Raw genomic sequence first — 144,179 nt, 5'->3', positions numbered from 1 at the left:
GTTGACTGTGTGGTGAAGACTCTTTTGCTTCTTCAGGAATAAAAGGCTTGACGTCATGAGGCCTGTACCCTGAGCTGATGATTTGACTTGCAACTTCGACTTTGTAGTAATTATTACTTTTAGTGGTTGTAGTTTCGGCTTCAGGAACTTGAGGAGTTAGGATTGTTTGTTTTCCAATCGGTTTGATTTTAGGCTCTTTATCAGGGTTTTCGATGTCGTCTACTTCTTCTGTAATAGGCGTGTAATCTTTGACCTCTGGCATGTAAGCGCTAGCATACGTTGGAGGTATCTGAGCGTATTGGTCATCGTAATAATTGGAGTGTAATTCGGCTGAAGGGTTTTTCGCGTAGAAATACAAGTCGATTGGAGTGTCTAGGACATCTTTAGGTTCTGTTGCTCCTGGACTTAGCAGAGCGTTTAATTCTGACACTTGAACTTGTGGATTCTTGTTCAATAACGAGTTTAAAGCTTCAATGTCTTTCGCTGACTCGTAGTGCTGCATTTGACTGTATTGTTTCGGGTAGACATATCGAGTTTTACTCGGGATCGCTTCTGTAAACAATTTAGGTTCTTCCGGCGATGGTTTGAAGGACGCTAATCCTATGTTTCCATTTGGTTTAATCGTCACTCCTTGGTCGTACGTCGGTCCTGGGGACACATATACAGACTTATACGCTTTAGGCTCCAAATATTGATGGTATTCAACGGAACCATGAGACCTATGGTTTCTATTTTTCTCTTTAATATCTTTATTCATTTTGACTGCTTCTGGGATGACTTTGACTCCTCGTTTTAGAGTTTGAGTTCTGGTAACAGTGACTCTAGGTTTAGTTGCTGGTTTAGCATCAGGATTCGCGACTTTTTTGTCTCTTAAATTGGCCTGCTGCTGTTCTAGAGCCAGTTGATGGCTTTCTTGAGATTCCTGATAGGCTCTCATGTAGCTATCGACTTGAGGAGGTGCCTTCGTCCATCTTTGGAGTTGTGCTCTGTGTTGTCTCACTCTTTCAGCGTTGAACATCGCTTGTTGGTTCGCCGCGTGTAGTCTGGCGTTCTTCAGGGAGTTCCCAGCTAGGGGGTTCCCGTAGGGTAAAGTCCCGGGGGTACCTAGCCGGGTTTTGTCGTCGCTTCGGGCTTGTTCGTTGATGATCTCATGGACAGGCCGAGCGTTGGTCTTCGCGGGCTCCGAGGTGCTGATGTGGATGAGGATGAGGAGCAGGAGCCCTGTGATCTGGATCTGCCTAAGATAGGATGTCATGGTACCTGGAAAGGATGAAAAGAAACAATTAGTAATATTTTCTAGTCACTTAATCATAAAACACGTTCATTGGATAGGTATACGATTATGCTCTCATCTCAGCACCAGCTAACAATTAACCCCATTGTTGTCTAACGCCCGTATTCACAAACGATGCTTGCTTAAGTGAAGCAGCAAATCGAACGCACAGCGTCGAATTGAGGTCTGTGATTGGTTCGCATGTCACCCTGTGCGTCCACGCGCACTGTAACACCTCATTGTAATGTTTGCCAATACGGGCGTAAGTCTTGAAGTGGTATTAGGGCCAGTAATAGGTATAGGTATGGGACGTGTATCTAAAAACGGTACTAATCAAGAATTTCAATTTTAAGGCTTGGTTGCACCATCTTACTTTAACTTTGACAAACGTTAAAAATCTGTCAAACTCAACACAAAAAGCACCGGTTATCGTCATAATTACTGTCAAAGTAAGATGGTACAACCCACCCTAAATGTTCTCTGTCAGTTTTAATATTAGTAATAGGCCGCCTGCGAATTTCGTACACGTGGGCCTCGTTATACCCCCTTAGGGGTGGAGTTCTCAATATATGCTGAAAATTGGTTTGATGCCAATCGATTCTTAGTCTTCTCCTGATATATCTTATTAATGATAATCATTAATATCAACCAACCTTCACCTCATAAAACCACGTAAGTCCATAATCAAAACAATCCACGCGTCATACGAACGTAACAAAAAATTACCATATGTAACCATAGAGCACGACTTCCCATTGTCTAAACTGTAATTTAAAGTTCCTAATTTTAGTAATTAACACATAAATGATGTAATCCTTGTAATTTCACCGTTATGCATGCGCAAAGAGGATGGGAGACTTGACTTTCCATTTTAAAACAGCTGTTTATAAGCGGAAGCGGTAGCGGGAAGCGATTATGTACGTTGCCAATTAGGGTAACTTGTTTTGAATAAATTGTATAAGTAATAGGTGAATGGGTGACATGTTTAAAGCAGAAGTGACCCGAGTAACACGCACGCACAACACTGTCGAGTTAACTGCGTACCTGGCGGCCGTGACGTCACCTCGACGCTCTGGTATGAACGTATTTTGACAGTCACACTGACTTAAGTTCAGATGTCGTCCCATTGAAAAACAGTTTTAAATCCGTATTCACAAGGATCATTTTGATAGAACGATTACTCGATAGGATCGCAACTCAGCGATTTGTTGTCGTTGAAGTTTTGTTACGTGAATAAGGCTACAGGGCGAACGCGGGGAGGTGTGCGGGAGAGTGCGAGGGAGAGTCGCATTCCAGCGAGGTGTGCAGTCAACTTGACTTGGTTTTATCTATCTGCTACAGCAGAAATAACGTCAGTTGCTTGGGTCATTTATTAGATGAAAAATTTCCTTTTACACACTTTTATGTATCTGTTTAAGACGTTTATTATTTTGAAAAACCACGACACATATTAAGTTACATTACCTAAATGGGCTTAAAATCTACAAAAAATGTATTTTTATTTATACCAAATAATTCAGAGAAAATTAGTTATTTAAAATGTTTTGTAAAAATAAAAATTTTTGAAACTTGTTTAATATTTATTTTAGGATGTTACTATGAAGTTATTTTATTTCCTTTGTAGGTTTTATTTTTATTTTTACAATGAGAAACGATAATAAATCTTTATAATCTATTCGATAAATCTTTATAATCCATTTTACTCAAAAACTGTGTACGAATTAGTGATTGTAGAATCGCTACCGCTCGTGAACAGTCAAACTAACAACAAATCATAAAGCTTTTAAGTGTTTTCATGTTAATTATCGACGTTATACGACAGTGCGGTAACATCGCTTCATTAATTATGTAAATCTAATTAATTTATGCATATTGCCGGTCGTTTGGGGTCAATTTGTTATGGATCTGGTAAATGTACATCTGATACTAACTTAATTAAGTAACTAAGTTAAGTTTTATTTGTTAACAGCTACGTTATAAAGTTCTCTACCTAGGGTGATCCACCAATATGCCTTACAAAGTTTATAGAATTGGTGGTTGACTGCACAAATTTATTTATTTATTGCATGCACCCAAAAACAAATAAGTAGGTACTTACCTAATTACCCCATTTTGCCTAATAAATTTATTTATTGTGGAGGGTTGTGATGGTATTTTATCATAAAAGCAATCCTATTTAGCCATATTAGCTATTTAGTCAATTAAATTATACACTAGGTACACAAAAAATTATGTCAATTGCAAGAAATACAAAAATTACTACTTCACCAAACGTGCGCAAAATCTTTCAGATTTAAAGAAAGATTACAAAATCTTATGCAAAGATATGAAATCCTGAAATGTACTTTGCCTTTCAAAACTAGTTTTACTCAAAGCCTTGACCTAAATAAGGTTGAAAGGTAAGCTCCTCACATTTAGCTTTTAATGCCATAAAACTGCGAGCCAATTATGTTTATAGTATAGTTACTTGTTGGGCAATACATAATTTGAGATCTTTGCTCGTTTTGATAACAATTTAAACCCATTTATACAGGGTGTGATTTTGTAAATCAACGCCCATTTTAGGGATGATAGTACACACACATGAAAGTAATTACAAGAAAAGTATTTAAAATAAAATTTTAACTATTACTTTATTAGTTAAAAACTAAAAAAATCTCCTAAAACTTTTGAGTCGGCGCTTGTTACCGCCCGCACCACCCCCGCGTTCCCCGCTATATGTATAATATTCTATTCTATCTATTTTATTACAAAAATACATTTCCATACTAAATGTTATAAACTATGGTTCTACTAGAGTTCAACGTTTTGTAATAAGGGCATCCCTCTTATTACAAAAAGTTATTACCTTAATATCCCCCTAAAACTCTACTTCCTTAACTAGTTATAAATCAAAAACTTTATGGGCATTACTAAAGGTTATTTTTTCATTTGTTTCAGGTAAGTTTGCATGATTTTATTGTTCAGAAAATGGGCGTTACTAAAGGTAACTATCTCCTCATTTAGATCTTAGTAAGTTTGAAATATTATGTTATATAGATTAAGGTAAAAATGCATCGAACTTTGCGTAAAGGCGCCACGCCTTGGGAATGTTAGTTCTAATTTTCAATCATAGATGGCGTTATCCGGATTTGACCCGCGGTATCATTTGTTTTCGGGCTTTATAGGGTGTTTTGCACAACTGGTTAATCAATTTTTATCAGTCTACGGAAGTTTTCTTATTTACGCGTGTGTTGTGAGTGTGTTGACAAAAACATTGTGCTAAAAGAAGATGACAGAAGCTGGGTGGATGGATGCTGAAGCTGAAGACAGGGTAAGCTTGTTCTCACGAAGACATTCCGTTTTTTACAGGAACATTTTTTTCCAGGATTCTGTTTAGTAGTTTTTATAACGTTCACATTTCATACGAAGTGCTTTGCAGTGTTCCAAAAAAACAGTCCGTTTTGAATTTGTAATTTGAATTTCGAACACACATTACACGAGAATCCAGTTTTGCAGGATTGCCGTGGGAACGAGCCCAAACAGGTATTGCCTTTGTCCAGCGGTGGGCTGCTATAGACTGCTGCTGACGATGATAATGTCTATTTCATTCAACTCACATACAACTTGAATGGAATACATACTGAATCATCATCATCATCATTTCAGCCATAGGACGTCCACTGCTGAACATATGCCTCCCCCAATGATTTCCACAATGGCCGGTTGATGGCGGCCTGCATCCAGCGCCTTCCCACTACTTTTATGAGGTCGTCGGTCCACCTTGTGGGTGGATGTCCACGCTGCGCATTGCGATACGTGGCCTCCACTCCAGAACCTTGCCGCCCCATCATCGGCCGCCAGTTCTGCGTACTATGTGCCCTGCCCATTGCCACTTCAGCTTGCTAATCCGTCGGGCTATGTCAGCGACTTTAGTTCGTTTACGGATCTCCTCATTTCTGATTCGATCTTGTAAAGAAACACCTAGCATAGCCCTCTCAATTTTGAGCTTATTTATAAGGCCTATATTTAGAGGCCACGTTTCCGAGCCGTATATCATCGCTGGTAACACACACTGAATAAAACCTAATAAATAAAAACAACGATGTTCCGCTACTCTTACTTTCAATGGAACCGTTTTACCATAAGCTCAATGACCATGATACTTTCACTCTCGTACAGTGTATGTATACGTATATGTATACACAACCGGTCCGTGTCCGTTCGTCCGTGCCGTGGACTCTTGAGTAATTGCCGTTACGTTAGAGAAAACATACAGGGTTTTAGAAACAAAACCAAACTTTTTTAATCGAATAATAAGGATCCATTCGGCTTACTTTTTTAAAATTTCATTTTTAGTGGATAATACACTAGACGACACTTGACTAGTCTTTGACCAGTGTGTGTTTGTGTGTTGCCAGTGATGGTATACAGATCTGAGACGTGGTCGCTTACTATGGGCCTCATAAGAAGGCTCAAGGTCACCCAAAGGGCGATGGAGCGGGCTATGCTCGGAGTTTCCCTGCGTGATCGAATCAGAAATGCGGAGATCCGCAGGAGAACCAGAGTGACTGACGGAGTCCGCAGAATCGCTAAAATCAAGTGGTAGTGGGCAGGGCACATAGCTTGTAGAGCTGATGGCCGCTGGAGTATGGCCAGAGTTAATAGGGTTTTATAAACTCTATTTAGTTTCGGAACCCTAAAACGCATCAAGGTATCTACTATAAGGCTTAACTCAATCAGTGCCAGAGGTTTGGGAGCGGCGCGGGAGAGGTGACATTGACATAATATGACGTGACAGAACATACAAATCTGCCCCCCTAGACAAAACGCACTTTTTGATCGAATCAAAAATCGAATCCGTCAAAACTCTATACAAAAAGGGGCTTTTCGACCACTTTTCGACTGGTTTGCGATTATAATTTGCACTTTGTCTAGACCCACTGAAGGAGATCTGAAGTATCGCTGACGTTTGACGTTACAAAAACATCCTCAGCCGCTCCCATACGTACCTCAGACAGTGTCAGTCACTAGACCTATAGGCATACTTATTGTTAGTATTATCACTCGCTATCACCTGAACCTTGCGTTTAACAATTAAACCCAAGGTCAAAGTCTCGTAAAAGCGAACGAAGAACGGAGTAGTTCACACGCTGCACTTTCGTTTGGTATGTTTTTGCTCACTAGTATAAGAGCACACGGCAAGATATTTGGAAAGAAAACGCTATGATAAATATAAATAAAACGTATCTATTTACTATGTTTATATCTGGTACTCATAGTACCTACAAGTTTTGCTTATTTTGGGACTAGATGGTGTTGTGTACTAGATGTCCAAGAATATTAATATTTATAAAAGTTTTCAACTTTTTCTGCGAGCCCTGCTTTAGATATCCAAGTTGCAGTTGCACATACGAGTGGGACTGATTTTATTTTGAGTTTGGTTATTTTACTTCTAAGATATTTATATTAATTACGTGTTGTCTGATGTTATTTTTACGAGTAGGTAATATTAGTGTTTATGAATTTCCAAAAAGTTATTTCAATACATGTATAGTTTTTTCAATACATGGAATAAGGATCTATGTATGTGCTTACTTAGAACTAAAAACTGACTGAAAATGTAGAGCAAAATTAGAATTAGAACTGGCTGTGAAAACTTAATGTAAACGTAGTTTTACTTGTAGTTTGAAATCGCAGCAGACGCGTCTCTAATAAACGCACGTGTGTTTTCACTATCACAGAATGAACGACAATCGAGTGACGTGCGGTTACCGATTATTACGATAATCGATTACCTGATGAGTGTGGGTCGTGGGAAAGTTGGGAATTACTAAAATTAGAGGTGCTTGAGTTGAGGAGTTGCTTATTATTTGTACTAATTATGGTGGTTTATTGAGCTACGCCAGGCCTGGCTCACTCCGCGCGGTACATCCGAATTACCTACAGCGAAGCGCCCCGCGCCGGCGGGTATTATCTCAGTCGAGTGTCACGCGCGCGCCCGTCGGGACTTGATGTTTTGCCTTTAATAAATAATTTCTTTTGAATACAATTTATGATGTTTTAAGAATTTTATCGTTAAAATATTAACTATTACCTTTCCGTGTAGGTAAATGAAACGGAAGAGTAACATCGATACACCAAATTACGACAAGCTAGTTCTTTTACCATAATGCATAGGTACCCCAACAATATTCAGTAAAAAATAAATTATTGCCAAAGTACAGCGAGTAACATTAGATTAAGTTTGTGCAAAGCCAAATACAAATATGATTTTCCGGTGACGCCTCTTGTTCTAGGATGTAGCCGTTTCGTGTTTGCGTAGTAAGTAGGTAGGTATATGATGTCATTCTTTCTTCTCTGATAGTAGGTATGTTTAATTTATTTGTCTTATGTTAAAATAGGTATGAATGAAGACAAAATAAGTACTTTTTTATCCTAAGTAGGTATATTTAAAATGTTATTTTAACAAAGGTAAAATAACACTAATACTTACCTACATACGTACCTCATTACAAATACCTAAGTAGATATTAATTCTATTTTTTCACTAGACAGCATAGCAACCCTAACAGNACCCCCAAGGGTGGAAAATTGGGGATGAACTTTTTTATACGCAATATTTTTAATTTTTTTTTGAAGTCGGTTTTATTTTTTTTTAAAGTTAATTATTTTGACGCACTCGCTAGCGATGACGTTTATCGTTAAACTCATGATTAGGGTCCATTTTAGTCAGATCTTGCGCGCGTTGTGCCCTACACAATCAACATTCAACAAAATTGTCTAAAAAAATATTGTTTCACTACACATTTTTGTTTGCATCAACAATGTTTTTGCTTTCCATGCCAGATGGAAAACACGTATGTAGCGAAACAATGTTTAGTGTAGACAATTTTGTTGAATGTTGACATGTTTCGGTTGTGTAGGGCAAAACGTGCTGGAGACCCGGCTTTGGCTTTATTATGAACTTCTACTAAAGCCCGGTCGGGGTCATTGGACGAAATTCTACGTGCTCGGCGACCGGACTATACAAACATCTTTGGGAGTAGATTAAAACAACAAAAAAGATTATAAAACGTTCTTTTATTCACAGGTATCTCAAATTCTCGTAAAATATTGCACATTACCCTTACTGTTGGTATAAATACAATACAAACTTACACACTACTGTCACTACTTTGAACAATTTTGAATCAACAATTTAAATTTTATTGGACTAGCAAAACTCGCCGAAAAGATTTTATTACATTGAAAATATAAAGTTAGTAAATTAAAACATAGTTACATTCTTAAATTAGATTTTAGTTAAGTCCGTATTACAAAACAACGCTCAAATCTAGATTCAATCTCAATTGTACAGAATCAGAATTACAAATAAGTATTAATTTTAAGACTGGTCAAAATATTAAAATTGAACAAATCATCTACTTAGGTTTCAAATTTAATTGAGTTTGAGTTTCGTTCTGTAATACGCATTTAAAATAGTCCGTATTCAATAACAATGCAAAACTCAAGCAAAAATTCTAGGCTGTATAATTTCAATACTTTGACCAATTCACAGACTCCATAAAAAAATAAAATTAGTACGCTACCACGCCACGAAGAGGGCGCTGCTCGTATCCGATCTACGAGACGCAGGTAGAATTATTTGATCAGTGGCGGGTAGTTCTGTGATTACGACCAGTCGGGCTCGCAATGGCGCGCGCGTGCGTGTGAAAAACCGCAATAACAGTGTAAAATCCCGTTTTAGTGAGAATTAAACAGTGTAAAGTCCTGTGTTCAAGTGTTATTGTGTTTTGTGTGTGGTGTGAATTGTGTGTTGTGATTGTAAGTGCAGCAAAATCGGTAACTGTTGGATAACCCGGCCGGGCGATGTCAAAACCTGAGACTATGGCGTCGAACAGCAGCGTTGGTAAGTCCTAATACTTTTATACTAATTGTAGTGGGCCAGTAGGTAAACCTAGAAACTCCCTTAGGTTAAATTTTTCTTCAACTGGTTTCAATTTATATTGACATTTAGTATGGAAATGAATTTAAACACGTGTTTAACGCTCGTATCTTCACAGCATAAAGTTCAAATTGACCCACGTCTATGGCCACCAGAGNTACCCTGTAAACGCCTAACAACTCGCACAAGTATTCAGCGTCATAGAAAGAAAAAAAAGACTTCTGTCTCTTTCTCTCTCTACGACGCGGCCCGTCCCGACGAGTGTCTTCATATTTTAGAGAAAGAGAAAGATTTAATTGAAACATTAATTACCAGTTTTTCATGGGAATGTATATTATGGGCAGGGAGGGACCTTAAATCTCTTCGACGAAGTCAGGATAATTTGAATCGAACTTCACTTCAGGTAAGTTCGTTTGATTATTCAATTATCCTGCCTTCGTCTCTGAGATTTACCACCATGTAGATGTTCAGAGAACATACAAATTAATGTTGAAATTAAAAGGCATAAAGTAGGAAAATATGGTCAATCTATTGACTTAATAATTTCACAAAAATATTAATACATAACAAGAACATAATGAAACAAACTTATTCATCCTCAATATTAATCAAACTAGGATTACAATCAAGCACAGGCCGGTTGTAAAAATTTGCAAAAGTTTCAGACTGCTCCGACCATCCTGCGCATTTTCGAATGATATCTAAACTCACACCAGCACGCGAAGCAGCCGAAGTGGATGCGTGTCGGGTGCTGTGAGCATTGAATATGGTGGTATCGATGCCACTGGATTCTAAAATATCCTTTACCCAGCGCCTGATGGTCTGAGTAGTTGCTGCCCTATAATAAGGCTTTTTATATGTAAGCAACAGGTTAGCTACATTACTCGTCCTTCTGAGTTCAGAAGTTTTAATGTACGTCTGTAAACAAGAAGCCGGGCAAATGGCTGGTCTTTGGGTGAAAAAAGGCAAATTTAGTGTAGGTTGTTGACGTCCAACACCTGAAGTCTTAATCAAGTCTGTAATGGTAATTACTATTCTATCAGTAAACGTATAAATATTTTTGGTTTTAATTAATGAAATTGTTTGAATCCTTTGACCAGTGGCCAGTGCAAGCAATATAACTAATTTCTTTGTTAAGTCTTGTAAACTTATTGATTCATTAGGAAACAAAGTTTCAACATAATTTAATACAACATTAGGATTCCAAGTAAAATTATAACGTGGAAAACTAGGTCTCAATTTAAACACACCTTTGAAAAATCTCTTGATTGTATCATTTTGTCCGATCTTATTGGAGGAAATTAATGATATAGCTGAACGGTGATTATTAAGGGTTCCATAGGAGGAACCAGACTTCATACATTCTGTGAGAAAATCTAAAAGAGATTCTAAACTTACATCATAAAAATCACATTTTTTATTTTTAGTGTATTCCCACCATTGTTTTAAACTAGAAGAGTACTGTGATTTCGTGTTTTCAGAAATAGATGAAAGCATTACTTCTACTGCAGACTCAGGGACACCTTGTTTTATGAAGCCCTCCCGCATAACACGCTCGCTTCCAGGGAAAGATGGCGGTGTAGCGGGTGAAATTGTCTGAAAGAAGAGGAAAGAAGAAATTTCTCAGGAGGGAATATTATTGTCTCACCAACACAAAGAGATTTAAATAGCGGGTACCAAGGTTGAGACTGCCAGCTTGGTACAACTACGATGCCAGTAGCTTGATCGGCAATGATCTTTTTTAATACTTTTAAAACAAGCGCGAATGGTGGGAATGCGTAAAAATAAAAACTGTTCCAATCTATCGTGAAAGCATCTATATCATAGGCATACGGATCTCTTTTCCAAGACACATATTTGTCGCATTTAGCATTTATGCGTGAGGCAAACAGATCAATTTCAGGATAGTCAAAATGTGTCACAATTTTTGAAAACAATCTAGAATTTAACTCCCACTCTGTATCAATATTAATTTTTCTGGATTCACTGTCTGCATCAATATTTTCACGTGATTTGATGTAGGATGCGAAAATGAAAATATTTCGTTTTTCGCACCAACGCCATATTAGTTGTGTAATATGATTCAGGTGAGGGTATTGCACACCTCCCATTCTATTCAAATATGAAATTGCTGTTGTGTTATCGACACGCAGCAGTATCTCACAATTATTTCTAAATTTAGCAAACGATCTTAAAGCATAGTATACTGCCAACAATTCCAAATAATTTATGTGATTAGATCGTTCTTGTTCAGTCCACGGCCCTCCCGTTTTCTCGTAGCCGCAAGCGGCTCCCCAACCGGTCGAGGAGGAATCCGTAAAGATTTCGAGTTCGAACTTACTTTCTCGAATTGGATTGCAAATATTCATAATTCTATTTTTCCACCATAACAGATCTTTACATAAATTGTTTGGAATTGTCATAGCCATATCAAAATTATCATTATTATGCAATAAAGCCAAATATTTAGCCCTCTCTAGACTTTTAGTATAAAGCCATCCATACATGACCGCTGGGCATGCCGCAGTCAGCGTACCCAAAAGACGAGCGAAATCGCGGATTTGGATGTCTTTGCGCTGAGAAATGCAATCTAGGACCATTTGTATTTTCTGTAATATTTTTTTACGTTTTTGGTCAGGCAGTTCAATAGTCATTGACTTTGAATTGAGAACAAAACCAAGATAGGTACATAAACTAGTAGGAATCAAATTGCTCTTTTTGTAATTAATCACAAATCCTAATTTTGTTAAGCAGTTAATGGTTTCATCTCGATTAGTAACACATTCATTGTATCCTTGAGCAATGCAGAGGATATCGTCGAGATACCGCACCGAAATAAAACCTTTTGATCTCAAATAAGTTGCAATAGGTTGAAGTATTTTTGTAAAAATGTACGGTGCAGAACAAAGACCAAACGGTAGAACAGTAAACTCATATAGATCATCGAAATAAAAACGTAAATATTTAGTATGATCTTCATGTATAGATAACAAGAAATAGGCATCTTTTAAATCAATATTTATCATATGACAGTCTTTTGTTAAAAGACGTGTCGCGGTTCGAATGTCTTCCATTTTAAAATGGTCAGAATGAACATATTTATTTAATTTTTTAAGATTTAAAATGAACCTTAAATCTCCATCCGACTTGGGTATCAAAAATATGTCTGAGATAAACTGATCTTTCCTAATAGCTTTAATATTTAATAAATGTTTAATTTCTTTATTTAGTGCTAACGTCTCAGATTTTGAAAATGAACGTTTGGGATATTGATTCTCAGACTGTTCCGGATATTTTGTAAAAGGAATGCGGTATCCCGATATTGTGTCTAATATAAATTCATCAGTAGTAAAAGATTTCCAGGCAGGTAAAAAATGTTGCAACCGCCCGGCGGCGTATACCTGAGGTGGAGAATTTAGGTGTTCGTGCGGCCGGAGGTCGGAGGTGGAGGGCGCGTCGCAGACGGAGGCTGGCGGCGCGCTGGCGGCGGCGGGGCAGCGGCCTGGCGGCGGGCATTGGTGTGCGCCGGCACTGGTGCTCGTCGACGGGTCGCATATTGGTTGCGTTGTCCTCCGGTCCGATACTGATAGTTCGGTGTCGCTCGTTGAGGAGGTCGACTTCGCAGCGGTTGGCCTCTTCCGTTTAAATTGGACCCACTCATATTAGAAACAGTTGATTGTATGTATTGGCCGGTCCGGCTAATGCCGCGGGAATTTTTAACGAGGTCACCTAGTTTTTCCCCAAATAACATAGTGTCTCGTTTTCTATCTTTGAACAATTCCATGAATGATTTATCAACCAACGGGCCTATCATGGCGCGGCGGCTTTCTGTTTCGGTAAAATGGGAGTCAGCGAGCAGTTTGCCGGTGTCATTTAAAATACTCATGACCTCGGATAGATCTGGATTCTTCTTCAATAAAGCCGTCATTGCAGCACTTAAAGAAGATAAGGCACGACCAAGCTGTTCTTGTTTATTTAACATACGTTTATCTCTATTCCGGAAGGACTCTGTGAGCATGGTTGCTATTTCCGGATTTAGAGTTGGGGCTTTAGCAAAAGAAATATTTTTTGCAAATAAATATTTCTTTGTAAGTTGTTCTTTGGCTTCTTTTTGTAGGCCATGTGATAACAAATGTTGGAAACGTTTAGCAATATCCTCCTGTACATTATCGCCCCACTCAACGGTCTCCGGTTCAAAGTCCCCTAAAGCCTTTAGCAATTCCGGTTCTATGTCACATACTGGAACTACATCGGTGCCCTCAGCTCTGGTAGTAGAGGTTGTGTTTTCAGCTGCGTTGACCACAGGTTCACCAGCCTGGGAAGTATTTTCGCCTTGTAATGAACATTCCGGAAATATTTCCGACTCCTCCGGTGGCGGTATTGAGATTTCCCGGTCATCTGAAAGTGACCGTAAATTGTGATTGAGGGTAAAAGTATTGCCAGACATGATGGGCATAAAAAATATGCAATAAGTGGCTACTGGTTAATATCCCGTATTAACTCGGAGCATAAAATAGCCGTTGACCAATATCTCGTATTGATTCGAGGCAAAAAATAGCAGCATTATGATTTTTGTACGTATGTATGCTTATAACAGCCATTGACCAACATCTCGCATTGATTCTAGGCAGAAAAAATTAGCAGCATTCGGCTTGGTGCAAGCCTTTAATAGCCATTGACCAATATCCCGCATTGGTTCGAGGCAAAGAAATAGCAGCATTCATAGACACTTAGATTGAAAAATAAAAACACTGACTAACCTTCACCGTTTAGGTCCTCGTCACTTGAATAAAGTATTCGTGGCCGATTTTTACGTCGTCGTTCCTTTAATTTTTCTTCATACTTTCGTAATTTTCTTGCATAACGATCCTCTTTACTTTCACCTTCATACTTGCGTTTAGGCATAGTGCAAAAAAAACTAAGTACAAGATCGCACTTATTAGATCGATAAATGTATATGAAAAAAAAAACGGGTAGGTTAATTGTATTATCGGTCTCCGAGAATACTACGTGCGAACGCCGTGAGCGCACGGGCAACAAATGAAGACACTCGTCGGGACGGGCCGCGTCGTAGAGAGAGAAAGAGACAGAAGTCTTTTTTTTCTTTCTATGACGCTGAATACTTGTGCGAGTTGTTAGGCGTTTACAGGGTAAACTACATGGTGGTAAATCTCAGAGACGAAGGCAGGATAATTAATATTNAGCCAAATACAAATATGATTTTCCGGTGACGCCTCTTGTTCTAGGATGTAGCCGTTTCGTGTTTGCGTAGTAAGTAGGTAGGTATATGATGTCATTCTTTCTTCTCTGATAGTAGGTATGTTTAATTTATTTGTCTTATGTTAAAATAGGTATGAATGAAGACAAAATAAGTACTTTTTTATCCTAAGTAGGTATATTTAAAATGTTATTTTAACAAAGGTAAAATAACACTAATACTTACCTACATACGTACCTCATTACAAATACCTAAGTAGATATTAATTCTATTTTTTCACTAGACAGCATAGCAACCCTAACAGCGTAAGAAGAGTTCAGAGGCACGCGATAGAAAGAGACAAAACTTGTAGGTGAATAAAATTGTAGGTACGTAGTGCTGTGCGAGCTGAATTCCACTGTATCGCGTCGTAGCAAGACTCGCATTTATTTAAATCCTCTTGCGGAGTAATCCTTCTGTACCTGTACTATTACTTATTCTGTGGCTACGCTACAATGTATTCAATGTTTATAGATTTAAAAATTATCAGCAGGTAAGATTTTCAGCGGGGTGCAATGCTGCAATCTGGGAATGTAAAAGTTGCAGTGGTTTTCTATATTTTCTAAAGCAATTTAAATCACAAAAAAGTCTACAAGACTTTTTATATAAAATCTAATGTATTTTTTACAAAAATTGGAGTATTTAATCTTTTGTACCATATTTAAAGCAAATAAATGATAAATTGATTTCGATTTTGGTGTAAATAGACCCCCTTGCACTTGGTTCCGGCCTCCGGGCGCTCTGTTTTATTTGTTTTGGTTTTTATACATTTGAAACACAAACACAAATAAATATCGTGCCCAACAAAGCTCTACATTATCAAATACATAGTTCACATTCGTTCGTTCGTTCGTTTCAGCCAAATCACGTCCACTGCTGGACAAAGGCCTCCCCCAAGGTTTTCCACAATGAACGTTCACATTAACAGAAAATAATTTATTAAAGGATAAACTTCTCAACTGGTTACTCATAGACCTTCATTACATGTTAATAGTAAGGGAAACCCCAGTCCAATTTTTAAGAACACATCGTCACCACAATGACCGATCAGGAAGACAAAGATTTTTTCGCAGAATCGTATTTGTGAAAGGAGGATAGAATTTTTGAGAAATACCAATGAAGGTTGTTACAGGAAAAGGTTGATTTAACTTTTTCTGACTATTTTTTAGTTCTGCCAATTTGGGTACAAATGGGACAGAAAAAAAATAGAGCCTACCCCAATTTTCCTGATGTCGTAGGAGGCGACTAAGGGACAAATATGCGAACATCAAGCCTTCCCAACCCGTCTGGCCAGTGTGGGGAGTGTATACCAAATTTTCAATTTGCAAGTGATTTTTAGTGATTGTGAGTATCATGGGTTTAGTTCGAAGTATCGAACAATAGAACCTATCCATCCATCAATAGTAGTAACTACTTAAGGACTCCAGTTGATTATGTAGAATAATAATTATGTAATTCATCATCAACAGCCCTTTACAGTCCACTACTGGACTATGAGCCTCCTCCACTATAGTGGAGGGTTTTGCCATAATCTCCACGCTTGGCAGGCGGGTTGGAGATCGCAGTTTAAAAGATTGATGTTTTTCAGAGAGCGCTGCTGCACGTCCTCTGTTTGATGTGTAGTCCCTAAGTCGCCTCTTACGACACAAACTTGGTTGGTGACAAATGTATTCTACTCTGCCATCACCACACGGTTTATGCTAATTATGTAATAATTACCTACTTTAAATACGTTAGATCATAAACCCGTGAAATCAATAAAGAAAAAAATATTGAACTCTTTGTCTCTGGTATTTCAAGGTTTTTAAGTACCTTTTTAAATTACACGTAATATAAATAAATAACTACATATTATAATAAATATTCATGACAATGTCAAGCTTCATTAGCATTAGCTTTGCAAAGTGAACGTATCCCACGACCGACTCTACTAATGTTCAAATAAATTGTTTCATATTCAATGGTATTTGCTATTGTTCGCTTTGTGAGGTTATTATATTGGTCGCTATAATTCTATTCTAATATAGCAGCTGTAATAAGAATTCATATTATTTAATCAATACCAGTAAAAATGGAGCGTTTTATAATCGACCAGAGCGCCATAAAAAGCACGTTTTCCCATTTTTTTTAGGAATTTTGGATTTATAGAAGAAATAGGTGCATCACAATTTTCAAATATCACAAGCCAAGATGCAAAAATTATAACCCATATTATTTTATAGGTAAATAACTCATTAGTTTAATTATTTGGTAATAAAGAAGTTAATCTCACACATCAACGTGTCGTTAAATACAATATGTAATTAATTAGTTTGTTTCACATGGATTTATAAAAAAGATATCTTTATTCACACATTATCTGCTACGTGATAATTCTATTAATATAATTAAGTTATACCTATGACCGGGTTACTTGTTTTAAACAATTTTCCAAAATTTGATTAAAGTTTGATTGAATTCAAAGAATAACTTTATACTCGAAACTCCATTCTTACAAATTGACATGTATTCTTATTTTACATGTTTTTCAGGTTTTCTTAGAACAATATAATAAAATATACCTACTTAATGTAAAGAAAAAGCATACAACGTAAGTATTTATAGAATAAAATATTGTCTTTGTTTCAGTTGAGATAACAGCTAGCAGCTGTAGCTGCTATTTATTTATTTATAGTTATATTGTTTTTTATTGTCTGTAATAATATTCAGGTTAGTAAATATACGTCTGATATCGATATATTGATATGCTATTTTTTCTGCACTTGCGTAGATATAGGCTGTTAACTTGGCTGAGTCACACCATCTTACTTTGACTTTAACAAACGTCAAAAAACGGTCAAATTCCAAACAAAAACACTGGTTATTGTTATAGTTACTGCTATAGTAAGATGGTGCAATCCAGCCTTAAAAATATAATGGTATCTCTATTATTTCAAGTTATTTCAGTTGTTTTTCTTATAAATAACGAGTTATTTTTCTACAAATGTGAAACAAATCGCGGCTAGTTCAGTGATTCCTCCCACTTTCTGACGGTACTCAATCTCATTATGTTAAAGATTAAATTAAATGGGACGAATCCAGAACGAAAAATATATATTTTTTTTGAATTCAGTGTTTCGTCCCAGTGGGACGAACCTGTTGTGGGACGAATCACTGAACTAGCCCAAATCGCCTGGCAAACGAAAAAGCGACTAATTTATCTCAGTGTCATACCAAGTATTATGGTTAGTTACCTGTCTAATGATTAAACTTTTTGCCCTATCTTATTAATATGAATTCGCCAAGCCTCAACCATAACAAAAAATAATCTACCTTATTAGTCTGTATTAGTGACTAGGAAATGACAAAGCAATTATGTCCGTATTGTGTTACACACAATAAGATCTAAGATATACTGTGTTACATTAATCTTCCGTGTCACAATGTTACGGTCATGATTCTGTAACCAAGATAATGTGACGTCTACTGCTGGACATAGGCCTCCCACACGGTTTTCCACAATGAACGGTCCTGCGCTGCCCGCATCCAGGATCTTCCCGCGAGCTTTACCAGATCGTCGGTCCACTTAGTAGGAAGCCTGCCCACGCTACGTCTTCCAGCCCGTGGTCGCCACACGAGAACTCTTCTGCCCCAACGGCCATCGTCTCTACGAGCTATGTGCCCCGCCCACTGCCACTTGATTTTAGCAATTCTGCGAGCTATGTCGGTCACTTAGGTTTTCCTGCGGATCTCCTCATTTCTGAACCATTATGTTTATTATGAATAAATAAATCTTGGTTGTTGCAAGCATTAAAGTATAGTTAAAATTATTTATATTAAATAACATAACAAAGTAACTCATAATTAAATACTTTTATTACAGTTATCTATTACAAACTACAAGCATATATTATTATGTATAAGTATAATAAATGTAATATCCGCTATTTCGTATTTGTATGGAAATATAGTAGAAAGTTTAAGTTATACCAATGCCAATTGACAATGTACAATAGGTACAATTTATTTACCTACCTACTTCATATTTTAATTTAAATAATGTACTTTCAAATTCAATTCTTTATTAGTATGTAGTTGCCCTTTTCAGGGCACACACACGTCCCAAATCAACAGATTTGGAGTTCCCAAAAAGTCTTTAAAAACTTTTTTAAAATTTTACGAAAATAATGCTTTTCAGAAAGAAGTTTTCAAGTTCTTAAAATCGAGAGTATTTTTTATAGCTTTATACCAATTGGCATAAATATTTTATGTAAATCCATGATGATGTTACCTACATATTATTATGATACTTGGCATTTATAGCGTTCTCATAGTCATTAACCCAGAATCATAATTTATGACCCCACGTAACCCAATGTCCGACTTATTTCCCGTTCCGTTTTACTGTTTCGTATTGAGATGACACGCAGAATTACTTATTACGCAACAAAATTGTGTAACGGAACGCAGAGGTGATTTTGGCGCGCTTCCGCTTGCCATAGATTAAAAATGACTCGCATTTTTGGCGGTATGCATAATATTAAGGTCAATTGATGTATAGTTATTTATTGATCTGTGATTGTAATAATGTAAGTAATAAGATAACTGATCCGGTATTGTATTGATTGTGTGTTCATAGAAAGAGCGAATCATTATTACTAGTGCGTGACTTGGTAAAAACATATTATAAGTCTTTGAATTGAGCACTAGAAACTTCAATGACTGCAAATTCTATGGTACAGTGGGTCTAGACAAAGTGCAAATTATAATCGCAAACCAGTCGCAAAGTGGTGGAAAAGCCCCTTTTTTGTATGGAGTTTTGACGGATTCGATTTTCGATTCGATCAAAAAGTGCGTTTTGTCTAGGGGGGCAGGTTTAATATTGATTGTACTGAACTTTTTCAGAAGACTCTGAACTGAGTGATATAGACTATCACTTCTGTAGGAGTAGAAACAATACAGTACCCTCTCCAATTTACCAGAGGCAAATGGAGTTTTTAAAGCCTGGTCAGATGTGACGCTACCTAAACTTACACAATTTAAGATGTTGCTCTACCTATTCTTAAAATCACTCGGTTGAAGCCTATGTACTCTACGTTAATTATTTTTACTTCAATGCTTAATTATTGTAACCGTAGGTATTCTTCAGTAATCAATAATTCCAAGATACAACTTTTTTAAAAACACACTCCAGTCTCGCCCTAAAATATACTGAAAAAGCTCATTTATAAACCTATGTCAATATTGACTGTGCAGCTGTGGTGTAAATAAGTTCCCAATTCGCAAAAAGTTTTTTTTTCTGGCACGCACGGGGCAAAAAGTTTTTTTTCCTAAACAAGCTACTTGTCAACTCAAACAGCCTGTCATCACCTGCATGCGTTGACACCTGACAGCTGTCATAATCTGACGTTTATGTGGTGAATGTGCGTGCGCAAGGATGTTTCGTCGCGGCGCCGCCGGCGTATGAAAGTTGAGCGCCTTGGAGACCGCCTCCGCGTGGCGGGTAGGCTGGAGAATCGGGTTATTTGGAAAACTTGTGAAATGCGTCTCTTGTTAACTAATATACAAGCATTTTTCAAAAAAGTGAGGGATCTATTTACGAGTAAGTCCCACTTAGTCATTTTTCGCAACAAGTGAGATGGTTTTCAAGCTCTACATACTCTACTATCTGGGATATTAAAAGCGCTATTTGATATAAGAAATATTAGATAGCGCAATAAGAAAAGGAGAAAAAGTTTCACAATAACTAGTTAATTTTACGGTCTACTTTTGAATGTGGGACGAGCGTCACACATTTTTTTTATGCGGGTCAAGACTTGGGGGTAGGCAAGTTCTTGATAGCAAATTATTAGTTCCTCATAGAAAATATACTGCAATATTATAAATAAATGCATTGTTGTATTTTGACAGTCAAAGTTAAGATAATTATTCTCCTGTGGTTGAGGAATCCGGGTAAAGTTTGCCTCCATTTTTGTCCTAATTAATTTTCCATCACGAGAGTGAGATGCAGGCCAAGAGCTTTCATTTGAAAAACCATTTAATAATATTTTTTTCAATAACTACATTGAAAAAAATATTCAAAGGACGAGTTTTTAGATTCTTTACCCTGCCTGCAACATGAATTTCGCAAGCTTTATCCGCGTACTCTTTAGATTCACAACACTCGATCGTATTCATTAAATGCGTAGAATTAATTGCAAATTAATATAACAAGCCGTGTGGTGACAGCAGAGTAGAATACATTTGTCACCAACCCCTACTCTTCCCGCGGGTGTCGTAAGAGGCGACTTAGGGACTAATACATCAAACAGAGAATGGGCAGCAGCGCACTCTGAAAAACATCAATCTTTTAAACTGCGATCTCCAACCCGCCTGCCAAGGGACTACACATCAAACAGAGAATGGGCAGCAGCGCTCTCTGAAAAACATCAATCTTTTAAACTGCGATCTCCAACCCGCCTGCCTAGCGTGGAGATTATGGCAAAACCCTCCACTATAGTGGAGGAGGCTCATAGTCCAGCAGTGGACTGTAAAGGGCTGTTGATGATGAATTGCAAATTAGCATCGAGCTTTAAACTAAGATACATGATTATGACATGCTTGATAGAGTTATTTTGATACAAAGTAATAGATACCGGTTATTACGTCGTGTATGTACCTACTCGTAATTAAATTTAGGAATTTACGAGTTGACTAGAATTCATTGATATGTTTTGACAGCTTATAAAAATAAGCTGTCGATTGTGATTGTGTTAAAAAAAAAACATTTGTCTTAAAGGAACACAAAAAATAAACAACCGAATTGAGAACTTCCTCTTATTGTTAAAGTCGGTTAATAAATGTTCAACTTTGCTGAACATAGCTTTAAAAAATAAAAAGTTCTGTAAAGCCTTTTCAAGACGAGAAATGGGCACTAACAGGGCAGATAAAATATGNCTATCGATGTACCATCCTACCATCTCACTTAACAACACCAGGTGCGAATGCGGTCAAATACCTGCCTTATCCTACATAAAAAATAGGAAGTTGTGCTTTTTTGTTTCTTTAGTTAAAGTGTCAATAAATTATAGCATATTTTAAAAAAATTCTAAACTACTTTTACATTTCATGTTTATGGAAATACTTTATGGAATTACTCTTGCCATTGTTACCTAATTCTTTGGCTATAAGCCTTGATTACGCAATGTTTAGGAAGTGAACTATTTACATGCGTACGCGCACCGTAAGTACGACTAATATGCCTCGTCCTGGTGTGTGATGTGACTTTAAAATGGTATTTAACATACAGAAAGTTTTCTAAGTTACTATTGGATTCCGGAAATTGTTAGAAAACTGCTAAATATAGGCAGTGATTTAGGGCAATTAAGATGTAGGATGTATTAAATGTTTTTTGGATCGGAAACCACGACAGTTTTATATTATTACTTACATCCTAAACTTACAATATTGAAATACAACGAAAGGAAGAATTTTAGTAAACTGACAAAAGTAGTAATTTTATGTCTTTCTCTGTTTACCTGCTTATTTAGGTACGAAATAAAATTATTACCGAAGTATTTTTAGGCAAAATTCATCAATATCGCTAAGCATTTCAGGAAGAGCACAACTTAAAAAAAGATTCACCAATTGCCTATTTATTACTGAAAATGTTCATGTTGTTTTAAAAATTTCAAATGTTACATTGAAAGACTTGGCCTAAAGCAGTTTGGCCAGCCTTTGGACATTGACTTTAAAACTTTTTCTATCCCATAAAGTTGAAACCGCTTTTTTGCATCCGGCCAGTGCAGTGCCTAGGCCCACCGCCTTGAATGCCTTTGATACATTCGTAACTATTTAAAAACTGGCCAAGCACGAGTCGGATCCGCGTACCGAAGGTTCCGTACAGACTTTTATGTAAATAGTTTGTTCTTGAAATAGAGCTTTTCGAGCCAAAAAAACGGCAAAACATCACGTTTGTTGTATGGGGGCCCCACTTAAATATTTTTTAATAGCTTTCCGCCCGCGGCTTCGCCCGCGTGGAATTTTGTCTGTCACAGAAAAACAATATCGCGCGCGTATTTGCTCACCGTTTAGACCTACCCTAGACTACGACAAACATTTTAAAACCAAAATCAGCTCAATCGGCCCAGCCGTTCTCGAGTTTTAATCAGACTAACGAACATCAATTCATTTTTATTTATACATATAGATAGATATATAGATATAGATTATGTAACGGATTTTAGTATTTGTTGTTAAAGCGGCAATAGAAATACATCATAATATGTGAAAAATCCAACTTTCTAGCTATCAAAGGGAAGTCGGACCTTAACTTCGAACTCCTCCTATGTTCTTCTGACTAATTTCGTTGCAGGTCCAAGGACAGTTTAACTTTCCCCCGGAACAAACTTGAACTTCACTGGTTTGGTTTTATTGGCGGTCAAGCTGTAGATCCTGGCTACACAGGAGTTGCAGCGGTGGGAACGAAAGGTGGGAATAGTCCCGTTATCTAGCAATCATGGTTCATGGGGCATGCCTGGTGACAGACAGACAGTGGAGTCTTATTAATAGGGTCCCGTTTTTAGGGTTTTACTTTGGGTACGGAACCCTGAAATCCGGTTTCAAGTGAAAATCAAATGCGTAAGGTCAACAACTCTTGGTTTTGTAATTTCTCCATCTGAAAGGATTATTTACATACAAACTTGTTTAGTATTTCCTTGAGATTGTGACCTAAGTAGTGGGCAAAGCATATTGAACCTTAAATTATTGAGATTTTAGAATTTAAGGTATTAATTTATTACCTTAACAAATTAAAATGAAATTGTCCCGATTCTTTTTTACCAAATAAATAGGTTAACTAATATAATCAATTCAATTTAACTACCTACCATTGTTAGTTATTGAAATGTTGTAAATTTTGTATTACCAAACCCTTCAGTGATTAGGAACTGTTTAGAATAAACTCCCCAGTATTTACCCTACATAGAGTCATAGAAAAAACAATTTGATAGAGTCCTTAGCTTTGCACTTTTCAGTCCCTATTGAATAAATTCTACAAAATTGTCTTCCCATTATGATGCTTACTTGTGTTTATATTAAACTAGCTGACCCGGCGAACTTTGTTCCGCCTTAATGGCAATAAATAACGGGATAAAAAGTATCCTATGTCCTTCTCCTGGCTCTAAACTACCTCCCTGACAATTTTCAGCTAAATCAGTTCAGCCGTTCTTGAGTTATAAGTGGAGTAACTAACACGACTTTCTTTTATATAATAGATAATTTGTATGTTTTTATAACAAACAATAATCAAAACAAAAGCTCACCCATTTTGCAAATCCAATGCTCTTAAAAAACTAAAACGAATAAAAACTCTTTAGTCTGCAAACGTCAGACACCACATTGACACAAAAAAGTTTTTAATTTCATTAAAAAGTGTTTACACCATCGAACCTCCGCGGTGTTTAAAAAAGAAAGTGACATAGACTGCACGCGGCAATTTTAAAAATGGTACTGGCTGGAGGCGCCGCGCAGTTTTCATTATAAACTACTTTGGTTAAGAGGTGGACGAAGGTAACGCTGATTCAAACGCTTCATTCATATCCATTGAGGAGTACATTGTAGTGTGAGAAACTGGACGCCTTTGAGAAGCGGTAATGTACAGAGTAGACATGATTTTAAACGCGTTTTGGAGCAGCAGTTTGCGTGGTGAAGGGTCAAAAGCGTACCTACTGATACGAGCGACTCATCTCCGATTACATTATGAACTTTAAAAGTTAGCGTTAAAGTAAAGAGCTTTAGTTTTCACAAAATTTTGAAAATGCACTATTACACCTATTGCTAGACTCATCTTGCCCTTCCTTTTCTGAATTTAGTAGAGCACGTGCTTGATCTAAAACGCATCAATATCAAATCAGGAAAACGCCATGTCAAAATTCTTTTATTTTTAGGCATTTGTCCCAAATATAGAGCCTATAGTCCGATTTTTAATTCGACGGAATTCTGACAGCTGTCATTTTTTGACAATTCAGATGTAATAAGCCTTTTTTGCTTTGAATTATTAATAAATAATATGAAATGAAATTTCATCAAGTACAACTTACAAGAATGAACTATTGATTGTTTTGTGAATTTAATGTACCCTAATTATTATGTACATTTTAAAGATTAAATAGAAAAAAACGTGTTTTTAACACGGTAAAACAACATATTATCATAAACAAAAATATGTATTGATCATCAATCATCATTATCGTCATCATAATCAACTTGGATTATAAAATTGGCATCTTGTTAAATTGATTATTTTATGAAGCTAAGATTTTATTAACAAAAGGATTTTCATAAAAAAGGTTTGTAACCCATGGATTATTGGCCAGGGAGTCCAGTAATAGAAAAATAATTTCCCAATTTTTTTTGTAACTTCAAAAGTATGATAATAAAAATTCAAATAACCATTTTGAAATGATCGTTACATTTTTAAGCCTTAGTTTTTCAAGTGAAACCTTTAATTCAAGAAAGGATTATTTTTTAATTTATGAAAATGCTCTCCATTCTTAGTGGGAATGATTCAATGTTGACAACACTTCTGAAATGTCAAAATTCCGTCGAATTAAAAATCAGAGTTTAGCTTTCTCTATCATCATTTCGGCACAAATACCTATTACTCGTGGTTGTAGCGAGAATAAGTGGTGGTAGAAACTGTTCCATACATTTTGGTGGAATAAGTTTGAAAAGTTTTGAAAAGCTATTCTCTCCTTATCCTACTATCACCATTGATCCCGCATAGTGAAAGTTTGTTATAATCATAAGTGAAGCCAAGTTTGTTATAGATAATCATAAGTCGAGCAATGTTTAAGTATCATCCATCATCATCATTTCAGCCACAGGACATCGTCAGTCCATTTTGTATAACCCATATCCCTACTAAATAGAGTAAATAGACTACTTTTTTAAAAATAGCCCTGTATTATGTTAAAAGAAGAGAACATCATTTAAGTTCCGAATTTTAACTTTGCAAGTCACGATTTATGCATTGGGACCGAGAACGCGGTAAATGAATGCAAATATTGTGTAATGTTCACTTTGCGACCGTTATGACAGTGGTTCCCAAACACAGTCAGTTATGTCAATTGGATTTCCGAACTAAAGCTGAGCGGAGAGTTGGAAATAACGAAATCTTATTGAAATACTTGGAATAACGACAACTCTCTCCGCTTTGATGGATTACCAAAATCTGAAAAAACACACGATTCAAATTGGTTACCATTTCTATGGAGGTTATAGTATTTCTTTTCGTTTTAGTTTATATTTCATAAACATCATGGACATCATGGCCCCTTATGGTCCCTCATCATCAAGATAATTTCAGCCATAGGACGTCCACTGATAAGTATAGGCCTCTCCCTATGATAATGATTCGTTCCGTAAAGACCGGTTGGTAGAGGCTGCATCCAACGCCTTCCTTCATACCTTCATGAGGTCGTCGGTCCACCTTGGTCTAAACAACAAATAATTTTCTACCCAAAGGTCCAAAAAGTTTGAGATCTACTCGATTTTTATCGAGTTACTCGACTCAGAAGTGGACGTTTCCGTTTTATCGATATTGAATCGATTAATAGTCGCATAGATAATTTTATCGGCCTACTTCGTGTTTTTGAATTTTAATGTTGATTTTTGTATCAAGTACAGGTATCACATGAGGCTAAACATTGAATCTTGCGTAGTTGAAATAAGTTCTATTTTGCATCGAATAAGTATAGTCTGATGTACTGCCGATGTACATAGTGGAAATTAGGTAAGATATAAAAATATTTTGTAGGCGATTACATAAAAAATGTTAAGTAAATGCGAAAGTAGATGGATAAGTATTTGCTACTTTTTACGCATGAACTATCGGAAAGCTTTATTACATCCTAGTAGGCTTTCTATTTATCAAAATTAACGTAATAATGATTACCGAAAATCAACTAATTTTAGGTCGGGACTATTCACCTCTCGTTCCCACCGCTGCAACTCCTGTGTAGCCAGGATCTACAGCTTGACCGCCAATAAAAACCCAACCAGTGAAGGCCAAGTTTGTCCCGGGGGAAAGTTAAAGGGGCGAAGTGAATTTAGGGCATTTGAGGACAATTGATATAGCCTTGCGCACCTTATCATCTTTAGTTAATTTAGTCTCTGCTGCAGGAGCACGACTCTCTAATGTACCAGAGGCAAATGGAGGATTTGTCCTACACTCCCCACGCTGGCCAGACGGGTTGGGGAGGCCTGATGTTTTCAATGTCCCTTAGTCGCCTCTTACTACATCCAGAGTGAGAGTGGTCATACTATTCTACTCTGTGATCTCGGCGAGGAGGCAGTTAATTTCTGGAATAGAGGACACGTACCGGCAAACGCAGCATCAAAGGACGTCCACTCCACAAATCCAGAGGACAAACGACCTCATAAAGGTAGCAGGAAAGCGCTGGATGCAGGCCGCCACCAACCGGCCAATCTGGCATCATTGGGGGAGGCCTATCTTCAGCAGTGGACGTCCTGTGGCTGAAATGATGATGATGATGATGAATCTATCTTTATTAGGGCGTAAGTGCACCAAACCTGCTACCAATTTACTTTCTAATTTCATATTATAATATCGAAATACCTTCTTAAATACCTATCCACAATGGCCGGTTGGTGGTGGCCTGCATCCAGCGCCTTTATGAGGTCTTCAGTCATTGTGCAGGAAATCTTTGGAGGAGGCCTATTTTTAGCTGTTGACGACGTGGACGTCCTATGGCTGAAATGATGATGATTATGATGATGAAGATGCACAGCATAAAGGTTCGACATTCTGTGCTACAGGTGACATAACGTCTCTCACACTTTGCACCAGCATCAACCATGTAGATCGCAATCTATATTTTTTGCGTGAGAGCTAAAATTTCACTCCGACAATGAGTTTGGGCTGCCCGTGGGATCTATTGTTCATTATCTATTCGTTTAATTATGTAATTGGTCGCATCTAGTGATGTAATACGAATTCGTTATTCGTCTTGTCGATATTATGCGCGAATGTAGACGAATAAATCTGCAATTTTATGTGTTTTGGAAACACTAAAATGGTATTAGAGCAGTTATATTCCATTTAAGTAGATGTTGTATAAGAAAGCTAATTAAACTTTGGCGTTAATCTTAGTGAAATACAATAAAATTGACACCAAAAAGGAGTAGTAGGTAATCGATGTAATATCAAATCCGAAAGTTACTATACAAGTATAATAGACTTACTTAGTCTGAAAATTATAGCTTTTATTGCGCCTTTCGTCTTCATATTTTTGGTGACCAATTAAATATTGATGTGAGAAACTACCAATAAGTATTTTGTTACGATGCGAGAAACGATCCCATAGCAGACTTAAGAGTTAATTCAGAAGTGTTTTTTTTTGTTAATCCGACCTGGAATAGAACTAGGGCCCACAGCTTCTTTAAGGCAAGGGCAACGTTAATACATCCTACTAATCCTACTAATATTATAAATGCGAAAGTTTGGATGTCTGGATGTTTGTTACTCTTTCACGCAACAACTACTGAACGGATATTGACGAAAATGTACAGTATTAATGTTTATAATAACCCAGAATAACATTAGACTATAATTTATGACGATCTGTGACAAACTAAATTTCACACGGGTGAAGCCGAGGGCAAAAGCTAGTTTTTCATATTCGTGTAAATTCGGGCGGCTTGGTCTGTCCTATCTGAATTAACATTGTCACATTATTCGTACGAATTCGTAAAACATTCATCAATCACATCACTAGTCCTATTGTTTTAGTGAATTGACCTCAATAAGATGTACGATAAAATAATATTTACAATGTGCATGTCAGAACGGATGTGGTTCCTTGTAACATTTTATATTTTTAATTCAATTAAATTGTTTTGCATTGCCGTGTGGTGACGGCAGAGTAGAATAGGTACATTTGTCACCAACCCCTACTCTTCCCGCGGGTGTCGTAAGAGGCGACTTAGGGACTACACATTAAACAAAGAACGGGCAGCAGCGTTCTCTGAAAAACATCAATCTTTTATTAAACTGCGATCTCCAACCCGCCTGCCAAGCATGGGGATTATGGCAAAACCCTCCACTATAGTGGAGGAGGCTCATAGTCCAGCAGTGGACTGTAAAGGGCTGTTGATGATGATAATGATGTAATTGTTTTACTGTAACTACTGTAATTACTTACAGTTAAAATCACTATGTGCCTTGCCCATTGCCACTTCAGCTTGCTAATTCGTCGGGCTATGTCAGCGACTTTAGTTCGTTTACGGATCCTCTCTGATTCGATCTCGTAAAGAAACACCGAGAATAGCCTATTTTATACATTTTTTTAAAAAAGATACCTAATTATTGTTAAAAATTTAGGAAAAACTTTTTATCATCTTTTTATTAAAGTTGTAAATAAAACAACAACACCCAATTCAACAGTAGCAACATGTAATTTTGTTTAATAACGTATTTTATCTAGTTACAACTAATTCTATTTACAATACAGTTTATTTTATTAAATTGCTCATTTATAATTTTTTATATTATTTATAAATAAACTATTGGTACATTAGTACTTCTAATTACTTATTAACTTATTGTTTATTTATACAAATGGCTAAAAATACTGATCAATCAATAAATTGATATTTATTTTCTTGTTTCAAGTTATCATAATATGTATTACGATAACTCACCTAATTATGGCATAAGCCATACAATATTTTACCTTACGCCCATATACTTATGGTTTAAAAATACATTAGCAGTGTTCTGGCTATAAACAACCTAAATATAGCACACTAGTGACGTTTCATTGATAATTTCGGACTTACCATCAACCGGCTCGTTGGTCTAGGGGTATGATTTTCGCTTAGGGTGCGAGAGGTCCCGGGTTCAAATCCCGGACGAGCCCACTCCCTTTTTACATTTTTATTTTTTTATCAAGTACCTACGTAGGTATGTTTTTTCTTGATTATGTTGTGTTATCATATTTTTATCATTTATGGTAGTTTAAAAATATTTTTCTTTGAGAAAAGTATTGATATGCAAGTTATCTTTAAAATAGTAGAGAATTAAGAATTCATATTGTGTTCATGATAATTATTTATTAAATTCTTATTTGGTATTGTTTTATGTCTATCATTTACTGTATAAAAAAGTAATTATATTATTAAATTATTTCAATGAATTTAGAAGTTTAATGGTAAAAATTCCTTATTGGCCACTTAACGCCATCTATTGGTGCTCCAAGGAACTAACACGTCGTGAATGATCTATCTATATCGTCAAACCTTCACGAAGCTTTGTATAGCAATATTAGAAAAGACTTATAATATAAAGAAAGATGAGGGATGTAGTATTGTAGAGCAATGGAATTAGAAATGAAACGCCAATTAGTAAAAAAATATATTACACTTAGTCACAAAACGTCACAAAATCATAAAATATAATGTAATTTAGATGCTAGACATGAAATAGTCATCTGGGGGGCACGGATCGTTGTTATCAACAGGTTTATATCTATAAATCTTGCCTTTAGTTCCAATAACTATGTTATTTTTAGTATCAAACGCCATTCCAGTGATTTTGAAACCAAGTTGCCCTATTTTAACTGGCAGAATGCTTTTCGTGAATAATCTAAACAGGGAGCCCTTCACAGCAACTATTGCTTCATCGTTGTTATTCAGTTGAAGAATATACTTCAGTTCTCTAGTAAAACCTTTGTATTGGATAGGCTCGTAGAAATCTATGGAGAAAAAGTACAATCTTCCGTCTACATACTCGTAAAAAGCGTTTCCTTTGCTATCTAAAACGAAACTGTACGCCTTGGGAATCTTCTCGTACCTTTTTACCGCTGCAGAGCCGTTCATAAATCGGAAAATTTCGTGGTTTGACCCAGTAGCAATGTACATTTGATTGTCAGTTTTGTCAATGAATATCCCTCTGACATCATCGTCACCTATAGGCCTTTCTGCTGTGATTTCTGTTCTAGAATAATCATAAGTGATGAGTCCTTGATTTGTGCCTATGTAGATGACGTTGTTAGCCACATCTATGCCCACACATTGGCCGTTGATATCATCAGAAACTGGCAGTTCTTTGATTCCCAAAGATCCATGCTTTAGTAGATGTATCCCTTTCGTGTAGTTTCTTTTATGAAGGATGAAAAATATGTGCTCCGTTCTGGGATCTATGACAATTCCTGTAGGATAGCCATCGATGGTAGCTATGAGCTGTCGTTTGTAGTATTCGTTGCCGATCTTGGTCTTCTCACATTTTTCCGTCTTATTCTGTTGTATGAGCAGGAAAAGGATGGGTAGTATACCAGTGATTGCTGCCTTTAATGTGCGCATTCTGGGCACATGTCAATTTTGCTTTGCTGGAAATTAAATAGATAATTAGTTAACTGTTTACTTAAGGAAATGTTTTATAAGGAATTACGACAATTTCCTAGCTAAAGGCACTTGTTAACGTAGAGTCTTTTTTATTTATTTATTATTATTAATCTACTAAATGCTACTGGAAATAAAAACGAAAATTTGATGATGAATAATTCAAAAACTTAAAAGTAATACAAAAACTTCAATAAAAATTACTGAATAGTTTTTCATCAATAACTGTACACTTATAATATGCCTAGTTTTTTCCCTTACTTTGGTTACTCACTATATTTTTACCAAAAATCTTGCTAATTTCTAAATACGGGACTGTTCCCACCGCTGCAACTACTGTGTAGCCAGGATCTACAGCTTGACCGCCAATAAAAACCCAAGAAGGTCAAGTTTGTCCCGGGGGAAAGTTAAACTGTCATTGGACCCGCAACGAACTTAATATTTCTAAATAGTTAAAAGGAACTGTACCTTATAAAGGTCTGCGTCCACCACAGTCGGGATTCGTAATAAGTTTGGCCAATGTCTCATAAGGCAGGCTTGGCTTTATAAAACATCACCACCATTGTGTCATCTGTCCATCTGTAAACATAGTGTGGGATTGTAAACATGAACTAATGCAGTTCACAGGGTGTTCTTTGTCAGGTTTATTGGTGCTAGAGAAAGTTTTGAAATCTTTGAAAAAATGAAGTCGATGGAGCACATGATGTCGTGCCCTGCGTGGTCAAACTGCACTGACGACAACGCCACTCTTGTAGCGGAGTTTTGGGCTGACACTATATAGGTTTGTTGTCGAAGAAGAAGAAGAGACTTAAAAAAATGAAAAATACGTTATACGATATAACTATTTAAATGTCACAACAGAAAAAGTTAGAAGTGTAATGCTAATGGAAGGTGACGTCATACTTAAACGACCAGACAAGTAAATACCTAATATAATTATAATCTATACTAATCTATACTATAATATTATAAAATGCGAAAGTAACTCTGTCTGTCTGTCTGTCTCGCTTTCACGCCTAAACCACTGAAGCAATTTTGATGAAATTTGGCACATTTGAGTCCTCGAAAGGACATAGGATAGTTTTTATCCCGGTTTTTGAAACAAAGACGCGCGCGGTAAAGTTTTCTGTGACAGACAAAATTCCACGCGGGCGAAGCCGTGGGCGGAAAGTTAGTACATCCATAAGTAGAAAAGAAATATGAGTTAACAGTAATATATTATGTACTTTTAAAGGCCATTAGTCTATGAATTAGTATTCGAGTTCTACACACTGGCATTATTCTGACCCCTACAAGATTCGAACATGCAATCATCCGGCGTTGTAATCTAGTATGTGAAGCAAAAGTCCAGGCGGCCTCTCAGGCCTTTCTTTGGGGCAAACATGAATGATTCAAAGCGCACATAAATGTTTTTACTGTGCAGGTTTCGAACTCGCAACCTCTACCATAGTACCTAGTCCGGGATGCGAACCAAAAGGACGAGTAACTACCTCTAGCATGAACAACTTTCGTCTTCGAATAGTTTGCGTGTTCGATAAAATTTGATACTCTGCCGTCACCACACGGCCACAAGCGGCCTTAGAACAAGCCAAAGTAACCAAACCGAGCAGAAATTTTGCTCCTACAGGGATTAAATTCTGGAACTTCTGGTTTTGAGACAGACGGTCTTATCACTACACCAGCTGTTAAGATTGTTCTTGTGAACACCCTGTATAGAACAATTTAGAGTGTCTAGAAAAATAGTGATGCAATATGTGTAATTTAGGTTCGCGTCATAAATCTAAACATGGTCTAGTTTATTATGAATTTTGATACTGTCCATAGACAGCCCTCGAGTTTGCCAGTCGTTTGTCTGAAGAACCTTTCTAAATAATCTGGTAAGTATTTTTAAAAACTTTACTGATTGTTTTTTTATTAATTGTCGTATTATTAGGGTAGTTGATACCACCAATCAATGGCCATGTTTTATGAGTTGATAATAATATCATAGTCTTAAAATTTTAATTGATTTTGTAGGTTACTAATACCTATACGAGTAGCAAAAGGATAGTAAGTCCAGTTTCAATTAATTATGCTGTCAAAATGCGATTCTTTCATAGATTTCTTTTGGTAATTTTATATTTAATAGACGAGCTGATTTCAATTTTGTCATCTAATTTGTCACTATGACATTATTCTTCCTCTAACACACCGCTTATTATTTTATGTTTCATCTGGGAATCGAACCCAGTGTTGTGTTTGGAACATGACTCCTTAACAGTTGCCACCAGATCAACATAGAGTTCGATAGAAGTATCCCATAATTACCTGCATGTAATCGAAGTTTTTTCCTAAGTTTAGGAGACTTTTCCCACCTTTCGTTCCCACCGCTGCAACTCCTGTGTTGCCAGGATCTACAGCTTGACCGCCAATTAAAACCCAACCTGTGAAGGTCAAGTTTGTCCCTAAATTTCCCATGGATGTCGTAAGTGGCGACTATTTATAGGAGAATATGCGAACGACAGGCCTCCCCAACCCGTCTGGCCAGCGTGGGGAGTGTATGCCAAATCCTCCATTTGCCTCTGGTAATTTTTTTCTTTTCTTTTCTTTATTTTTAAATTATTAATAAAAAATAAAAATTAGAGAGGGTCGTGCTCCTGGAGTGGAGACTATATGACCTGAGTCTAATAAATAACAAATTATTTTCTTTATTGAAAAAGTTTTGATTAATTATGGATGACATGGCACTTGATGTGATTGATTGATCGTTAGTGATTATGTGAAAGTTATAGCCGATGACATTTAATTGATGTTTAATTAATTTTGCATTGGTAAAGGGCTAGAGTTTATGTAATTTCTCGTCAACGAATGTTTTTTGTTTTTTCTATTATTTTTTACCAACTGAGGTTACAAACCTAGTGTCAGATATTATCAGGCGCCATTATTTATAGGCGTCTAGGAATTTTCCAAAGTATCTAATCACAAAACTTTTTCTTACAATCAGGTTAATTCAAGCCTGAAATTAAATTGGGTACAAATACACAAAGTGATTTGACTGCAGTGATTTATATAGACCACATGGGAATCGAACCCAGACCCGTCAGATCAGGAAAATCTTTATTTCTTACCACTAGGCCACGGAGTATCTATTAGAAAACTTCTTCTCTATCTTAGATAGACAATCTTCATAAAATGCTAATGCGCCTAATGCTAAAGTGATGTAATCTTACATCACTAAACGGGACTATTCCCACCTCTCGTTCCCACCACTGCAACTCCTGTGTATCCAGGATCTACAGTTTGACCGCCACAAAAACCCAACCAATGAAGGTCAAGTTTGTCCCGGGGGAAACTTGGACCCGCAACGAAATTAATCAAAAGAATCTTACATCACTAGTCTTTTACTTTGTCAAATTGTCAGAATGTGTGGGAAAAACTTAGTCGATGGTATAATTTGAAGTGCCTCGTTTTTCTCGTACTTACCATCCATTTAGGAAGACACATGGTATACATAGGTCTTGTAAATAAAATTAGTTTCTAAAATCAGTCTTTATTCGCCTATTCGCACTCATCCGCACTGTACTTATAGATTACCCCGTTGCTTGCTAAATACATGTCGTCCCCATCAAACGTTATTCCTGATGGAATAAAGTCCAGATTCATCAGCTTCCTTGGAATCATCGAGTCGGGTCTCAATTGGTATAGCCCATCATTTGCTGCCAAAACTACCCTGTTATTACCATCTACCGTCATCGCTCTAGCTGTATTTCTTCCTATACCAGCGAATTCAATAGGCTCCTGAAAATCTTTCAACAGAACCTTAACATACTTAGCATTACATTCGTAATAAATATTATCATCAGAATCTACAGCTAAAATGAAGGCACAGGGTATATTGTCAATCTTTTTTTTCTCGTTTTTCTTCAAATTGATACTGTACACCTCATTGTCAGGGTAAATGACTGCGTATAGCTCATCATTGTGCTCTGGTTTGTACAGCATGACAATATCTTCGTCTTTGAGACTCAAGAAGTGTGCTTTATCCGTTTTGTTCAGTACATTCAAGCCATCATCGCTAGCTATATAAACTTTGTTGTTTTTGGCGTCGACCGCTGCCGCTTGACCATGGACATTGTCGATTTTCATGGGCATTCCGTTTCTTAGGAAGTACTGGTCCATTTTGGTCTGCTCATCATCATTGTGGAGAGAATCTAGGTCAATTAGAGTGAAGAATATGTCTTTATTATTTGGGTTGATGGCGAGGTTGGTGGGCAGGCCCTTTATGGTCAAAATGGCGGTCCTCTCGTAGTTTTGGCCGTCGTACACGTAGGCACACGGTTCTGATGCCACTGACGATATAGCGATCAGTAACAGGTATCTTAGCATTGTGGTATTCTGAAATAAATTTCGTTGGTTAGAAAATGGTTTTGACATTATATTAATTTTTTAATGACTGAACTATAAACTACTGGACCGATTTGCAAAATTCTTTCACCAATAGAATTCAATATTATTTCTGATGAACATAGGCGGTACAAAGTTTGCCGGGTCAGCTAGTCTATCTAAATAATAAACTCAAAGGTGACTGACTGACTGACATAGTGATCTATCAACGCACAGCCCAAACCACTGGACGGATCGGGCTGAAATTTGGCATGCAGGTAGATGTTATGACGTAGCCATCCGCTAAGAAAGGATTTTACGAAAATCCACCCCTAAGGGGGTAAAACGGGATCCACGCGTACGAGCGACATCGTAGGCGGCCGCTAGTATAAAATTATAAACTATTTATTTCGTTTTCATTTTCAATTATTTTGGCAACTTAACAAATTAAATACTACATTCTACAAGTGATAGTATAATTTATTAAAATTAGAGCGATATAAATAAATATAATACGCGTATTAATGTCCAATAATAAAAAATAATTGCTTCAAATGCAGTTTTAAATCCTCGTGAAGTTAATGATAAGTACAGTACTAAATAAACAATAATAATAATTGCAAAAGACAATAATTAATGTTGACCCAGTGATTTATTTATCAAATCAAACAATGATGAAGTACAGTCGACAGTACTTTAACATTATTTAATTCTCTTGCAATTTAGTACTTATTACAGTGTAATAAAGATGTCACAATGGTAATTAAGCTTGAAATGCCATTTGTACAAAAAATTTTTCTGGTATTGTATTAAATTAGGCAGTGAAAGTATTAATTAAGCCTCGTGTAATAGAGGACAACGTCCTGCGACTAAAAATGTTTTTTTAAAGAAGCATTTAAGAGCGTTTACGCGAAGCGCGGCGTTTCAAGGGGCATCATTGGAAATGATTCGCGCGCGGCGTTTTTTAATAGTTTTCAAATGTTCATAGCAAAGCAATAACAATGAATTAAATATCGTTTCAAAGTAAATATTTTAAAGAAGATGTTGTATTATTATATTAAGCTCTTTTTATGTTGAATAAAGGAAGAATATTGGTGAAAAAATCACTTTGATTTTTGGGTATTTCACGTTCTTTTAATTTGTGATTTCTTATTTTAAAATGCTTAAATCTAAAAATTTTCTCAGATAACTATTTGCCCAAGGATCTATGCTATCTATACTAATATTATAAAGCTGAAGAGTTTGTTTGTTTGTTTGTTTGTTTGTTTGTTTGGTTGAACGCGCTAATCTCAGAAACTACTGGACCGATTTGAAAAATTCTTTTTGTGTTGGATAGCCCGTTAGTTCCTGAAGGCTTTAGGCTATATATCATCACGCTAAGACCAATAGGAGCGGAGCACCAATGAAGAATGTTTCAAATCAGTGATTTTTTTCCTTTTGAGAGCTGACGCTGCGTAAACGGTTAAAGTTTCGCAAAAGTCATGTATGACAGAATTGTTCCCCTTTAAAAGTTCTAAAAAAAAGTCCGCGATAGCATATGTCTATCTTTTAAGGTTGGCTCATAGTAACCCTTTTTATGCAAAAAGAAATCTGTTTTAAATTAATGCATTATTTGCGCAGGTTTTTTCATANATTTCCACGAACCTGTCATTGTATTCGTCCACATTTCCGCAGTCTCCTAGGCATTCGAAACGATTTTGCAATTCGAGCTGAAAGCTTTCGGGGTTTTTGACTTGGATAGGATAGGCGCTGGGCGGAGCGTAGACTTCATCAGTCGACATCTTTTGAGCTTGGGTCTCTGATATTCAATGTGCCTCACCATTCGGTGATCGCTTCCTGTTTTGACCGAGTTGATCACAGAGACATCGTTGAATTAGTAAATTATTGCAAAGAACTGATACTGAACATATCAAACAACAAACCTTGTGTCAATTAGTATTTTGTTTTATTTAGAGCTGATTTTTCAATCGTTGGATAACTCTTAACTGAAGAATAATTTTGGCATATTGATAGTTTCAGTATGGGAAATATGTCAAAATGACAAATTTATTCGTCAGTTAAAAGTTATTTGATAATTAAAAAATCAGCCCTTAGAAGATAAATTAATTTAGGTTAGGTACCTAGCTACTTACTATTCCTCCGCAAAATAACTTTATTATACAAAATTTGCTAACTTTAGCTTAATCCCGGAAATATCGAAAATACCGGATTACCGGTATTGATTTAGAGCCAATACCGAAAATACCGGTTTTGCTGAAATGATTCGGTATTGCGACCCCTAGTTCGAACCCGCGTTCCTTAATTTGATCTCGAGTCGGCCAATCCGACACCTCCATCGTTTATCATCATCTTCATTTCAGCCACAGGACGTCCACTGCTGAACATAGGCCTCCTCCAATAACTTCCACATCACCCGGTTAGATTTGATTGCATCCAGCGACTTCCTGCTTTATGTTACCTTTATGAGGTCGTCGGTCCACCTTGTGGGTGGACATTCCACGCTGCGTTTTCCGGTACGTGGCCTCCTTTCCAGAACCTTGCTGCCCCATCAGCCGTCTGTTCTGCTTTCAATTTTTTGAAATAGAAAACATGGATTGACACAGTCACATTGATTACATAGTTACAGAAACCAATAAAAAATGGTAGTTAAACTATGCCATTAGGCTTTTCATCATTGACATTTTGAAAGGGAATGTCAAGAAGCTGGTCAACCGCGGGCGCTATTTTTTTGACATTACAATTAGATCTTTCTTTTTTAACAACAACGAGGAAGCTCTTGGCCTGTATTTTCTCACCTGATGGTAATTGATGATCAGGCCGAAGGTGGAAGCAAGCTTCACCCGGAATCCTCAACCACGGAGGAACTGGCTATCTTACCTCTAACTGCCGAAACACAACAATGCTGTTAACATAGTTGTAATGGCGACAGACTTAGGTAAGATGGTGGTAGCTAGCCAGGCGGACTTAGAAAAAGCCCTACCACCAACCAAACCGAACAGAAAAATCTGCCCCCACTGGGAATCGAACCCGGGACCTCTGCGTCTGAAGCAGGTGGTCTTACGACTAGACCACAGAGGCGGTTATACAGGGTGTGCCAGAATCAAAGTGATAGGGGAGGTAGCTCTACTAATGTACTATCCCTAAAAATATGTAAAAAAAATAAAGCGCATAAGGACACAAAAAAAAATTTTTTTTGAAAAAGTGAAAATAAATCAGCTTTGCCCAAGTATCTTGCTATAATTGTTGCGTTTGGAGTTTATTTGTACTTTTTTCTTACTAATATTAATTTTACATGATCGCTTCGTTTATCTGTAAACAAACTTTTGAAAATAATGACTAGATTTAGAGTTTAGAGCACTTTATTTAAAAAAAAATCCGGGCTCAATTTTTTTTCATATTTTTTAGGGATAGTACATTAGTACAGCTACCTCCCCTAGCAGTTTGATTCACCCATTCTGGGACACCCTGTATATAGTTTTTCTATTGTCGCTTGAAATTCGATTCGTCTTCACTTTCTACGCAATGGAAACGCCCATTTCACGGTCAAATGAACGCTCGCGTGCGCGTGCGCCGCTGAGCCGATCCTTACAAAATAATGTGAGACGGTTCCGTGTTTTGATGAGGTTTTTTGGTTAAATTTTAACTAGTTATGTAATATTACATAACGTTTAACCAGTTGGTGGTTTAAGACACTATTTGAGCTGATAACAGCCTTAATATGCGCATTAGTTCAGTTCTGTCCACCCTAGCCAATTGATATTGCCATTGTACCCAAAAAATATCTACGAGACTATTCCCACCTCTCGTTCCCACCGCTGCAACTCCTGTGTACCCAGGATCTACAGCTTGACCGCCAGTAAAAACCCACCAGTGAAGGTCAAGTTTGTCCCGGGGGAAATTTAAACTGTCATTGGGCCCGCCACGAACTTAATCAGAAGAACATAGGAGGAGTTCGAAGTTAAGGTTCGTCTTCCCTTCATTGCAAAGCGAAGGACAGGTAACAAAACAAAGGTTATCCATACTACTAGTATTATTTGTAATCTATGTCCCTATTATTATTACTTATTCTGTGCTATTATGTAAAAATGCTAAAGTAACTCGCTGTCTGTTCGTTATCTTTTTATATTGAGACCTTTGAACCAATGTACATTAATTTTAGTATTCATTAGACAGAGGAGAGAGACAAGTTATTATTTGTCGCGTACCTACTTATAAATTACTAGCTTTACGCCCGCGGCTTCGCCCGCGTGAAATTTTGTATCATCATCATCATCTCAGCCATAGGACGTCCACTGCTGAACATAGGCCTCCCCCAATGCTTTCCATGTTGCTGGACGCAGGCCGCTACCAACTGGGCAACGGTGCAGTCCTGTTGTCCCCCCAACTTGGCCCCCCTAGGGGAGCCAACAGGATTTCGAAATCCTGTTGTCCCCCCTGGCTAGGGGAGACAACAGGACTAGATTTTTAATCAATGATTTGAGGACTGTTGTCCCCCCTGGTAAAAATTATTTAAAAGCCATAATTTTTTATAGCATAATTTATGAAAAACTGAAGCATTTGACTGAATGCCAAACTNATTCATAAAGATTTTGTCAAAAGCAAGTAAAGCAGATTTTGAAATAGTCTGAAATAGTACCGGTACCAAGAACTTATATTTTTTTCGTTATCCAAATGTTAATATTATTTGACATACGTTTAGGTATTCAGTTTGGCAATTTGCCATTCATTCAGGTACTCCAGTCCTTCTTAAATGTTATAAAATTTTATGGCTTTTAAATAATTTTTGCCAGGGGGGACAACAGTCCTCAAATCATTGCTTAAAAATCTAGTCCTGTTGTCTCCCCTAGCCAGGGGGGACAACAGTATTTCGAAATCCTGTTGGCTCCCCTAGGGGGGCCAAGCAGGGGGGACAACAGGACTGCACCCTGGGCAACATGGAAATTTTGTCTGCAGCAGAAAAACTTTATCGCGCGCGTTACTGTTTCAAAAACCGGGATAAAAACTATCCTATGTCCTTTCCCGGGACTCAAACTATCTTTATACCTTTCATCACAATAAGTTCAGTGGTTTAGGCGTGAAAGCGACACAGACAGACAGAGTTACTTTCGCAGTTACTAGTATTATAATATTTGTAGGGATTTTGCGCATTAGGACTTGTTCCCACGGAGACCCAGTTTTTAAAGAACTGATTTTTGACACAGAAGTTTTTTCACTTCATACGACATCCCGTTTTTCGGGACCCTGCATTACTGGGCTAGTAATCTATATTTATAAAAGCGAAAGGTCACTGACTTATTGACTGACTGACTCACACTCATCACGAAATTTCAGAAACTACAAGTGCTAGGAGTCCCAAATTTTGCATCGGGGTTCCTTTTAGAACGTAGGTGCTCATAAGACGGGTAAAACGGGATCCACGCGTACGAAGTCGCGGGCGGCCGCTAGTATGCTTTTAAAAGCAGAATAATATTTTATAATTTGGTCTGCGTACAAAGGTCTCGTTCACAAAACATGGCTATGATAGGTATTTTGTTTAATCAACTCTATGCGGGTATATGCTATGTATAGGTAAGAACATTATAATAATATGCGATCTTCGGCCAAATCCTTTATTTGCCTCTAGTAAATTATTGATGGTAGATATCCTGCGGTGTCAACTACCCAATTTTTATGAATGTAATTGTTCAAATTAACATGAACACTAGGTTAAAGTAAAAAAATAACTAAGCTTGGGTGAATTTATTTTATTACATTATCTTTCAGATAAACAATGTGGCAGACAATAATCGCCGTGTTCTTCATAACCACCATCAACTGCCGCTACTTCATATCGAAGAAGAATACCAGCATGTTCAAGAACGAGCAGATCATATTCGCTTCTGATTTCAACATCACCAAGCTCCTCGTGCCAGCAGATGGCAGCAAGTACATCCAGACGGAATCCTCAGAAATACCCTCTATCTTCTTCGCCATATCCGACTCGAAGCTAGAAGGGGGCAGCTGCATCTATGTGCTAGAAGGATTCGCCGCTTACGAAATCCTAGAAGGAGGGCGTGATGCTACTGCAGATTACAGCTTCAGTAAGACCATATTCTTCGGAGCTAGAGACGGCATTTACAAGTACTACCCAGATTCACTATCAGCAAAAAAGTACGGTCCATTTAGAGATGATATCATACAACTGCAGAAAGCAAACGGCTCTGATGCTATCTTCATATTGACCAGCGATCACAGAATCTACAAAATCGAAAAGAACGGCACTGTGAAGACGAGGGTGCAATCCATACCGTGCGCCTTCGAATTCGTTCTGGATACTTCCAATAACATCTACTACTTGGCGTGTGATGACCACATGCCTCATATAGTCAAATCTGACGGTCGTCCGTTATCGTTCACAGCTAGCGTGATTGAGGATTTCAAAGACATAAAGTTGATACGCCCAGCTTTCATCATGGAGGGCTGTGTGCCGTTCTTTGGAGATGGGCACTTGTATCTGTTATATGCCAATGGTACAAGCGAGAAGAAGGACTTTTATCTGGATGAGAAACCCACTGCTTTCAGTGTCGACGCAGCTTTGTACTTGGTTGCTGCATTAGATGGGAAAATATACGAGTTTAATGTGATGGAAGTTCTTCTAAGATCCATGTTTGGGTTAGCGACAGAGTGGCCGAGAGATGTCACTAAAATTGTAATGTCTATAATAGATTCGGCTAGAGAAAGTATCCATGGGTTTCACAGAGGTTGGAATTATGCTGGTGTGCTATAGTTTCATTTGAGAAAAAGTGTACAGTTTGTATGATATTACATTAGTATGTATTACGTTTAATTTTTCACTGGAAGTGAAATAATGTGATCAAAATTGTAGTCATGCAATTAATTAATAATAATGGTATCTTCAAATCGACTTTATTGCGATTTGCGAGTAAGTAAACGTGTCAGCTAAGTCAATAAATCTGAATGCATAATAATAATTTTAAGCACAGAACATTTTTGTTTAATTTTGATCCTGTTGTAATTATTTCTGTTAGTAAACTAAGGATTCGTTTAGAAAAGACAAACAATGGTTTCAATATAATGGTTTTAATTGAAAATATAAACGTATAGAAGATCACCTGACGTGTCAATTAAGCACGAAAACTACTCCTAGATCTGGTCGCAATCGACTGGATGTTCGAGGTTTGGTCGGAGAAGAACGATTTTACTTCTTTCATATCATCTGACAATTCTTCTTTTGCCATTTCGGTCAACACGATAGCGAGCAGGTTGTACTCGTAAATTTTGTTATTATGTCCCGCAAATATTAAAAGAGTCGTCTCAAAAGAGATGGCACTTGGCTTCGTATCTAAAATTATGTCTGCAAATTCAGAGGTGCCATTTGCGTATGCCAAGTACGTTTTCTTACCAGCTACGACTGGAACAGCCTCTTCTACGACGAAAGGTGGCCTCAAAAGCTGAACATCAGAAGGATGCGCTGGTAGGCCTTTAATGCTCTTTACGGTACCGTCTTCGGCAAGTCTAACATAGACGTGTTTCTTATTATCCACGAAGTACAAATTGTTAGCCGAGTCCAACAAAATTTGCTGGGCGTCCTTTACATTGGTTATCTCTTCCTTTCTAGTGCCATCATCCGTGACTTTGTAAACAACATTTTCTGCTGTTAGAATGTAGAAATCGTTGGTGCCGTTAATGACAGCGATGGCGATAGTATTGTCAGTCACTGTACCATATTTTTCGGCTTTTTTCTCCTGTTCATTGAATCTGTAGATGCCGTCGGAAGCTGCGAAGTATACTTCTTTGCTTTGGTCACTGGACGCGGAGATGTCGTTGCCGTTTTCGAGTAGCTTGGTTGCTTGTTTGTTTTTCAAGACAGAGAGGCCTTTACCTTCTTCGATGAAGAAGACATAGATGTTTTCATCATCGGAGGTTTCTTCTACATCTTCTTTGTCATCGAAGTTTATGGAGTTGAGTGGGACGACTATTTTGGTGATATCTTTCTCTCCGGTGTAAATGACGAATTCTTCGGGGAATAAATCTTCGACGATGTGCAGGGTGTCGTCATTGGTGGTGGGCTTGGTGGACGCCAGCCCGACCAGAAGCAGTGCCGTAAAGGTGGCCAAGGTATTCATGGTGTCTGAAAAAGATTGAGTGAGTGAGAAAAACTGTTTATTTTAATGATGTGCTGGTAGGTAGAAGTAGAACGGTGACAGTAGAAACGTAAGGCCTATATAAAAGGCTATCGCAAAGTGAAACTAAATCCAAATTCCTGTTTGTAGATATTCGAAACTTCACTGAGTTACATTAGTAGTTGTATAACTGCAAGAAGAAAAATGGACAATAAAAATAAAATGAAGTAAAGAGAAAGTCTTTTTTCACTATAAAATAAATGTATCTACATTTAATTACTCTAAATTCACACTGGGCTAATTATTATTTATTACAAAGCACATGTATTAAAGTAGGGAAGACCGAGGAGAGTTGTGACATTGAAAAGCTTAGCTCATAATAGTACGCGGTTTTGAGTTCAAGTCTCAAGCTAACCAATATGCGCTGTAGCGAGCTCGCCCATAATATCTGCCGATATTCAATACGTTAATACTGACACTCTAGGTTACTGAAATCAGTAAAAAAGGGCCCAGTTGCTGGAAGACAAAATAATACAATCCAACGACTTGGCCCGTGGACCATGCTAAAAGTGAGCCAAGTAAGACTCTATTAAGGGAGTCTCTTGTTTGTAAAATGATAGGCATTTTACGCTACTTTTATCTAAGTATGTGAATATGGCAAGGATGCAAAGTAATACCGCGTATACTTATCTATACTTCTATACTCTATGTATACTAAATTATAAATGCGAAAATAACTTTGTTTGTCTGTCTGTCTTGCTTTCACGCTTAAACCACAGAACCGATTTTGATGAAATTTGGCTTAGATATAGTTTGAGTCCCGGGAAAGGACATAGTATAGTTTTTATCCCGGTTTTTGAAACAGGGACGCGCGCGATAAAGTGTTTCTGTGACAGACAAAATGTCACGCGGACTAAGCCGCGGGTGGAAAGCTAGTACCGCTATAAGTACTAAGTAAGTAATAAATGGTAGTTTAAGTTATTAATTGGGTGATAAATAAGTATTCGTTTTAATCGTTGCCTATAAGTAGTTAAGTTAGGTTTATTATCGCAGGCCAAGACAAGTGATATCTCTGTTGACATAAACTCTGTGTCAGTCGGTTATGTAACACTTTAGTTGTTTACAACTCAAATCTAGAACTGTTTAGTCAAATTAACACCATTTGGCAACTGATACAACTAAAATAACTATTGAACGGATTTTGATGCAACGTTTATACTTTTACTAGCTTTCCGCCCACGGCTTCGCCCGCGTGGAATTTTGTCTGTCACAGAAAAACTTTATCGCGCGCGTCCCTGTTTCAAAAACCGGGATAAAAACTATCCTAATATGTCCTTTCCCGGGACTCAAACTATCTGTATACCAAATTTCATCAAAATTTCAGTGTTCAAGACTTCTTCATTTCTTAATTCCCGACAATAAGAAACGCAATAAAAAATAATTAGGCCAATCAAAGTAGGGATTCATTTTTAACACTCTTTTTATACGTGGGTGTTCCAGAATAGGTGAATCAAACTGCTAGGGGAGGTAGCTCTACTAATACATATACCTAAGAAATATGAAAAAAAAAATTTGGGTTCGGATTTTTTTTTAAATAATGTGCTCTAAACTCGAAATCCAGTCATTATTTTCAAAAGTTTGTTTACAGATAAACGAAGCAATCATGTACTACAATTAATATTAGTAAGAAAAAAGTACAAATAAACTCCAAACGCAATTATAGCCAGATACTTAAACAAAGCTGATTTATTTTCACTTTTCCAAACATTTTTTTTTTGTTTCCTTATGCGCTTTATTTTTTTCATATTTTTTAGGGATAGTACATTAGTAGAGACCTCCCCTATTATCAGTTTGATTCACGAATTCTGGGACACCCTGTATAAGTAGATGATTAATCTCCATAATAGTTAACTAAAAAATGTGATAAACATTAAATTCGACTTTATACATTTACAAATATTTTATTTAAACATGTTTTTTATACATTTGGTTAGTTTTAAAAACATATGTTTTTTTTTAAATATTGCTATGTGTATAATCCCGTTAACCCCTCGCCTCGTGGTAAGCTAAATATTATATTTCAGTGGGTTCATCACAATAGTCGATTTAATCAATTAATTCTTACATCACACTAAACATAATATTAAAAAGACGAAAGTTTGTGAGTGTGTGTGATTGTTATTTATTCACGTCTAAACGGCTGGAGCTTTAATAAAATTTGGTATGGAGTTAGCTGACACCCTGGATTAACACATACGCTGCGGTAACACAGCGGGGCACAGTTAGTAAATAAATAAATAAATAGTTAGGTATATCAATCGACTCACCTCTCCGGTATATGTCACCAGAATGACTAATCAAGACTCGACTTAATGTTTATATTTATAATTAAACGTTATCGAGTTAACACTTAAACGTCTTTGTACCTATCTAAAGTCAGGACCTTTTGTTTCGCAAAAATAAGATTACAAATATTTGAGTTGCATATTTATTATTCTAGGAAGGAAGACTTTTTACGGTAATTGTAATTAGGGATGTTATGGATATGTAGTTTCGGTTATGGATACGGTTACGGATATAGGAATAATATTATACCGGTTTCGGTTTCGGTTACGAATATTTTTTTATTTCGGATATCCGAAAGTTTCGGTTACGGTTACGGACTATCTGTGCTTTAGAATGCAATTAGCAATAGTTTTCCAACACGGTTAATTCATGGTCGCACACTTTACATCGAATAAAAAGCAATAAAAGTAAATCAGGCTGTTATGCCGGTGCATATAATGCCATACAAAAAACAATTTAAACTGCCTACATCCGAAACTATCCGAAACTTTTGAATCGGTTATGGTTACGCTTCCGGATATATTTTTTTCGGATATCCGAATGTTTCGGTTACGGTTACGGATATCCATAACATCCCTGATTATAATCATTATGCATTATAAAACGTTCGCCAAATGGGATTCGCATTTGGGAAATTAACTTTCGTCAAAAGAAAGTTAGGCGTAATAAAAAGTTGCTAAACAAAATTCGGCCAAACAATATTGTATAAAAAATTTTACGCTTAAAGTTTGTGTGCCATAGACAATTTTATCAGGCATAAAAAATCAGGCGATTCGACAGAAACCCGTGAAAAATATTTATTTCGAGAGGCGACTCTTAACGCCAGAAAAAAAATTATAACTAGGTATCACTTAATACATCCTACTTCCTACTCCTACTAATATTATAAATGCGAAAGTTTGGATGTCTGGATGTTTGTTACTCTTTCAAGCAAAAACTACTGAACGGATTTTGATGAAACTTTACAGTATTATTGTTTATAACCCAGAATAACATATAGGCTATAATTTATGACTGTTCAGGCCTAACGCCTGATGCTTGAAGCATGGCAACATCGTCTCACGTCAAACAGCGGCGGCGCGAACGCCGCAGTCATCGTAGTAAAATCAGTGCGCTTTCAACTACCGAGTGACAAACATTAATTTTCCATAATATTGTAAATTTTAAACTACGAGTAAACCATCACTAGCAAGTCATTCTGTAGTATCATTTCATCAAAGCCTTCGCGGAACACCGCAGACCGGCGCACAGTGTGTTATGGGACTGTATAAACGGACATTCTCATTGATTTGATGAAACGTATAGAGCTCAGTTATACAAACATGATAGTAAAACTCCCGTTTGAAAATTCCACGTAGTTTTCGCGGTATAAAAATTCAAAGTTACCTATTTTTTTACTTCAAAATTATGCAAAAATATTCTCACTCGTTAACTAATAACATTTAATTCAGAATTGTTATAATACTTCATAGAGCTCTCAAAACTACACGTAATAAGCGTATTAAGTGCTTCGTAAACGCATTCAGTTAATTAGGAAAAATGATTTTAGTGATTTTTGTTTTTATTTTTTTTCTCAATTATACCTTAATATATGCAAACATTTTTAATTGCAAGATATAGTCTGATATTTAATCTAATTGTATTAATAAAATCAGCTTTAAACTCCGTGATATATTTGAGAAAAAACATAAAACGTCTTAATAAAATTTTTACGAGTCTAGGGTCGACAATTTTGGAAGGAATAATCATGTCTAAAAAGTTTCAAATCCCGCCTGTTATGTGCATAGTGTTGAAGGTTCTAAAAAGTCACATTCACATTGTTTTTAACCGACTTCAAAAAAAGGAGGAGGTTCTCAAGTCGAGTCTTTTTTCTTTTTTAACACTCTTATATTAACTTAAGTTGTATGTAAGTAACTAACTAAAAAAGTATGTAAACAAATCTAGGAAGTTGAATTTATCCTACCTTTAATAATTTTCTCATCGATTTGAAACCTATGTAAATCGAATGTCAATACAATAATTTGGTACATCGATTTGAAACCTATGTAAATCGAATGTCAATACAATAATTTGGTATTACCAATCGAGCTGATGATATTTAAACATCCAAAAGAAATGTTGCTATTAAAAAGTGATAGGAAATTTATAATTCTATATGGCGCATATTTTCAATTTGATTTTCCTCAAATATATCACGGAATTTAAAGCTGATTTTATTAATACAATTAGATTAAATATCAGACTATATCTTGCAATTAAAAATGTTTGCATATATTAAGGTATAATTGAGAAAAAAAATAAAAACAAAAATCACTAAAATCATTTTTCCCAATTAACTGAATGCGTTTACGAAGCACTTAATACGTTTATTAAGTGTAGTTTTAAGAGCTCTATGAAGTATAACAATTCTGAATTAAATGTTATTAGTTAACGAGTGAGAATAGTTTTGCATAATTTAGAAGTAAAAAAATAGGTAACTTTGAATTTCTATACCGCGAAAACTACTTGGAATTTTCCAACGGGAGTTTTACTATCATGTTTGTATAACTGAGCTCTATACGGTTCATCAAATAAATGAGAATGTCCGATTATACAGTCTCATAACATACTGTGCGGCGCTTTCATATGGTGACCCCGACGTGAGACGATGTTGCCATGCTTCAAGCATCAGGCGTTAGGCCTGAACAATGACGATCTGTGACAAACGAAATTTCACTCAGGTGAAGCCGCGGGCAAAAGCTAGTTAATAAATAAAGGTCAAAATGTATTTCTTTTACTCGTTGCCGGTGGGCTAGCAGGCATCATACAAACCTTAGGAATTTCATACATACTTCACCCGCGTGAAATTTTGTCTGTATAGCCTGACCAGGAACATAAAAACCCTGGCATAGAGGCGTGTCAATTGCATTTGATAGTGCAACACTGAGTACAGTCGTACGTGTGTTAAATTAATAGGCTAAATTTATGTATCAGGATTCAGGATTACGGGCTAATTTGATATTTTCATAAATTAACGAAAAAATATTATTAAAGGTAACCTGGTTTAAATAAATTAAATGAAACCATCAATCGAGCTACTAGGATTTATTTTATTATTCATCAATAATCAAATTCAGAACTTGAATATTCAACTGCAATGTCTGCTCATGAACGCTTCAAACTCGGTACTTCTTTCCCAATGAAGAATATTCACTAATTTTGTTTTTTAGCTTTCTGTATTCTCTGTTAAAAATAAAAAATACACGTGAAAGAATTATTTCGATACGTCAATCAGTTTCCAAGATATTGAATTTTAAAAGTGCGGGCGGCAGCCGGCCCGCCATTTTATGCGCGTGACGTCATATTACAGTGACCGGCTCATATTTGTATGGGTGGAATCTTGCAAGCTGAATTAAGACCCAGTTCCAGGCAACCGATTAAGCTGAAATTTCGCAAACACATGTGATTTGGATGACCATGTAATATTATGATGACATGGAGCTGATCTGATGATGGAGCTGGAAGGTGGCCATAGGAACTCTATAATAAAACGACTTAAATCCATCGAGTTTGGGCTCGTTCGTTTTGTATTGATGAGTACTTTAATTCTATATAGTAATCAGGGTCTAATNGTTCCTGGTCAGGCTATAGCAGAAAAGCTTTATCGCGCGCGTCCTTGTTTAAATACTGGGATAAAATCTATCCTATGTCTTTTTTTAAATTTCATCAAAATGATAGGTATTTTTTATAAATTAACTATATATATACCCATGATATGTAGGTAGGTACAGTCGAGTTCATATATATACTGGCAATGCCAATGTTTCAAAATATTGTTAGCGCTTTAACGATTAAAATATTTCAATACTAACTCAAACATCAATAAAATGTAATCATAATTATAAACTGTTCATTAAAATTTTCCTATACTGTGCTGCAATATTTTGAAACTTGTGGCATTGCCAATATATTTAAGAACTCGACTGTACCCTATTATAAGAGTAGGCGCACACCGCTGATTTTTAGTTGGCCGATAGTTATGCCCGATTTCAAATTGTATGAAGAATCAGCCAAATCGAATCGGCGTAGTGTGCGCACTCCCATACATGCCCATACTGATCAACAGCCCGACTAAACTAACGGCCGACGAAAAATCAACGGTGTGCGTCTACTCTAATATGGGATCTTGTCTGGCCAGCGTTGTATGTAGGCCAAATCCTCTATTTGCCTCTAGTAAATTATCGAAGGTAGATATCCTGCGAGCCTGATGATGATGGTGTCAACTACCCAATTTTTATGAATGCAATTGTTCAAATTAACATGAACACTAGGTTAAAGTAAAAAAAAACTAAGCTTAGGTTAATTTACATTTTTATTACATTATCTTTCAGATAAACAATGTGGCAGACAATAATCGCCGTGTTCTTCATAACCACCATCAACTGCCGCTAGATACTTCATATCGAAGAAGAATACGGGTGAATATCAACAAACTCGTTTTTTGCCTAATTCCGGTGGCGAATTTTAATTTCCACTTTTCAAAACTTTTTTGTGGCAGAAATAATAGTAAATAACTTGTATTATTCAATGATATGGTAGAGATCAAAATATTATTAATACTTCTTGATAATTTCAAATTAACATATCGTTAATTTGAAATTATCAAGAGCCACCGAAATTGTATTTGAGCCACCGGAATTAAGAATCAATCCACTGAAATTTATTTATACAGCGGAATTCGGAATGTTATGGATGATTGTCTCAAATTACTTATTTATTTGCAATCAATTAAGTGTTATTATCCAGTAAAGATGTTTATAATTAAAAACAATATTCAGGCCTGTGTTGTGACCCTAAAAAGCATCAGATCTTCCCATGTGAGTCGTAAGAGCCGACTAAGCAATCAAAATACTGGGCTGCAGCATCTTTCCAGGTATTATACTACCATACTGGAACTACCAACCAGCCTGCTAAGATCATGCTAAGATCAAGATCCATATTTGGGTTGGCGACAGAGTGGCCGAGTGATGTCACTAAAATTGTAATGTCTATAATAGATTCGGCTAGAGAAAGTATCCATGGGTTTCACAGAGGTTGGAATTATGCTGGTGTGTTATAGTTTCATTTGAGAAACAGTGAACATTTTGTATGATATTACATTAGTATGTATTACGTTTGATTTATAATATTTTAAACTATTATGTTGCATTTTTTACTATAAAATTATCACTATTTTATTTACCGTTAAAATAGATATTGTTGCAATAAATCCCGTGAAGTGATAATTTTATACGTTTGATTTTTCATTGGAAGTGAAATAATGTGATCAAAATTGTAGTCATTTAATTAATAATAATGGTATCTTCAAATCAACTTTAAGTAGTAACAGTAAGTAAACGTGTTAGCTAAGTCAAGAAATCTGAATGCATAATAATAATTTTAAGCACAGAACATTTTTGTTTAGTTTTGATCCTGTTGTAATTATTTCTGTTAGTAAACTAAGGATTCGGTTAGAAAAGACAAACAAACAATGGTTTCAATATTAAGGTTTTAATTGAAAATATAAACATAGAAAAGATCACCAGACGTGTCAACTAAGCACGAAAACTACTCTTGGATCTGGTCGCAATCGACTGGATGTACGAGATTTGGTCAGAGAAGAACGATTTTACTTCTGTCAAATCAACTGACAAGTCTTCTTTTGTTATTTCGGTCAACACGATAGCAAGCAGGTTGTACTCGTAAATTTTGTTATTGTGTCCCGCAAATAATATGAGAGTCGTATCCAAAGAGATGGCACTTGGCTTCGTATCTAAAATTATGTCTGCAAATTCAGAGGTGCCATTTGCGTATGCCAAGTACGTATTCTTACCAGCTATGACTGGAACAGCCTCTTCTACGACGAAAGGTGGCCTCAAAAGCTGAACATCAGAAGGATGCGCTGGTAGTCCTTTGATGCTCTTTACGGTACCGTCTTCGGCAAGTCTAACATAGACGTCTTTCTTATTATCCACGAAGTACAAATTCTCAGCCGAGTCCAACACAATTTGTTGGGCGTCCTTCACATTGGTTATCTCTTCCTTTCTAGTGCCATCATCCGTGACTTTGTAAACAACATTTTCTGCTGTTAGAATGTAGTAATCGTTGGTGCCGTTAATGCTTACCGCAGCGATGGCAATGGTATTGTCGGTCACTGTACCATATTTTTCGGCTTTTTTCTCCTGTTCGTTGAATCTGTAGATGCCGTCGGAAGCTGCGAAGTATACTTCTTTGCTTTGGTCACTGGACGCGGAGATGTCGTTGCCGTTTTCGAGTAGCTTGGTTACTTGTTTGTTTTTCATGACAAAGAGGCCTTTTCCTTCTTCGATGAAGAAGATATAGATGTTTTCATCATTGGAGATAACTTCTACATCTTCTGTGTCATCGAAGTTTATGGAGTTGAGTGGGACGACTATTTTGGTGATATCTTTCTCTCCGGTGTAAATGACGAATACTTCAGGGAATAAATCTTCGATGATGTGCAGGGTGTCGTTATTGGTGGTGGGCTTGGTGGACGCCAGCCCGACCAGAAGCAGTGCCGTAAAGGTGGCCAAGGTATTCATGGTGTCTGAAAAAGAATGAGTGAATGACAAAAACTGTTTATTTTAATGATAGGTGCTGGTAGGTAGAAGTAGAACGGTGACAAATATAAAAGGCTATCGCAAAGTGAAACTAAATCCAAATTCCTATTGTTGATATTCGAAAACTTAATTGAGTTACATTTTAGTAGTTGTAAGAAGTAAAATCAGCCAAGTGCGTGTCGTAGCACGCGCAGTGTAGGGTTCCGTAGTTGTCCATTGTTACCACAATATATTTCAGAAGCAAGCAATCACTTCATCTAAAGTCACTTTTCATATTTTCTTCTAAGGATTTTTTTACTGGTTAAGAAATTTTGCAATACATGACTCAAATGACTATTTACTCTTTTGCCCGTTTTCACCATCAATCCCTTATTTTTAAGTGACCCCTATGTAAATAAAATTCCTCTTCTTTGTTACCATAGGGTTCACTTAAAAATAGGGATTGATGGTGAAAACGGGCATTAATCTACGAGTAACTGATGTATCTTAATCGTTATAGTTTTCCTTAAAAGTTCATGAAAAGCAGTATTATTACGAATTTTTCCAGATTTTTCAAGCCAACCGTGTAATTTTTAGAAGGGGGGACGGAACTTAGCTCATAACGTCGCTTGCCTCTCTAACTGACGTATCTGACATTTTTTTCGAAACTGAGTTATCTACACCATCATAATCAATTTTGCAAGACGAATCGATCTGTCTAATCGAATTGAATTTTTCAAAATGTCAGTTACGTCAGTTAGAGAGGAAAGCGACGATAATAGTGCGCGGTTTTGAGTTCAAGTCTCGAGCTAACAAATACGCGCTGTAACGAGCTCGCCGATAGCAATAGGTTACTGACACTGATATGATTCTCTGTTTGATGACCAAATAGAATGCGGGTTACGTTTAAGAAGATAAATGCATTAAAAATGTATTTAAATACTAACTGTCCCGAGACGTCTTCATTTCTTAATTCCCGACAGTAACCTCCTGAGACCCAGACCCCTAAAAATTGTCGGATTGTCTTGAATTTTGGAAGGCAGGCTAAGTTTCATATGTACAACTAACAAAAAATGCGAAAAAAAATCTAGCCCCCCTACATACACCAAAATGGGGGGTGTCACCAGTGACACTACGGGTTTCAAAGACATTAAAACGGGCTTGAATTAATTAATATTTTAATTACTTCAGGTATGGTAAAATATGTGTTTTTAGTTTCAAATTGATCTGCAATTGTTTAGAATCGTATAAAATTTACTTTTTAACAGCTTTTATTGAACTTGTTATTACAAACTTTAATTTAACTTGCAAAGATGTGTGAATGTATGTTTGAGTAAAATCTTGGAAGCTGAATTAGAGCTACTTCCTGCCAACCGATTGAGCTGAAATTTTGCATAGACATGTAACTCAGATGAAACTTCAATATAATGAGGTCATGGAGCTGATCTGATGATGGAGACGGAAGGTAGCCATAGAAACTCTGTGACTAAACGATGTAACTCTGTCGAGTTTTGACTCATTTGATTAGTACTCTGGTCTTGGATGATATCCAGGGTCTGCTCTGAGGAAGGAGCATCAATTTTTTCATCATCTGTCTCATCAAAGTTGCATAACATTGACTTGACGTTACCATCAGACAATCCTAAAAAGGACCATATTTCAAGTCACGAGTGCCCAAAGTGTCATCAGTGACACTCGAATTAATTGACGAAAACACTTATTACAATAGAGACATTTTAATAGTTTTATCGCACAATCTGAGAGATATATTACCGTAGCACACAGAAAACACAAAACAATACAAAAAAAATTGTTTTAAATAATATTTTCTTTTCTTGGAATGTGTCATGTCGGAGGTCGCGCGAATTCAAAATTTCAATGAATGTTTACAAAATCAAAAACCCTTTCGTGCGAGGCATAGCAATTTTTTGGATATGTGACATATTCCAACGTTTCACACACTTTTATTAATTTTCATAAATACCAATAAATGGCGCTGTAAAAAAAATATATACTCAAGTGTCACGAGTGACACCGGGGGTCTCAGGAGGGTAAGAAACGCAATAAAAAGTGAAAGTACGGATTTTTTAAATAATGTGCTCTAAACTCGAAATCTAGTCATTATTTTCAAACGTTTGTTTACAGATAAACGAAGCAATTAATATTAGTAAGAAAAAAGTACAAATAAACTCCAAACGCAGCAATTATAGCCAGATACTTAGGCAAAGCTGATTTATTTTCACTTTTTCAAATATTTTTTTTTTGTTTCCTTATGTGCTTTATTTTTTTCATATTTTTTTGGGATAGTATGTACATTAGTAGAGCTACCTCCCCTATCAGTTTGATTCACCAATTCTGGGACACCCTGTATAAGTAGATGATTAATCTCCATAATAGTTAACTAAAAAGTGTGATAAACATTAAATTCGACTTTATACATTTACAAATATTTTATTTAAACATGTTTTTTTATACATTTGGTTAGTTTTAAAAACTTATGTTTTTTTTAAATATTGCTATATGTATAATCCCGTTAACCCCTGCCTCGTGGTAAGCTAAATATTATATTTCAGTGGGTTCATCACAATAGTCGATTTAATCAATTAATTCTTACATCACACTCTTAAACATAATTCATATTATAAATGCGAAAGTTTGTGAGTGTGTGTGATTGTTTATCACGTCTAAACGGCTGGAGCTTTAATAAAATTTGGTATGGAGTTAGCTGACACCCTGGATTAACACATACGCTGCGGTAACACAGCGGGGCACAGCTAGTAAATAAATAAATAAATAAATAAATAGGTAGGTATATAAATCGACTCACCTCTCCGGTATATGTCACCAGAATGACTAATCAAGACTCGACTTAATGTTTATATTTATAATTAAACGTTATCGAGTTAACACTTAAACGTCTTTGTACCTATTGTCAGGACCTTTTGTTTCGCAAAAATAAGATTACAATATTTGAGTTGCATATTTATTATTCTAGGAAGGAAGACTTTTTACAGTTATTTAATCACTAGCTTTCCGCCTGCGGCTTCGCCCGCGTGGAATTTTATCTGTCACAGAAAAACGTTATCGCGCGCGTCCCTGTTTCAAAAACCGGCATAAAAACTATCCTATGTCCTTTCCCGGGACTCTTAACTATCTCTATGCCAAATTTCATCAAAATCGCTTCAGTGGTTTAGGCGTGAAGACAGCAAGACAGACAGACAACTGACAGACAGAGTTACTTTCGCATTTATAATATTAACGTAAATGCGCCTATTACCGCCAGTTTAAGCTGACTTCGGATAAACGTTAGAAAATTAGATATAAGACGTGGTGATAGAAAAGACACTTTAATTTATTTATAACAATGATGAAGTAATCTTTGAATTCAAGTAGTAACAATGAGTATTCAATNAGGAGCCTATAGAATGTTTTATCGCGATGCTAAGAAATAAAGCGGTGGTTATGAAATACTTCCCGACAAATAAACTAATGATTTATAAAATAAGAGGCATACCTACGTGTTAAGGCTATTAACGTTCGCTCGGGGCTCGGGTTGGCTTTTTTCTTTGTTTATTTTATGAATAAACGCACTAGTCAGCCAAAAGGTGAATTACTTTAATATGTTAGTGTTATAATTTTTAATTATATTATTCATTAATTTATTACAGTCACATAAATTGATGCTAATTAATCACTCAGATTCTGAGGACTGAGGATACATCGAATTTATTATAAAATTATCTTTTAACGTATTAAGTTACTACAATTTTACTGATCAGTTATTAGACCTTAAAATTTTCAGTTTGTCTAAATTTAAGTTCTAAAGTGCTTTTTGTCTTAAAAAATATGAGTTCGTAATGAAATCTTGTGTTAACACTACTAACAGTTTTTATTAATATGTGGCAAATATTGCACACAAAAGCAAAGAAAAAAGATCACGGAGTTTGTGATAACAAACCAAGCATACTCTGGGATAAAAATTGTACAAAATAATAAATATCGGGTGTCCAATATCGTCCTAAACCTTGTGTACCTAGACTCTTTGCAATACTGAAGTCAAGCAGGACGTAAAGGGCTTCTATTTGGAGGGCCAAAGATAATATGTATTGAGCTATCTAATCACTAAAATGATCAAAAGCAAAATTATGATGAGTACGGAAAAATTAAAAGCAGCTATCTTCGATGGACTGCAAATCCGTGCTCTTATAAAAGACTGTATTTGTAAACCATATAACACAAATTGAATCTGAAGCATGGCTAAGGTGCTTTAGTAGTAAAATATTTTTTGGGGAATGTTAGAACACTAGAATAGATATTCTTGTGTTCAAAATTGGTTGCTAAAATCTTTCAAAAATTACACACGCCAATTTGAGTATTAAATTGTATTTTTTACAATAGCCATTTGAACTGATTCCCACATAATGTGGGTGATTATAGTAAGGGACAAGGAGAACGGTTCCTTCCACCAGGACAGCAGGATAGTGGAAAAAAGATACCAAGGTACTGGCTGTTGGACTTTAATAAGTGATTATGCTGAACAAATCCATAACAGAAAACCTTACAGAAAACGTTTTTGTAGGTTTTTTCTTTATTTGATAAAAGGCATATTTTTTTATAGGGTAAGAGTCTAATCCCCATCTTATCATAAAACCCTATCTATCAAAGTAAAAATATTTTGAATGCATAAAATTAGTATTTTCATGTCGGTTTTCTCAGAGAAATAGCTAATAGTCTTTATTTTAATCTAATTCGACATTCTAATAATTTTCTAGTATTCAGCACCCTACTCTTATACTGAATTGGCTATAAGCTACTATACCGCACAATAACTGTCCCCATTGGGGACAGCGTTATTGGGCGTAAATCAATATAAAAATCAAATAATGCACTTATTTTTAAATATTAGATAGCAATATTAGGGAAAATGCCATATAAAACAATTCAGCCTAAGGATTAGATGGGCACAAGTACAAGTAATACCCAAAATCACAACAACAGAAATAGTAAAATACAGTAACCAGCTAAAATATCTACTTTAACGAAGACGTGATCAGTGAAGTATCATTTCTATTAGGTTTTATTTTATATCAAATAAGTACTAATTAGAATTTAACAGGTTTTTATAAAATCTATTGTCATACATTATTAGAGATATTCTTTAATGTTCATTGCAGTTTTATGCCAAACCTATGACAATTAATGTATGGCGTTAATTGATTTAATTATGTGAAATATTCTTATGAATCGATCAAGACAACAAAGTGGAGGTTAAATGCGTAATTAAAGATATAAATACTAAAATAAGAAACTTAATCAAAATTCTAACAACGCCATGGGTCGGTATTAGAAACCAAATTATGAAAAGTGTTTCTATTACCGCCCTTATTTAAAATTGTATTTAAGCCACATAAATACAGCGAGAGGGCTATATTGAGGGTTTATTAAGGAAACTAAAGTACGAATTAATATTGTTATGCAAAAACATGTTGGTATACTCATTTTAAATGTGTTAAAATCGCTAATTAATAACAAGGTGCACCTTAAGTAGCTGGGAGCGCGTCAGTATGAAAAGTGCGTCCGTTGCGGGCGCGTCCCATTTAATGTGAAATAACTCCGTTTACTGGTTATTTACGAACACAAACTTTAATCGTTTTGATAGTCAATAAACATATCTAGATATTTTTTAAGTAACGTGTTTTCTGGAACCTGTTATTATGTCTTTTATGAAAGAAAGAAAAATAGGGCGGTAATAGGATACAAATTTTGGGGGGTCGTTAATAGGCGCACTTACGTTAGTATAGATTATGCAGTATAAAACGTTCGCCAAATGGGATTCACATTTGGGAAATTAACTTTCGTCAAAAAAAAGTTAGGCGTAATAAAAAGTTGCTAAACAAAATTCGGCCAAACAATATTGTATTTTACGCTTAAAGTTTGTGTGCCATAGACAATTTATTTTATTGGGCATAAAAATATCAGGCGATTCGATAGAAACAAGGGAAAAATATAATTATTTCGAAAGGCGACTCTTAACGCTAGAAAAAAATTAAAAACTAGGTATCACTTACATAAAATGAATAAATAAAGGTCAAAATGTATTTCTTTTATACGGGGGGCTAGCAGGCAAAATACAATCCTGAAGAATTTTATGCATACTTCGCCTTGTGAAGTTTTGTGTGTAGCAGAAAAAATTTATCGCGCGCGTCCCTGTTCAAAAACCGGTATAAAAACTATCCTATGTCTTTTCCCGGGACTCAAATTATTTCTATGCCTTTCATCGAAATTATGGGTATTTTGTTTAAGGCGATTAGAGTCCTCAATGACCTTGGGCGTTTGACCTTCACGCCGCGCGAAACAATGTTTCAAAATATTGTTAGCGCTCAAACGATGATAAATATAGATATCCGTGATAGAGAAACGTGTTAGCTAAGTCAATAAAAAATCTGAATGCATAATAATAATTTTAAGCACAGAACATTTTTGTTTAATTTTGATCCTGTTGTAATTATTTCTGTTAGTAAACTAAGGATTCGGTTAGAAAAGACAAACAAACAATGGTTTCAATATTAAATAGGTTTTAATTGAAAATATAAACGTATAGAAGATCACCTGACGTGTCAACTAAGCACGAAATCTACTCCTGGATCTGGTCGCAACCGATTGGATGTTCGTGGTTTGGTCAGAGAAGAACGATTTTACTTCTTTCATATTATCTGACAATTCTTCTTTTTCCATTTCGGACAATATGATAGGAAGCAGGTAGTACCTGTAAATTTTGTTATTGTGTCCCGCAAACAATACAACAGCCATCTCCACAGAGATGGCACTTGGCTTCGTATCCAAAATTATGTCTGCAATTTCAGAGGTGCCATTTGCGTATGCCAAGTATGTTTTCTTACCAGCTACGACTGGAACAGCCTCTTCTACCACGAAAGGTGGCCTCAAAAGCTGAACATCAGAAGGATGCGCCGGTAGGCCTTTAATGCGCTTTACAGTACCGTCTTCGGCAAGTCTAACATAGACGTGTTTCTTATTATTCACGAAGTACAAATTGTTAGCCGAGTCCAATACAATTTGCTGGGCGTTCTTTACATTGGTTATCTTTTCCTTTCTAGTGCCATCATTCGTGACTTTGTAAACAACATTTTCTGCTGTTAGAATGTAGAAATCGTTGGTGCCGTTAATTACAGCGATGGCAATAGTATTGTCAGTCACTGTACCATATTTTTCGGCTTTTTTCTCCTGTTCGTTGAATCTGTAGATGCCGTCGGAAGCTGCGAAGTACACTTCTTTGCTTTCGTCACTGGACGCGGAGATGTCGTTGCCGTTTTCGAGTAGCTTGGTTGCTTGTTTGTTTTGCAAGACAAAGAGGCCCTTTCCTTCTTCGATGAAGAAGACATAGATGTCTTCTAAGTTTATTTCATCTAAGTCGATGGGAGCGTCTTCATCTACTGTATAGTCGAAGTTTATGGAGTTGACTGGGACGACTATGTTGGTGATATCTTTCTTTCCGCGATAAATGACAAATGCTTCTGGGAAAAACGCTTCGTTGATGTCCAGGGTGTGGTCATTGGTGGTGGGCTTGGTGGACGCCAGCCCGACCAGAAGAAGTGCCGTAAAGGTGGCCAAAGTATTCATGGTGTCTGAAAAAGAAGGACTGAATGAGAAGAACTGTTTATTTTAATAATTGATGTGCTGGTAGGTAGTAGGTAGAAGTAGAATGTTGACAAACGTAAGGCCTATTTAAAAGCTTCTTTGTTCAAGTGGCAGTGGGCGGGGCACATAGCTCGAAGTGCTGATGGCCGCTGGGGCAGGAAAGTTCTTGAGTGGCGACCACGAGTCGGAAGACGTAGCGTGGGCAGGCCTCCCACTAGGTGGACCGACGATCTGGTGAAGGTCGCGGGAGGTGTCTGGATGCGAGCGGCGCAGGACCGGTCTTTGTGGAAATCCTTAGGGGAGGCCTTTTTCCAGCAGTGGACGTCTTTCGGCTGAAACGAACGAACGAACGAAAAGCTTCTTTAGGCAAAGTAAAAGTAAACCGATATTACAAGTCGGATTTTATAAAATTTATTTTGTATGAAAATTAAAAAAATAATAATTATGATATCAAATTTCTGACTTCACCATACCATTTATATGACCATGTTAACATGGGCTAGTGTCGGCTCATATACCCATTTACCTAACACCCTGTAAAATAATCACACCTACTACTATAGGTAGGTACTACTTTTAAGAAATCTGGGTATTCGTCAGGTAAAAGATAAGTAGATTATCAATTTGTTATCAAAAGTGGTTTTGACTGCAAAAATCAGTCAAAAGTGGTTTTGTCTGATTTTGAGTTTTGACTGTAACCTATACGTGTCCAATATTTTTTGATATTAATATTGATGGACTAAAAATGGTTTTAGGAAACTTGCTTAAATGAAATAGATAGGTAGGTATATCAGGAGAGGAGGAGATCCGTAAACGAACTAAAGTCGCTGACATAGCCTGACGGATTAGCAAGCTGAAGTGGCAATGGGCAGGGCACATAGTACGCAGAACTGACGGCCGATGGGGCAACAAGGTTCTGGAGTGGAGGCCGCGTGCCGGAAAACGCAGCGTGGGACGTTCCCCTACAAGGTGGACCGACGACATCGTAAAGGTAGCGGGAAAGCGCTGGACGCAGGCCGCTACCAACCGGGTAACATGGAAAGCATTGGGGGAGGCCTATGTTCAGCAGTGGACGTCCTACGGCTGAGATGATGATGATGATGATGAGGTATATCAATCGACTCACCTCTCCAGTATAATGTCACCAGAATGACTAATTAAGAGTCGACTTAACGTGTTTTTATATAAAACCTTATCGAGTTAGCACTTAAACGTCTTTGTAGGCCTATCTAAAGTCCCGACCTTTTGGCAAAAATAAGATTAGAATATTTTTCCTGAGTATTTTAGATGCTTATTCCAGAAAGAAAGACTTAATATTTACCCATAAATAAAATATAAACGGTGTACCGTTTACTTCGTAAAGCTGGTTTTAGAATCGCGCTGACCGCTCGCTGATCGTCGGCGCTGACAAATCAAAATGTATGTAATTAAAGGGAACGTTCCTGAGTGACGCCGATCGCTCGGCGCCGACCCTTCAAACTTAATGATAATATTTTACTAATGACTAATATTATTAATGCGAATGCAATGATCGTTTTGCAATGACCTGAATTATATACATTGTCGGTAACATAGTCAGGCCTGGCTCACTCCGCGCGGCACATCCGATAGTTACCTACAGCGAAGCGCCCCGCCGGCGGGTATTATATCAGTCGAGTGTCACGCGCGCGCCCGTCAGGACGCTGGCGTGCGTTGTATTATGATTATAATTCTATGATCGAAGTATTATTTAAAAATGGACATAAAGAGAAAGAAATATTGTGCGGCGTTCGGGTGTTTAAATTCGAAAAGAAATCTACCGGATTTATCTTTTTTTTTTCGCTTCCCAAAGATGCTGAAAGGTATGTTGGCCATGTAGGTAATCAATAATTCTTAGGATAGTATAGGAACCTAACCTACTATGACTACTGCTCAGAATGCGTTCGTTCGTTTCAGCCAAATGACGTCCACTGCTGGACAAAAGCCTCTCCCAAGGTTTTCCATAATGAATGCATACTTACCTACATACGTACCTCATTACAAATAAGTAGATTAATTATTTTTTCACTAGACAGCAACCCTAACAGCGTAAGAAGAGTTCAGAGGCACGCGATAGAAAGAGACAAAACTTGTAGGTGAATAAAATTGTAGGTACGTAGTGCTGTGCGAGCTGAATTCCACTGTATCGCGTCGTAGCAAGACTCGCATTTATTTCAATCGTCTTGCGGAGTAATCCTTCTGTACCTGTACTATTACTTATTCTGTGACATAGTCACCCTTTCGCGCCTAGTCTCATAGTGATAAAAAGTTGTATTTAATTTATCAGTAGACATAATACTTATCATTTTAGTGGGAACTGCTAAAAAGGTAGGTCGAGTTCACTATGCTTTTCTTTCATTTGATTTATCAAGTTTATTTGTGAGTTCTCATCCTAATTATTAACGGCATGTATTTAAATGATATTTTTAAAATCTAAATGGTCATCTATTTTAATGATTGATCCTCTTTCTTTGAGACCTAAAATAAATGAAATCGATCGATATGTTACGGTCAAAGTGATAAATGTGAAAATTATGAATAATCGCCGGTTATTATGAATAATTACCGCATTGGTATTGGTATGATTTGGTTAATGTGATTAATATGAGGTCATTTATGTGTGTATAAAACTAAATAGGCGGCTTAGGGGTGGCCCAAGGGCCACCCCCGCCGCACCTTAACCTATTTTTCACTTTAAATCAAAACAATTTGTTATAGGCATCATGGAAAAGTAATATTATGCAAGAAACATTCCAAACTCATTATGCCAAATTATATTAATATATGATATCAAAACGTTCAAAAGTTTGGCTGTACACGAGCATGTGGGTACACAAGATGTTGTTCTCTTTTATGAAATTTGTTAGTACTAAGGTTGAATTATTAAATAATCACTGTTAAATGTGATTAATTTATCACTTTTACCGCGACTGTCGGTAATTATTCATAATAACCGGTTATTATTAATAATTTTCAATTTATCACATTAACCGTAACAGATATTTTAACCTCTTTTGAACTACGCAAAAAAAAATTGAAATGTAAAAATTATATCTGATCGTTACTTGTTGGTCCTCAAAAATAAGAGAAATGAGCACCAAATATTTAATATTGTGATACTTTTTTAAATAATTCGATTTGTACAAATATTTTTTTTGTATAAATGAAATAATCTTCAAAATAATTATGTTATAAGGTACTTATTTTTATTAAGTTGTAGTCAAAGGAAGGAAACTATTTAAAGGCTTGATGTTCAAAGATTTATTTTTTATTAAAAAAGCATACTTAACACGTTCACACTGCGTTATCGGGTCGAATTGACCTTAGGTGCTGGATGCGTTGGTGCGGGATGGATATATTCGGTCTTTTCGGTAGTACGAAAGATAACATATTGTTTTGCAATTGTTTCGTCAAACACAGTAAATATTTGGAAAAAAAAACTTATTAGGTCCTTACGACCCGATGTCGCACTAAAAGTACCTAAACAAATATCGTTTAGTGCTTTTATCGTGTCTAATCGACCCGTTGACAGACTTTATGGTCACTGATCACGGTCGAGATTGGTATACTAAGAGAAAATCAACCTTGCGATTTGAAAAAAAAATAAAGAGGTAAAAATTATGATGTCGGGTTCAGGGATGACAGAAGTAAGTAATTATTTTACATAGCGCCTCTAGTCCCAAACTAAGCAAAGCTTGTAATTTAAACAAACATGGCAATGTACCATTCTGCTTGCTTATTGGCCGCTAAGCGCTTGGCCAACTCAGTACCAATCAGACGGACGATTGTCACTCAATCACAGAGTACCGCGTAAATTAAAAGATATTTTTTAATTAACCATATTAACCAATAATATTTTTAGTTAGATCAAATATATTTTAAAGTTAAGTTATACATAGATCGAAATGTATTTATTAGGTGATCAATATTAAAAGGCAAACTTGATATAAAAATCATCAAATTAACAAAATTAAAGATCAATAACTAAAAAAAGAGGATCAAATATTATTTTTGTTTACCAAATATTAAAAGAGTATGTTATTAAACATAAATATTATGTTACCTTAAATGAAGATCATTCATAATTTATCCGTAGATCAACTAATATAGACCCAATAATTAATATAAAGATAAAATATAAATAAATACATTATTTATTTTTAAAAGTGCACGTACAAAAAACATCAATTAGTTTTTAGAGGAACAAATAATGTAATATTGTCCCTATTTAAAAAACTAGCGGCCGCCCGCGACCTTTTACGCGTGGATCCTGTTTTTTTCCCACTAACTCCCGTTCCCGTGGGAATTTTGCAATATCCTGTTGTGACTAAGCTTTAAGTTTACTAAGGTACCTGCATGCCAAATTTCGAGCGTCTAACTTAAGCGGTTTAGATTTTTCATACAAAAGGATTTTCCCGCTAATTCCCGTTCCCGTGGGAATTTCGGGAATCCCTTTCTTAGTGCACCTCTACGGTACTTAAGCTACGTCCCTTCCAAATTTCAAGTGCCTACGTTTAGCCGTTTAGGCTGTGCGTGATATGTCAGTCAGTCAGTCAGTCAGTCTCTCCTTTTATATACTTATTTAGATTTAGATAACTCATTTGTTACAATCCTAATGTTTTCCACATTGAGTAGGGTGACCTGACCATATCGGTTTAAGTACTTGACCTCCCGAGAGTTGTGAGAGATAAAATTAATTTGAAAGATGTACCAAATACAGTTTATGTAATAAACAGATACTACAAATTGTTAAGCGGTTTCATTAAGTCCCGATAATATTGGTAGAGGACATGGTAACAGCAAAGAAGAATAACCAGTTATTTATTAGGATCACTCAGTCCACACGTACATAAGAGAATATTGTTTTACACTGCTATTTTGTGCTAATTTCCTACTACTTCATCAATTTCCACCTTTTTAAGACCTTGATACAATCTACTACCCATTCGCGCTAAGTTTGCCGGTCCGTGGAATGCTCGTCCCCTCCCCCAACCGCGATTAAACGCAATTAGTTAGCGATTAAACGCAATTAAGTGTCTTATTTTACGCAAATACACAATTTTTATCAATATGAATAAATAAAAAATATTTTCAATATAGTTTCCTATAGTTATAGACGCTTTCCTTCGAGTGACGTCATATCGCCAGCGGCAAACTTATCGCGAACGGATAGTAACCAATTTAAACTCATTATTTCCGTTTCACTAATTTTTTTTTTCTTTCAGGCATAATGACTCTTGCCACCATAACGATTCTTCTGCTGGTGGGTTTGCTCACAGCCGAGTGTTTTACAGTCGACAAGAACTGGTTCAATGAAAACTCGGTCGTTTACACCGGTGAGAATGAGATCACGAAGATATCTGTCCCAATGATATTTAACTCCATGAAAAATGATGGCAGTTTTGACCTCTACGTCTTCTTTATAGAAGCACAGAAGGGGCTGTACGTGTTAAAGAATCAGAAAGTCACTAAGCTTTTCGCAAACGGGGCAGATGTCGCCGAATCTTCGAATGGCACCGTCTACTTGGCAGCAACAGACGGCATTTACACCTTCAACGCTGAAAAGAATACAGCAGAGAAGTACGGATCTTTGACAGACAACGTCATCAGCATTGCAGTGGCTAATGGGACACAGGAAATCTACATCATAACTAAAGATAAAGTCCTCTTTAAAGTCACTGATGAAGGCAACAGTAAAGTAGAAATTACTGAAGTTAAAGACGCGGTTGATATGGTGTTCGATTTGTTCAGCAACCTGTATTTTGTCGACACCAAAAAGCAGGTATTTGTCAGAAGCCATGATGGCAATGTGACTAAAGTGACGGGGTTGCCAGAGAATCCTTCAGTTGTAAAGTTGTTCAGAGGTAAAAGTTATGCAGCACCTATTTTTGTTGACGACAAAGTGTACGTAGTTAATTTCGATGGAACCACTGAGTTCCATAATACGACCTTCTCTATTTCACCTACTGCTGTATCTTTTGAGACCTGTTTGTTCCACTTAGCACGCAACAAGAAAATATACAAGTACGGGCTATGTGGCTAATAAAAAGTTACAGCAATTAGTTTCATTGTTATTTAATTTATATTAATAACATTTATACAACGTGCTCCTTTTGTTTTCCGGAAAATTTAGGGGTGTATTCTATAAATAAAAACTAGTTAAAGAGTCTTAGGAATATGTGTTTTTAAAACCATGTTTTTGAAGATATTGTGGATTCTAGATTTAGAAGATACCTAGATGATTTAGTATCATCAATTTAGTTTTTTTTTTCAAAATTGTCACCTAGTCTTTTTGTGCAGACTTTTTATTGATAAGTGTGTGTATGTAAATTATGAATTATTTTAGTGAAAAATTAAGTTTTTAAATAATTTCGTATGAAAAAATAAGTCGAAAAAATTTTTTGAATTTAACAAAAAATGTAATGCCATTCCATTTTTTGAAGTGATCTTATTAATACCCTAGAGTTCCAGGAAATCAAAAAGAGCACGTTGTATACGTTGTTTTTTTAATGTAGGTTATTTAATATTTAACTAAGTCTCATAACGGGTATAATCTTAATTTTTTTTTGACAACTTAAGTTATTAGTGACTACAGTTTTGTATTCATTGTAATAACAATGTATGTATTGTGTATTCTTTTTTGTTGTTGTTTGAATTTACTATAATGTTATATTAAACTTTCTTGTGTGATATAATTCTTCTAATTTAATTTGACATAAAATATGAATGACAAAATCTATATTTGCATGTAAAACAATGTACTTTTTCATTCAATGTAGGTACCTACAAAATGTTCTATTTTCAAATAGATATTTTTTTATCATTAACTTCAGATTATTAAAGTAAAAGTTTAAAATCGCAATTGGAAAGAAAGTAAGAAAGCAAAATAAATACACTCGGCGTCAAATAAATCGCACCTCCCGCAACAATAACTTTAAAGATTTTCTTCTGACACAATCATGGTGCCCCACCAATATTGGTGTTATTTTAAAGCCCAATAAATAAACATAAAGAAAAACACATTACATTTTTTTTTATAAACAATGGTATCATAAATGTGACTTGAAAACGTGCCTCACTTTGGGCACACCTCTGGGACCAATTAGATCATTTTCTGTGGTTATAAAACCAATCAGTGATCTCACGTGTCCTCTTTAACAGATGGATAAAGGATGGATATAGGTTAATCCCAATTTAACAGCTTTATAACCATAAAAGTTAGCTCAAGCGTAACTACCTGTTGCTTTATAGTAGGCGCACACCGTTGATTTTTCGTCGGCCGATAGTTTAGTCGGGCAGTTGATCAGTATGGGCAATGGGCATGTATGGGAGTGCGCACACTACGCCGATTCGATTTGGCCGATTCTACATACAAATTAAAATCGGGCACAACTATCGGCCAACTAAAAATCAACGGTGTGCGCCTACTCTTAAGAAGAGACACTGTATCCTTCTAAAGACACGTTTTTGGGGAAAAAACCTTTCCTTTAATGAAATGAAGTTTTCTAAACTTGGCTTTCAAATGGTACCAATCATGGAGGGAAGTGGGGATGTATACGTTTAAAACTGCTTGTCGCAGGAGGTGTGATTTATTTGACTTCGAGTGTAGTTGTTGGGTATGAACAGCCTCAGTAATTCATTGAATAAGCCAGTCATGTTAAGCCTGCCGTGTAGTAGTTTGAGGATAGAAACAATTTGTTGCATAGACCTCCTAACTTCCAACGAGTTGTACCCAAGACACCCAATGATAAACGACTTGACTACTTAAGGTCCTATGTCCCCTAGATGGGGCAGAGGGCGTCCACAACAGTCCTCCATCGCGTTCGGTCTTGAGCTTCGCGCTTGATCTCGCTCCAGGTCTTACCGATTTTCTTCGCCTCGTCTGCTACAGTGCGCCTCCAAGTTTGCTTGGGGCGACCACGTTTGCGTTTTGTATTTTTTGCATAGTGATGTGATGGCCCTTAATGCTAAGGAGTTGGAGAATAATTCTTAAAATATTTAACTTTCAGGTTTACAGGTTATTAAGGTGAGCTCATGATGGAAGGTAAAACTTCGTAGGTTAGGTGATACTTTTTAGCTGTCGATATTTCAAGTAAACCTTACACTCAACATGGAAAAATATAGTCTCAATGTACTTAGGTACTGTCCAACTCAGGTGGCAACAACAAGTACTAGTGCTCAAGCTTAAATTAATTAAGCAAAATTTGTATGGGATAACGTGATTCCTTCGTCCAATCTACTTACTTCAAAATTTGCATAAACATTATTTAACAGAATTAATGGAAGACGTGTTTCGTATTTTATTAAAATGCTTCCCCTAACTATGTTAAAAAGGGGTAGAAAGTTATTTTACTGGTGATTTGCTTCAAAGTTGAAATCAATCCCTCCGTTGTGCATTTTTGATGGCCAGTATATAAGGGTTCCTTTTCAGGACTACGGAACCCTAAAAATGGTAAATGAAAATGATAAATAAAATTAATGATTTATATGCATTTGAAAAGTGTTCATTTATATAGAAAGAAAAAATAATTTATTTGGTTCCAACACAGTTTAAAACAATATCAGATACTATTTGACAGAATTTATTGAACCAAAGTGGCACCCAATCAATTTGGGCTTGGGCATGTACAGTTGCTGTTTGTGTGCGTGTGTGTATGTGTGTTGGTCTCTGTGTGTGTGTCCACGTAGATCAAGCAGCTGTCAGGCGAAGTAGCAGTAGCCATATTAAAGGAGTTGAAATTTGCGAATTCACAGGTCCCATTAAAATATACTCTGTACATGATGTTGTCTATAAAAAGAGAGACGCTCATACTACTACCGACACCATTGATCAGCTTTACAACTGTAGGATTCTCTGGCAACCCCTTCACTTTAGTCACAATACCATCAGTGCTTCTTACAAAAACCTGCTTTTTGCCGTCGACAAAATACAGGTTATTCATTCCATCCAACGCCATCCCAAGCGCGTCTTTTACATTAGCGATTTCAACTTTACTATTTCCTCCATCAGTAACCTTATAAAGGACTTTTTCTTTAGTTATGATGTATATTTCTTCTGTACCACTAGTCACTGCGATGCTAATCACGTTGTCAGTCAAAGAACCGTACTTCTCTGCTATTCTGTCTTTAGCTTTGAAGGTGTAAATGCCGTCTGTCGCTGCTAAGTAAACTTTGTTGCTGTTGTCCATGGTGGCGGCGATATCAACTACATTTGTAAGAAGCTTCGTGACCTCACCATTCTTCTCCACGTACAGTCCCTTTTGAGCGTCAATATAAAATAAGTATTTGTTATCTGTATCCTCGTTGAGGGTCATCGAGTTTATTCGGGACAAGATAGGGAACGCCAGTAATAAAATAAAAGAAACTTGGAATGTTATCAACCGAGAGACTGGTAAAGTAAAACCAAGAGATAATGACTTTTCTCTCAAAGTTCACGATAATTTGATATCTGCAGATAAAGATGTAGCGGAAGCTTTTGACAATTTTTTTGGGAATATAGCTTCAGCAACAACTGCCAACTTAAAGTCATCTCCCTCCGAGGCCGAAGAAATATTGAAAACCCACGTGACACCCTGTGACTCGCACTTCTCTTTTAAACATATTACTCCATTAGATATCACTAAAACTTTTAATCTTTTAAACGTAAAGAGTACAACTGATATCTGGGGCATCTCTGTCAAGATAGTCAAACACATTATTGATATAATTTCCCCACAGTTAGCGATAATATTCAATAATTGCATAGAGAAGGGAATCTTCCCCGACCTCATGAAACATAGTAGACTAATGCCATTATTTAAGTCTGGTAGCAAAACCGACCCTGGCAATTATAGACCCATTTCTATCTTGCCCGCTCTGAGCAAGATTTTTGAAAAAATCATACAGGAGCAACTTATGATTCACTTTGGCTCTAATAAACTGTTTCATAGTGAACAATATGGTTTCACCAAGGGTCGTTCCACCACCGATGCAGGGGTTGCACTACTTAAACATATCTTCGAGGCTTGGGAGAATTCTCAAAATGCACTAGGGGTCTTCTGTGATCTCTCAAAAGCTTTTGACTGCGTAGAACATCAAACGCTAATTCGCAAACTGCACTATTATGGGGTAAAGGACTCGGCTTTGGATTTAATACAATCCTATTTAAACTTTAGAGTTCAAAAAGTTGACATAAATGGTGTTTTGTCTTCTGGGTCACCTGTGAAAATGGGAGTTCCGCAGGGGTCCATTCTGGGTCCATTCTTGTTTCTTATATACATTAATGATCTACCATATTTTGTTAAGGACTCTTGCGAAATCGTGTTATTTGCTGATGACACATCTTTGATTTTTAATATCGATAGAAGTAAAAATAACTTTGACGATGTAAATAATGCACTAACAAGAGTTTTAAGTTGGTTCACTACAAATAATTTACAACTCAATGCAAAGAAAACAAAATGTATAAAATTCTCTTTGCCTAACGTAAAAACAGTTAGTACTCAAATAGAACTTAATAATAATGCAATCGATCTGGTAGACTCTACTGTATTTCTGGGAATTACCCTGGATTCAAAACTCCAGTGGGGCCCCCATATAGAAACTCTGGCGGGAAAGCTCAGCTCAGCGGCTTTTGCAATAAAAAGGATACGGTCATTAACCGATGTTTCAACAGCTCGCTTAGTCTACTTTAGCTACTTTCATAGCCTAATGTCATATGGAATCATGCTATGGGGCAAAGCTGCAGATTTTGAAACAATATTTATTTTGCAAAAACGTGCGATAAGATACTTGTATAAAATGAAAGCAAGAGCATCCCTTAGAGAATTGTTTAAAGAAATTGGCATTCTCACGGCCGCTTCACAATACATCTTAAACTGTATTCTATTTATTCAAAAAAATATTACTGAATTCAAAAAGAAAAGTGATATTCACCAAATTAACACTAGAAATAAAAATAAATTGGCTATACCCGCTTTTAGACTTAATAAAGTGTTTGCCACTTTTATGGGACAAGGTATCCATTTTTATAACAAAGTCCCTGATAAATATAAAGAGCTACCGTATAATAAATTTAAAGATATAGTTAAAGATCACATGCTTAAAAAAGCCTATTATACAACTCGAGATTTTCTTAATGATAAGTCATCCTGGGAGTAGGATTATGGTCCTCTCATGCTCGCACTAAAAAGAATTAAAATGAAAAGTAATGTATAAACTAATAATAATTTCTCAAATGTTATAGTGTCATGCTTCTCAATCTGGACTGTTACTTAGCTTTATTATTATTTTTTTTTTTTAAAGAGATAACTTGGAATTGTCATTCTCACTAAAATGTCTCTGGGGTGGTGGCGTAGTGAGGCGGGTCGTTACATTCCCTCTAATATGGTCGAGTGAAGCGATGGCTGGTTCACTCGTCATGTCTGTGAACAGGCGCTGCTTTCGGGGACTGGTCAATCCAAGTTATTCAAATTTATGTATGCGAGTCATTTCTACTAGTATCTTAATATGTAAGTCTAGATATTAGCACGTCACTACCTTGTTTAATATACCACGCAATCTTGTATACCCATTCTTATAAGATACACCATACAAGAATGCATGGTAAATTCAGTGAACTGCTCCTGAATCGAATGTACCTACTACTACTATTTATATTTATTTATATTAACCGGCAGACAGTGGTGACTGAGTTTGTTGCGGCGCTTCTTCTCAGCACTTGCCAAATGTTGGTCTCGAAGCGCTGGTAGGGTAAAAAGATTATGAGACATGTAGAGGCTCCTTAAGAGCAAAATGACGATTTGTAAGAACTATTTATTAGTCTAAACAAATAAAGAAATTTTGACTTTGACTTTGACTTAATGGGACCACGATCTTCATAATATAATTCTTTCGCGGGTAAACCACTGCATCTTCATTGTTAAGGTCATTGTTGACGCTGGAACTGTGCACAGCTGTGACCAAGCCCACCAGCAGAAGAATCGTTATGGCGACTTGTGTATTCATTATGCCTGAAAAGAAGCAAAATCTTAATTAGAAGAAGAATCAATTTGTAGTTATTGTGAATGTATTAAAGTCAAGGAAAAACAAGGTGGATAAGTGTAATATTTAAGAAATTGCTCCGAAATAGGTTATTTGTTTAATAATTGCAATTGAACTTTTTTTATGGGACTTTTGAGATGTTCACCTTCTAACTAATCTGAATAAAGTCACGAAGTCAGAAATTGTGTTCCACGTATTTCCCTATATTTATAATACTTTATTGAGTGGATTAAATGTAATTTTAAATAAATAAAGAACATAACGACTTACCTTTTTAGCAGTAGCCAAAGTGATGAGGATTACGTGTGCAGACGAATTAAATACTAAATTTTATCACTGATAACGATGTCATCAAGTTTTTTTTGGGGGCACGGAAGTGTCCCCGCCAAGATGAGCCGTGCGAAGAAGAATCTTTTCTCGAAGCATTTCGTCGGTTTTTTGGGTTTTGGGGTTACCTCCGCCATATTTATATTTTGTGATATGGCCACATATCGAATAACAAATGATCGAAAATCTAAATATCGAACACGTATCATCGAACTATCAAAATATCGAATTTACAAATGATCGAACGTTCATAATATCGAATTTACAAATGATCGAACGTTCAAAATATTGAATGATTGAAATATTGAAAATCAATATTTTAGAGGTTTTAATTAAATTTCATTTATTATTATTGTAAATAAAACATAATTCATATACACATTTTTTTATTTCCCACTTTAGGGTGCCGTTAGTCAACAAGGAACCCTTACCTCCATCTTCCTATTAACTATAGTGACATAAGATCAACTTTCAATATTTTAATCATTTGTTTATTTTGATGGTTCGATCATTTGTAAATTCGATATTTTAATCGTTCGATGAAACGTGTTCGATATTTTGATTTTCGATCATTTGTTATTCGATATGGCGGAGGTAACCCGTTTTTTTGGACCCTCATAATTTGGTTTTGAATTTTACCAGATTTAAACAATGTTCTCGGGATATGATATCAATAGTAAAGTTATGCATTATAAAGTTTCAATTGCATAACTCTTTGGATTTTAGACCACAGAGGTGTGTAGAGTTAGAAACTTGAGATCTGATTATTTATTTATAGTGTGAGCCATGAAATGGTCTAAATCTTGGCTACATTTTACATAAAAATATATTTCGTAGGATTTTATTATCATTCAGACCTTTGACACTGAATCGATTATTTTTTTATAGATTTACCTGTTTTTTACCGTCAGACAAAATATCACCTTGTTATGACGTGACTATGATACAGTGTGAGTCACGTTAAAGTGTACATAATAATATGAAAATAGATGAAACTAGACCTATTTTTATCGACAAAAAAAAGGTCAAAAATTTTTTGAATAAAAACCACCGGTTATAGGGGCATTTTTTAGAGAAATTTATTAAATAACCAAAAAAAACACGAATTTAAAAGCAGATTTTTTTCAAAAAGTATCATTTTTTATTATTTGTTGGCCTTTTTTGTGTATTTTATGTATTTTTTTAGGATTACTAATGTTTGGCCAAAAAACGTTTCCCAAATTATCACATGGCAAACAACGTTTCGCAAATTTTCATTTGGCAAATTCTCATTTGGCAAAACAACTTATTGCAAACTTTTAATTCGCAAATGTCTTTTTTGGCATATTATTGTTTAGCAAATTATTGTTTGGCAAAGTATGTTTTGCCAAATGTTTCATTTGGCAAAAATATTTCACGATAAATTATTTACAAAATAATTTGATTGGTGCATAGAATGGAATACAAATTAGCTTGTGCTTATTATTTTGTTTAGTGGGTAGTTAATATAAAATTTGTTCTAAATTTATTTTCATATTTCATTATTTTTATCGAAACTAAATGATTAATTAACAATAGAGGTGATTCTAGCGCTCGGCGGCCGCTGCCGCGGCACGCTTCGCTCGCCTTCGCGCGTTAAGGGTCACTGTTCTAACCTAACCTAACCTACTATTTTCTGCAAAACCTACTTTCGCATCCATACTATTTTCTGCAATCTCTTTGTTTTACATAAAATTCTTGTGAAAACCATGATCATTTGCCTTGTGCTTTGATTTGTGGGTAACGGTGGGTAAGCATGTGAAGTGTCAATTTGACCAAATAAATTATTTGGGATATAATATTTGGCAAAATAAAACATTTGCTATATAAACATTTGCCAAGTAAAATTTGACCAAATGATAATTTGACCAAATGAAATAGTTGCGAAAAGTACATTTGCTAAAAGTTCATTTGGGAAATGAAACTTTGGCGATAAGTTGTTTGCGAAGTGAAATTTGGCGAAAAGTAATTTGGCCAAACGGAAGGATACCATTTTTTTAGTATTACCTGTTATTTAGCATTATTATACTGTTTTTTATTTTATCAGGATATACCTTTTAGTTTAAAAGTTATTACGTTTTCTTTACAATAAGTAATTGGAAGAAAAAAAATTCTATAAAAAATTAAAAAAAAAACTTTTGTCGTTAAAAGTAGGTACTAAATAAAATTAAAAATTAAACTGTTTCTATAAAATGAAAACTAATTCAATTTGCTAATTTATTCAGTCAAGTTCTTCGATATTTTGTATAGTTTTCGAGATAGCTCTTCAAAGTTTTGTAAAACATAAACATTTCTGCCTCACATTTTCAAATTATGAGGAAACAAGCTGCCGCTGCTAGGTGGAGTTTCATAAATTCCTTTCTTAGCGGGTGGCTACGTCATAACATCTACCTGCATGTCAAATTTCAGCCCGATCCGTCCAGTGGTTTGGGCTGTGCGTTGATAGATCACTATGTCAGTCAGTCAGTCAGTCACCTTTGAGTTATTATATTTAGATAGTTGCCAATTTACTATTAGACGACAATTTTAGGTACTTTTTGATGATCAAAGAATAAAGGGCGAGTCATAAGTTTTGATGTTTCACGCATTGATAGTGGCTGACTTAGTAATTCAGAGGACAATTATATGTAGATTTTTAGAGGACAAAAATGCTATTAAAAAGAAGCCGGTTCAATTTACACCCTTTAAAATTAGCTTAGACCATTCTTAAGATTCGGTAGTATTAATTTGTTTGTTAATATGAAAGTATGGAATCGAATGATTTGTTTTTCATCAAGGCACGAAAATCTTCACCAAAACTTTTTCTAATTTATTAAAATGCTTAAAACTAGTTTCTGGTTAAAACATGAACTAATCATTTTATACTTTGTATTTATATACTTACAAAGTACAACAAAGCAAACACAGAACATAGCATGAATAAAAAAACCAGTTCAACTTAAAATAAAAACTTTTATTCATAAAATCAGATAACTATCCGAGTTACACATTTTATAAAGATTACATAAACATATCAAAAATCTTATTTTCACAATTTAGCAGCTAAGGCAACGTTATGGTACAATCATTAATAAAATGATTTACCTACACAAAAATATCATAAAAAGGATTTTCACAAAAATGTCTAGCGTCAGCCATGTCGCTTGAGATTTTTGTTTAAAAAAATTTGGTCCTCAAAAAAATTAATCTAATTTTTTTTGTTAAAAGTCTAAGTGAATGACGCTCCTTGTACTGGTCTATTAACAAATGTAAATCAGTTTTTTTTTGGACAATGCAGTAGATTTGGGCAATATATTTCTACCACATTCACCAAAAATCGCAATAAAATTTATTTATCATAAAATATAATTTGTATTGTCAAGTAAATATTTTAATTTACACAATATAATTTTTATCTGTTCGTGTAAATTCATAAAACTTTTATATTTCTGAGCGTAAAAGAGAAAAAGCTCATTGCAAAGCTTTGCTAAATAAAATATATAATTGCAAAATAATAATATTAAAATAATATTAACAACTAAGGCAGTTTTGATTCCTTTTTGTATACTTATTAATTATATTATTTTATAAAAAATACTGTGTGTGGAAAGGAATGTATTTTATTGTTAATTATGTTCGATTTTGTCTCAAAATATTAAAAATAAATAAGTTTCAGAGTATGTTCAATATTTTCAAAGTGATTAACTAATAAATATAAAATTCGAGAAAAATAACAATTTGGCACCCCCTCCATAGGCCATTTTGTTTTTATTTATTTACTTAGGCTTACGCCATATTTATTTAGGAAAAAGCTGCATTAAACTATAATTTAAAATTAAATAAAAATGTGTTCTTGAGAGTTATTTTTCAATGATCTGTTTAAAATTAATTCAATAACACAATATGGCTTTTCAGACAAACAAAAAAACTTTGTACTAAATAACATAGCCTTCAAATGTATGTTGATTTTCTAATCTGAATTCTTAGCAGTTGAAATTATGTCGTTATATCAAATTACAGTATTTGTAAATTGTTTGCTTGAATAATATTTTTAAACACAAGTCTCTTTTTATACAAAGCAACTTTAACAATCTGGTTAACGTAACCGCACTCTTATTAATGTAAAAGTGCTAGTTTAGTAGCTAGATGCATTTTACATAAATTGCAGTTCCGATAATGAACGTTGAACTGATCATCCTTATCAAAAAGACTGTATTGGCAAACATTATTCATAAAAATGCCTAAAAAGAACTCTAAAATTGAAGAAAACAGTAAAAAAAATAACAAAAAAAGAAAGAAAAACAAAGAAAAAACGGGAAAATAAAAAAAACTAAAGAAAAAACGGGAAAAATACAAAAAAAGACAAAAGAAAACAGAAAAAAAAACAAAAGACCATCGAAAAACAACTGCGGACGAACACAAACAGCGTCGGGCTCACTTCGTGTGGACCAAGTTGAGGAACTCCTCCCTCGTCTTGGGGTCGTCGCGGAAGACTCCGAGCATGGTTGACGTCACCGTCTTGCTATTGATCTTCTGAACCCCTCGCATCACCATGCACATGTGCCTGGAAAGACGGGATAATCAACTTAATGAAATTTTAAGTATAATAATCTATATAAATAAAAATGAATTGATGTTCGTTAGTCTGATTATAACTCGAGAACGGCTGGGCCGATTGAGCTGATTTTGGTTTTAAAATGTTTGTCGTAGTCCAGGGTAGGTCTAAACGGTGAGTAAATACGCGCGCGATATTGTTTTTTTGTGACAGACAAAATTCCACGCGGGCGAAGCCGCGGCCGGAAAGCTAGTAAATAAATAAATATCCTTGGACATTTTACACTGCGCTTCTAGTCCCAAACTAAGCAAAGCTTGTAATATGGGTACTAGACAACGGATATAAACATATTAAAATACTTTTTTTTTTGTAAATACATACATATAATTATACAAAGAAAACACCCAGTCCAATACAATCAAATAATTATGTTCATGCACATAAATGTTTATACTGTGCGGGAATCGAACCCGCTACCTCCGGAATAGTAGTCCGTTTCGAATCACTACACCAAACGGCCGACAGTTTAGGCTTGATCATAACTGTATCCTTAAAATTTGCCTCCTGTCCTTTAAGTACTCCTACGCTATTGGGTACGGGTAGTACCCAACTTTAAGTATATACGTTTTGGGGCGCTTTTACCAGCTGACCGAATATCACCGAGCTCTTAGGGAAGGAGTATTTTGTACTTACGCGGCTTAGGAAGACCGCTTAAAAGATGGAAGATGACATCCAGCAACAAGCTGGAATAAACTAGATGCAAGTGGCCAGGGACACGGGACTATTCCCACCTCTCTTTCCCACCACTGCAACTCCTGTGTAGCCAGGATCTACAGCTTGACCGCCATAAAAACCCAATTAATGAAGGTCAAGTTTGTCCAGGGGAAAGTTAAACTGTCATTGGACCCGCAACGAAATTAATCAGAAGAACATAGGAGGAGTTCGAAATTAAGGTTCGACTTCCCTCCATTGCAAAGCGGATGACAGGTGACAAACAAAGGTGTAAAAACTTTAAGAAAAGATTATGCACCACTGACAATAAATATCAATTAAGTGGCCAGGGACAGAAGTCGGTGGAAGGTTGAAGAGGAGGCCTATGCTCGAAGACGAACCCCTAAGGCTGCTATAGACACTTATATAGGGTGTTAGGTAAATGGGTATATGAGCCGAGACTAGCCCATGTTAACATAGGCATATAAATGGTATGGTGAAGTCAGAAAATTGATATCTTCATTTTAATTATTTTATTTTTCATACAAATCGGATTTTATAAAATTAATTTTGTATGAAAATTTAAAAAAATAAAATGATGATATCAAATTTCTGACTTCACCATACCATTTATATGCCCATGTTAACATGGGCTAGTGTCGGCTCATATACCCATTTACCTAACACCCTGTATAAATTTTATACTTACACTCCTTCAATGACGACGGCAACGCCCGCTGGACGGACGGCTTGGGTGACCGCGATGGCAATTTGTTTGGTCAGGCGCTCCTGCACTTGAAGGCGCCGGGAGAAAATCTCAACGATCCTGTGGGAAGATTGGATAGGATTAGCATTTTAAATACAAACTAGCGACCTGCCCGGCTTCGCACAGGTGCTACTGCTATGTATAATATACATTAAACCTTCCTCTTGAATCACTCTATCTATTAAAAAAACCACATCATAATCCGTTGCGTAGTTTTAAAGATCTAAGCATACATAGAGACAGACATCAGACAACGAGTTTGTTTTATACTATGTAGTGATTAGTACTATCCCTCGCCTCGTGGTAAGCTAAAATGCTTGTGTTACGAGTGTTTTCACCACAATAGCTCAGCGGCGGGATTCGAACCCACGTTCCTCGGATCTCGAGTCGGGCAGCCCGACATCGACGCCATTGGACTATTGTCGCTCCCTCACCTAGGGGCCGTCCAAGTATTACNGTTCCGCCTTAATGGCAATAAATAAGCAGACTTTTTTTTTTATTTCGAACGGGATAAAAAGTATCCTATGTCCTTTTCCTGGCTCTAAACTACCTCCCTGACAATTTTCAGCTAAATCGGTTCAGCCGTTCTTGAGTTATAAGTGGTGTAACTAACACGACTTTCTTTTATATACTCTCAAATTTCAATGGGCAATGTCGGCACGAGAGTTAATTATTAGACAAGTGAATAGCGCACGGTAATTTCCCTAATGTGCGGTAATTCCCATAATCAGTTCTCAAAGCGAGTGCCTACGCATATGTATTATTTGCGGGAATCCCCGAAAAAACGTAAATAACTAACGATGACGTAATCATCATCTAGACCCCCCTACCCCCCATGTCATCAAAATAAGCAAAACAGAGAATTGGTGCTTACGTAATACTTGAACGGCCCCCTATCGGGGACTTTGATGCGCAAGCGTAGTTTACACTTGGGTAAAATTATCTTAGGACCACAGGATTGGCCGAGCCTGTGACACTTGCCGGGTAGGACTAAATTCTTCTTCTTGTCGTGTCGACAACAAACCTACATAGTGTCAGCCCAAAACTCCGCCACAAGAGTGGCGTTTTCAGCAGCATTCATTAAATCCTCCTGCGTGCAGTTGTTTGGGCACGCAGGGCATGACATTAAGGCTGGCTTGCACCATCTTACTTTAACTTTGAAGAACGTCAAAAACCTGTCAAATCTCATACAAAAGACACCGGTTATCGTCATAGTTACGGTCAAAGTTAGGTGGTGCAACTCAGCCTTAGTAGTTCATCGACTGGTGAACAAAATCACACTTGCACTCCAAGTTTGAGCCATCCAAGAATCCGCACTTGAACAGATTGGACTGAATAATAATGTAAAGTAACACAAAATCATTAAAAATAACACCTAGCTATGTTCTTTGTTCGAGTTTTTTTTTTGTGACAGGAGGCAAACGAGCAGATGGATCACCTGATGGTAAGTGATTACCGTCGCCCATAGACACCCGCAGACCCAGGGGCGTTACAGGTGCTTTGCCGGCCTTTAAGGTGAAGATACGCTCTCCTCTTGAAAGCTTGCAGGTCGTAAAATCAATTTCCACTTGGCATTAGCACAAATAAACCCAAAGAGGTCAGGAGGATTTGATGAGTGCTGCTGACAACGCCACCCTCGTGGCGGAGTTTTGGGCTGACACTGTGTAGGTTTGTTGTCGACACGAAAAGAAGAAAAAGAATAGGTACTTCTTCTTCTTTTTGAGAGAGGTTTGATTGCCAAAACAAAAGAAGGAGAAGAATTTCCTTACCTAGCCAGCTTGCTAAGCCCCAAGATCTTGCCCTGGGGCAGATACCCGATGGACACCTTCCCGTAGAAGGGGACCAGATGGTGCTCACACATGGAGAACATCTCAATATCTTTCACGACCACCATCTCGTCGGTGTCCTCGTCGAAGATGGCGTTGTTCAGGACCTCTGCAAGAAAAGACAAAAATAAATCTATATTATCTATACACTATACCACTGGTGGTCCCTGGAGGCATTCCTAGTGGTCCACGAAGTGCACTTGCACACCTTGGTCAAAACCACTTTTAACAGATTTTTGCAGTCAAAATGGTCCCTCATGTCATGACTTAAAGGTTAAGAACCACTGCTCTATACTAATATTATACGAGTAAATGCGAAAGTAACTCTGTTTGTCTTGCTTCCACGCCTAAACCACTGAAACGATTTTGATGAAATTTGGCTTAGAGATAGTTTGAGTCCCGGGAAAGGACATAGGATAGATTTATCCCGGTTTTTGAAACAGGGACGCGCGCGATAAAGTTTTTCTGTGACAAACAAAATTCTAGGCGGGCGAAGCCGCGGGCGGAAACTAGTAAACAGATATAGCGCCATATAGCCCCATATAGCTTAGAAACGTCACATAAATTAAAATTCATCATTTCATTTTCCGCCCGGCTGGAAATCGAACTCGGGACCTCTTCGGCATTGTAGTCCGTTTTCGAACCACTACACCAAACGGCCGACGTGATCTATATTCTATGATAAGGTGACTGAGTTTCTTCAGCCACTTCTCAGCACGAGCCGAATATTGTCCCGGAGTGGTGGTAGATTTAAGACTTGGTTAAATGTCCTGAAGGACCACACTTAATAATAAAGAACTATTGCCAGGAGAAGAAAGTACAATTCCTCCAAAAAACAAATTGACATCAGCCAATTACTTAGTAAGGGGACGTCAATATTTTTGAGAATTTAATTTATTATCGCGCGCGTACCGGAAAACGCAGCGTGGGACGTCCACCTACAATGTGGACCGACGACATCGTAAAGGTAGCAGGGAAGCGCTGGACGCAGGCCGCTACCAATCGATCAACATGGAAAGCATTGAGGGAGGCCTATGTTCAGCAGTGGACGTCCTATGGCTGAAATGATGATGATGATGATGATTAAAAGTAGAATCATAAATTCATATTCGCATGTACAATAAATTATTGTAGATCCAAAAATTATTCAAAGCAAGGCACAATTAAAATTGGTCTATTAAAGTCCAGACCGGCTGTCAATCAGGAATTACAATTTTATGGGCCAATCATTTTAATCTGTGATCCAGAACTTTGCATGTTTTACGACGAACTGGTTAATAAATTAGCTTTAACCATGTCATTGCCATAGCAATAAAATCATGGCTACTGTGTTGATTTACAGTTTTTCTAGTATACACATTTTGCTACCAAAGTCTACATGATCTTCACTATTTCCGTTATAAAATATAACAACATTGCGAATTCCTTCTAAGTTTTTCCGATTAATTTGGTTGCAGGTCCAATTACAGTTTAACTTTCCCCCGGGACAAACTTGACCTTCACTAGTTGGGTTTTTATTGGCGGCCAAGCTGTAGATCCTGGCGACACAGGAGTTGCAGCGGTAGGAAACGAGAGATAGGAATAGTCACGTTATAACGATCTAGCTTGATCTAAGTCCACCTGGCTAGCTACCACCATTTTACCTTAGTCTGTCGTCACAACCACAGTGTTAACAGCATTGTTGTTTTCCGGCAGTTGGAATAAGATAGCCAGTTCCTCTGTGGTTAAGGATTCTGAGTGAAGCTGACTTCCTCCTTCGGCCTGATAATCACTTTCCATCAGGTGAGATTGTTGTATCCCGGCAGTTGGGGGTAATATAGCCAGTTCCTATGTGATTGAGGATTCCTGGTGAAGCTCGTTTCCACCTTCGGCCTGATCGTCACTTTGCATCAGGTGACCTGCTGTTGACCTGTGTCAAGAGGATAAAAAAACGATGGAAGAACTACATACCTTCCAAACTCTGGTCGTAGCCCTTGGTGAAGAAAAGCATGGCTTTGGCTGCTCTTTCTGGTGTCTTCAGGAGTCCTTGCCTCTCTGGGTCCTCTCCCAATCCTGGAAGATATACAGGTTTTGATTTAGTGACAGTTAAAGATGGGTTTTATCTGTTTTGCAAGAATCAAAGGTAAATATTACTCTAGAATGCTATGGGTAAACCCAAAATTGTAATTTTGGGTATTTAATTTGCTTGATGAGTCGTAAATAGAGAGGTCATTGAGTGTGCTCTACCTTAAAAACTTACATAATTTGGAAATAGGTATAGTAAATGACTTGTGATATACGTAGTGTGTTCGCTAGCGTGAGGGGTGTAGGCCAAATCTTCCATATTGGTAAATTAAAGAGTCGTGTTTCTGTAGCGCTGATTAATGACCTAATGATGATGATAAACTTTGTACTGTATGATCATTGATCAGATCATTGAGGAGGTCTACATTAAAAGCAGGGGACTTCTATGAGTGAGTTGATGATGATGAAGCAAGCTAATGAGGACTTGTATTTAGTGCTTTAAAAAGGGCCTAAATCATCATCACCATCATCATTTCAGCCGCAGGACGTACACTGCTGAACATAGGGCTCTCTGATTACCAGATTGGCCGATTGGTGGCAACCTTCCCGCAACCTTCATCATCTTTCCACCTTGTGGGTGGATTTGAGGTTGATAGGGGCCTACGTACAACCCGGTCGGATTAACTGCGTACCTCGTTGGAATGCCACTCCCCTCGCACTCATCGGCACATCTCGCGTTCGCCCCGTCCGTACTAGGGATGTTATGGATATGTATTTTCGGTTATGGATACGGTTACGGATATAGGAATAATATTATACCGGTATCGGTTACGGTTACGGATATTTTTTTATTTCGGATATCCGAAAGTTTCGGTTACGGTTACGGATATATGTGCTTTAGAATGCAATATGCAATAGTTGTCCAACACGGTTAATTCATGGTCGCACTCTTTACATCGAATAAAAAGTAATATAAAAATAAAAATTGATACTAGATGGCATTATAAAGTTAAATCCGGCTGTTATGCCTTTACATAAAATGCTATACAAAAAACAATTTAAACTGCCTACATCCGAAACTTTTGAATCGGTTACGGTTACGGTTTCGGATATTTTTTATTTCGGATATCCGAAAGTTTCGGTTACGGATATCCACAAAATCCCTGGTCCGTACCAGAGCGTCGATGTGACGTCACGGCCGCCGGGTGCGCAGTGAACTCAAGTGGGTTGTACTAATTAAGAATTTGAATTTATTTACCTGTGAGTAGCAGTCTGTAGGAGTTGGCCATGTCAGGCAGTAGTGCCTCTCTGGTGGGTGGTCTGTGGTCCAGCTCCAGGTCATGGTGGAATGTGCAGTTCTCGTGGCCTGAGGACAAGGGGACATATACCATTAGAGTTGGTTTCTATAAGTATTCCTTGGACATTTTCATGTAGCCCAAACATAGCAAAGTAAATACATTATACAATATAGGTACAATTTTTTTTGTATTATGCGGCATTTGAATCCGCACAAACTCTGTCATAATTAATAGTCATTTACGTAAAAACCAGGTCAGGCTGATGTATACCATAATGCCTATTTATACTTTATAAAAGTTAAAATTAAAACCTACATAATAAATAACATTATTTCTAGGAACTACTAAATTTTTTTTAATAAACTTATTTTTCTAACTACACTCAATAAAGATCACTATAAGGCAAGAGTGAATAGGCACTTACAGGGCAGATATTTTATACCAGCATACTGCTTCTGCAATTGCGGTCAAATACGAGTACCTGCTTATTTTCTGCATAAAAAATCTCTCGTGCCACTTCGTCATTAAGGTCATCAAAGTATAGTAAAACCAATTAAGTATAACAGCAAAACTAAATAGCAATAAAATTTGATTATGATTATTGTCCAATCTCTATGCAAACCACAGAGCAATCAACGTTTATATGTTTTTATTTCGACTAGAGTTATTTATAGGTTGGTAAACTTAATTTAATTTTATTGTAAAGTCCAAAGGGGCAATTTTGTATGGTATTCGATTAGCTACGTCTAGGGTTGCCAGGCGTCCGGATACAGCCGGGCATAGTTAGGCTTTTTGATTGCGTGTTCGGCCAAAATAAACGGTGTCCGGCTTGTCCGGCTTTTGTTAGGCTTTTTACATTTCGTAAATGCGCGAGCCCTTTGTCACCTGTCATCCGCTTTGCAATGAAGGGAAGTCGAACCTTAATTTCGAACTCCAGCTCCTATGTTCTTCTGATTAATTCCGTTGCGGGTCCAATGACAGTTTAACTTTCCCCCGGGACAAACTTGACCTTCATTGGTTGGGTTTTTGTGGCGGATAAGCTGTAGATCCTGGCTACACAGGAGTTGCAGTGGTGGGAACGAGAGGTGGGAACAGTCCCGTAAATGTGCGAGCGCCGATCGTGGCCGAGCGCAGGCGAGTCGACTGTCGGTCGCTCCGCTTTTGTGTTTTTGGACCTGGCAACCCTAGCTACGTCATGTCTGCCCTGAGTGCCCAAGCAACTGCACTCAGGAGGATTTGATGAGTGCTGCTGACAACGCCACTCTTGTGGCGGAGTTTTGGGCTGACACTGTGTAGGTTTGCTGTCGATGGGTCGCGACCAGCGTTGCCAGTTTTTTTTTTCGCCAAGTCGGGACTTTGGTACTTTTTGAGTGAAAATAGCGGGATTCTTCCGTCAGAAGCGGGACATAGTAAAAAAACGTATATAAAATAAAGGTTTTCAAATATTTATCTTTTTATTTGACTTAAAATTACGTTTACGTGACAATAGATAGCAAAAGTAGCCATAGAAAATGTATTTTAACGCGGGACCGAGCCTGTCCCGCGCGGGACATTTAAATTTGATTTAAAAATCGGGACGTCCCGCCAAAATCGGGACGACTGGCAACGCTGGTCGCGACCCATAGTTTGGGTAACCCAACCTTAGATTATTCCAAAGCATGCAACAGGTTATTCTAGTATCTTTGCTACTTAAAAATAACGTGATTATTACCAATTATATTACCTACAATTAACACCTTCGTGAACTTAAAAAGAGGTCAGAATTCTGTTGTTTTGACACGATTTACACAATATTGTATAAATAATTTGATCCCTTGAGAATAAGTAATTGAACTAGAACCTTTCATCATGGAACCAAATATGAAATCACGGTAACATGTTATGATTTTCTATGCTTTATTGTTTAAGTTCGATTAAAATTAATTTATATACTTATTTATTACATCATTTCGCTGTAACAAAATATGTTAGTTCCATTATAACTTGTATGTAGTGTACGTACCTATACTGTAAAGTTATTTCAATATAATGTTTCTATACTATAGTGCATCTCCATTCAGTATTAAGGTATAAACATAAATAACACGAATTTGGCATAATAAATAGTTCTGTAGAATAATAGTTAAAACAGATAAAAAGAAAACAGATTAACTAGCATTACGTTAATGTATTTAACGTGTTATAAAAATCAACTCAGGCTAAAGACTAAAGATGTCATCTATCATAAAAGTTAGGCAAAATAATGCGAACCACACAAACTGGAAAAAAATACAAACCAGGTGTTGTAGAAGTTCTTGGGGTCATGGGCGTTCCTGGCACCTCAAGCTCACTCTCCGCATCAGTCAGGTGGAAGTTCTTCAAAGCCTCCGGCGTCTTCTTGTATTTGCCCACAAAAGATTTTCCCGCGTTCTGGTTTTCGACGCCATTTTCTTTTTCCTCCGAAATCGAATTCCGAATAGAACGCGAGCTCACCCGGCGGATTAGGGAAGACGGCGGCACTACTGGTTCATCTTTTCCGTTGACCGACATTTTTATTTATCCAGTTTTGAATTCGAATTTTGAGTTGGTCTGTTCCTAAAATTTTAGTTTTTTTTTACTGATGAAATAGGTTAGGTTTATTACAATGTATAATTTATACTGACGTTCGATATGGGCGATTGGTTGGACAGCAATAACAATTTGTCGCATTTGACCTATCTCTTCGGAGGTTATCATTGTAATTGGCGAACATTAAAGATACTGTGCCTAATTGATAAGGTAATTACAGTTCACAATTTCTAATGTTATGCAATATAGTAGAAGTATAACAGTTAGACGTTACACAATATTGAATCATTTTAGTTCTAAGTTAATTTATACAGGATGGAAACGATAAGTGATCTCACTCGATTATTTCTAAACTGATCCTGAAAGTGCTTTACGAGCTATATCAAACGGTAGGTATCATTAAAACGCTGGAAAATAAACTGGATCTATTAGAAAAATAAATGTTTTCAGCTTCCATACATTTTAGTAAATGACATTTTAATAATGTTTTCATTAATGATCCTTTTTCCCTGCAGTTTCAGTAAAGATTTGGCGCTGTGGCACTTTACTCATTCTTTAATTCAAAAAATATTAGATAGAACCAAGTTCATGATTGGGTTAAATACGAGTATTTAATCACTAGCAATGATCTTGAAATTAAGTTCAGAAACAGGTTTGAAACGTCATGCAGGCATTAAATTGATTTTGAAGCTATATTTAAATTTAAATCTGTACTAACTAATATTATAAATACGAAATTAAGTCTGTCTACTACTGAACCGATTTGGATGAAATTTAATAAAGAATACAATCATTATTCTTCCCAGCACTATTGTCCCGAACTCTACCATTGCGGCGTGTAAAAATACAGGGATGGGTAAAAGCGCTTTTGCCTATTTGCAGAATCTTATAGTGACTTTTGTAATTTTTCATAATTTAAGACCCAGGGAAAAATATTTTTCAAGCGGGACACACGCTTTCTAATACAGACTGAAATAGACTCGGCCCAAAACAGGATACTTTCGATCCTGGTTTTAAAGGACACTTGCGGATGTCTTTGAAATTAAATTAAATATTTATTCAGTACTTAGGTCCTTTTCCTTACACACGTCGCAATATTGCTTGCCCTACCACCACTTCGGGATATTATTATGGCTGGCTTTCAGTGACAGTCTGAAATTCACTCAGGTCAAGAAAAACTAAGGATAGCAGGTTTTGTAAAGATTAAGATTAAGTAAGATCGAAATTAACCGGGCGAAAAACCTGTGATAGTTTTTATCCCGGTTTTTAAAAGGACACTTAGGGATCAAGATTTTCCTGACTAAAATAAACACGGGACAAAACAGGATAGTTTTTATCCCGGTCCAAGAAGGGGGACATGCGCGATAAAGTAAAGTGTTTCAGTGACAAACCGTGTTTACGGTTCAAAAACATACTTAGAATAGTTTTATCCCGGTTTTTTAAAGTTAACATAGTTTTAAGCTTACATTGTGTTACTAACTCTATATGGACTCTGGTTCGAAATAAACGTATTTTAATTTATTTCTTATTTATTTTTAAAGTAATTTTTGACATACTAATACGCACCAAGCCGCGGGCTAAGACTAGTGTTATAAATTAGGCCTTAAACATTAAAACAGCTTGTGTGAGCCTTTGAAATAATAAACACGATCGCTGTCGGCCGTGTGCTAACTGGTTGGGAGCCTTGATATTGACTGTGACCTAGTTTAAAGCTTCCTGGTGGCCGAGGTTTTGGGTTCTGCAGGTGGATTGGTGAACCTTTTTTCAGATTTTATCAAAAAAATTTTTACTAAAAAAAGTTTTAAGTAATCTGAAAAGAGCCCATGATCCATACTGATGTTATAAATGTGAAAGTAACACACTTTTGTTATCATGAACACTAAACCAATAATAGAGACTTTTGCTAAGAACGCGAGGAGTTTGTTTTTTAACTTCGAGTCTAAAAACATAACCCTCCTTCTGGCACAGTCGGGTAAAACCTCGAGTAAGACCTCTCATTATATGGGAATAAATGAAAAGAGATCAAGCATGATCTTATTCTACATTAAGTGAATTAAAGCTTGTTAGTTAAAAAATTGCTATAAATGTAATGTAAGTTATCTTTCTATTACTTTAAAACACTTGAACCTAATATATTTTGCAGTTTACTGATTGATTCGTTAGTGGTTGGTTCCAAAAGTGGGGGGCACGCCCCCCTGGGAGGCGCAAAGACCTTTAAAGAGGGGCGCGGGCCATCTGTGTACTTAAGTATAAAAAACCTGCGACTGGTGAGAGAATGTGTGCCAGACTGCTCGATACGACCAATAAATAATCTTGACTGGAGGAGGGGGGCGCGGAATTTTTTGTATATTCGAAAGGGGGCGCGTCTCAAATAAGTTTGGGAACCAATGCTTAGTGGTTGATTATTAGGTTAAAATTTAACAAGTTATGGAACTCTTCTCTACTTCTCTAAATATATTTTTGACCTTGAAGGTATTTTTGTTACATTAATCAATACGGACCCTCACAGCAAATGTGATTTGGTGTTGCCAGTTCTCGTTAACTTCTCTACTTCTCTAAGTATATTTTTGACCTTGAAGGTATTTTTGTTACATTAATCAATACGGAACCCTCACAGCAAATGTGATTTGGTGTTGCCAGTTCTCGTTAACTGTTACACAGCATTCTTTGTTATCTTACTTTTGATGAGGTAATTAACGAAACTCGATTGATTTGTTTCTTCTGGTTGTAATTAAAATTAAAGGTTGATTTTTGTGTTTTTGGCCCATTTATTGTCCCGAAACAGTGGTAGGGTTAAAACTGGGACAGGTAAAAACCAGGCAAAATAAAATAAGTTTTATGAGTTTTTTTATGTGATGTTTATAATATGCAGCAATCTTTTTTTGTAAAAAAAAAACTACAAAATCGATTTTGATGCAACTCTACACTCATGTAGCTAACATAGACCATCAACCTACTACTAATATGAATGCAAAAGTTTTTATTTGGATGTATGTGTGTTTATTACGCTTTCTTGCAAAAACTACTGAATGGATTTTGATAAAACTTTACACAGTATACTCAGAATAATAACATATTATTATAAGCTATAAACTAAATAATAATTCTAACTGAATTTCATACGGGCGAAGTCGATGGTATACATTAACAAAGTCGCTCATCTTATTTGTAGGATTTTTTGCAAGATTATAAACTATTTATAACCCAGATATATCGTGAATGTTAATTGGAAATACCTAGATATTACTTATTATGATACTACTTAACATATTAATTAAAGTTTTGTATAAAAAGTTAAGAGTTATTGCTATGAGAAATAGATGCGAAAAAATGGAATGACCAAACTGCTACTAATTGATATTTAGATTTCTTAATTAATTAGGTTTTATAGGCACTAGTTCTATCTATTCTATTTTACTTGTGACTTTTTACTCGACTGCGCCAGAAGGAGTGTTATGTTTTTGGTGAAAATATTTTATTGTGCTGAAAGTTCTTTTATCGATTGGTTTAAACAATTATCTTTTTAAACAAATAATAATCAGTCAATCTTAGATCAATGATCTATGATTTTGAATAAATTAAAGACTGTGAGGTTATATTATGTTTTAATACAAACATTTGTTATTTTGAAATTGACAAAATATCAAATTGAATTTAAGACTTTATTATAGTGTTTTATACAGCTAATTTTCGAATTACTGTTTCAACTATTTAAACAAAACTCAGATGACTTTCTCTCCAATCAAAATTTGAGACACCATGTATAATTTGACAGTGACACTGTTGACGTACGTGATCTAGATACGAATTATTAAAATTCTCATAGTGTGATGTAAAATTACCCGTTTGTGGTAAAAGTGCGACACACTTTCTGTTGGCTTTCTTTTAGTTTCTTTTAATTATTTTGTCCTTGTATACAGGATGTTTTGAATTGTTGTTTTTTTTTGATATGGCAATGCAAAATCAGCACTGGCCCATTTACTGTCCCGAAGCAGTGGTAGGGTTAATACTGGGACGTGTAAAAGTGTTTTTTAAAAGCCTAATTACAAAAATAAAATGAGTTTTTAAAAGTAATAAGTAAAATGGGAGATTTTAAAGGCGATACTTTTTTTGGATTTGGATCTAAAATGCGACTAATCAATAAATGATTTTATTTGAAAAACAATTAAAGTGTATCACTTTTAGTAAGGAAAAACATTTGGTTGCCAAAACATTTTACAAATTAGACTGTTTACTACATTTAATATGTACTTAAGTATAGCCTTTTAGCATTAACATCATGTTTGTAGGTACTGCTTGCCATTATTAACTTACTAACTTTTGCCCGCGGCTTTGCACGTCGTATGTACGAGTATTTCGATCTGTCACAGAAATACTTTATCGCGAGCGTGTCCTTTCAAAAACTGAGATAAAACTACTCTAGGTTTTACTCTGGGTCTCAAGTTATCTCTATGCCAAATTTCATCGAAATCGGTTCAGCAGTGAAAAGTTAAGGGACTGACAGAATTACTTCTAATTTAGGATTTAAATTACAATATAAAATTATGTGAAAGGATTTAATTTTAAGGATTTATATCCTTTTTTTTTAACACAGAAAACACCCATACCAATACAAATGCATAGAAATGTTTGTGTAAGTAATTAACACTTTATACGTCAATTTCTATATGAAATGATCTAACAGATTAATTAAAATTGAGATTAACCTTCAGAAAGATTTCGAAATGGGGTTTAATTGCGGTTTTTAAGTATTAACAATAATAATGTCTGGCTAGTACACAATGTCCTTGTTCATAGCAAAAGTGATTGTGTGTCCTTATCCAGTACAGTCGGCTACAAAAATCCATAGTTCAAATTCATTTATTTTACAAATCACTATCACTACGAATCTATACTAATATTATAAATGCGAAAGTAACTCTGTCTGTCTCACTTTCACGCCTAAACCACTGAACCGATTTTGATGAAATTTGGCATAGATATAATTTGAGTCATAGGACAACCCGCAAAGGACATAGGATAGTTTTTATCCCGGGTTTTGAAACAAGGACGCGCGCGATATTGTTTTTTCTGTGACAGACAAAATTCCACGCGGGCCAAGCCGCAGGCGGAAAGCTAGTTATAAATAAAATCGCTTTCCTGTCTATCTGTTCCTATGTATGCTTAGATCTTTAAAACTACGCAACGGATTTTGATGCGGTTTTTTTAATAGAGTGATTTTACATGTATACTTAGCACCCGTGCGAATCCGGGTAGGGTCGCTAGTAGGCTTATAAAAAGCTCTTTTAAACGTCCCAGTAATACTTTAACCCTACCACTGCTTCGGGACAACAAATGGGCCAGTGCTGAGAAGAAGCAGCGCAAGAAACTCAGTCACTAAGTACTCACTATTGGCAGTCTTTAAATTAAATAATACAATTTATTTTTGATGCACATACAATTATGTGGATAAATGAGAGAGCACTTTGTCTATTTCTCTATCTGTTATCTTTACATGCTTAAAGCACTGAATCGATTTGATTATATTTAATTATAATACAAAAAGACAGGATAGTTAATCCCAGTTTTTGGAATCGTAAAGCGTACGCCATAAAGCCTGTGAAATAATTCGGGCGAAGCTGTAGGCAATAGCTTGTATAATAAATAAAAATAATTTAAATCGCTGATGCAGACTCAATAAAAGTAAATTGATGGCATGCATAATTATTAGGAACGCGAAAGATGTGTGCATGGTTGGATGTTTGACTATTTTTAAGATAAATGTTTGTTACGCCTTCACTCAAAAACTGTACGGATTTTGATAAAATTTTAAAATTTTACAGCTTATAACATATTTTATCGAAACACAGCCTTAAGACATAAAAAAACATAAAACTTTATAGATACTTTTACATACCACTAAAGAAAACACTTAAATTATTACGTTGTTAAATCAGAAAGGATGTTAATTTTATTTTTCTTTACTCAGAAAACCACAGCTCCTTATAATATTACAATGTTAAGTAAATATTAATAAAGAATTTTCACAAAATAGTGACTGAGTTTCTTGCGCTGCTTCTTCTCAGCACTGGCCCATTTATTGTCCCGAAGCAGTGGTAGGGTTAATACTGGGACGTGTAAAAGTGCTTTTTAAAAGTCTACTTACCAAAATAAATGAGTTTTTTTTAATGCAAATTCATATATTTTTTACGAAAACGACTGTATTTTCTCACAATTTAAAGTATCTAGTGAATTGCGTAAAACTAAATAAGTAGAATGCGAAATAAAGCTTTTGTGGTACTATTGTACTATTACTTTACTTAAAGGACCTTGTATGAATTTGGGCATCCATATAATAATTGTTATGAATTAGATATTTTTTGTTTGTTTTAATTCATTTCTGACAACAGTTCTTCCAATTGAGACATGATTACAAAAACACCTATTATTATATCTAAATCACAATTTGTTTTTTATCTCCCTAATTGACTAAGGTTTAAGCATTGTCTCATTATAGTCAAATAAAAAACACCATTGTGCTATATGAACAATGTCACATAGGTCATGCTAAAGTAAACATAACGCCTTGATCCTGTCAATTAAATACATAGGAAACGGAACTGAATTAACATAAATGTAAATAAAAATGACATTGCATTAAAACAAGGTCAAAAATGTTTCGTTTTCACCAATCACATACAGCCTCACGAAATAAAAAGTTTACTCACAATGCACTGATTAAAAATTACTGGCACAAAACAAAAGAGCGCGCACATCGAACGTCAAATTCGAACGTCAAATTACTTACGCGCCAAAAAGCGGTTTAAAAAAGCAGATTAAAAACAAAATGATGGTACGTTCCGAAACGCGTGGTCGCGTTCCTTCCTTATGGCTGACTGGCTGTTGATCGAGCAACAGATGATTTTTGTATGTGAATACTGTGAATCTACTGCGCTTGTGTGGAAACCGGGAAATCGATACTATGCGTCACACGAACGCGGGCTGTGGCGTCACAAATGTCAAAGTGTACCACTGTTAATGGAGTTTCAACCGTAATTATTATCACGTAGAGTCTAAATTAGGTTGTTGATGAGTAATAGTTGAGAATTAGTCTAATGTTTTGGACTTTTTTGCCGCCATCTAATAGAGCCGGTAAAAAACCTGTGCTTTATTTTGGCAACTGATTCTTTGCGAATAAAAAGCGGTTATGAACAAGATTGGTCTAAAATAAACATAATGACCGTCGTTAATTATATTATTTTTGTATTTTTAGTATCTGTGTCTAGAATATGTGCAGTAGTGTCTGTTTGTCTGGAAATAATTTAATATTTAGCTCTATCAACTATAAATTATAAAAACGTAGCATATTATATTAAACGAACTTCATCTAACTAATCCAATGCAATAAGTAATTACTACAGTTTTATTTTAAAGTTAAATAAAACGAATTAATATTAAAATATTCTTCGAATCTCTTTAGATAATATTTAACTCTAATTTTTAAGAATGTTTTCGAATGTTATAGAAAAGACAAAATAACTGGTTTTATGGAATCGTTTTAATTCGTCATTCTTTGATCATTAGCTCTCTCAATGAATTAAAATAATATGAATTAAGTACTATATTATGACTCATTTAATGATTAATTTTTAACATTTCTAACAACATAATTATCACCTTAGAACCAAATATTATGGGTTCAGGGGTTTTCTGAAACCACAGTAGTGACGTCTAATGACGTTTTTGTCACATTTGACGTCACCACACTGATTACACCTCAGTTTCCAGTTAGTCTCAACAAATGCTGTTAAATAAATATACTAACATGTGACCGGTTCTAATATGGTCTCTACATAATATAGAGTCGGTAATGCTTAAAACCCCAAAAGAACTAAAAATAAGCAATTTTCATTATAATTTTGTTGTTTGACAGTTAGGTACCTACTTTAAGGTTCCTGAAAAAATTTCAGTCTATTGTCTAGAATAAAACACTATCTAATAGATAAATATGTATTTATGAGCTGTCAATGGTTTCTCTCTAACCCCTATTCGAGACCTGTGAAGCCAAAATTTTTATTTATCTGACAAACAAGTTTCAATAAACTATGACGGAACTTATTATGACTTGACTTGATTCAAAGAGAAATAAACCTTGCGTCCTTGCTTACTTAAATTGTGTATGGGACAGCTATTCTTGACAAGAAATATAATTATACAGGCGCCGAGCGATTGCTTTTTTAGATTTCTGTCAAAAACACTTCATTCTCATTTATCAGAAGTTGACCCATGTTTTAAGATTTCTAGGTAAGGAAGGAAGGATGAATTCAAACAAAAACTTATCAAGGTGTTTCCCTATTTACTTTTCCTAAGTCCAAAGTCATCAAAATTCGTTCAGCGGTTATGTTGTCAAAACGTAACAAAAAATAGACAAACAGAGCTACTTTATACATTTGCATTTTGACATTTACTTATTTAGTAAATGAGTCATTTGTCACATGAACGGAGAGTTATAATCCTATTTGAGGAAAACTGATCATTTACAATTTAGTTTATTATGATAAGAATTAGTTATTCATCATAAACGAAGAAAGGGCTAAAATAAAATCACGATTTAGTAATAGACAGGAAAAAGCGTGGTATAATAATATAGCTAAGTACCAATTTTACTACGTTTTTAGTACCAAATTAATAGTCGAGACTTAAGGCCCAGTTTCTGAGTTGAGATATAAGTACTTTAATATAAATAAAATAAATAATCTATACTATAATATTATAAAGAGGTAAAGTTTGTGTGTTTGTAGATTTGTTAAATTGTAAGGGGTAATCTCGATTTTAAAAATTCTTTCACCAATATTGCTGAGTGTTAGGTAAATGGGTTATAATTTTTTTTTAAATATTTATACAAAATAAAATTTATAAAATCAGATTTGTATGAAAATTAAAATAATAAATATTCTGACTTCACCATATCATTTATATGCACATGTTAACATGGGCTAGTGTCGGCTTATAAAGCCATTTACCTAACACGCTTTATAGCATCACCCTACAGCCAATAGGGGCGGATCAGTAAAGATATATGTTGTAAAAACGGGAAATATTATTATTCAAAATATTTTGACACTAAAAAAGTAAGTAGAAGCTAAAAATCTCAATGCAGAAACCGGCGGTAATTAATAACAGTTAATCGTTTTTACATCTCTAAATCGATACCTACTCATATTTCCATTCGTGTCTAAATTAGACACGGACTTTTAATCTATTTTTAATTGTACATAGTAAGCCGGGTCTCTAGCGTGTGTTTTGCCATACACGATCAACAAAACATCACAACATTGTCAAAATTACCTGCAAAAAATGTTGAATGTTGACATGTTTTTGTTGATTTTATGGCAAAACACGCAAAACACTGGAGACCCGGCTGTAGATTTACATGAAGGTTAAATTCAATAAATTTTTTCCCCGAAAAAAAGGACTTTTTTAGCTAATTATCATAAAGTAACACATTGACTATTTGGTAGTGTTAGGCATTAAATAATGCTGCTTGATAGACAGACGGCCTCTAGAAGGTGGGTGGTAGAAGGTAGAGTTAGCAGTGGTGCTCTTTGACACTTCTTGAAGGCTCTGTCCAGCAGTAGATTGAAAATGGCTGATGATGAAGTGTCACAGGTTTTTTATAACTATGTAGGTATATTTTATTTTTAAAGTCTGTGAACCCTTGAAAAAGAGGCTGACAATAGTGACTGAGTTTCTTGCACTGCTTCTTCTCAGCACTGGCCCATTTATTGTCCTGAAGCAGTGGTAGGGTTAATATTGGGACGTGTAAAAGTGCTTTTTAAAAGTTTACTTGTGTAAATAAATGAGTTTTTCATGAGTTAAAGAAGATGGCGCAATCTGATAAGGAGACTGGAGACTTTCCCCCGGGACAAACTTGACCTTCTTTGGTTGGGTTTTTATGGCGGTCAAGCTGTAGATCCTGGCTACACAGGAGTTGCAGCGGTGGGAACGAGAGGTGGATTTTTTTTATACGTCATCATCAGAATAGTGACGTTGTCCTACACCATTTTAATTAATTTACCATAGGCAAATAGAGGATTTGGCTTACACTCCCCACGCTGGCCAGACGTATTGGAAAGGCCTGATGTTCGCATATTTAATTTTGTCCCTAAGTCGCCTTTTACGCTTTTATTTATTTATTTATTTATTATCAGAAAATGTATGTTTACAGACAGGTCCAAAACACATACATATAATATAATTAATTTTACATTAAGTTGCATGTCATAAATTAGGATTACCATGTCAAATCAAATACAAAAATAAAATACATTATCATCAATATGGTCATTAAATACAAGTCATAGTTTTACGACATCTACAGGATAAGTTTGCGTTTTCCTATTCTACTATTCCGGAAATACATGATTTATTATATAAATAATTATTTATCTATACTAATATTATAAAGCTGAAGAGTTTGTTTGTTTGTTTACTTGAACGCGCTAATCTCAGGAACTACCGGTCCGATTTGAAAAAATCTTTCAGTGTTAGATAGCCCATTTATCGAGGAAGGCTATAGGCTATAAGACCATCACGCTACGAGTAATAGCTGCAGAGCAAAAATGAAAAAAAAAATGTTGCGAAAACGGGTTTTCACGCGTACGAAGTCGCGGGCACAGCTATTACTAAATATAAGGTAATGCACATTACATATAATAATGTAAATATAAATTAAATTTATTTCTGTCCCGGGTATACCCACCCACATTTACCGCTGTTGTCTGGTTAAACTAAGTTTATTTAACTTTGAATGCTATGTGTAATCCTCTTCAGGTATTCCCAGAGTTTATTTCACGGTTTTAAAGGAAAGTGTACGCAAAAATGTCAGTTTTCCCTGTACATCTCGTTTACAGTCATTGTTACACGTGTGACATCATTTTAGATCATTTTGAGGTAAATAAAAGCCCCTTATTTAAGTGTTTGTCACCAAATAATAAGGAAAGGAACATGACAAGGTAAAATAAATAAATAAATTGTCACAACTGTCACTTGATAAATGGTGAAATAAATTATGTTTCAGTGCATATATGTACATACACACACAGTATTTATCAATTATGCAATCAAATTAATTCATACCAAAAAAATATACAGCGTGACTTTGCAATCAGTATTCAATTTTTTTTAATAAGCTCTACAGAACTAATTTGACAATAATACTTTATCTTAATTTTTCGGCCGTTTGGTGTAGTGGTTCTAAAACTATGCCGAGAGGTCCCAGGTTAGATTCCCGGCCGGGCAGAAATTGAAATGACGAATTTTAATTTCTGTGATGGGTCTGGTTGTTACTATGTTTATTAAGTATGTATTTAAAAAGTATACAGGGTGTCCCAAAAACAATGGATAACCCTGTAACCATCGATAGGCTTCTCCATGGTCTCCCTAACGTCCAATTTTGACCCCAGTAAAAATATCACCGTTTTCAAGATTTTTAAGTTTTTGTGCATTTTTAGAAAATTTCCACCTGCGATTACTTTTTCTCATGCCATTTCTACAAATGAGGATACTTTTCAATCTAGTTTTTTTCCTTATCACAAGAGATAGTTGGGCTATCAAAAGAAAAGATTAAAGTTCAAAAAACTAGTTTAATAGTATGAAAATTTTAACAAATTGCAGAGAAGAAGGAAAAATTAATTCATTGTCTTGCACTTTTGATCAGCCATCGTGTAAAAAAAATGTAGGGAGACCATCGTGCCCATTATCTTAAAAACTTCCTTGGTTAATTGAGATTCTAAAAAGGTATCACAAGCCTATGTATTCTGTATTATTTTTATCTTATGGCTACTTGAATAGCAACTAGTATGAAAACTGCAAAAATGAGTTTTTCTCGTAATAGTTAAACTAGGACTGCATAGTGGCATTAAATACAAATGGATAATTTTTAGCGTAGGAATTTAAATAAAGCAACATTTTATCGTCATCATAATCATCATTTCAGCCATAGGACGTCCACTGCTGAACATAGGCCTGTACCCTAATGATTTTCATAATGACCGCTTGGTAGCGGCCTGCATACAGCACCTTCCTGCTTATCTTTATGAGGTCGTCGGTCCACTTTGTAGGTGGACGTCCTACGATGCGCTTTCCGGTACGTAGCCTCCACTTGAACCCTGTTGCCCCATTGGCCGTCCGTTCTGCGTTTTTGTGATTACTTAATTTTTGTTTTACACCTTATAAATGTCCCTATAGACAGATACCCGTGATGACACACGGCTCGGAAACGTGGATTTTTTGCACAGCGTGCTATGGAAGGGGCTATGCTCGGGTTTCTTTACGAAACCGTATCAGAAATTAGGAGACCTGTAAACGAACTAAAGTCGCTGACATAGCCCGACGGATCAGCAAGCTGAAGTGGCAAAGGGCAAGGCACAGTAGTTCGCAGAACTGAGGCAGCAGGGTTCAAGTGGAGGCTACGTACCGGAGAGCGCATCGTAGGACATCCACCTACAAAGTGGACCGACGACCTCATAAAGATAAGCAGGAAGGTGCTGTATGCAGGCCGCTACCAAGCGGTCATTATGAAAACATTAGGGTACAGGCCTATGTTCAGCAGTGGACGTCCTATGGCTGAAATGATGATTATGATGACGATAAAATGTTGCTTTATTTAAATTCCTACGCTAAAAATTATCCATTTGTATTTAATGCCACTATGCAGTCCTAGTTTAACTTTTACGAGAAAAACTCATTTTTGCAGTTTTCATACTAGTTGCTATTCAAGTAGCCATATGATAAAAATAATACAGAATACATAGGCTTGTGATACCTTTTTAGAATCTCAATTAACCAAGGAAGTTTTTAAGATAATGGGCACGATGGTCTCCCTACATTTTTTTTACACGATGGCTGATCAAAAGTGCAAGACAATGAATTAATTTTTCCTTCTCTTCTGCAATTTCTTAAAATTTTCATACTTTCAAACTAGTCTGTTAAACTTTAATCTTTTCTTTTGATAGCCCATCTATCCCTTGTGATAAGGAAAAAAACTAGATTGAAAAGTATCCTCATTTGTAGAAATGGCATGAGAAAAAGTAATCGCAAGTGGCAATTTTCTAAAAATGCACAAAAACTTAAAAATCTTGAAAACGGTGATATTTTTATTGGGGTCAAAAATGGACGTTAGGGAGATCATGGCGAGGCCTATCGATGGTTACAGGGTTATCCATTGTTTTTGGGACACCCTGTATAATTATTATGTAGTATATCCGATCCCGCTTTACCCCCCTTAGGAGTGGAGTTTCGTAAAATCCTTTCTTAGTGGATACCTACGTCATAACATCCACCTGCATGCCAAATTTCAGCCCCGATCCGTCCAGTGGTTTGGGCTGTGCGTTGATAGATCACTACGTCAGTCAGTCAGGCAGTCAGTCACCTTTGAATAATATATATTTATATTAGATTAGATAACATAAAAGTAATTTCGCTAGTTCCCATATCTCTACCCAAATATGGCGGTATCAAAGTGACAGTGCAATTTCACTGGTCATTTAATCTACATTACATACAAGTTAAGATAATATCCCATCAGATATGAGCTCATGGCCGTTTATGGTGTGGCAATGGGCTGGAAAGTCCTATGGAGTTAGGGTTGCCATCGCCAAAAAATACGAGAATTTTTACCTTTTATTAGGGTAAACTTTAAGATAATGCATTATTATGTTATACGTATTATAAAATACATAGAATATTTTGTGCGTGGTTTCGATCGTACGAATTTTAATCTGTCACAGAATGTCTTAAACGCGCCTCCCCCTTACAAAAATCCAGGATAAAAATAAGGAGGTAGGATTTTTCCTGGGTCCCAAACTATGTCCAAGTTAAATTTCATCTAAATCCAGATTATTGATTACCCACCCATACAAACTTCCATCCCTCTCTTCCCTTAAATGATTATTTTTTGGGTAAAAACTATCTTATGTCCTTTCTCAGGGACTAAAGCCATCTCTATTTCATCTAAATCAGTGTAAACCCGGATTAAAAAACACCCGGACAAGATAAGTGTGGGTATATACGGACAAGTCTGGATATATCCGGACAAGTCTGGGTATATCCGGACAGGTGGCAGCCCTATGAGACTAATGATAAGACGATGCGGGCAAACCCGGGAATGCCAGAGTGCATGACTGTGCTTTGTAGAAAGCGGGTACGGGCAACTTGCAAAATAACTAAGTAGATATTTTGAATTTTCCCTGATTTTAATTTTGTAAAGGATTTCCTTAAGCGCGATTACGGTCCTTATGCGAATACCTGCTTGTTGTGCTTAAAAATATTGTTTAAGTTGTAACTGATACTTAACGTGTAATTTTCATATGTATTTTTTATGTGAAAAGGTAAATACGCATTTAAATCATAATAATGAAAAATACGCCCGTACATCGCCGTAAGTAGGACGCGTACCCGCAAGGTGGACCGACGACCTCGTGAAGGTAGCAGGAAGGCGCTGAATGCAGGCCGCCACCAACCGGCCATTGTGGAAATCATTGGGGGAGGCCTATGTTCAGCAGTGGACGTTCTATGGCTGAAATGATGATGATGATGAAAGAATAATAACATAGTGTGAGCAGCGTTGCTCTGGCATAGTAGATTTAGGACCCCATCTCCCTGTGGATGTTGTAAGAGGCGACTAAGGGACAAAAATGCGAACATCAGTGGCCTAATTCACGTATTTTGACACAGTCAAAATCTAGCTGACGTTCAGAAGTCGTCCCAATGAAAAACAGTTCCAAATCCGTATTCACAAGGGTCATTTCGATAGAACGATTACTCGATAGGATCGCAACTCAGCGATTTGTTGTCGTTGAAGTTTTGTTACGTGAATACAGGCCTCCCAACTCGCCTGGCCAGCACGGAAAGTTAAACTCCCCCTCCCGTTCGCTCGTTTCTAAATAATGACGTCCACTGCTGGACAAAGGCCTCCCCCAAGGATTTCTACAACCGGTCCTGCGCTGCCCTTATCCAGGCGCTTCCCGCGACCTTAACTAAATAGTCCACCAAGTAGGAATTCATCATCATCATCTCAGCCATAGGACGTCCACAGCTGAACATAGGCCTCCCTTCTTTCCATGTTGCGCGGTTGGTAGCGGCCTGCGTCCAGCGCCTTCCTGCTACCTTTATGATGTCGTCCGACCAAGTAGGAATTAGACACCCTGTATCCAAAGCCACAATTCAGTACTGACCCAGATATTCGGTTACGTTTAACACCTCGTAACCCGAGCGCGCTGGTTGACCATAACCACAGCAAAATTGCAGTATCAGATTATGATCTTTGTACAATACTTGGATTGCATAGTTGCATGACCTAGTTATTTGTTGACGTTTGAATTATAAATAAAATAGTAAGACACGGGTCTTAACGTGACGTTTATTAATGAGTTACATTATGTACTCACGGCTTGACGTTTCGGCTGCGATGCTGCAGCCGTGGTCACAAGCAGACTGGCGGCTCGCGGCGTCGTCCCTTCGGGCGAGCTTGAAAGTGTCTTACTATTTTAGTTTAAATGGAACGCGAAAGTTTAAAATCTTATAAATAAATAAAGTTTCAACCACACCAACGCGTGCAGATCGCCGTCGCCGAAGCTTAAGACTGACAACGGCCTAGTGGTTCACATACCGGACGACTATTCCAGAGGTCGCGGGTTCGATTCCCGCAAATATAAACGTTTGAGTGCAAAATTCGACAGGGGAATGTTACTGAAAGACAAATATTTATTTTAATACAATTTTGTTGAGCGGCACAAGTTTTATTTAGTTCGGCACTAGATGGCGTAGTGTACCTATAATGTCGAAGAATAATAAACGAATATTAATTCGTGTTTAAATTAATATACTTAGGTCTTATGTACCGTGAAATATTAGTGATTGTTTTCCCGCGTCAGAATGATTTACCTTTCGTACTATCGAATCGTGCGAATTATTTTTGAAAAATAAAAAATGTTCTCAACTAATCAAAAAAATATCATCAACTCGAAAGCGTAAGAAACAATAGTCTTTTTTACAAAATGTGACGTAGGTATTTGGATACCGCCTGGCTCACGATCACGAAATCTTGTCTTGAAAAGTTGAATATATTGTTTTATACTTCTCAGTTTCTCGCTAACTAAAACAATGACCTCAATATCAATACCGTCAGATCCTTGAATAAAAGCTCCCCTAACGAGCTTTCCGGCTAATCCCTCCAAAGCGCTCTTTCATGTAAAGCTTCGCAGCTTTTCCGGGTGAAATTTCAGTAGTGCTGACCGCAAAGCCTTTGTATAATTTTTCTAGCTTTTTACCGAGTCTTCACTCGCGTGAAATTCATTTAGTCACAGAAATACCTACGTATAAATTTGGCCATAATTTAATAATCATTATAAATGTATAACCTTTAGGCTGAGTTGCACCATCTAACTTTAATCGTAACTATAACAATAACCGGTGTTTATTGTATGGAGTTTGACAGATTTTTGACGCCTGTTAAAGTTAAAATAAGATGGTACAACTCAGCCTTAATTTATTCTAATCTATAAACAACAACACTGTAAATTTCAGCAAAATCCGTTCAGTAGTTTTAGTGTGAAAGTGTAGATTTTGCTCGTATCTACTCGTACATGGATACAATGTATTTCTAGCGGCTATATTTTATGAATCAAACTTACAGTTCTGTAACAGACTGACACATAGCTAGGATAATAATATATTAATAATGCTCTTTATTGCACACCACAACAAGAACAAGAACAGAAAACGATATACGTGCCTATAAAATTTGAGGGTTGCCCTCGATTTCCCTAGGATCCCATCATCAGATCCTGACTTGGTGACAATGGGACCACCTAAGAACAAAAAAATTATTGTGAAAATCGGTCCACAATTGACGGAGTAGTCGGTGAACATACTTACATAGAAAAAAAAAGATACATACCTACACTCGAACATATAACCTCCTCCTTTTTTGATGTCGGTTAAAAAAGAAACGCACGGACAGGTACAACTAGGCGGTCTTATCGCTAGGAAGGATTTTGGTATAGATCCCTTTAGTTGTAGTTCCGGTAAAAAGCTGAGCAATGGAGCTTAGTAAGCTCGTATTCAACCTCGCCTTTTTCCCAAATATTACACAAAAATAAAACGGCATCATTTCTGCTGTAAGTGCCATAGTTTGCGCAATATTTAGAGTCGTGTCTGCAATATCATTTTGTATACTTTGCTTCTCTGCACGTGTTGTCATGACTTGCAAGTTTCTATCCTATCAAAGAAAAATAAAAGATAATAATATGCTAAGTATTTTGCAAGAAATATAGATGCCATAAATTCTGTTTTACTTAATGAGAAGGAAAAATACAGGGTTTTTAGGCAATTCAATGAAAATATTAAAGTAACTAACAGCCCTCGTTAGTTTCCTATAATATAATTGGTAACAGTTACTGTAATCTCGAGTTACTGATCAATTCAAGTTATTAATTGTAATCCCAATTATTGGTTTTAAAGATACTAAAACGGATTTTTACGGGAAATAGAAAACTCGGTTTTCTGCTGTAAGCGAAGTTTTTTTAAGCCCTAAAACTATAGTTTAATTCATGACTAATCAAAAGAGCCTACTAGGTGGACCGACGATCTGGTAAACGTCGCGGGAAGAGCCTGGATGCGGGCAGCGCAGGACCGTGCATTGTGGAAAACCTTGGAGGAGGCCTTTGTCCAGCAGTGGACGTCATTTGGCTGAAACGACAACGACGACGACGACGACAATCAAAAGATAACTTCCACCTATGTTCGGAATATAAAAAACTAACCAAAACTTTTCCACAGAGAACAGATTACCTACATAATTAATTAATGTTAGATACGTGATTAATGTTTAATTAAGTGATGTTGAGGCTGTTAACTAATTATCGTAGCCTTTAAACGTTACTGGTGTAGGGTGACTATAATTTAAGTTCTTTGAGGATTTTAGAAAATATTAATTACAATTAGGTGAGATACAGGCCAAAAGCTTCCTCGTTGTGGATAAAAAAAATAAAAAACTATTTTCTTTCAGACTTTTATAAAAGTTTTTTATGTATTCTCGAAATGAGTAAGTCACATTGTGGTATTAATTACTCAGATAGAGTTACGTTTTATAAGACAAAATAGCATTGAACATTAAAAAAAATCTATTTTACTCATGTGGTACTCTTCAATTTCATTGAACAAGCAAATGTAGGTACTGTAAAAGTACTCTTTTGTCACTGGAGGTGTATAAAAGCCTTGTAAAGGCCTAAATTTCTAATAAAAATATAAAACTAATATTAGCATCACCTCCACTCGTTCTATCCAACGGCACTGATAAACATTTGAAAAAAAAATCCCAATGTATTTTTCTTTTTTGTTATTTTATGCGTCTGTAGTGCTAATGAAAGTTTATTAATCTATCTATTTGTACAGTGTTTTGTTGTCCCATTGTATTACTACTTTGTATATGTCCCAATAAACTTCTACACGCATGGCCACCCTACAGCAATCTGCATCATCTATTAAGATTATTAGATACTGATCAGTGGCGGCCTTGTCTTTAACTAGACCAGTCGACGCGCTTGGTGGCTTCACGTTACTTTAGCTGGGTCTGGGTTCGATTCCCCGATGACCTTACAACTTTGTAAGATAGTCTTACAATTCTATGTGCTTAAAGCACGAAAACTAAATTCATCATGTGCATGTGGATTGAGTGATCTTTGCTTTAATCTTAACAAAAATCGAGGAAGTTTTAGTTAAAATATAGACATAGAGTTATATACAGTGTGAGTCACGTTAAAGTGTACATATGAAAATAGATGAAACTAGACCTATTTTTATCGACAAAAAAGAGGTCAAAAAATTTTTGACATTTTTTTTTAATTTTTTATAGAATTATTTTTCTTCAAATTACTTATTGTAAAGAAAACGTAATAAATTTTAAACTAAGCGGTATATCCTGATAAAATAAAAACAGTAATAATGCTAAATAACAGGCGATACTAAAAAATTACATAAAATACACAAAAAATGCCAACAAATAATAAAAAATTATACTTTTTGAAAAAAATCTGCTTATAAATTCGTGTTTTTTTGGTTATTTGATAAATTTCTCCAAAAAATGCCCCTATAACCGGTGGTTTTTATTACTTTGTATTATTCTCTATCGTATTAACTTCGTAAAACCAAAAATCGCATGTCTCTATCCCTATCACAACGTTTGCAATGATCATTTGAACTAAGCCTCTCCGTGCGCGCCATTCAACGCTTCGTTAACCACGAAACTGAAAATGGCTCTAGATTTGTAATTTTGATAAAGACAAGTTAGATTTCAAATAAAAACAAAAAATTTCGAAGTATTATTAATAATACTTCGAAATTTTTTGTAATATTTTTTTCAAAAAGTATCATTTTTTATTATTTGTTGGCCTTTTTTGTGTATTTTATGTATTTTGTTAGTATTGCCTGTTATTTAGCTTTATTACTGTTTTTATTTTATCAGGATATACCGCTTAGTTTAAAAGTTATTACGTTTTCTTTACAACAAGTAATTGGAAGAAAAAAAAATCTATAAAAAATTTAAAATAAATCTCAAAAATTTTTTGACCTATTTTTTGTCGATAAAAATAGGTCTAGTTTCATCTATTTTCATATGTACACTTTAACGTGACTCACACTGTATAAGTAACTATCCTTTACGCCCGCGGCTTCGCCCGCGTGTAATTTTGCCTGTCACAGAAAAACTTTATCGCGCGCGTCCCTGTTTCAAAAACCGGGATAAAAATTATCGTATGTCCCTTCCCGGGACTCAAACTATCTCTATGCCAAAGGACAGTGCCAATCCATGTATGGAAGTTGGAACAAGTGCTGCCCAGAATGAAACCATAGTGCATTTTGTTCCTCAGGCCAATACTAATTTGTAAACCGAAGCGCATTGTAATCTATTCCTGGAGTTAAGAGAAAAAAAGAGTTTTGTTTTGAATTATTTACATACAAAATATCATCGATGTATAGATGTATACGTATTACGCATAAGATTTCGCGATTTCGGCATTAAATAACACTCGATATGTTGAACTTAACCATACTGCATCCGTACACCTTATTTTAGTACGACTTCGACATTCTTTATAAGCGATCAAGTGCTAGTACATGCCTGAGGTTCAAAATGCACTATGGGTTGATTCTGGGCAACACTTGGTCCAGACCCTGGCACTATCCTTTAATCAAAATCGGTTCAGTGGTTTAGGCGTGAAAGCAAGACAGACAGACAGAGTTAATTTCGCATTCATAATATTAGTATCATAGAGAAACCATCGTAAGCAAAATTCTTCATTCGTGGGTTCAATTCCCGCCTTAGGCAGTTCGATTTTATCAAGTTACTTATTTATAATTAAAAAAAAAATCTAATTATTTAACTGTAAACGCAAAATTTCAAAATAAGTGAGTTTTCTTGTCGTTTGGTACCCATAGTACAAACTTTGCTTAGTTTGGGACTAGAAGGCACACTGTAAAATATCCAAGGATAATTATTTATTTTAAAAGACGGGACTTCTTATAAAAAGCATTCGTGAGTGATAAAATGTATTTAATTAAATAAATAATTAAATAAATTAATTAATATCCCTGGACATTTTACACTACGCTTCCAGTCCCAAACTAAGCAAAGCTTGTACTATACTAGACAACGGATATAAACATACCTACTTAAATACTTTTTTTTGGGTAAATACATAAAATTAAACAATTAAAAGTCTTAAGTGTTACATAGACTATTTTCAATGTACAAATAACGAGTAAGTGTCACTTACGCCGTTTTAAACATGCAAATAATAAAATAGATCGGGACTAGCACAACGTATACTATGTTATTTGATTTTATCTACCATTTTGCTATCAAAACGTACAAAAAATGACATTATCTTGTTATGGACACGCAAACCGCTAATGTGACAGATCATAACAAAAACGAGTGATTCAGATAAAAAACAGCCTGAGCCTGAGAGGGTTCCGTAGTATTTTTTATCTTAATTTAATAAGTAAGTATAGATAAAAGGACCTAGCGAAAAGGACTTAAGGGTAGTTTTAGCCGGGGATGCATTGCATACGATAAAGTTTTTGTGTCAATCAAAATTTCATGCGAGCAAAGCCCCTGGCAAAAGCTAGTAACTTATTATGTAAGTTATGATTCTTGTTATGGTTTTCCTTTTTTATTTCTCAATATTTTTCATATTTTACATTAATGGAGCAGAAGCTAGATTTTTTTCTCAATAATTATGATCTCTAAGTGTATCTTTTCGGCAAAAAAATGTGCGGAACCATTAATTTAAAGCATTATACCTAAATAAAAAATTAACAAAGATAAAATTATCAGCTGTATAAATTAAGAGGTTAAACGTATAACATTGTTTAGCTTAAATTATCTGTAATGTAATTAAAATGTTATTGACTCTTTTCCTGGTGTGAAAACGCTTAACTATACTTAATTCCTTTTACATTAAAAATAAGTAAGTTTTTAAATGTCGCTATTTTTATACCTGACTAAATACCGCCATCTTAACCAAGTCTGTTGCTATGACAACAATGATATCAGCATTGTTGTGTTCCGGCAGTTGGAAGTAAGATAGCCAGTTCCTCTGTGGTTGAGGATTTTAGGTGAAGCTCGCTTTCACCTTCGGCCTGATCATCACTTTCTATCATATGAGATGCAGGCTAAGAGCTTACCCTTGTGAGTAAAGAAAATTCAATAGATGCATCGGAAATAGCTCTATCACACTAATCAAAATTACATTCAGCAGATCTTTAGTTAACTTTAGAAAGAACAAGTATTAATCTATAAAATGCATGATGACGGGTTATCTAAATATATGTAACTCAAAGGTGACTGACTGACTGACTGACATAGTGATCTATCAACGCACAGCCCAAACCACAGGACGGATCGGGCTGACATTTGGCATGCAGGTAGATGTTATGACGTAGGCATCCGCTAAGAAAGGATTTTACGAAACTCCACCCCTAAGGGGGTAAAACGGGATCCACGCGTACGAAGTCGCGGGCGGCCGCTAGTCGACTAATATAATCGTCGCTGTCGGGATTCGATCGTAGGTACTAAGCGTAATCCAGCACGTGAACCACCAGGCCATGTTTGTATTAGAGTAAGAACTTCGTCAAATCTTTCGTTTTAGTAAAATTAGATACCAATTAGGTAACTAAGGATGTCGTAACAGGTAACTAAGACACAAATATACGAATATCAGGCCTCCACAACCATTTTGATAAAATAGAGAGGGTCATAATATCGATGCCTCCTAAGTAAACTATCGTATGTCTTAAAACCAAACTTTACAGTAGAGCCATTTAAAGATATTTATGTGTGCAGTTTTCCCATCTTTTGAGCTAGAGNTTAAAAAAGGAACGTAAAGAATCGTATGTGTTAATTACTGTAGTTTTGAATAGCTAGTAACAAAATATAAGGCAATTTTCAACACCAAAAGGAAAACTGTAATTACTACTTACCTAATAGTATGTGCTCGCTAGCGGTGAACCAAACCGCTTCTCCCCTGTAGACGATCGCACAGGACATTACGATAGTATACGTTGCGATCGTGGATTACATACGATTGAATACGTGTGAAAAATCTTTTATTTTAAATGATATTGCAATTTTTGTTCGTGGGTTCGATAATACGTATTTTAGTAAATATAAAATGCTTATAAAATCAAAATTGATATTTTGTGGCTTACGATTATTTACTTAGGAGGCATCGATATAGGACATAGGGCCTCCCCAACCCGCCTGGTCAGTGAGGGGAGTGTAGGCCAAATCCATTTAAAAGTTGTTACAGGTATTTGACAGTTTGTATACAGGTTGTTAGGTAAATGGGTATATGAGCCGACACTAACCCTATTTTAATTTCATAAAATCGGATATTATAAAATTTATTTTGTATGAAAATTTAAAATATTAAAATGATGATATCAAATTTCTGACTTCACCATACCATTTATATGACCGTGTTAACAACATGGGCTAGTGTCGGCTCTTATACCCATTTACCTAACACCCTGTATACGAACACCAGGCCTCTACAACCCGTCTGGCCAGCGTGGGGAGTGTAGGTACAAACCTATTTGCTTCTGGTAAATTAGAGGGTCGTGCTCCTCTAGTGGAGACTAAGTGACCTGATGATAAGGCCAAGTTTGCCTGTTAATGAAGATTGACAGGTTGTAGGTCAAATCAATTACTTTTGACGAGTTACCTTTTAAGAGAAGAACCTTTCTAATTGCAAATCGTTTTCCTAATTCATTAATATTAATGGATGAAAATAGAGGTTATCTACAAAAGCCTTGCTCTACTTAAATAACTTATTTTATAAGTGGGATGTATTGGGAGCAATATCTATCTAATATTATAAATGCGAAAGTAACTCTGTCTGTCTGTTTGTCTTGCTTTCACGCCTAAACCACTGAACCGATTTTGATGAAAGGCATAGGCTTAGTTTGAGTCCCGGGAAAGGACATAGGATAGTTTTTATCTCGGGTTTTGAAACAGGGACGCGCGCGATAATGTTTTTCTGTTACAGACAAAATTCCACGCGGGCGAAGTCGCGGGCGGAAAGCTAGTAGCTTAATATAGTCTCTACAAAATAACACAATATTAACGGGACTATTCCCACCTCTCGTTCCCACCGCTGCAACTCCTGTGTAGCCAGGATCTACAGCTTGAACGCTAATAACCCAACCAGTGAAGGTCAAGTTTGTCCCGGGAGAAAGTTAAACTGTCATTGGACCCGCAACGAAATTAATCAGAAGAACATAGGGAGTTCGAAGTTAAGGTTAGACTTCCTACCATTGCATTGTAAAGCGTATTACATAATTATTAGGCTAAAATAAATAATTATGAATTTGAACTAATGATATTCGTTTATCATTATTTTATTGAGGTTATCGAAATTGATGGCCACCTATACCGATGGTTCGCATATCTACCAGTTAGCGTATCTACCAGTTACGCGGGTTTAGTTCCCACTGGAGAAAAATTTTAGTGTTATAAGCACAAGCATAGTTATCATAGAAGTAGATACAGTCAGCATCAAATATATGATGACACCCAAAGTGACCAAAAATTTGATAACGCAACCTTATTCCAATGAGGGCTATCGTTTTTATACTTAACAGTTGGCACCCCTGGCGATTGACAGGACCTTACTCTACAGTGGCGCCATCTTGATGAGTGCAAATGCGATAGTCCTCCTACCACTTTAGCGCTCACCAGTTGGCGCCACTGTCTTCGCTACTAGCAAGTGACAGGACCTTACTCTACAGTGGCGCTAACTGGTGAGCGCTAAAACGATAGCCCTCATTGTAACAAAGAGGTGTTGCGAACTTATTGGCTACTTTGGGTGTCACAAACTATTTGACGCTGACTTTACTTAGAGTATATTACAATATTTAAATACCTACTATCCCTTCCAAGGAAGGAAACAGGAATAAAAATGGTTTTACAGGATTACAGGAACCATTTTTTTACAGCAGATTATGAAAAATATTTTTCGGCAAATATGGTTGGCAATATTTATAATTTTGGACCTTAGAGTAGTTAACACTGGGACGCAATATTCCCTAGGGTTGTCTTAGTTTTCGACACTGATGGAATAATAAATACTAGAATACACTAATTTAAATACGTATTTAAATTAGTGTATTCTAGTTATGAATAATTTTTAGCAAAATCATCACTGCATTATTCACGCTTATACTTAGAATTGGAACAAATTTTCCTCTCGTTATTATAGCTTCTAATGTAAAATAGGGAATACCTACTTATTTAAATATCAATTAAGTAACTTGTAACCTTCAAAATGTAATCACATTATTTTCATGTAGCAAAGATTGAACTTTATCACTAAATCATGCAATTAATATTAATTTATGCATTCAATTATGATATAAACGCAGTTCAACTAAACCTGACCTGGTTTTTGAAATTAACACTAAAGAGGTCAATTTAAAATTAAAACTTTTTTTAATTAGCACTAAAAAGGTTAAATATAAAATTAAAACTAAAACTCACCGTTATTTTCTTTTTTCCCGTTCTTAGCGACGATCATGCCATTCGTCTCGCACTGGCTGGTAGAGACGACTCCATTCAGCTCCTTCATCTTCGAAACTTGAAATTTGAACTTTCAGAAAAAGAAAACTCGCGAGTCTAGGCGCGAATCCGTTTCGCGCGCTTCCAAACGTCACTTTGACAGGTAATTTACGTTTTAAACCGCGGAGTGGCAATGGCAATTGAAGCGAGCAACCTGTTCGGTGCTACGGCCAAGGTGATCGCGCAGAAAAAAGAACAAATGGCTGAAAGTATTTATGTGAAAAAAATGGAGGTGTTTTACTGGCCACGGCTAGCGTCGAAATGGCGGACAGGCGGACGAAGATAGGTATATTTATACAAAAAATGCACTATCAATACTTTATTTGAAGTGAAGTAACGTTGTGTAAGACAAATTTTATTGTTAAATAATTTGGTGGTTAGAGTTCATTGACATAAGAGGTAATTATTACGAAATAGTTTAGTTTATTGCGTTAAAAGTATTTTTACCGTAACGAAAAGCGGATGCTCGGATGTATCTTGCTTTTTAAAATATTTATTTTAATCCTACTTTTTAAACGTGTATAATAAATTATCGTGTTTGAGATTAATCAAAACAAAAAACGGATCAATATAGGTACTTACTCATAATCTAGACTGACGTGCAAAAAACTTGAACTTGATTTCAAAAGGTTAGATTTTATTGTTTTAGTTGATACAGACATTTCGATAAGAGCCAAGTTTTGGTAAGTACATTTAAAAAATAATTAAATATATTTCTAAGTTTAATAAATCTTTTAGAAATAAATTGCAACCTTACAGTCAACCGAAAATTGTTGCATCAATTAAATTGTATCCCTTTTTAAATAATAATAAAATTAAATAAAAAATTTGCCCTCACAACACCTGTATGAAACTGCAAAGTTTAGGTAATTAGTTTTTAACTGAAGTAGGTACCAACTCCTCTCTATTGGTAAGTTCATTATTTATTTATTTATTTAAACTTCTGCACATAAATACAATGCACTGTGGCGGACTTAATGCCGGATGGCATTATCTCAGATCCAGGTCCCGGGTTCGATTCCCAGAGGGGGTAAAACTATTCGGTTTAGTTGGTGGTAAAGGTTGCTCTAAGTTGCACCTGGTTAACTACCACCATCTTACCTAAAGGCTGATTTACACGTATAAGTAGATAAGTAGGTAACTAAATTTTAACTTGATTTTACTGTCAAGTTGGTGGGCGGAGCTTGTCGTCACTTGACACGTTTTGACAAGCACTTTCATAGTATAGATGACCCACGCTGAACTGTCCCGCCAAACTCAATGACAGGGGGGCGCTACCATCGTTCAACTATATGGTTTCCAACATGACAAAAATCTGAACCAGCGATCCGGTATTGACGGTGGCGCCCCACTGTCAATGTCATCGACAGGACAGTCCAGTATTTTGGAACTATAAACCAGAGTTTGACGTTTGGAATTAAGTTATTTAGTTACGATGCAATTTGATCACTTAAAATTATTTATTTATTTATCTTTATTAAAGAAACATACATCCTTGTTTGACACATGCAGCTTAAAATTAAGTGGGTTATACATTGGCCTTTAAAGTTTCTAAAGCTAGGTTGTACAGTCAAAGTTGAAAAGGAGACAGATGTGTAGCATAATTTAGCATAAGTTACATACTTACTTAAAAACTACTTAATACGTGTAAATCAGCCTTAAATCTGTCGCTATGACAACAGATTCCTAATGATGCAAACGCTTGGATCAGTCCTTAATTCGATTCCGGGGTCAATCAAGGTGTAGATTTTGTACTAGTTTTTGTTAGCATTAACACATTATCATGACATTAATAGCATGTGTGCATTAACTACACTTATGATAATAATTGTGTTGTATTTTGTTTTGTGACAATGACAGACAACTTTTTATTGAGCCTACCTCAATAAAAAACGTAAGTACTTCTAACTTTACCAATTAAGAATCTTGAGCACACGATGTCGCGGGCACAGCTAGTAAATAAACAAAGTCATATAACTCAAGATGACGTATTCCACTTTTAGCACCCGCTCAAATAGCACCCACGCGAATAGCACCTGGGCCACTTAGAGCACCTATCGATATAAAAATCCACGAAAAACACCTGCCCATAGTGTTTGTAAAGGCGCCCCCCTGTCAATGTCACGGGTGGGGCGGTTCCGTGTAGGACATCCTTTTGATGTTTAGTGAACTTGATAATAATTGGTTTTAATTACTAAAAAATATAATAAACTACTCGTAGCAGTACATACCCGCGATTTAGTAAGGTCAGTTAACTGCGCACCTGGCTGCCGTGACGTCACATCGGCGCTGTGGTAAACGGGGCGAACGCGGGAAGGTGTGTGTGTTTCACCCGGGTTGTAGTTTGAATATTTTTTCCCGTATTTGCAACATTTTTAGTACAACTCTTTTGAGTTTCCTTGTACCCTGTACTCGTATATATGTCACGGTTGATGTGATAAATTGAAAATTATGAATAATCGCCGGTTATTATGAATAATTCCCGACAGTCGCGGTAAAAGTGATAAATTAATCACATTTAAGAGTGATTATTTAATAATTTAACCTTAGTACTATAACATATTTCATAAAAGAGAACAACATCTTGTGTACGTGCTCGTGTAGGTACAGCCAAACTTTTGAACGTTTTGACGTCATATATTATTATAATTTGGCATAATGAGTTTGGAATGTTTCTTGCATAATATCACTTTTCCATGATGCCTATAAATAATGTTTTAATTTAGGTAAAGTGAAAAATAGGTTAAGGTGCGGCGGAAAAATAGGTTAATCTGATTTTTATGTATAATACTTGGGCAATTACTACAAGTATTTTCCCCAAAAGCCAGACAGTTTTGACAGTTCCAACTCCTTGCCAGACAGTTTTTTTAGGATAGCTCCCAAAGCCACCACGACCCAAACTCCATAATTTACCAACATTATATCCTATATTGGGAGCATACGCTGACAAACTTTCAGCTTTTATAAAATGACGTAGGTCTGGCGTTCACTAGCTCTTAGTCTATACTTTCAAACGTAATAAGTGAAACTACTGTTTAGAGCTAGGAAAGCGACTTGAGTAGTTACACGCCCGTATCCACAAACGATGCTTGCTTAAGTGAAGCAGCAAATCGAACGCACAGCGTTGAATAACTCTGTGATTGGTTCGTGTATCACCCTGTGCCTCCACGGGCACTGTGAGACCTCATAGTAATGTCTGTGAATACGGGCGTAAGTCTTTATCCATAATATTAAGTTGCTTTTACACCCTGTATTTTACCTTAAGTGAAAAATGTTGACTTGACCATTGTGCGGTTGAACGACCGAGACTTTCAAGATAATGTAAACAACTTAATTTTTTTAAACAACTCTGTTTATATTTTACTAGCGGCCGCCCGCGACTTCGTACGCGTGGATCCCGTTTTACCCCCTTAGGTGTTGAATTTTGCAAAATTCCGTCTTAGTGAGCACCTACGTTCTAAAAGGAGCCCCCATGCAAAATTTGAGACTCCTAGCACTTGTAGTTTCTGAGATTTCGTAATAAGTCAGTGAGTCAGTCAGTCGGTGACCTTTCGCTTTTATAAATATAGAATCGAGCTTTATATATTATAGACTCTGTTTATATTTTATTAAGAGCCGATTTTCCATCGCAAGATTACCTACTTATAATAGCTAAATTGTCCGCGGCTTCGCTCGCGTGAAATTCAGTCGTCACATTTATAGCAGCCTTTCCCAAAGTGGGCGATAACGCCCCCTTGTGGGCGCTGCAGGCCCCCCACTAAGTGGACCGACGATCTGGTGAAGGTCGCGGGAATAGCCTGGATGCGGGCAGCGCAGGACCGGTCATTAAGGAAATCCTTGAAAGGCCTTTGTCCAGCAGTGGACGTCATTTGGCTGAAACGAACGCATACAAGCATACATTAACACCTTTGCTGCGGCAGTTACTTTCTAATACTTTCCATTCCTTCGGTACAAGGTCAGTAAACCTGGTATTAAAACTTACATTGTGGCGGCACAAGGCTTAAAGACCTTGTAATATTTAAGATATATTAATTTTATTTTTGGCTTCATGTTAATAGATATTGTGTTTTTTTTCTTTGAATATTAATAATAATGCATTTATTGACATACACCTGAAGGCGTTCGTGAATAACTTGTTTAGTATAAAAATTATAGCTATATTCAAAATACAAGGCTTATGCACCCTGTGCCGCACTTCTGCACTACTTCTTGCACTTACATCTCACCATTTCCAGGCAAGCCTCGGCAGCTACGGGCAAACCGGTCCATGTAGGCTCCATCTTGCTATCGGCTCTGGTCCACCCCCAACCAGTCGGGTAAAGGGAAGACTGAGTCGGTTGCTTGCAACTAATCCTATACGCGAACCCCTTGGATTGATTTAATAAGTAAGTGGATAGATCTTGAACAAGGGACGACTAGAAAAGAGGACCAAAATCCCAACAGAGCAGCCTAATCTGGTTTACTGATAGCTCAAAGATGCAGTAGCGGCGTAGGGGGGGGGCGGGTGCCAAGCATCAGAGGGTGACACATGTCGCACAGATAAGTACTCACTGGCGCATCTGCATAGCAAGTCTGCGGTCTATGTCATTGTCTTTCAATCTTGGAATCGGTAGGTAACCCCAAAATCGTGGGGGTTATCAGGGGGTACCTTAGGGCTTACGCCGCCACTGTAAAGATGGCCTTGGGAACGGGAACGGGCGTCTACTGTAAACACTTCGAACATAGTGAACGCTTAAGGAGGTTTGCTACAGTGTTTCAAGCTGAATTCTACGCTATAAATTAGCAATAAATCGTGTAGCAAATTAAATTATAATCAATTTGCAGTTTTGATTTTGTTTCTTTTTCTTGACGCCATGTCGACATGTGCGTTTCTTACGAATGAGAGGCAACACTGGCTGCACGAAGCTAGCGTGGGGTGCGGTACCAGGTGCGCAGGGTACAAGGTGCTTCGACCTGGTTTCGCATTGTGAAGACATTTTATTACTTCCGTGCGGTACCAGGTCTAAAAACCTGGTATTAAGGTAGGTACATCATTGGATTCTATTTTAAGAATACATCATAGATATATATTCATCACTTTCCTACACCGGACCCAATTGAAGTTATGCCTTTCGCACGACAAGGAAGACTATAATTTTCTTAGCCGCACGGTAAGCGAGACGTACACAAGGTCTATAGACCTGGTTTCGCACTCAACGTGTTAAGGAAAAGTTATGACACACCACTAACCGCAAGAAATCTGAAATCCCCGGCAATATTTCCGTAATTATTTCTTTGAAAATGTTTACTTTGTAATTATTTTGCTGTGCCAAATATTCCACTTGTAGTCATAGGTAGCATAGTCAATGGGGGTGTTTACTTTTAAAGGAACTACATACCTAATCTAAATAATAACTCAGGTGACTGACTGACTGACATTAGTGATCTACGCAGGCACAGCCCAAAACCACTGGACGGATCGGGCTGAAATTTGGCATGCAGGTATATGTTATGACGTAGGCATCCGCTAAGAAAGGATTTTAGGAAACTCCACCCCTAAAGGGGTAAAACGGGATCCACGCGTACGAAGTCACGGGCGGCCGCTAGTTTACAATAAAAATGATTGAGAAATTAATTGAAATGCCTAGTAGGTATTACAAAAATATGTCATGAAATTATCGTTTTCAGTTGTCAACTAACGGTCTATATTTTTAAGTTATAGTAATTTTCATTGCACAAATTTCACTAAAAATTACAATCAATTTTATTGAAAATACCTGATTCTGGTGACTAGAACGAAATGTTTTAATAGATACCTACGAGTACGAGTATAATGCTTACACAGACACAGCATGCAAAAACTGTGGCGTTTTATTACCTAATTAATAAGTGCAAGATTTGGTAGTACTACGTAGTACTTATTATTATTCTGTGGTAGTACTGTCATCTGTTCCTTAGTTAGATGATTGATAATGGTGTCAACAACTACTCAATTTCTAAGTAACAATAACAACATGAGTAAAGGACATCCGTTTAGGAACCGAATTCCTTTTAACAATCATTCATTTTAGACACTAACGCAATACGGATTCGATCTGTCACATGCTGTGAATGAATATAGCATAGAAGCAGCAGAACGAAGATTAGTTTTATTTCAAACCGTAAACTTATCAAGTAACCAGTAGGTGCGTAGCGTGGGCAGGTCTCCCACTAGGTGAATAGCCTGGATGCGGGAAGCACAGGGCCGGTCGGTATGGAAATCCTTGGGGGAGGCCTTTGTCCAGCAGTAGACGGACGTTATTTGGCTGAAACGCACGAAAGGAGCAGTAGATACATTCAATCAAATCACCATTACTTCATCTCATCACTCACGCATTTTGTATATTTAAGGATCCTGATATCTGTGGTACCTACACAGATATCAGGATTTCAACAATTTGCTAAGTTTTTTCTCATGAGCAATCTTCATCACATTTTCGTTTTATCGATATGTATATACAGGGTGTTAGGTAAATGGGTATATGAGCCGACACTAGCCCATGTTAACATGGGCATAAAAATGGTATGGTGAAGTCAGAAAATTGATTTCATCATTTTATTTTTTTTAATTTTCATACAAAATAAATTTTATAAAATCCGATTTGTATGAAAATTAAAATAATGATATCAATTTTCTGACTTCACCATACCATTTATATGCCCATGTTAACATGGGCTAGTGTCGGCTCATATACCCATTTACCTAACACCCTGTATAAAAGAAAGTTTTCATTCATTCTTTGCGTAATGTATATTGAATTTTATTATAGAACAGTAATCTACATTAATGCACATTTTATTTCTACAACCAATATTAAATAAGAACAATCCTCTGTGTCGCGGATTCCGGGTGAAGTTCACTTCAACCTTAAGCCCAGGCGCAGACCACCGATTTTTATCGGCCAATAGTTTAGTCGGGCAGTTAATCAGTATGGGCATGTATGGAAGTGCGCATTACTCCGACTGATTCTTCATACAAATTAGAATCGGGCCCAACTATTGGCCGACTAAAAATCGGTGGTCTGCGCCTAGGCTTAACCCGAGCATCACTTTCGATCTGTGTGCTTAGTTACCATGAGTTTACGTTAGGTGTGCTCGCTAGCGACTGCGTAAAAAATGACATTAATGAGGGCTATCGTTTTTATACTTAACAGTTGGCACCCCTGGCGATTGACAGGACCTTACTCTACAGTGGCGCCATCTTGATGAGTGCAAATGCGATAGTCCTCCTACCACTTTAGCACTCACCAGATGGTGCCACTGTCTTCGCTACTAGCAAGTGACAGGACCTTACTCTACAGTGGCGCAAACTGGTGAGCGCTAAAACGATAGCCCTCATTGTATGACATATTGTGCAGCGCCCCTAGCGGCTACTTTCAACAAACAAAATCTTCATAGAGATTTTTGAGATACTCGCTAGCGAGCACACCTAACGTAAACTCATGGTAGGTACACAGGTCAAAGGTGAGATGTACGCCCAGTGTAAAAAATTGATTGTGGTGGTTAAAACAATCTTTACTGTGTGTACGTTTCTATACGTTAGTCGTTAGCTCGTCACCGTACCTAACACAAATAACAAAAGCACTGTCTGATGCAACAAAGGCACCGTATTGACAAGTCTGCGATCTTTCCGGGGTGATAAGGAAAAACCAGGTAAATTATTTACTATAATAAAATAAATAAAACTATGAGAAACATTAACAAAATATAACAGACTTATCTATATCGAAAAATAGACGGAGAATTCATAATTCATTGTTGCATGTGGTTACATAGAACATTTTAGTATAATTTCGGTTGACTATGAGTTGCGTATTGATGATATGATGATGATGATGATAAATACGATAATCCTGGTAATTTCAGCAATCAGGCTATAACAATATACCATGCAACCTTAATTGCATACCTAGTTCATCACTATAACTTTTTATGTGTTGTCAATACGATAGTTTCCTTTTTAGAATTGGTACCTACGAACCCTTAGGTCTAAGAAGACTCGGGCTTGTTCCTACGGGGACATCCCGTTTTTTGTAGGATCCTGTTTAGAAGTATACGTGTTTAGAACATCCCGTTTGCAGTATCCCGCAAAAAACAGATCCGTTTCAATTTGGAATTCAAGTTTCAGATACATTGAATCCCGAAAAATTGTATTGCCATGGGTGATGGGAACGATCCTTCGCTAACAGCAACTTCAGGGCTAAAATAAAGTGTTTTTCAAGGAAATTATGAAATAAAACTATTGGTGAATGGTTCGCCAACTTACTTACCTAACCATAACAAAATTTTCAGTCTATGTATCACCATAGTCCATAACAAATGACGTAGATATGTCTTTTTTAAAAAACTTAGGTACATGTGGGAAAGAGGGAACCCCAATGTGGTTGAGATAGGATTCATAAAGGTACAAAAACATACCTATTATTATTATGAAGTATGTTTATTAGTCAATTACATCATATTTTACTGTATGTAACCTCGTTTACTATAACAGCGGTTCTCAAAGAGGATTAGGTTCTCACAAAACCTAAAAGAAATTATGTCTTTTTTAGTGGCTCTTTTAACCTCTTTGCAAGGTTTATTTCTGCCAATTTCAAGTGAATTGTTCATGAATTCTATGCAGACTAATATTCCCGTCGGTTCACCTTGTGGGTGGACGTCCCACGCTGCGTTTTCCGGTACGCAGCCTCCATTCCAGAACCTTGCTGCCCCATCAGCCGTCAGTTCTGCGTACTATGTGCCCTGCCCATTGCCACTTCAGCTTGTTAATCCGTCGATCGACGACATCGTAAAGGTAGCAGGGAAGACGGGGAGGCCTATGTTCAGCAGTGGACGTCCTATGGCTGAAATGATGATGATGATGATAATATTCCCGCAAGCAGGTTTCAAGATGCCATCGGGTGGGTCCAAGGAGCGTTGTTCACATGACAACACGGTTGACATTAGACGGGCGGTCAAATTCAAAGGGTTTTAATGTTTTTATAATTGACAGAACACAAAACATTCAGTCGAACATAGAACCTCCTCCTTTTTTGAAGCCAGTTGAAAAATAACAGTTGTATATACCTACTGAATCTCATTAAATAATAAATCAAAGCTTTAAAACAGATAGACGGTGCTTTCCTTTCAAATACTCTACTACCACCTACTACTACGGAAAAGAAACTTTTTTAGAAAACTTTGGGAACCTGTGCATTATACAATTTACTAGCATTGATCATTTCCATAACACTTAGTCAGGTACATTTGCGGTGACGCTAATAAGTGTCAGCAAATAAATAAAACGCTTGTCAATCAAAACAGATAATTCTCAAAGGCTACTTAGGCAGAAAGAACTAAGTATGTTCTTCTGATTAATTTCGTTGCGGGTCCAATGACAGTTTAACTTTTCCCCGGGACAAACTTGACCTTCATTGGTTGGGTTATAGGCGGTCAAGCTGTAGATCCTGGCTACACAGGAGTTGCAGCGGTGGGAACGAGAGGTGGGAATAGTCCCGTTTTAAGGCAAAAATACATTTAAGTACTAACATCGCCACCGAACCCGTCTGGAGTGTAGGCAAAATCCTCCATTTGCCTCTAGTAAATAAGAGAATCGTTAGTGGAAATTAAATGACCAGCTTATGATGATGATGATTAGTTAATTAAGTAACTACTTACTAAGCTGTATGTGAGCTGGTGTTAGGAGTGTCACTACAATAGTCCAGAGAACGAAGGGTATCGAACCAACCAACAAATCACAAATGTATAGTTAGTCACTGACTGATTGACTGACTGACTGATCACGAAATCTCAGAAACTACAAGTGCAATCAAATTTTTCATGGGGGTTCCTTTTAGATCGTAGGTGCTCACTAAGACGGGATTTTGCAAAATTCAACCCCTAAGGGGGTAAAACGGGATCCACGCGTACGAAGTCGCAAGCGGCCGCTAGTAATCCTACTAATATTATAAATGCGTAAGTTTGGATGTCTGGATGTTTGTTACTCTTTCACGCAAAAACTGCAGAACAGATTTTGATGAAACTTTACAGTATTATTGTTTATAACCCAGAATAACATAATTATAGGCTATAAATTATGTCTGTGACAAACTAAATTTCACGCGGGTGAAGCCGCGGATAAAAGCTAGTACATAAATAAAGTTGCAAGAAAAAGTTATTAATACCACCAAACTGCTCTTAGCAACGAAAATCGTGACCTCAGTTTTAGCAATAAATAAAAATACCACGTGTAATTTGACCTTAGCCTTAGAAACGTTTTACTCTTTACTCTAGTGTTGTGGAATCATCGATAATTTCGGTATCGATAGTTGACCTTGAAAAATATTCAAGACATCGATAGTATCACCATGTGCAATATTGCGGTCGTTCTCACCGCTGCAACTCCTGTGTAGCCAGGATACAGGATACAACTTGACCGTCAGTAAAATCCCAACTAGCGAAGGTCAAGTTCGTCCCGGGGGAATGTTAAGCTGTCATTGGACCCGCAACGAAATTAATTAAAGAACATAGAAGGAGTTCGAAGTTAATAGTCATGTGCATTTGCAATACTTAGTATCTATAGCAGCTATGATCGATAATATTGCAAAAACTGGCAGAAAAATCTAAATACTAACGATATTGAAGAACGAATAACTATCGAGAGTACCGATAGTACTTTGTTATGCATAACAAGGCAGGTATTTGGCTACAATTGCACCTGCTGTTAATGAAATGCAGTCTAGGAAGGTACATCTGCCCTGTAAGTGCCTATTCACTCTCGCCTTGAAAAGGCCCGGATTAAAGTCTTCGGGAAAGACAGCAGCAGGCAGCCAATTCCAGTCCCTAGCTGTTCGCATTATAAAAGATCGATAAATGATAGTGGTCTATCGCCAAGCAACACTATTTCACTCTTTTTAGAAATACCGGAAACGTATGTAGATTGTTATCAAAAGAGCTGTATCGTATTGCATTTCAATATTTTCAAGTAAGGTCAAAGTGCAAGGTCATCTTTGAGGTCAAATCGGTCTGAGTGGTTTGACGTCAGAGTGAGAGGTCACTCACTCTTATTAATGGACTAGCTTTCCGCCCGCGGCTTCGCCCGCGTGGAATTTTGTCTGTCACAGAAAAACTTTATCGCGTGCGTCCCTGTTTCAAAACCGGTATAAAAACTATCCTATGTCCTTTCTCGGGACTCAAGCCATCTCTATGCTAAAATCAAAATCGGTTCAGTGGTTTACGCGTGAAAGCAAGTCAGACAGAGTTACTTTCGCATTTATATTAGTATAGATATTATAGATTGTTTGATTATTACTTATTTCATTGAACACTTTTTCGAAGTGATCATTTTGGGTATCATTATCTTCAATAGGGTATTAATCCCCACTGCAGAAGAGCGACCCTCTTTAATTTTATCAACATCATTTCAGGCACAGGACGTCCACTGCTGAACATAGGCCTCCCTCAATGATTTCCACAATGGCCGGTTGGTGGCGGCCTGAATCCAGCGCCTTCCTGCTACCTTTATGAGGTCGTCGATCCACCCTGTGGACGGCCCTCTTTAATTTACTAGAATCTTAATATTATAAATGCGAAAGTTTGGATGTCTGGATGGATGTTTGTTACTCTTTCATGCAAAAACTAATGAACGAATCTTGATGAAACTTTACAGTATTATTCTTTATAACCCAGAATAACATATTATAGGCTATAATTTAAGACGATCTGTGACAAACTAAATTTCACACGGGCGAATCCGCGGGCAAAAGCTAGTAGGGAAATAAATAATAAGAGTTCTAATGAAACACATAGTAACGTAATAGATAACTTTATCTACCGATTACCACCAACTCCTAACCTCCAGATAAAATAAACAGTACTTATCAGCTAGGCCATGACCTAACACAACTATATTTTTTAATTTTCCGAAAAACAATGTTGACTTCAACGTTATGCAATAAATAGATAAAGCTGTAGCTAAGTATGTAATAATAGACAAAATAAATGGTAATGATTGTTCTAAGTCCGCCATCTTGGCTAAGCCTGTCGCTATAACAACAATGTTACCAGCATTGTCGTATTCCTCTATGATAGAGACATAGCTCGCAGAGGTCATAGCCGCTGGGGCAGAAAAGTTCTTGAGTGGCGACCACGAGCCGTGGGCAGGCCTCCCACTAGGTGGACCGACGATCTGGTGAAGATCACTGGAACTACCTGGATACGGGCAGCGCAGTGCCGGTTCATTATAGAAATCCTTGGGGGAGGCCTTGGACGTCATTTGGCTGAAAGAAACGAACGAACGTGTAAAAAAACTACATAATAGAATAGAATTCATGTCATTCAAATCTTGAATTGGTACCTTTTTAGACATTCTCAAATCTTGAATAGGTACCTTTTCATACATTCTCAAATCTTGAATAGGTACCTTTTCAGACATTCTCAAATCTTGAATAGGTACCTTTTGAGACATTCTCAAATCTTGAATAGGTACCTTTTCAGACATTCTCGTCTCCCGCTTTGCAATGAAGGAAAGTCGATATTTTATTTCGAACTCCTCCATTCTTCTGATTAAATTCGTTGGGGGTTCCAAGAAAATAGGCTAAGTAAAATCCCCCTGGACTACTCAACCTTCACCGGTACAATGTAATTCATTTATTGAAAACGTTTTATCTTACTTTTTACCCGACTGCGCGACGACAAGTCCCTAGTGACTTGACTTACTTGACTTATCTAGCTGGCTGGCATCATTATTCATTTAAAATGTGACTGACGCCCGTATTCACAAACGATGCTTGCTTAAGTGAAGCAACAAATCGAACGCACAGCGTTGATAAAAGCTCTGTGATTGGTTCGTGTGTCACCCTGTGCGTCCACGCGTACTGTGAGACCTCATAGTAATGTTTGTGAATACGGCTGTGAGTTTCTCGCGCTTCTTCTGAGCACTGTGAGCTAATTGTGAGTTTACATCAAACGCGCTCGCTAGTGAGCGTTCACTAGTGAGCGTGTTTAAAAAATGTATGAAAATTTTAGTTTTTGAACGTTTCCCGCTAGGGGCGCTGACATTTAATGTCATTTTTGACGCGCTCTGCACTAGTTATGCAAACTCAGTAGGCCCTCTGGCCTATTTACTATCCCGAAGTAGTGGTAGGGTTATAAATAGTAATACTGGGACGTGTAAAAGCGCTTTATAAAAGCCTATTTGCAGAACATAAGTTATTTTTATGACTATACAGGATATACAGTAATGGGAAAGAGAAGTGGTATTAGTCCCGTAAATGCCACTCTTAGAAACAGTTATCAGTTAGCGTCGTCGTCGTCGTCATCGTTTCAGCCAAATTACGTCCACTAATGGACAAAGACCTCAAAGGATTTCCATTACGGCCAGCGACCTTCACCAGATCATCGGTCTATCTAGTGGGGGGCCCTCAGATCATAGAAGGGAATAGATGTGAAACGGGGGCGTGGCGCGTGTCTCCGCGATATGCCCAGAAACGAACATCGGCCGCGTAGCTAGGTTAGTCGCGATTCAGTCGTACTAAGGAAATGTTCTCCGATATTTTGGATAATGCGTCGTTACGTGCAATAAAACAAGTGAAACGAAGAACTACAGGAACAATGGAGTCATTTACTACATGTAGGTATTGCAAATCCATTGGTATTTTGCTTATAAANCTTAGCCATTTTAAAGTGACTTAGCAAGTTACATTGTTTGTATTCTTTACAACCGGATTCTACGTAATGCACACGCTTCTAAAAGGGACTGACTGATGGCTGTCTGTTTTTGATCTATTTATAAGATATTTGTGTTTATTAAACGCCGGGCGTTTTGTTAAATACTTTCATTGGTTATGGATTACTTACATTTTTAGTAAAAAAATAATCATTTTGTTCATAAATTGTTAATTGGTACTAAATAATTACATAAATGTTGTTCTGAAATTTTTGTAATTATTATGCAATAATAATCATAAAATTATCCCACTCCTAACACAAATGTTATGACTTTTTTTTCTTGCGATTGAACCGGCTTGAAAAACTTCCATCAAGTATCTAAATACCTAATTAAATTCCTTGTCCAGATACCATAATGAACAAATTTAATATTGAATTGAAGACATTTGACAAATAGTTTCTGGTAGCATTTCCCGACTTGCATGTTATGTGACAGTTTGAAAATGCAATGTGTGTGGTGTGTGTTGCAGCTGGGCCGCGCTCACGAGCAGATCATCCAGCCGCTGGAGAAGTTCCGCAAGGAGCACATCGGCGCCGTCAAGGTGAGCCCAGCATCCCACAAACACTATTTTGTTACACCTTGTTTCAGGGCCGTCTTTAACCTGCAACTCTGGGTACTTTAAGGATCAAAGGGGGCCCTTATCATCTGGAAAAAGGTCTTTTGAGTAGATGGGGGCCCCCTCGGTCGCGGAGCCCTAGCCTAGATTTACGATGCATAAAAATGTTACCAAGTTCTCTACATTATTTTAAACTTAAGTTTATTATCATAATAAAGTAATTATAAAGAATTCAATGTTCAATTATGTGTGCATAATTAATACGCCGTCGATGAAGAGGAAACAGACAATAGAGTTATAATTTTAGACTGCGCGGAGTAAATATGAATTGACTGGAAGTGAATTTATCGAGCGCGTACATGCGACATGAGCATACCACCGAGTATAACATGTCGATCGGCGGAATGCGCCGCGTAATTATCGCCGCGACGGTTGCACTGTTGCAGCAAACAAAGCGCACTGATAGCGCCGCGCTCGGGCGCCGCTCGAGCTCACGCTTGGACAGTCGGACTCCATGCAATATTGCAATCCAAATCGTCCTCGAAAGCGATACATTTTGTTATTCAATTATTTCCTAATTGCTGATAGTCTTAAATGGTTTGTTATTATTTACAGTTTTACCTATAACTTTTCCTGTAATGATGTGGCCTTATTATCAATAGCGGAAAATAGTTCAAGTCAAATTCGCTCAACCACTATTTAACTAAGGTATCCTCCTCAGTCCGCATTTATACATATTTTCAAGAGCATTTATGTACAAGTGGTAGGCGAGTTTTTTAATAACTGTTTTTCATAATTGGATTAATTAATTAAATATTACTAAGAAAATGAAATTGTTTAAAAGTGTAAAAAAAAGTTACGAAATTAAATAAAAATATATGGTCGCCTTTATTTGACATAGAAGTCGATAATCTTGCTAGGTTCTAACATTTTTATGGTTAGGTCTGAACTAGGTCATGCAATCTGTTTTTCTTAGCTAAGCCTATCCTTATCTGAAAGCTGCTGCTCAGGCTTAATGATAGCTCGCCGCGGCCCGTAATGAGCGAGGCAGGCCGGCGGCCGCGCTCACGGCAGCTTGCGTGCGTCCGCGCCGGTATGCTCTAATTAGGAAAGTTTAGCATGCGCCCGCCGCCGCCGCCGGGTGACGTGACCAACAATCAGCATGGCTTTGGAGAAACTCTCCTAACCGTAATTAGGGTTGTTTTATAGGTTTTACATTTTCCATAAACTGCTTTTTATTCCAGCAATAATTTTTATCATAATGTGCATGCATACTAATTGACGTGGTGCCTGCTTTGCAAAATTGATGATTTTATTTAGGACTTTTGTTTAAGGGTTTTCATTAGGTACCGGCTTGATGTGTTGATATGAAAAACGTATCTACAAATAAACAAACAATAGAAAGCCTACGTTTTACCTATCTTTGGAAATTGCACCTATATTAAATTATTATTGAAGACTGCCTGTCTGAGTAAAGTAACGCAGTTCCAAAAGTTCCATGTGATGCTCCTACTAGGCTTTACTTAAGAGCGTTGTCACATTTTTCATGCAGAAATCGAGAATTTGGCAGATTTCGAAATGATTTTAGTCATATAATTTATTGTTATAGTTTCCTTTGACTTATATCATCGTAATTATCATACGTTTTTACGGAATGTCTATTGACAAAATCTCGTTCAAATTGGATTTTTGCCTACGAAAACAGCGAATTTCGAAAGCCCGATTTCCAGGTAACTCGCGAAGGCACAACTTTGAACCAATATTACAACAAATTTATTTCCAAGTAAGAAGATAGAATGTATTCATTAGAATAAGCATACTCTGAAGAAGAAAGTGTATTGAGAAAATTTTGATGTTTAATTCATTAAAATGCATTTTTATCATGTCTAAGATAGTCAAAATTCGAGAAAATTACTTCAAGAAAACAGGTCACATCTCATAATCTAAAAGTCATTTGGCAACATAAACTACTTTATACTTAAGAAGAAACATAGTACTATTATTGTGTGAAAAAGAAAAAATATCTATCTTCAATCTTCAAATGAAAAATTAATTTGAAAATACTATAAAATCGGGTGCATCAAATGGCATAAATCAGTCGTGCTTTGGCACTCGTAGACGCCGGGTCTATGTCAGTTGACTGCCCACTGACGTATATGCGTCACGCGTGATTTTTTCGTAAATTGTAGTATGATTGAGTACTTTTGATCCGCAAGTATTTTTAATTTATTTGTTTAGGTAAATCGGACTTGTAATTTCTTTCTCAAAATCAGAATAAATTTTAATTTTTCCATCCCGCATCATAAAAACTAAAAAGTCAAAAGTAAAATTTAAATAGTAAATATTTTTCATAAACAAGCTTTTGATGCTGTAAAAAGAATAAAATAAAACATAAATTCTTTCAAACCCATCTACTTATTACTTTACTCAATTTAGAGATTAAAAACTTGTCGCGGGATTTACTAGTGTAAAAAATACATTAATTAACGTAACTTGATTTTGCTAAAAGTCTGATCTGAAAAAAAATCAAATAGGTAAATTATACATTATTTCTTTATTATTATGTATGATGTACTGTCTTAGGTACGATACAACTACGGATTAAGATCGTTTAGTCGACGCAGCGTTGAAATTGTACAGATAAATGCAGTTTGCGCACTCACTACGCGACGTCAAGCAATAAAAACCTAAAATTCGAACGCCAACTTTTTGCTACAACGCTCTTAATTATGATGTGTACTCATTTTGTCGTGAATATTGGCGGGGAATCACTTACAGTGTGACGCAGCGTTTGGTTTGGACTGCATTGGCCGTATCTCATTGTTCCGCCGCAAGATATCGACGCGACAGCACGCGGCGCGCGGCCTTGCTCCTGCGCCGGCTCAACGTCTAGTCATAACATTAACATCAAATCTATACTCTGACAAAAGACTTCGATTTTATCTACATTTAAAGACTATGTACTTCTTATGTTCTTACATCTTACTCATCTGTGGTACCAGATAATCTTGATGCCACCTTTCGTACCTCGGTCAGATACTCAATGCTTGTAAAAGTTGCGATTTTATCATAAAAATATTAGTGGGTGAGGTTAACGCTGATTAGTAATTGCTTGTTTGCAGATGTACTGATAAGAAACTTCAATAAATGTATGCTACTTAGATTTGACAACGCACTATTGAGGCGTTGTCCTCAATGCAATGTTGACACAGTAATATTATAAATCAATTGTGTGTCGTTAGGAAAATTCCATTAGAACGTTTGTTTGTTTTGAATGTCAATATATTCAGACTGATGCACGTATATGGATAAAAGTCAAGGTGATATCTATATGCATGCGTGTTGATGTTTTGATGATTGATGGCGGTCAAGCAGTGCTCGCACGGCAGTCGGGCACGCGAGTCACGCGAGCGCTCCGAGGTCGCGCGGAGCCCGGCCGCGGCGCCGCGCGAAGCCCGTCTTGTCTCACCTCACGTCACTGTCGCTGACGCTCATACTATACATACTATGTTATGCAAATAAAACATACGCAACTGACACTAACGTGCGTACTAGCTAGCATAGATATGCGGATTTACAAAGTATTTCATTCAAGTTTACATGATAATGCCGTGGAAACCTATAATTAAGGCAGCACTTAGATTAAGTTAAATACGTTGTAAATATTGATTGTCTTCCAGTGTATGTCTTGTTGGTTGTCCTATTCAATAAATAAATAAATAATAATATGCCACACAGAATTTATTCATAAGTTGCTAATTATCCTTCTAAAAAGTAGGTAGGTAACCATCAATCAAGTATATTATGTGTATTTTTAAAATACGAGTAGGTGCCTGTATAGAGTTGATGAACTTAAAGAGAACGGATAAATAACGACAGTATTCTGCTTGTGTAAAATCTTGATATTATTTTAGGTGTTCATTGTCGTGTCCGTTGCCATATTACGCAGCCAATAAGTTGGTTATGCTCCGCCGACCAAATCGAGATATTTATTTACATTTTGCGTGGATGTGAGAGATAAAAACCACGCGTAGACTCGTTCACGACGATGCTTGTTTAATTTGGCGGTTTATACAGGGTGTTAGGTAAATGGGTATATGATGAGCAAATCGGATTTTATAAAAAATATTTTGTATGGAAATTAAAAAAATTAAAATGATGATATCAAATTTCTGACTTCACCATCCCATTTATATACCCATGTTAACATGGGCTAGTGTCGGCTCATATACCCATTTACCTAACACCCTGTATATTAGCTTGCCAGCCAGTTAGTAATTGCCAGCAAATGACTGAAAACCACTAAAATTATTACACTAAAGTTAAAACGAATAGTTGCATAGTGAAATGCATTATGTTGCAACAAGAAATGGCTCAGACACGTGTGCCTATATGATGTCCATTTGTATGTAATGTCACAGATGATTAGCTCACCAATATCACCCTCTTCACTTAGTTGAAATCTATACCTATTAAAATCGCGAAATTAACGCAAAGTAGACCATTGTTAAGTTGTGTAGAAAGGCGATTTTGAAAGGTTTTCACGTAGCAGAAGTTAACTTGTTTTTATAATTTTAGTAAAAGTTGTTTTTATTATTTGTAACCGCTTTATTTGAAAACAACCACAACACTTAGAAGGTTTTCCAAATAGTTATTATTGTTGAACGGAAGGTAATGTTGGGCACGTCTGTTGCAGGAAGGTAAGAAGAAGTTCGACAAGAAGACCGCCAAGTTCTGCCAGACGCAGGAGCGGACGCTCTCGCTGTCCACCAAGAAGCCAGAGAATGTCTTCCAGGAGGTATGCACTTATCTATCTATGTTAGGACTGGCATACTACTAGTTAGTAGATTTTATTTAACTTGTATCTTATGCCAGTTGAATAAAATGCGTTTGTCCTAGTCAAAAATTGTAACTTTATTTTCGAATAGGCAGGGGGTAGGTACCCCTAATGTATTACCCTGATGGGAATGCAATATCCTGACGCTACCGTTAGGGCCACCCACTTGACTGACCATCCAACTCCTAAATGAGTTACAGTAACGATAATGGTGTTTAGAACCATTAGATTTGTGTCAATCAGGCTTTTAAACGTAATGAAGTAAACATGAGTCGTCGTGTCATTGCAGGCGGACGCCGCGATGGACATGGCGGAGCGCGACTTCTGCCAGGCGTCGCTGGAGTACGTGTTCCAGCTGCAGGCGGTGCAGGAGCGCAAGAAGTTCGAGCTGGTGGAGACGCTGCTGGGCTTCGTGTTCGGCTGGTGGACCTTCCACCACACCGCGCACGACGTGCACGCCGACGCCGAGCCGCGCGTGCGCGACCTGCAGCTGCGGATCCAGCGGGTGAGCCCTGCACCACGCCTCCCTCCGCCTGCCCCCACCACACCTCCCCTACCACACCGCGCACGACGTGCACGCCGACGCCGAGCCGCGCGTGCGCGACCTGCAGCTGCGCATCCAGCGGGTGAGCCCTGCACCACGCCTCCCTCCGCCTGCCCCCACCACACCTCCCTCCACACCTCCACCACACCTCCCTCCACACCTCCTCCACCACACTGCGCGCGACGTGCACGCCGACGCCGAGCCGCGCGTGCGCGACCTGCAGCTGCGCATCCAGCGGGTGAGCCCTGCCCCTCCTGCCCCCACCACACCTCCTTCCACCACACCTCCCTCCGCCTGCCCTCACCACACCTCCTTCCGCCTGCCCACCCACACTAGAGCAACCGTTTATTAATGTTATACGTGACTTTGCCAGGTGATCTGAGGTCTCAGCCCAGGGCTCGAAGGGAGATGCGACGCGCTATAAGTAGGTTTGAGCGGTGGCCTGGCGTTCGCCACGCTAACGCTGCTTGCTTTCGAGTGCCTTTGCTGTGGTAACATTGGCTCACAAAATGAGCGTCTGCCTTTTGATTTAACATGAATTTGATCATTTCTCTGTCACATTAATACTTCAGACGATAATTTACGAACACGAGGACCGGCTCAGCAGAACTATTTCGTCATATCGCCCCTGTTTCTTCACTCATGCCTTCGTGTCAGGGACGAGAAATATGTCAAATCGTTTGCTAGAGTTATCTTCGAGACAATGTGATAGATATGACTAATGTAAAAATTAGTGTCCGTAACATTGATGATTCTAGCAGTTCGTAGTGAATCACGATTACCAATGGTATATTTTAGCCTAATATTTGCCAACTGTCACTAATTAATTAGTCATGAGATCAATCTATCCAGCTCATTTTAGAAGATACATAACCATTCGAATTTTGTAAATTTTTACCACAATATTCATTGGAAATCTCCCCACTAGTTTAGTCTTCACGATAAAGTTGAATATATCTAGCGGAATAGAGCAACAAAAGACTGAGCATGCGATATGTCACTACTCACTAGCAGCAACACCGTGTGATAAAAAGAGATGCGTGATGCGACGTAACAGAACCTTTTTTTTTCTCAACTATTTGACAGTTCGTTAGCACTCATTTGCACGCTGAAAATTGAGCTCTGAGATTTTTTCAGAATTTATCGTGGATATTTTTGACAAATAATGCTGCATAAACGCGGTGTATGGTGCAGTGATTGATTAATTGTACTAAAACTGAAATAATCCTGAAAAAACTTGTTACACAAATTACTTCCTGTGACATCGGTTTCGTTTCATTTGACTGCGCGTGGTTGTTGCTTTATTCCGAAGGAATATTAACTTTATGGTCTTCACCGAGTTTAGCGTGACGTGTGAAAGCATGTGCGAGCGAGACAGCAACAGAGCATGGCGTGCGTTTTGTGTACTGTGTGTGAGTGCGACTAACATTCCGGCGCTTGCAGACGCGGAGCAACTTCGAGGAGACCAGCAAGCAGACCGAGTCGCTCATGAAGAAGATGATGGAGGTCAGGCAGATGGTGAGTTCTGGGTTTCTTATTGCGATGGTAAAGGTAGTTTCTCCTTAGAGTCTCTTTTATCAATGCTAATAAATAATAAAATACGTGCAAATCCAATGTATTCTAAATGCTTCTCATTCATGTTAGTATTTAGATATTGACATCGGATTTTCAGGACACAAGATCTTATGCTAATTTTAGCTTTAACTATTGTGTCGTTTCTTAATTTTTCATAATACACTAATAACTTACAGGAAGACTACACTACAGGACGAAATCTTAATATGAAAAATGTAACATTCTGTTCTTCCAGACCAAAGAAGAAGAAGCCGGGGAAGACAGCGGCGGCGTCCCGCGCGCCGGGTACCTGTTCCTAATGGAAAAAAGTAAGCCACCATTACAGTACCACTTCAAACTGTCGCAGTCTTTTACGATGTAGTGGTTAACTTTTGTAAATTTCGTTGTTTCACAGAGGCATTTGGCACGACGTGGAGTAAACAGTATTGTACATACGAGCGTAGTTCGCGAACGCTATCGCTTACGCCATATAATCAGATAAACGTCAAAACGGTATGTGTTCGTTATTTTATCTGTCGTATCTAAACTTTGACCATTTAAAGCTCCAGAGGGGTGTAATGTACGGACAGAACTTTACATGTAATGCTCGTAATGCCGTCCACACGTAGACGTAGTATTCGTGTTAAATTACACATTACACCCGTCTGTAATTGTAACGTAACATACAATAAATGTTTTGTTCCTGCGTTGGCAGGGCGGCAGCGGCGAGTGCGTGTGCGTGTGCGGCGGACGCGGCTGCGCGGAGCCGCCGGAGCGACGCTTCTGCTGGGAGGCCGTGCCCGCCGAGCGCGAGCGGCCGCCGCTCACGCTGCAGGCGCTGTCCGAGCGCGACCGCGCCGCCTGGCTGCGCGCGCTCGACGGCCCGCCCGCGCCGCACGCCGCGCCCACAGCCAGGTGAGTGGCTGCTGCCGGGAGCCGTGCCGGCCGAGCGCGAGCGGCCGCCGCTCACGCTGCAGGCGCCGTCGATGTCGAGATTTAGTATAACCACAGAATAATAATCTGTACTACGTACAGAAAGTTTATCTCGCGAAGGTATTTAAAAAAATGTATACTCAATGTCCTCAACATGGTGTAATTTAGCTTGTCACACAGTCGAGCACCGTTTCGTTTACATACATCAGTGATCGGTACTATGCCGATAGGGCTCACTGCTACGAGACGCTACTGTGTCGCCATCTAGCGCATCACACGCGTATTTTTTTCCATAGATATTTTTTTACAGTGGTATGTACTCTGTGGTGAACAATACGCGTGCGTACAATTCCAGCTACTTATTTTCGTTCCGTTTTTCTCTCGCTTTCATAAAAAAAATTTATTCTTTGTAAAAGATCGAGACAACATGATCGGAAATGGGTAGCTGGATCTGTGGCTGATAGAACATCACTCACTACTCCCTTGTGGATTAAACCCGCCGGCGGATACGCCGCGCGTGTTTTGTTTTCGATTCCCCTGGCCTGCTATAACTGTGCCTCCCCGCAGGGCGGCGGGCGCGGGGGGCGCGGCGGAGGCGGAGGGCGCGAGCGCGCTGGACGCGGCGGGCTTCGCGTTCGTGCGGCGCGTGGTGGCGGCGCTGGAGGCGCGCGGGCTGGAGGAGCAGGGCCTGTACCGCGTGGCCGGGGTCGCGTCGCGCGTGGCGCGCCTGGTGGCGTCGGCGCGCGAGCCGCGCCCGCCCGCGCTCACCGACGCCGCCGACTGGGAGACGCGCACGCTCACGTCGGCGCTCAAGAGCTACCTGCGCGCGCTGCCCGACCCGCTGCTCACGCGCCAGCTGCACCGCCAGTTCATCGCCGTGGCCAGTGAGTGCGCCGATACCGAATTACGCTTTGCTGCTTTGTTTCAGCGGTGCCTCTCGCGTCTCGAGTGTCCACGGAAGACGTTGTGGTGTCCCTTATGACACCTCAGTATAATACTGAATGGATACCGTTTCGGTGACACGCACATTACTTACTTTATTCAGTTTAATTTTGTTTCATTTTCTTGATGTTGTTTTGTGTTGCTAAATAAAATATTCCATTTTTTACTAAACCCACGATGTCTCCGAATCCGTTGACTTGTGCTAAAGCCTGGTCCGTGAGCACGTAGAATCCCGTCCAATGACCCCAAGCTCGCACACTCCCTGCGGGCGCCCGTCGCACAGTCGCGACAGCAACATAATTACGCGCGAGCGATAGGGATGGGTAGCTTGGGGTCATTGGACGGGATTCTACGTGCTCACGGACCAGGCTTTAGACAAGAATTCTTATTCAATGTATAGTGATCAACTGTGTATGATAGTGTTAAAGCGTAATCCCTGCCGACAGAGAGCGAGCGGCGCGCGGAGCGGGTGGCGGGGCTGCGGGCGCTGGTGCACGCGCTGCCGCCCGCCAACCGCGACATGCTGCGCCTCGTGCTCGAGCACCTGCGCAAGTACGTGCTAACAAATATTCATCTGTATTCCCTACTGTATATTAGCAAACTTCACTTCTTGTAAAAATAATTAAATGGCAAAGCTTTCACAATCCGTGGAAGCCTGCTTTGCGATTTAATTATTCAATCCTCTACACACTTATGACTTTATGCTTGGCACGATTTCAACTCACGAAACAATCCACCGTGCAGTGTGGCGGCGAAGAGCGACAAGAACCTGATGACGCACTCCAACCTGGCCGTGTGCTTCGGGCCCACGCTGCTGCGCGCCGAGCGCGAGACCGTCGCCTCCATCCTCGAGCTCAAGTTCTACAACGTCATCGTCGAGACGCTGCTGGAGCACTACCACGAGGTGAGCGCGGCTCCCGTGTTGTACGAAGCGACGAGGACCTGATGACGCACTCCAACCTGGCCGTGTGTTGTCCAATCCAATTCAATAGTGTGTCGGTATCAGGGACTAAAAAATTCATAATACCAAAGAAATAAAATCGCGTTTTATCGGCTTCATAAAAAAAAGTGCATCAATTTATAGGTACCCTATACCAGCGGTTCCCGAATGGTGGTCCGCGGAACCTTGGGGTTCCGTGGAAAGGCCGCCCGGGTTCCGTAAAAAATATTATCCCACGTTTCGTGACCGACGTTGTTCGCTCGCACCGACTACCGTTTACGCACAAGGGAGGGGCAGGGCGTGCGGGCTGAGTAGTACGGGGGTTCCGCTAGGAAAAGTATAATCAATTAGGGTTCCTTGGCAAAAAAAAATTGGGAAACCCTGCCCTATACCAATGGTTCCAAAATTATCTCAGCGTATACAGTAGCCGAGCCTTATGAACTGTTTCTCGTGGCGTACTGACCGCGGTTTTTTCGTAGATATTCGAGTCGCCGCCGCCCGCGCCGCCCGCCGCGCCCGCGCAGCCGCCGCCGCCGCCCGTCTACAACGGCATCATACGGTGAGTCGCTTCTCTTTTATGTCAATACAGGGTGTCCCGTAAATCAAGGATAACCTTACTACCACATACTCCACACACCACGGTGAGAAACGTTTTTCTATATTTATTTATTTATTTATTAGGTACACCAACAAAGTCACATACACAATACAGTTCATACATTACATTTCATTATTTCATATTATTTAAGTCATAGAACGAAAATTGGCCACCACAATGAATAGAATATGTGACAGTAAGGTTGTCCCCAATATACGGGACACCCGTTGTATATTAGTTTTTATCAGTGCAGTAGACGACGATCACAAGGATGTAGTCATAATCCTGATTATTATCATGAGATATTTATGGTTTAATCAAGTTCGAAATCAAATTAATGGAATTAGTAAATGTCAATTAACGATTCTCAAGACCTATATGTACTACTAGCTTTCCGCCCGCGGCTTCGCCCGCGTGGAATTTTGTCTGTCACCGGGATAAAAACTATCCTATGTTCTTTCCCGGGACTCAAACTATCTCTATGCCAAATTTCATCAAAACCGGTTGCGAGGTTTAAGCGGGAAAGCGTAACAGACAGACAGACAGACAGAGTTACTTTCGCATTTATAATATTAGTTGGGATTGGGGGAGGGGAAATAATAGGTATCTTAATGTTGTACACACTACGTTTGGTTCCATCTTTACAATAAAACAGATTATTTGACCAAATAAAAACTAATTCTACACTCGGCATCAAATAAATCGCACCTCCCGCGACAAGCACTTATCAAACGTATGCATCCCCACTTCCCACCAACATTGGTACCATTTGAAAGCCTAGTTCTAAACTTCATTTCATTAAAGGAAAGGTTTTTACCCCAAAAATGTGTCTTTATAAGGATCCAGAGTCACTTCTTCAAAAAATAGGTAGTTACGCTATAGCCATTTTTTATGACTATAAAAATGTTAAGTTGGGATTAATCGCTATCCATCTGTTAAAGAGGACACGTGAGATCTTTATTTGGTTTTATAACCATAAAAATTGGTCTAATTGATCCCAGAGGTGAGCCCAAAGTGAGGTCTATTTTCAAGTCACATTTATGGTATATGTTAATCATTTATTTAGAAATGAAATGTATTTTTCTTTAAGGATATTTATTGGGCTTTCAAATAACACCAATATTGTTGGGGTACCATGATTGTGTCAGAAGAAAATCTTTAAAGTTCGCGTCGCGGAAGGTGCGGTTTATTTGATGTTGAGTGTATTTTGAATGATAGACATGTATACAGTCACTAGCGGCCGCCCGCGAATTCGTACGCGTGGATCCCGTTTTACCCCCTTAGGCCTCAGCCTCGAACTTAGCGGGCAGCGGGGCGGCGGCGGCGGCGGCGCGGGAGCGGCAGGATCTTATGCGTAAAATCAAATAGACCGGTTCTCGAAAACAGCGGCGCGGCCAGCGGGGCGGCAGCGGGCAACGAGCGGGCAGCGGCGAGGGAGCGGGCAACGAGCGGGCAGCGCACTCCTTCTTTTGCCCACAATAAATCGAGCGTTAGGAATAAATTTGAATCGAAATAAAATTGTCGCCGTTGTTCAGACATTTCGTTTGCGAATAAAAACAAATATCTCAACAACACAACCCCGAACACAACACTTCGCCGCTAAAGCGCCGCGCGAGCTGCCCGCTTGTTTCGAGAACGGGTCTGCGTTGCCCGCCCTGCTCCAGCGCCGCCGCCGCTCCCGCCCCGCTGCCCGCTAAGTTCGAGGCTGAGGCCTTAAGGGTGGAGTTTCGTAAAATCCTTTCTTAGCGGTTGCCTACGTCATAACATCTACCTGCATGCCAAATTTCAGCCGTCCAGTGGTTTGAGCTGTGCGTTGATAATTACTATGTCAGTCAGTCAGTCACCTTTGAGTTAGTATTTAGATAAGACATCTATAGAGTTATAATATAATGTAGAGTAAAACGAAACTTCAGTATAATTACGATCGATTTTTTAAAATCGGTCAACCGCAGGAACGTCATAATCCGTGTAATCCTAGCAATGGCCACAACATTGCCCTGCGCAGATTTTATCAGCACATTTATTGATAGGCATGATTTTAATGACAGCTGTCATAAATGACAAATAAACAAACAATCAAAATATTTCCTTAGTATAGAAATAAAAGTCCAAAAACTATTTACAAAACAAGATGTAAGTACATAGTTTTATGTAATTCGTTACGGGCACAACGGCACAATATTTAGTTTTTTTTTAATTTCTTATTGCTACCTACTTTTCCAGTCTCTGCACAGGGTCTTTGTTCGCGAGATCGAGTAGGGACACGTTGTAGCAGGCAGCGAAAGGTTTCTCGCGAAACAATAGTAATTCACAATCATTGGCCTTCAAGACACCAAACTTATCTTCCAACTTTTTGTCAGTGGTGCATTTGTTTACTCGCTAATATTTATGGCCACATTGTTTAGGGACCAACTGTGCATTATTTACAATCATATTCGCTGACAGCTGAGGAGAACAAGGCGTTACCGGTCAAACAATCCGGCTAACGCGATTTAAAGCGTAAAGTAATAGTTCCGTGAATTGTCGATATGAATGTGTATAGTATGCAAGTGTCACGGCGACGTGCAGTGAGCGCACACGCCAGGTGCTCGTTTTTTGTCGCTCCTTGTGCGCTATCTACGGCCGCGCCAGGTGACGAGCCGTCTGCGCGACGCCGCACGCCACTCTCGCCCTACTCCCGCGGAGATACGGGTCCCTGTCCTGCGATGAACGTGGCCTCGAGCAATTAACTCGCTGCAGATGTTCGAGCTATAAGTCTTCTTTTAACCGAGATCGGGATCGACCACTTGAATACACTCTAGTATAATATGAATTCTGTAAAATATTATCCGTGACTTTACCCCTGTCCGACAGAAATGATGATAGTTTTTTTTTATTTATTAACTACTTGGGGATATTAAATACCGTTAAGGTTTTAGGTGGTAATGTGCAGAGTCCGACAAGGTGGACGAAATCAAATTACCCTACTTATTTTTAAAATACCAGTGTTCTCCATACCATCTTCATACCCTCTTTATTTACGTCGTTGCTTCTGCAATCCTAATGTTAATCACTACCTGATTTACCAGCTTTTGTACTTGCCGATTGAGTGCTCAACTAACTGACTTAATGTTAATATTTATTTAAGTAGTATGTATGTACACCTATAACACATGTAAAAGTATACATCTTTTAGTTCTTTTGTTGCTACTGCAAGAGTTTTACTTGTAAAATCTTAATATGTAATTAGTATTTGCGTAAAACAAAGCTAAAAAAGGTAACTGATAGGCAAATGTACCTTGAAACATAAAGGCTGAAGGATAATTTGGGGTGAGGAGAGCGCCAGGTAAATGGTGGCCACGTGACCGCGCCGCACGTGCGCTCGCTTCCGCATCCACTCCGGCGCAATCTTGTTTAGATGACTGACGATACACTCGTCATCAGAAACATTATTATTTTGCTTACCTTTTATACAGGGTTGGTGGAAGGTTAGATAAACTTCGTGGATGTATAGGTAAGGTCATTTTGAGAATACAAATTCACCCATTTGACACTAAGTCGGCTACTTTTATTTGAATTGACTTTTTGTTTTTATTATTTTTTTTTCTGAAATGTAAAAACTGATGATTTTTTTTCTCGTGTGTTTTCTACCGAATTTATTTTTATTTTATTTATTTATTTTTGAGAAACATACAGTTACAATATAATTTAACTTAGGTGCAGTGAGAAAACACATAAACCAATTAAGTTTCCACAGTTTATTATTTAGTATTTATTAATTTCGAATATGTCTTTGGTCTAATAACAGATATAATTTTGGATTCTAATAATGATTGGATAGATAGTCATGAGCCGCCACAGTTTACAAAAGTAAAAAAAAAAAAGTAGCTGACTTAGGGTCAAATGAACGATGCTTGTCTAAACCTTCCACCAAACACCCTATATATACCCACCCACTATACCCTGTATACCCATTAAACCGGTTGGATACAAGGACCTGATACTTATCTATCCACTTAGGCATTTCATTAATTAACACGTAAATAAATATCAAGTAATGGTAAACTATTATGCACGTTCCGTTCTACATATTATTATCTCAATGGCAGTCTTATTTTTATGTTTAATATGTATATTATGTGTATAATAGTAATATAGGTCGCGAAATCGTCGTATCGTTCTTAAAATTACCAGCTTTGTTCAATACCGCATGAATTCAATTATTGTGTCAATCACGCAATAAGTGTTTTTGCGCACAATGCGGCACCCGTCGCTATAAAAAGAAACGAACCAAACAAATTCTTCGCTCCGATAATAACAGACAAGAAAAAAGGCTCAATCCGGTCCAACTGAAAAGGGAATCGTAACGGATGTCTCGACAATACCTTCGCCGTAGAAAGGGCGCAACGAGATAATGCGAGGGCGCGGGGCGGGGGCGCGGAGGCTGCGTGTGCCCGACAGCTGTTCGCGGCAAAAACAACCGCCACCTCGCCTCCCCGCCCGCCTGCGATAAGCACTAAGTACCTGACCAGGCCGCTACCTGCTATTCAAAGACACTGAGCTCATTAGCTGATGCTCCTATTGTTCTTTTATCTAGGGACACTTCATTCTGCTTTTTGTGGCACTTACAATTATTTAAACTAAGTATTTCCTCCCGTTTTGGATAATAAAAGCCCATGCCGTTTATCAGCCCATTTACAATTTAGAATGATTATACTAAAGCTAAGTTTAAAATTACGTGTTATTTTTAAATAATAATCCAAAAATGCAATAAAACTAGAAGGGGAGAATGTTGATGTCGATGACCACCTTTGAAAGAGCATAAATTAATTACGTATGACATAATAATAAATTATCTTCTACAATATTTTGGTCTCACATTTAGATTTAAGGTCTTGCTTGTGTTACGCAGCGTAACTTACGCTCCACCCGCCCTTGCCATATGCAATCGCTGTGCCCGCCCGAATCACCTGCTAATTTATAAGCGAAAAGCAAATAAGACAAAGACGTATTTAAACTTTGCATTTACTTATTAAGTGGACCTAGAATATCACATGGATTATTTTATCAATAAAAACTAGCATCGAAGTATTTTATGATGTTTGTTGAAATGAAATGAAATTATTTATTTGCAGAATATGGTACATTAGATGTTAAAAGTTTACACATAGATAGCAGATAGCCCACCTAGGTGGTACTTAATTATATTTTTAGACATGAAACTTTTTTGGCGATACTCCATTTGCTTGGAATGATAACGATCTGCATAATTTTATCGATTTAGTTTCGAACAAACTATATTTTAAATATGTACACTTTGGTGTTTTAAAGCTAATCATTCTGCGTGAATTGTTAATATGTGTTAGGAAGCATTTATTAAAAATATATACTTCCTACTGCGTTGAATTTGAATTGATGCGCAAACGGCGGAGTGTCCGTGGGCACAGGTCGCGTAATTGCGGCACCAGGGCTCGCGGAGGCTGCGCCCGCGGAATGCGCCAGCTGCGCGCCGGAATGCGCACCTGCCAGGCCCAGCATCTCGGCGCTGCAGGGGCGAACACCCCTAGCTAGCATTCAAATTCAATTTTGCCAAAGGAAGATAATATTTACCAACGATAATATAATAAGATATTCTTTATCTACGAGGTCTATTGTGGTCTTGCGTGTAACTACATTTACTATACAATTATAATGCTCGTAAATTAAAGTTTAATAGTTTTTCCATTTAATTTTGACTTTGATATTTGGCAATGCCTCACGCAATGCTTTCCATGTTGCCCGGTTGGTAGCGGCCTGCGTTCAGCGCCTTCCTGCTACCTTTATGATGTCGTCGGTCCACCTTGTGGACCTATGTTCAGCAGTGGACGTCCTATGGCTGAGATGATGATGATGACGATATGGCAATGACAAAATCCGAGACCGACCATCATGTTACCCGTGAACCATCACACAACTAGACCACCATCAGTTTATTCCCTTTAATGAGATCAATCGTTTATTAGTTTATTAAAAAAAAAAAGAAACCATTCGTTTACGGGCGCTTTGCATCGAACAGAATGATCAGGTGGCCTGTGTAATGTAATTTGAATGGAAATAACGAAAAAAGACTTGCATATTTGTGTCACGGCCCGCAGCGCCGGCGGTGGCGGAGCCGCGGACTTGTCGCGTGCGGCAGGTGCGCCCGCACCGATAGGGTTGCCGCGCCACAAGGCTTGCATCTACAAGAACAGTGGGGCTCTTAGATAGTATTTGTTTATGCAGCTGAGTTTGTTTGATTAGAAGACAATTTATTTTATTTTTTTTATTCTACAATATAACAACGTATAAGTATTTCCATCACAACAAAGAATTCATGTGCTTCATGCTTGCCTCATTATTACTAAAATTTTATCAATAGGATATAAAAAGTTTACAGTTATTTCAGTAAAATAAAAATGCTTGTTTAAAGATTTGCTAATGACGTATCAATATTCAGTACAACACAATGACAATGATTCGCTGTTTTTTTGCCACCTTTCTTTTATTTATTTATTTTATTTATTTATTTATATGGCATACCAACAACATATATATTATACTCTTATGATTAACATTTATGAAGATAACATTTCTGATATATATGTCACTTAAGGGTAAGCACAACATTCAGACGGTTCTTTTTCACAAGTGTGTTGAGGTCGGCCCTACAGGCTCGCAGAGTGCGCATCTGCCGGCGCGCGCCAATCACGCCGGCGCGCGCGCGCATATAAGCCGCGGCCGCCGCGCCGCAGCGCATTCGCCCCCGGGACCCCGACCCGAGCGCTCCTCCGGGACCCTCGGCCTCCCGACTGTTCCTCCACGTTGTACCTGCGATATTCGCACTAGTTTGTGTTCCGAAGTGCCCAACTTGTACCTGTGATCTGTCTAGTGATAGTGTTAAGTGCCAAAATGATCATCTGCCTGTCTGGATTCGTTATTGCTGGGTTGGTATTTAATTTTCCAAAGTTTAAGTTAGCAAGATAGGTGCATTAACATTAGCTAGGATTAAAAAAAAATTAAAACTACTCAGCTCATCTTAGTGTTAATGTTATGATTTTGAAAAATTCTTTCAGCTTTAAAATCCTACATTATTTCTGATGAACATAGGCGGTACAAAGTTCGCCGGGTCAGCTATTAATGAAATTCTGTATTAGCAATTTTTTTGTGAAGATGGTTTTTAATTTACATTCTATTTAAATAAATTGTGAGAACAGATGTTTGTATCGGCCTCATAAATCTAGATATATCACTATAATGATACCCTAACCCCGACGCGAAAGTTAGCTTATTGTGAACCTTAAAGTGAAGGCAACAAGTCGATCCGGCAATCAGCTGTTCGCGCCAGGTGTTACGTCTGCGCAGGGTCTTCACATTTTTTGCTATCCTCGCGAATGAATGCCGAGGGTGAATGCATTGATTTGTATCAATGTTTTTTTCCACCTTGGATTTATTTCGTTTAGCTATCATGAAATAGGCTGAACAGGACATTGGAAAGAAATTGAATATTTGTCGGTTTTTTCAGTTATTGTAAATATGTATTACAAAGTCGGAGAGCTTTTTATATTATAAAAAAATATAGTTACTTGTGGTGAACAGTGTAGAAATATCAAAACGTCTAACAAATTACTGCTTTTTGTTACAGAACCTCACCGACATCGATACCCGTGTCTGCCAGAAATGATATCGTAAGTATATTTACATACCGGCTGATTAAAAATATTTTTTCTCACTATGAAAATGTTATTAGTTTTTCCGCGCTCAGATAAAATAATTTATAAGTAACGTGTTGATGCGATTCTGCTCAGTCGTGAGCATCAGTCACATGTTGTATGGTCGCTAATGTTGTAAATGTTTCCGCAGGGCCTGAGCGTAGGCGTGCTGGCGGGCGCGGGCGCGGGCGTGCCGGCGGGCGCGGGCGCGTGCGAGCGCGGCGGCGCGCGCTACTCGCCGCACCACCACCAGCTGCTGCACCACTTCGCGCCCACGCCAGGTACGTCTCATCTTCCGTGACGAATCCTATCGTCTTCGTCTCAGCCAAGTGACGTCCACTGCTGGACAAAGGCCTCCCCCAAGGTTTTCCACAATGAACGGTCCTGCGCTGCCCGCATCCAGGCTCTTCCCGCGACCTTTACCAGATCGTCGGTCCACCTAGTAGGAGGCCTGCCCACGCTACGTCTTCCAGCCCGTGGTCGCCACTCGAGAACTTTCCTGCCCCGACGGCCATCGTCTCTACGAGCTATGTGCCCCGCCCACTGCCACTTGATTTTAGAAATTCTGCGAGCTATGTCGGTTACTTTGGTTCTCCTGCGGATCTCCTCATTTCTGATTCGATCACGCAGGGAAACTCCGAGCATAGCCCGCTCCATCGCCCTTTGGGTGACCTTGAGCCTTCTTATGAGGCCCATAGTAAGCCACCACGTCTCA

General features: G+C 37.3%; 12 protein-coding genes and 1 non-coding gene across 16 annotated transcripts in view; 4 read left to right on the top strand and 9 right to left on the bottom strand.

Moving 5' to 3' along the window:
- CPR143 (cuticular protein RR-2 motif 143) overlaps positions 1-1,255 on the bottom strand; it is a 7,128-nt gene extending 5,873 nt beyond the window's left edge. Inside the window, exon 1 of the mRNA XM_028311043.1 lies at positions 1-1,255. This exon is cut by the window's left edge and continues 140 nt beyond it. Within this exon, the coding sequence (XP_028166844.1) occupies positions 1-1,255 (1,255 nt within the window).
- Positions 1,256-9,710: 8,455 nt separating this feature from the next.
- LOC114357436 (uncharacterized) lies at positions 9,711-14,384 on the bottom strand. Of its 2 annotated transcripts, XM_028311046.1 has the most exons (3): positions 13,961-14,384; positions 12,602-13,598; positions 9,711-10,796 (listed from the first exon to the last, which is right to left on the bottom strand). In XM_028311046.1, exons 1-2 carry the CDS (start codon positions 14,103-14,105, stop codon positions 12,616-12,618), a joined length of 1,128 nt encoding a protein of 375 aa, XP_028166847.1. In that variant the 5' UTR covers positions 14,106-14,384; the 3' UTR covers positions 9,711-10,796; positions 12,602-12,615. The 2 variants fall into 2 exon arrangements, with proteins under 2 accessions (XP_028166847.1, XP_028166848.1); XM_028311047.1 differs by lacking the exon at positions 12,602-13,598 and having other exon boundaries at positions 13,961-14,048.
- Positions 14,385-29,285: 14,901 nt separating this feature from the next.
- TRNAP-AGG (transfer RNA proline (anticodon AGG)) lies at positions 29,286-29,357 on the top strand. Its single transcript has one exon. It is a non-coding gene; the product is annotated as a tRNA-Pro (tRNA).
- A 481-nt stretch (positions 29,358-29,838) lies between these two features.
- Positions 29,839-31,410, bottom strand: LOC114357435 (uncharacterized). Its single transcript, XM_028311045.1, has 2 exons — positions 31,306-31,410; positions 29,839-30,824 (listed from the first exon to the last, which is right to left on the bottom strand). The coding sequence occupies exon 2, from the start codon at positions 30,796-30,798 to the stop codon at positions 29,902-29,904; it is 897 nt and encodes a 298-aa protein (XP_028166846.1). The 5' UTR covers positions 30,799-30,824; positions 31,306-31,410; the 3' UTR covers positions 29,839-29,901.
- A 1,203-nt stretch (positions 31,411-32,613) lies between these two features.
- Positions 32,614-42,234, top strand: LOC114357427 (uncharacterized). Its single transcript, XM_028311031.1, has 2 exons — positions 32,614-32,714; positions 40,963-42,234. The coding sequence occupies exon 2, from the start codon at positions 40,970-40,972 to the stop codon at positions 41,963-41,965; it is 996 nt and encodes a 331-aa protein (XP_028166832.1). The 5' UTR covers positions 32,614-32,714; positions 40,963-40,969; the 3' UTR covers positions 41,966-42,234.
- On the bottom strand, positions 34,346-35,205 carry LOC114357428 (uncharacterized). Its single transcript, XM_028311033.1, has one exon. The coding sequence runs from the start codon at positions 35,200-35,202 to the stop codon at positions 34,375-34,377; it is 828 nt and encodes a 275-aa protein (XP_028166834.1). The 5' UTR covers positions 35,203-35,205; the 3' UTR covers positions 34,346-34,374.
- Positions 42,235-42,277: 43 nt separating the features above from the next.
- LOC114357426 (uncharacterized) lies at positions 42,278-45,739 on the bottom strand. Its single transcript, XM_028311030.1, has 2 exons — positions 45,650-45,739; positions 42,278-43,330 (listed from the first exon to the last, which is right to left on the bottom strand). The coding sequence occupies exon 2, from the start codon at positions 43,323-43,325 to the stop codon at positions 42,324-42,326; it is 1,002 nt and encodes a 333-aa protein (XP_028166831.1). The 5' UTR covers positions 43,326-43,330; positions 45,650-45,739; the 3' UTR covers positions 42,278-42,323.
- Positions 45,740-51,178: 5,439 nt separating this feature from the next.
- Positions 51,179-55,163, bottom strand: LOC114357425 (uncharacterized). The gene is made up of 2 exons (XM_028311029.1): positions 55,074-55,163; positions 51,179-52,254 (listed from the first exon to the last, which is right to left on the bottom strand). The coding sequence occupies exon 2, from the start codon at positions 52,247-52,249 to the stop codon at positions 51,242-51,244; it is 1,008 nt and encodes a 335-aa protein (XP_028166830.1). The 5' UTR covers positions 52,250-52,254; positions 55,074-55,163; the 3' UTR covers positions 51,179-51,241.
- A 3,656-nt stretch (positions 55,164-58,819) lies between these two features.
- LOC114357439 (uncharacterized) lies at positions 58,820-61,047 on the bottom strand. The gene is made up of 2 exons (XM_028311050.1): positions 61,029-61,047; positions 58,820-59,889 (listed from the first exon to the last, which is right to left on the bottom strand). Exon 2 carries the CDS (start codon positions 59,882-59,884, stop codon positions 58,868-58,870), a length of 1,017 nt encoding a protein of 338 aa, XP_028166851.1. The 5' UTR covers positions 59,885-59,889; positions 61,029-61,047; the 3' UTR covers positions 58,820-58,867.
- A 1,136-nt stretch (positions 61,048-62,183) lies between these two features.
- On the top strand, positions 62,184-66,066 carry LOC114357431 (uncharacterized). Its single transcript, XM_028311039.1, has 2 exons — positions 62,184-62,248; positions 65,146-66,066. The coding sequence occupies exon 2, from the start codon at positions 65,151-65,153 to the stop codon at positions 65,961-65,963; it is 813 nt and encodes a 270-aa protein (XP_028166840.1). The 5' UTR covers positions 62,184-62,248; positions 65,146-65,150; the 3' UTR covers positions 65,964-66,066.
- Positions 66,067-68,427: 2,361 nt separating this feature from the next.
- LOC114357437 (uncharacterized) lies at positions 68,428-72,302 on the bottom strand. Its single transcript, XM_028311048.1, has 3 exons — positions 72,212-72,302; positions 71,758-71,910; positions 68,428-69,239 (listed from the first exon to the last, which is right to left on the bottom strand). Exons 2-3 carry the CDS (start codon positions 71,903-71,905, stop codon positions 68,527-68,529), a joined length of 861 nt encoding a protein of 286 aa, XP_028166849.1. The 5' UTR covers positions 71,906-71,910; positions 72,212-72,302; the 3' UTR covers positions 68,428-68,526.
- A 2,916-nt stretch (positions 72,303-75,218) lies between these two features.
- Pu (GTP cyclohydrolase punch) lies at positions 75,219-111,381 on the bottom strand. 3 transcript variants are annotated; one of them, XM_028311040.1, is made up of 7 exons: positions 92,760-92,897; positions 85,702-85,999; positions 83,386-83,493; positions 82,074-82,175; positions 80,067-80,232; positions 78,241-78,357; positions 76,091-76,829 (listed from the first exon to the last, which is right to left on the bottom strand). In XM_028311040.1, the coding sequence occupies exons 2-7, from the start codon at positions 85,952-85,954 to the stop codon at positions 76,700-76,702; spliced, it is 876 nt and encodes a 291-aa protein (XP_028166841.1). In that variant the 5' UTR covers positions 85,955-85,999; positions 92,760-92,897; the 3' UTR covers positions 76,091-76,699. The 3 variants fall into 3 exon arrangements, with proteins under 3 accessions (XP_028166843.1, XP_028166841.1, XP_028166842.1); XM_028311041.1 differs by having other exon boundaries at positions 85,702-86,021; positions 92,760-92,867; XM_028311042.1 differs by lacking the exons at positions 85,702-85,999; positions 92,760-92,897 and adding an exon at positions 111,051-111,381 and having other exon boundaries at positions 75,219-76,829.
- Positions 111,382-125,281: 13,900 nt separating this feature from the next.
- Positions 125,282-144,179, top strand: part of LOC114357418 (rho GTPase-activating protein 26-like) — a 19,688-nt gene continuing 790 nt past the window's right edge. The window contains exons 1-14 of the mRNA XM_028311013.1: positions 125,282-125,395; positions 130,107-130,208; positions 130,537-130,752; positions 132,235-132,309; positions 132,602-132,674; positions 132,761-132,858; positions 133,061-133,260; positions 133,589-133,604; positions 133,724-134,162; positions 134,667-134,772; positions 134,965-135,124; positions 135,640-135,719; positions 143,398-143,440; positions 143,616-143,745. Coding sequence (XP_028166814.1) covers positions 125,297-125,395; positions 130,107-130,208; positions 130,537-130,752; positions 132,235-132,309; positions 132,602-132,674; positions 132,761-132,858; positions 133,061-133,260; positions 133,589-133,604; positions 133,724-134,162; positions 134,667-134,772; positions 134,965-135,124; positions 135,640-135,719; positions 143,398-143,440; positions 143,616-143,745 — 1,837 coding nt within the window. The 5' untranslated portion in view covers positions 125,282-125,296. The remainder of the gene's footprint in view (positions 125,396-130,106; positions 130,209-130,536; positions 130,753-132,234; positions 132,310-132,601; positions 132,675-132,760; positions 132,859-133,060; positions 133,261-133,588; positions 133,605-133,723; positions 134,163-134,666; positions 134,773-134,964; positions 135,125-135,639; positions 135,720-143,397; positions 143,441-143,615; positions 143,746-144,179) is intronic.

The sequence above is a fragment of the Ostrinia furnacalis genome, unplaced genomic scaffold (assembly GCF_004193835.3).
Source record: "Ostrinia furnacalis isolate ACB-3 unplaced genomic scaffold, ASM419383v2 OfSCF3149, whole genome shotgun sequence".
NCBI classification, from domain to species: domain Eukaryota; kingdom Metazoa; phylum Arthropoda; class Insecta; order Lepidoptera; family Crambidae; genus Ostrinia; species Ostrinia furnacalis.
This window is presented reverse-complemented; position numbering and strand designations above follow the sequence as displayed.

Bases quoted from the DNA above. Each gene is read 5' to 3' on its own strand.
- LOC114357436 (XM_028311046.1), bottom strand. From the start codon at position 14,105: ATGCCTAAACGCAAGTATGAAGGTGAAAGTAAAGAGGATCGTTATGCA. The intron at 13,599-13,960 runs GTTAGTCAGTGT...GGTCACTTTCAG, and splicing joins CGAGGACCTAAACGGTGAAG to ATGACCGGGAAATCTCAATA.
- LOC114357435 (XM_028311045.1), bottom strand. From the start codon at position 30,798: ATGCGCACATTAAAGGCAGCAATCACTGGTATACTACCCATCCTTTTC.
- LOC114357428 (XM_028311033.1), bottom strand. From the start codon at position 35,202: ATGCTAAGATACCTGTTACTGATCGCTATATCGTCAGTGGCATCAGAA.
- LOC114357427 (XM_028311031.1), top strand. From the start codon at position 40,970: ATGTGGCAGACAATAATCGCCGTGTTCTTCATAACCACCATCAACTGC.
- LOC114357426 (XM_028311030.1), bottom strand. From the start codon at position 43,325: ATGAATACCTTGGCCACCTTTACGGCACTGCTTCTGGTCGGGCTGGCG.
- LOC114357425 (XM_028311029.1), bottom strand. From the start codon at position 52,249: ATGAATACCTTGGCCACCTTTACGGCACTGCTTCTGGTCGGGCTGGCG.
- LOC114357439 (XM_028311050.1), bottom strand. From the start codon at position 59,884: ATGAATACTTTGGCCACCTTTACGGCACTTCTTCTGGTCGGGCTGGCG.
- LOC114357431 (XM_028311039.1), top strand. From the start codon at position 65,151: ATGACTCTTGCCACCATAACGATTCTTCTGCTGGTGGGTTTGCTCACA.
- LOC114357437 (XM_028311048.1), bottom strand. From the start codon at position 71,905: ATGAATACACAAGTCGCCATAACGATTCTTCTGCTGGTGGGCTTGGTC. The intron at 69,240-71,757 runs GTCAAAGTCAAA...TGTCCCGAATAA, and splicing joins GAAGATCGTGGTCCCATTAA to ACTCGATGACCCTCAACGAG.
- Pu (XM_028311040.1), bottom strand. From the start codon at position 85,954: ATGTCGGTCAACGGAAAAGATGAACCAGTAGTGCCGCCGTCTTCCCTA. The intron at 80,233-82,073 runs GTATGTAGTTCT...CTTTTCTTGCAG, and splicing joins CTACGACCAGAGTTTGGAAG to AGGTCCTGAACAACGCCATC. The intron at 76,830-78,240 runs GTAAGTATAAAA...CCGTCTTTCCAG, and splicing joins GCCGTCGTCATTGAAGGAGT to GCACATGTGCATGGTGATGC.